Consider the following 143,647-nt stretch of genomic DNA (forward strand, 5'->3'; position numbering starts at 1 on the left):
GCTGGCATTATGTATTTATTTATACCGTACATAAAAATGTAAAAAATAAGTTCTAAAAAAGGCTGGCGGCACAGAGGCGAAGGCCAGGAGACAAGGGGCCTCGCCCTCCCATCATCTTAATCACCCCCACCTCATTAGCCATCTTTGGCCCAGTAGTGCTTGAATTGTAGATTGTAAGCCCTTCGGGGCAGAGGCCTGCAATTCTTCCCGAGCCTGCTTTGCAAAGCCACGAGGGTGCTGCTTGAACTGGCCAATGCTTGACGTCCAATGGCCCTGCTTGTCACCGCTCCCTTCACTACAACCACCACCCTTCCTCCTCCTTTCAAGGGGGGGCGCCTCCTCCTCCTCCTCCTCAACATGGCGACGGGCGCCCATTGCACCCCAAGACCTTCCCAAGATGGCGTGCCTCCCCCGCCCTCCTCAACATGGCGCCGCCTTCTCTTCCGAGCGGCTAGCGCCCTTCCCATCATGGCGGCCGCACAGCCCGCTCGGTTCGGGGACGCTTTGGCCAGCCGACCTTCCCAAAATGGCGCCCGTTTGCCTTCTCTCTCTCTCCCCCCCCCCACTACGCGCCTCTCTTTCCGACCCACGCCGCCACCTCTCCGGGCCTATTAAAAACCTCCCCCCGTCCTTCCTCTATCAGCGTGGGGAGGATTAAAGACCAGAAAAGCAAACCAACCCCTCCTTGCCCTTCCCATCATGGCGGCGCGGCGGCTCCCCTCACGCCGTGCGTCCTCCCTTCCCCCCTCCCCTCCGGCCTGGTGCTGCTCCTGCCACCACCGCCCGACTCGAGTGCCGCCCGAGCTAGGCCCGTTCTGAGGCGCCTAGCCTTCCCGGCTTTATTCCCCCCGCTTTGGCTCCCGCCATCGCGGCGGCGGCGGCGGCGGCGGCTCCTGAGCCGTGAGGTGAGGTGGCGAGGCCTCCTCCCCGCCTAGGCCGCGCCTGTTTCCCTCAGCCGAGGAGGGGCGCGCGCCCGCCCCCCTCCTCCTCCTCCCCCCTCCTTCCTTCCCTCGCTCCCGCGTGTGCGGGTCTCCCGCGCCCAGTCGCAGCAGCCTCCTCCTGCCTGCCTGCCTGCCTGCCTGGCTGGCTGGCTTCTCCTTCTTCCTCCTCCCCGGCGCAGGCCCGCCGCAGCGCAGCCGCTCTGAGGTGAGTGTCCTACCGCGCAATCTCCCAGCAGCTCCTCACTCGCCTCGCGCCAGACCCGGCGCAGCCGCAGCAACGCGGGGGCCCCGCACCTCCTCGCCCTCCGCCTCCTCCGCCTCCTCCTCTTCCCAAGAAGGAAAAAAAGAGGGGGAAAGGGCCGCCAGCCGCCCCCCGACGACCGGGCGCGCGCGCGCACGCTCCCACCCCCGACCCCCCCCTCACGAACAACCCCCCCCCCGCGCCGCGGCCGCCCCCCTCTTGCCCCCGCGGGCCGAGGCCTGACTAGGCCCCGAGGAGCCTCTGAGGGGAAGGAGGGAGACTTAGGCCGGCCGTGAGGGAGGGAGGGGGGTCCCTTTTTTTAAAAAAAGGCGGTTCTTTTGACCCTCTTTCTGTGGAACTAACTCGCGGGGGGGGGCTGTGTTGTTGTTGTTGTTGTTGTTGTTGTTGTTGTTGTTAATACTATTATTAATTGCCCTTATTTTATTTCCCGCCCTCCTGTCGCCGCGCTAGGCCGCGACTCCTGGGGTAGATTTGTACGGCTACTTTATATTCCATTCCCCCCCCCTTTTTTTTTTCGTAATCCTGGGCGCGGGAGGGAAAGGGACGCGCGCGCGTGCCATTTTGGGGAAACCCCCCTCCTCAGACACACGCAGGGCAGTGTCAAGATGGGGGTCTTCCTATTTTTCTTTCCACCCCCCCCCAATCTGCTTTCTTTCCCAATCCTCCTTTGATTTGGGACGTGGAGATGGGGCGGCCTCCTGATGAAATCCAGGATAATTCCAAGCAGCCAAGAACAACCTCACTCTGCTCTGTCCCCCTTAAATAGGAACCCCCTTTTTTGCCCACATTCCCATTTTGAGGAATGGTACTGGTTGGAAAGCAGTAACTTTGAAGGATTTGCCTGCCCCCACCCCTTATTTTATTATTTATTTCTTTACTGGACGCCAGAGCCTTTAAAAAAAAAAAAGATTTTCCGTCTTCTTGCACAAAGGGGATTTTTAAAGTTGAAAGGTGGGGCAAACATACCCTAAATACAGATAGGTAGCCATGTTGGTCTGCCATAGTCAAAACAAAATAAAATTTTTTTTTCCTTCCAGTAGCACCTTAAAGACCAACTAAGTTAGTTCTTGGTATGAGCTTTCGTGTGCATTCTTCAGTGTATCTGAAGAAGTGTGCATGCACACGAAAGCTCATATCAAGAACTAACTTAGTTGGTCTTTAAGGTGCTACTGGAAGGAATTTTTTTTTTTTTTGTTATACCCTAAATAAATACATTTAATCTATTGATAAGAAGGGAGGCAGTCACCAGGTGTTTTTTTGTGGTGCGGGGGGGGGGGCATAGGAGCCCAGCCTAATCTCTATTGTTGGGATCCCTAACAGAACTGCAAACTTCTGTCTCAAGTTGATTTCCCCCCACTGACTGCTCTTGATCCCCCAGCCATTGAGAACGATGGACCCTTGCATGCTCTGTAAGAGAAATAATGTGTACCACTGAGATTTTGACAATTGAAGGGTGTATAAATTCTGTTAAATAAATATATTTCTCCTGGGTTCTGGTTATATGCAGACTTGCATCTTTTTAATGTTTAAATTGCACCCACCCCAATCCTTTTGGATAGTGCAGAAGGGGACCGTAGTGCAGGTGCCTAATCTATTCTCACCGTCTTTACCTGTCCCTAAATTGGTGTGTGTGCTTGTACCCTTTGACTGGTCGTCATGGAAGGAAGAGTCCCTGTTTGCCTCAAAAAATGCAGGGTGCTCCATCCAGGGTGAGGATCCTTGCAAGAGAGCAAATCTGTATTCTTAGACAAGGAGATGGATTCCATAGACAGCTCTTGTTCCTGGAAATGGGTGGATTAAGGCTTGGAAGTCTTTGGTAGGGAATGCTAGAAAGCTCATGGCTCATTGGCTGTGCTAAGGAAGCAGAGCCAGCTCTGGCGAAACTGGCATTGCTCAACTTGCTGCTGTAGCTTCCCCAAAAAAGCAGGGGAGGGGAGGGAGAACCTGTGGCCCTCCAGTTGTTGGACTACAACTCCCATCATCGCTGACCATGCTGGCTGAGAGTTGGAGGGCCAAAATCTAGAGGGACACAGGTTCCGCATCTCTACCAATGAGGGCCAAAATTGTTGCCCAATTCCCTTCCCTATTAGGACCCAGGCACTGGAGAAAAAGGCAGATATCTCACTGGTTCTTTCAATATGTTCAGGAACTAGCACAGCCTTAAGCACCCTGCAGTTCAGGATCTGGACCACAGCGTTGGAGATGCCTTTAGTTTGTGCATTTAGTGTCTTGCAAGTGCCTTTCAAAAAGGAGTGCTCCATTCCTATCCTAGACTTCCTTCCTTCCTTCCTTCCTTTCCTTGTTCTTTCCAAATTCAGTGATGTTTGATATGTGAAGGGGCCGTTGGGTTTTTACCCCCACATTAGCTATGTCTCGGAAGCAGGTGATGTACAAAGAGGTAGAAGTTTTGTCTACTAACCCTCTTCCCAAACTGTGTCGGGAGGAATGAGCCAAGGCTCAAAAGTTGCCGTAGCAGAGGAGCTGCATGTCAGGGGAAGTGGCAGCCTGCCTATCGTTTGCATATCAATAGAAACTGGGTGTGGTGGAGTTCCTTTTATCTAATGCAGGCTAGGTTTTGAACTGTGCAGGGCTGCAAGGGCACTGGAGGAGAGAGAGAGGGAATGGCTTCTTCCCCAAACCTATGGTTATGTGGGAGTGGTTTGAATAAAACTTAGTGCATTTAACACAACTTGGATAAGAAGTGTATGGCGGAAGCTGTAGTGCAATTTGTTTGAAAGTTAACTTCTGTGCACCAATTTTCCTGAAGTTGTACTGGAGGCCAGAGACATGTGCAGATACAGGACTTCTGTTTCAGTGTATCTGAAGACGTTTGCATGCACACGAAAGCTTATACCCAGAACAAACTTAGTTGGTCTCTAAGGTGCCACTGGGCAAAATTTTTACTTACTTATTTATTTTATTTCAACTGCATCAAACCAACACGGCTACCTACCTGAATCTAGATACAGGATATGTAAGATACTTTGGTTGACATTGCATTTTGTCTGGCATAACTTGCAGTGTTAGAAACTCAGATATATAATCTAATTTGCCCAATGGCACCTTAAACCTGGGTTACGGTTGCCACAATGGAATGTCTAGGTGCCCTTTTCCCCCCAGTGAAGTTTTTAAAAAACAAATATTATCGATTTCATTTCTATACTACTTTATATTTTAAAGAACAGCTCTCAAAGTGGTTTGCAACATTTTAAAACATCAAATAAAACAATCCACAGTAAAACAAATGAAAGCTTCAAGGAAAATATTTCAGATCTTTCTCTAAGTTACATTTTGCTTTCCCCAGTCACCATCCTGGCGTCCAGAGATCCCCACATGGTCATCGTAGGACCTGTGTCAGTCGCAAAACACACAGGGTGCCTGACTAATTTCTGTCAATGGGCATAAGACACTGGGAGGGACACCAGCACTAGCCCTCTACACCAGACGAGAGAAGCCAGGTCAGTTGCTTGTAGCTGCGACTTCGTACAGTGCATTAAGGTGCAGAGAATTTTTATCCTTGTTAGAATTGCAGCCTCTCCCCCCCCTCCCCCCAGTTTTTACGCAAGAGGGAGGGAAACCGTGACAGTAAAACTGGTTTTTAAATAGGTTTCTTTGATATGCAGAGGACCCTCAGAAAGTGTTATCTGGAACCAGGAAAATTCATTGTGTTATCCCACAAGGATAATTTCTCCCTGGGCTTTTTTCTCTCTTTCCTGAAAATGTCAACATTTGTTTTGCTGCATTCATGTTTCAAAGCGGAGTGGAGCTTCTGTGTCTGCAGTCTCCACTTCTCCTTAGGCTTGCTTCAGACAAGACTCATTTCCTACAAGGAAGTAACTGAAACCGCTTCTTTAAATTGGCTCATGCAGTATGATTGTAAGCATTTCGCCTGAAAGCAAGTCTCACTGCTGCTTACTGCCTTGATCCCCACACATGATCCCCCTACACAGGATGCTTTCACATATCCTTGCTATCATTCAGTTCTTTGCCAAAAAAATTCTCGTCCCACACCTAAAACGTGTAGATAAAATTTCTGTAAGAAGGAAAGAGGTGTGCGCTTGCAATACACGTACGCGGTTAATGTACATAACTTAAAGCAAATGTTTTTGACGCACAGTGAATGCTGTGTCAGTAGAGATACAGGCTGGATCTAGACCAGGGGTCAGCAAACTTTTTCAGCAGGGGCCCGGTCCACTATCCTTCAGACCTTGTGGGGGGCCGGACTATATTCCGGGGGGGGGGGAATTGAATGAATTCCTATGCCCCACAAATAACCCAGAGATGCATTTTAAATAAAAGGACACAGTCTACTCATGTAAAAACATTGATTCCTGGACCGTCCGCAGGCTGGATTGAGAAGGCGATTTGGCCGGATTTGGCCCCCAGGCCTTGGTTTGCAGACCCCTGATCTAGACACACCGAAGAAAACAGGTAGAGAAAAAACAGGACTCCATATCGCCATCTGATGACACAATGTTACATTGCATATACAATGCATTTGTTGTTTAGTCGTGTTTGATAAATCGCTTTTTCTTTACTAGTCTAGTTGAGTTCACTGTGATTTATAGACTATTACAGTGTTGGGCCAGAGCAAGAGAAACACATTCAGATCCCCTGAACATTCAAGGTTCAGAAAAAGGCAAGCCAACACGATCAGGGTGGTGAAGCGAGCAACCCAACCATAAGGAAAAGACTGGGCATTTTTAGTTTAGAGAAAAGGTGCGTAAGATGGAACATAGAGGTGTATAAATTTCTGCATGGTGTAGGGAAAGTGGATAGAGAAAAGTTTTTATCCCCCTTTCATGCTATTAGAACCCAGAGTGACCCAGTAAAGCTGAATGGTGGAAGATTCAGACCAGACAAAAGAAGTCACTCGCACAGCACATAGATATTGGGAAGGAGACAAACCGTAAGCCTGTGTTTGCACATAACACTAAGCCAAACTGTAGCTTGGCTCCATGTAGAGCATCAGGAACAGCAGAGGAGTGAAGTGGCTGTGATTTTTCATCTTGGACAGATATCTGCACAAATGTTCATTCTTGCTAAACTTTAGTTTTGACTTAACTTAGTTATAGATGAACCAGACCACAGTCTCAGGTCAATCCACTTCACTTGGCAGTAGGATGAAAATAGAAATGTAGCCAAAGAAAAATAATCAGAATTTAATGGAAGTATCTGCCCACACTAGAATTCCAATCAATGTTTTGTGATAAAAGCAAGAGTCTTCTAGTCATACCTCTGGTTGCGTTTGCTTCATGTTGCGGATTTTCGGGTTGCGAATGTGCAGAAGCGACCTGCGCATTTTGTGCGTGCACAGAAGTGCTCTTTTGCGCACGCGCAGTAGTGTTTCTCTACTTATGGACTTTTTGGGGTGCAAATGGCACCCCAAAATGGATCACGTTCGTAAGTAGAGGTACCACTGTATAGCAAATAAGGATGCTGGTGGGAGAAAAATTAGTTACGTTTATTGTTCATAATTCTGTTATATTGGGGGGGGGGGAGAAATACTTAATGGTACAAATCAAAAGGTTGCTTTTATCCTTTAGTCTTTTATCTTCTCTTGGGAACTCTTCACCTATAATACCTAGTAAAAATGGCTTCTGGTTTTTTTGACAAATGTATTTTTAAACATTTTCTTTAACTCATTATATATCATTTCCCAGAAAGCCTTTACCAATGTACATGTCACCATTGAGTTCAGTGAGATTTCATACAATCGCAGCCTAAGTTCATTCCCACTTTACATCTTAAGCAGTCATTGTTGCAACCCCTTCAGAGTCACAGCTCCTTATGGTCTTGTCACCAACATAATGCTAAGGACCCATCTGTCAATGCAAGGATTTATGCTTTTGCAACAGAACTTCTCTCCCCCCCCCCATCCCCTAAATCTGCTCTGGGTTCCCCCCACCAATCGCCCCGAGCAGATTTGAGGAGGGCAGGGGGAGGACAACTGGATTGTACAACTGGAAATCCTTGAGGACTGGTTGCTTAGCACTACTTTGGATATAACCCTGAACATGTAAAGGAGCTATGAATCTGGAAGAGCTGGGCTACTCTTTTGCACTGTGACTGACAGAGAGGCTCCCTGTCCTGCAAATTCAGGAAATCTGTGAAAGACTTAACAAATCTTGTGTCCAGATGCCCCGACTTTGTGGAACGCTCTGTCACAAGAGACTAGGGCCCTGCGGGACTTGACATCTTTCCGCAGGGCCTGCAAGATGGAGCTGTTCCGCCTGGCCTTTGGTTTGGACTCAGTCTGACCCTTATGGTTTTGATCTATGGGCTACTTTTAAAATGAGGTTTCATTTTAAATTGCATTTTACTGTAATTTTACTGGTGTTAGCTGCCCTGAGCTCGGCTCTGGTTGAGGAGGGTGGGGTATAAATAAATGTTGTTGTTGTGGGGTATAAATAAATGTTGTTGTTGTTGTTATTTGTAAGAACCATAAATGTCATAGAGGAGTTTTGTCTGACAATGGTGTCTGACAACTACTTCTATGTCCAAATACAGCTGAGGGCACAGATCATCCATCTTCGCCTTGTGTTTAACTGGAAACAGCCTGAGCCCAACGCCTCTCAGGATCATCAATCTCCATTTCACCCTTCCTGGGTTCTGGCTATGGTATCATCCTTATAAGAGATGAGATCACATAGCAAAGAAGCGGACAGATGTCAGGGTCTCCTCAGTGTTGGCCCCTGTACTCTGGAAGCATGTTAGCAAGAAGATAAACCACAACCTGCTCCTATTCATTTTTGGAGGAGGAATTAATGGAAGGCAATTCTTTTTTCTTGAGCCTTTGGTTGGGCTCTCTTTAGCCTTCCCAGCCGCACTTCCTGGGATCAGTCCCACTTCCTACAGAAACCTCTTCCTTGCAATGTCAGAGATCAGCGCCTGATAAAGGACGGCAGGGTGTTTGTGTGTGTTGGTGCTCCTTTCACCCAGTGCCCTGTTCTTTCAGCGTTCATCACTTGTTCAGCTGGTACATGCAAGTACATATTATGCGGCCGCCTTTCTCTTTGAGGAGTGACAATTGTTTTAAATTGCCCGGCTGCCTTGTATCAAAACCTGTCTTCAGGCAAGCAGCTCAGAGCACTTGCTAATGAGAATTTTCTCCGATGCCAAAATCCAACAGCCATTTTGCTGTTAACTTACTTAAAACAAAGAGCTGCTTTGTATTCCCCTCTCCTTTTTGCTACCAGCCCAGACTGTTTTTTCTTCTTTTTCAAGACTGTGATTATCTTCTTTTAAAATATGCTGCTAGCAGGGACTGTGCTTTGAAAATGTCAGTCCTGTGGGTGTGATATTTTGGGGAGAGGCTCTAGGCAGGCAGTGCACACAGAAGAGACCATTGCCCCAATCCTGGTTACTGGTTTGTTTGTTTTCACACAGCCCCCAGTCAGCTACTGGCTCTGAATATTTCCATATCACATAGCTGACATATGAAGGTGAGAGAAATACTTCAGCTCTAAAGTAACATTTTCTTGACTGGTTAAAATAGGATATTGGGCCATCTTGACGTTGGTAGAGATTGTTGTTTTCCAAAGTGGGTGGACTTGGAATCAAGTAATGGGTGGGCTTAGAATAATGCTTGAAGTTTATACTGGCTGCAAATTGACTGCCTCAAGTCTGCTGTTTTCCAAAACCTGCAGATCCTCACTGCTGAAAAAGGAGAACTATCAGTCCTTTTGGGGGGGGGGTACATTGTGTACATTTTATATAAAATTTAACTCAACATAGCGAAATGTCTTGAGTTAAAATGTCTAACTAGTAAAGTGTAACTTCGTAGGTGAAACTGACCATGCTGCATTTTCAGGGGTTTGGAAAATGGTGCTCTGGGTGACCGATTTGCCCCCATTGAGGGTGGAGGTTAAGATGCACTTTGCTGTAGTGTTTTGGTCTGCAGATAGCATGTTGGCATAGGACAGGGGTAAGCAAACTAAGGCCCGGGGGCTGGATCTGGCCCAATTGCCTTCTAAATCCGGCCTGCGGACGGTCCGGGAATCAGCGTATTTTTAGATGAGTAGAATGTGTGCTTTTATTTAAAATGCATCTCTGGGTTATTTGTTGGGCATAGGAATTCGTTTATCATTATTTTTTTCCAAAATATAGTCCGGCCCCCCACAAGGTCTGAGGGACAGTGGATAGGCCCCCTGCTGAAAAAGTTCGCTGACCCCTGGCATAGGACTAATTATGAGTAGCTTTGGTCACATTTACAGCAGGAGTGGGGAACCCTTTTCACACATACCCATCTGTGCAAACGTCCAGGGGCCACATGTCACAGTGGTGTGGGGCCAGAGGCAAAAGTAGGCGGAGCAATGAATGATTTTTGCCTTTAAATAGAAGGCCTGTTTCTACACCCACACCCACCCCTCTCTATTCTAAATCCTGGCAGCCAAGAGGCATTTTTAGATTTCAAGGAAACATTCCAGCCAGGCAAGTCACTCAAGGAGGGTATGAAGTAGAGCTGATGAGGTGTATGCCCCAAGGAGAGGAACTATGGCTGAGGAAGGGGGTGATCTGCCTGGGGAGATTCCCATGGACCCAGGCAGAGAGGCCTGGGGCTTGGAAGTTCCTCACCTGCAATTTATGGCATGCTAATCAAAGGTTAGGGACGCGGGTGGTGCTGTGGGTTAAACCACAGAGCCCAGGACTTGCTGATCAGAAGGTCGGCGGTTCGAATCCCCAAAACAGGGTGACTTCCTGTTGCTTGGTCCATGCTCCTGCCAACCTAGCAGTTCGAAAGCACCTCAAAGTGCAAGTAGATAAATAGGTACTGCTCCGGCGGGAAGGTAAAGGCGTTTCCGTGCGCTGCTCTGGTTTGCCAGAAGCGGCTTAGTCATGCTGGCCACATGACCCGGAAGCTGTACGCCGGCTCCCTCGGCCAATAAAGCGAGATCAGCGCCGCAACCCCAGAGTCGGCCACGACTGGATCTAATGGTCAGGGGTCCCTTTACCTTTAATCAAAGGTTGCACAATTCTCGCTCTTCTGATGTGCTTGGTTTTCTGAGCATCTGTTAATTCCCCAATGCCTTTGTTAACTTGGTTTGAAGAGTTAGCCTTTTCTAAAAAAGCATTAAAGAGCAGATAGTTCACTCTTACGGTAATGCAATGCAAGGAGACATTTTAAAGACAGCCCCATATTCTTGGACAGGTGCAATTCAGAGAGTTCTAGACTGGTTAAACAAAATTCTCGATAACGCCTGGAACCTTTTTCTGCTTTTTGGTAAATAAAAAATTGGTGCTACTTCTAGTCAAAAGAAGGCATGGTGCAATGAAGAATGCACATGTTCTCAATGCTTTTCCTCACTTGTCAGTTGTGAACAGGAGCCCCCACCCCAAGACTTCAGACACAATAAATCATCCAGTGCTTGAAGAAACAAATTCTGTGCATAGTGTAATGTATCTGCACAGGAGTGCTAGGCCATGTCTTCCCCTCCTGATGTTTTTGACTACAGCTCCCATCAGCCCCAGCTAGCATGTCCAAAGCATCTGGAGGGAGCCAGTTTGCGGAAGGCTTTTAGACAGTTTGGTACTGGTAATGCTCAGATATTTGCCTTCGTTTCCTTGGTCACACATGCTGAGCTAGGCTCTGGCAATGTGGGGCAGGTCCTAGGGACAAGCTAAAGGGAGGCATGGGTAGAGACAGCAACTCCTTAATAATAATAAATAATAATAAAATTTTATGTATATCCCGCCCTCCCCAGCCGAAGCCGGGCTCAGAGCGTCTAACATCAGTACAGCTGCTGGCTAGCAGGCGCTGCTTCCTAAGAAAACAAGTCTGGCCCACTCTGCTCGCTTGCAGAGATTATTTCATGATAATAGCAGCAACAAGTTCCTGATCTGCAAGTATGGAGAAGGAGTCGTTTGGTTTCTAGTACCAGTTATTTTGACGCAGGCAACGCTGGGCCAAACCAGCCATGAAGAAACAGGCTGGAGTAGTGGTTCCCAACCTTTTTATTCTCTGGGCCACACTTTCAAGATAAAAACTTAACAGCCACACCTTGTTCCTTCATTGAGGAATATGCACATATATGTCATTTTGGCCTTGCTCCAGAAAGCAGGCTTCACAACTACTGGCTGGGGCTGATGGGAACTGTAGTCCAAAACATCTGGAAGGCTTCTCTACTGCGTGTCGCTATGTCTTTCCCCACAAAACAGAACCAAATAGTTTTCTGTTAGTGTAGGAAAGTTGTTGCTTCAGTTCAAACAGTTTTGATGGGCTTTCAGTCCTCTCTCCTGAAACATAGGTTATCCTGTAGAATTCTATCCATGATATTTTATCTGCTCAATCAGAATGAATTACAGGAACCAAAAGTCGTATTGGCAACACGGCATTCCTTTTTTGTGAATGCAGCCCTGGTTTAAGGAGGCGTTCGGCGCCTAGCTTATACAGTGCATGCTCGGGTTGCGAACATGATCCGTGCGGGATGCACGTTCGCAACCTGCAGCATTTGCAACCTGCAGTGGCGTGTCTGCGCATGTGCTGGTTGTGACTTGGTGCTTCTGCGCATGTGCAAAGTGCGATTTAGCACTTCTGCGCATGTGCGACCGCCGAAACCTGGAAGTAACCCATTCCGGTACTTCCGGGTTTCGGCGGGTCTGTAACCCGAAACAACGCAACAAGCATCTGTAACCCAAGGTATGACTATAGCTGAATTTCCAACATTGCATTTCGTCCTCGCAACAACCTTATAAGGTAGGTTGGGCTGACAGGCAGTGAATGGCCCCCAAGGTCCCCTGGTGGGGATTTGAACCCTGGTCTTCAGGGTCCTAGTCTGACACCCTAACCACTACACCGCTACTGGTTCTCTGCAAGCAAAGACGATGCTGCTGTTGAGCGGCAGCCTTCCCATATCCTATCTGAAAAGCCAGTAGGTACTGAGCATTGCGCGCTCTCCCATGTGTGCCCCAGTTGCCCCACAATGCTGCTTGTGGTTTTCTGGTTATCGTCTCTCGGTATGGAAGCCGACATGGCCGGACGACATGGCAGAACACAAAGTAAATAGTACGTTGCTGCTGAGAAAACCTTCAGGCTTTGTTTCCTGATGCTCCATGAAAGATTCTGTGCCTTGTGTGATGCTCACTTTCAGGAGACAGTTTCCGGGGGACTGCCAGGTAGAGCAGGCCTCCTCTAAATCAGCTCCGGTTTCATTCCAAGAGCCCATTCATAGAATCAAGAACCTTGGAAGGGTCCCAATGGGTCATTTAGCCTGACCCCTTGCAATGCAGTGTTATCAGCACAGCGAATGGGAGGGCAAATTAATAATAATAATAATAATAATAATAATAATAAAAATAATTTATACCCTGCCCATCTGGCTGGGCTTCTCCAGCCACTCTGGGCGGCCTTCAACAAAATATGAAAATACAGTAATGCATCAAACATGAAAAGCTTCCCTAAACAGGGCTGCTTTCAGATGTCTTCTAAAAGTCTGGTAGTTGTTGTTCTCTTTGACATCTGATGAGAGGGCGTTCCACAGGGAGGGCGCCATCACCGAGAAGGCCCTCTGCCTGGTTCCCTGTAACTTGGCTTCTCGCAGTGAGGGAACCGCCAGGAGGCCTTTGGCGCTGGACCTCAGTGTCCGGGCGGAACGATGGGGGTGGAGATGCTCCTTCAGATATACTGAACCGAGGCCGTTTAAGGCTTTAAAGGTCGGCACCAACACTTTAAATTGTGCTCGGAAATGTACTGTCAAACAGCTCTTACTGTCAGAAAGTTTTCCCTGATGTTGAGTGGGAATCCCCTTTCTTGTATCTTGAAGCCAAGGGTTCGAGTGCTACTCTCCAGAGCACTCAGTGCTCTCTGGTCTAAAAGCAGTCTGGAGGCACATGCAATGTGTACCACACTTGTTCCAAATGGCCAGTTCTTGCATTTTCACATGTTATCTGTCAATGTCTACCAACACCTCCTAGCTGAAGTAGAAGCCTATCCTTGCCCACAAACTTGATCTCAGCCACCTTCTGAGCAGGTGCTTCCCATGACAGTTCTTCTCTGGAATCAAGAGCACAGCTTGGCAGCCTCCATAGAATCATAGAATCCTAGAGTTGGAAGAGACCACAAGGGCCATCGAGTCCAACCCCCTGCCAAGCAGGAAACACCATCAGAGCACTCCTGACATATGGTTGTCAAGCCTCTGCTTAAAGACCTCCAAAGAAGGAGACTCCACCACACTCCTTGGCAGCAAATTCCACTGTCGAACAGCTCTTACTGTCAGGAAGTTCTTCCTAATGTTTAGGCGGAATCTTCTTTCTTGCAGTTTGGAACCATTGCTCCGTGTCTGCTTCTCTGGAGCAGCAGAAAACAACCTTTCTCCCTCCTCTATGTGACATCCTTTATATATTTGAACATGGCTATCATATCACCCCTTAACCTCCTCTTCTCCAGGCTCTTCTTCAGTTATACTGCCACAACCTTCAGCCAAACACTCATCCGACAAGCGGCAATTCTCTGGCTGTTAAGCTTTACTATTATTTATTGAATTTATATGCGGCCTTATACCCGGAGGTCTCGGGGCAGTTCACAGAAAAGATCAACATAAAAACCACATGAATTCATCAGTGGAAGTAGTCTTTGGGGAATAAATGGAGCAGGATATGGAAGAGACTTGGAACATTAGATCATGGCACTCTTAATCTCAGAGTCCCACATTGGGCAAAAGTTTCCTGCCTTTTTTTTTTTTTTAAAATGATATTTATTAGTTTCAAAAATTAGAGAGAAAGAAAAAAGAAGAAAGCAACAAAAAACAAAAGAAAATTTTCAAAGCATATATAACAATACTTAAAAGAGGGAAACAAGAAAAAAAAACATAAAAATCAATACAAAAATAACAATAAAAACACAATATTCCATATCTTTATCTTTCATTAACTTGTTTCATCGACCTCCTCACACCTCCCTTTTTGTATTCTATTTTTTTTTAATAATATTTATTAAGGGTTTTTTAGTTACAACACACAAAACAAAACATACAGAAATATCACATTTTATAACATATTTTCTTGTCCTCTTTGGACTTCCTCACATCTCCCGCTCCTGCGTTCCAAATTTATAAAAATTAATCCAGCAATTTATCACCCTTTTTGTATTCTAGTTTAGTTATTTCAGCAAATTCTTTCCATCCTTCTCAATTTTTACTTTTTTTAAAAATAGTTTTTTAGATAGTTTGTCTTAACAACTATTTTTTAAATAGTTTGTCCTATTAATTAACTCAGCAAATCCTTTCCATCTTTCACTATATTCTGTCGTTCAGTTTACCTTAGTTTATTTTAACCTTATCTTCCCAAAAATACCTTAAGACTTAAAACTTAATATTTATTTATACATAATTCCTTATAACATTTCTGCTAAAGCCAAATATTTTCATTCCAACATTTTTCCTAACACTCATTAATTTTATACTAATTCCCAAAATAAATTTTTAAAAGTTTTCTTCCAATCTTCCTCCAGCGTCTCTTCTTCCTGGTCTCGGGTTATGTCACTCCTTACTGTCCATTCCATCTAGTCCATCAACCTGGTAATCTTATATCCAAGGCTCTTAAGTCTTTTCCATGTCCCTTCTGCAGGTCTTCTTGCAGGCAGTTGGACTAGATGACTCTTTTGGTCCCTTCCAACTCATTATGATTCCATGATTAACTTGAAAACTTTAAGGAGTGCTACTGAATTGTTTGGAGGATGCCTCTTTGGCCTCACTCCATAGCTAGACAAACCCAAATCCTTGCCTCAGTTATTGCCCAATTCACTCAGTTATCATGCAGTGCAAAATCTAGAGAATTTGGCTTTCGGACAGGCACATCCGCCTGTCCTTTCCACACCACAGAGTGAACTGTATGGCTCCACAGAGGCCTTCAAGAGTCCTCCATATGAACCATCTCCAGCCTCCCTCGATTGAGCATTCATGTGCACATGCACAGCACCTGTGGAGTCTGAGGCCTCTGTAGCAGTTGTCTGCTTCCCCTACCCAAGCGATGAAAAATGCTGTAAAAGGGTTTGAAGCCTGCAGGACTTGGAATACGCCCCCCCCCCCGCCTTCACCAGCACTAGAGTTCTTGGGGAATAAAGGATATGGTACCTGTATTTCGAAGGGACGCGGGTGGCGCTGTGGGTTAAATCACAGAGCCTAGAACTTGCCGATTAGAAGGTCGGTGGTTCGAATCCCCACGATGGGGTGAGCTCCCGTTGCTCAGTCCCTGCTCCTGCCAACCTAGCAGTTCGAAAGCACGTCAAAGTGCAAGTAGATAAATAGGTACCGCTTTGGCAGGAAGGTAAACAGTGTTTTCGTGCGCTGCTTTGGTTTGCCAGAAGCGGCTTAGTCATGCTGGCCACATGACCCGGAAGCTGTACAACGGCTCCCTCGGCCAGTAAAGTGAGATGAGCATCGCAACCCCAGAGTCGGCCACGACTGGACCTAATGTTCAGGGGTCCCTTTACCTTTACCCGTATTTCAGAACAACCCAAATTCTGTTCGAATGTCTGCGTAAACAAATGGAGTTGCATCCAGACACTGAGCCTGGGGAGTTCTACTTGAACAAAGGGACTTCCCTTTCCTCTCCATGGGCACCCTCAAAATCTGCTCCAGAAAGTCCTCCAAACTTCTGGAGAAGATGTTGGGCAGAGGGGCTTCAGGGGAGAGGAGAGGGGAGAGTTGCACAAACGGATGTCTGCCATCAGCATCAGATGGAACCCACAGGTTTGGTTGAAGTTTTTCTGGACCACACCAGAGCATGGCCCCATCCATCTCTCATATTGTCCACCCAGTGTTAGGTTCTCAAGCATTTTAAGCTCTGCGCACAGCTCGATGAACACAAAAGCTGTATTTTCGCATTATGTTTTCACTAAATTTTATCAGTTTAAGAACAGGTAATTTTTAGCACCTGCATTTTCTACCCACCCAGCCTTGTAACATAAGCTTCTAGTTATGTAACCCCATCAGTAATCTTACCAAACTTGCTGGTACTAATTGGCGACTGAAGGCTAATTAGCCGTTGTTATTACAAAGAAAATGGATTGTTAGCTTTTAGTGTTCTGTGATTTTTTTTTATACAGTGCAACTACAGTGTTTTGTGTGTCATATATTTATTATAAAAAAAAAACTTGGCAAAGCAGCATCTTCGAAAACAGACACGGAACCAAGACAAAGGATACAAAGGCCCATTTCCCATTCCACCCCCACATCTGCTCTCCATTCTGAAGTATTCTTAGAAATCTCGTTCTGTGTTTATGGTTGCTTTCTGTTGCTAGGGATCATTAGGAAAGGGACTGAAAATAAAAACTGTTAGTATTATAATGCCATAATACAAACCTGTTGGGCAACTGCAGTTGGAATATCGTGTATAGTTCCAATAGCCACAACTTAAAAAGGACAGTGCAGTGTTGCAGAAGGTTCAGAAAAGGGTAACCGAAAATGATCAAGGAGATGGAGTACTGTACTTCCTCCATGAAGAAAGGGTGGACATGATAGAAATTCATAAAAATTGTGCTATGGCACAGAGCAGGCTTCCTCAAACTCAGTCCTCCAGATGTTTTTGGCCTACAACTCCCATGATCCCTAGCTAGCAGGACCAGTGGTCAGGGATGATGGGAATTGTAGTCTCAAAACATCTGGAGGGCCGAGTTTGAGGAAGCCTGGCATAGAGAATGCAGAGAAGTCTTTCTCCCTCTCTTGCAATACTTTATTTATTTATTTATTTATTTATTTATTTATTTATTTATTTATTTATACATACCCCGCCCACCTGGCTGGGTTTCCCCAGCCACTCTGGGCGGCTTCCAACAGAACACCAAAATACAATAACCTATTAAACATTAAAAGCTTCCCTAAACAGGGCTGCCTTCAGATGTCTTCTAAAAGTCTGGTCGTAGTTGTTCTCTTTGACATCTGGTGGGAGGGCGTTCCACAGGGAGGGCGCCACTACCGAGAAGGCCCTCTGCCTGGTTCCCTGTTACCTTCAGATATACTGGACCGAGGCCGTTTATGGCTTTAAAGGTCAGCACCAACACTTTGAATTGTGCTTGGAAACGTACTGGGAGCCAATGTATGTCTTTCAAGACCGGTGTTATGTGGTCTCGACGGCCACTCCCAGTCAATAGTCTAGCTGCTGCATTCTGGATTAGTTGTAGTTTCCGGGTCACCTTCAAAGGTAGCCACACGTAGAGCACATTGCAGTAGTCCAAGTGAGAGATAACTAGAGCATGCACCACTCTGAACTTGTGGATATCCAACGAAGCTGAGTGTTGGTTCAGGACAGAAAAAAAGAAGGTATTTCTTCACGCTGCACATAGTTGAACTATGGAACTCCCTCCCACAAGAGACAGTCATGGCGACTGACTTGGACAGTTTTAAAAGAGGATTAGACAAATTAATGGAGGAGATGACTCCAGCAGCTACTAGGCTCTGCTCCACTTCCAAAGTTGGGAGGCAGCAATGATTCTGAATATCGGCTGCAAGAAATCACAGGAGGGGAAGAGTTGCTCTTGCGCTCGAATCCTGCTTGTGGGTTTCCCACAGGGATCTGGTTGGCCGCTGTGAGAACAGGACTTTGGGCATGACTGGCCGCTGGCCTGATCCAGCATGCTTTTCTTATGTTCTTACATTAATAAAGCGATGGGAGGAACGGGGATGTCCTCTGCAAGCAATTATTAGTTCAGACCTCTGGCGAGACTGATTTTCCTTCTCCTGGCACTACGGTGGGGCGGATGGTGGAGAAAGTGAAGTGGTCCACTTGGCTCTGGCCTAACTCACTGCCAGCATTCAGTCCCCAACAGATTGCCCCTGAAGGATCACACCTGGTTTGTACATCCGATGAGCCACACTGCCTCTGTTATAACGGTGAATAAGCAGGGCACAACCCAATGCTTTAAGGTACATTAGCGACCTTCACACCACATGTAGAACATGAAACCTGACTGCTTGGGAAAGGAAGCGCATGAATACTGAATGAGACCGTCATCCTGTTCTTTAGGATTTTAAGTTACAGTGCCGTTTTAACTTTGGGTTTTAGGTTACGCCCCTGGAGAGGGGTTGCTCTGGTGTCTGAAAGAGGAGCTGTTTCTTGTCTTTTAATTATAAATCCAGTATATCTGAAGGAGCGTCTCCACCCGCATCGTTCTGCCTGGACACTGAGGTTCAGCTCCGAGGGCCTTCTGGCGTTCCCTTATAGCAAGAAGCCACATTACAGGGAACCAGGCAGAGGGCCTTCTCGGTAGTGGCCCCCGCCCTGTGGAATGCCCTCCCGTCAGATGTCAGAGAGAAAAACAACTACCAGACTTTTAGAAGACATCTGAAGGCAGCCCTGTTTAGGGAAGCTTTTAATGTTTGATGCATTACTGTATTTTAATATTTTGTTGAAAGCTGCCCAGAGTGGCTGGGGAAGCCCAGCCAGATGGGTGGGGTATAAATATATTACTATTATTATTATTATTATTATTTGTTTGTTTACATTCTCCTTTGGGAGGTTGTGGACTCTCCTTCCTTGGAGGTAAGATGGCGCTCTGTCATGGATACTTTAGTTGAGATTCCTGCATTGCAAGGGATTAGAATACAGTGGTGCCTCGCAAGACGAAAATAATCCATTCCGCGAGTCTCTTCGTCTAGCGGTTTTTTCGTCTTGCGAAGCAACCCTATTAGCGGCTTAGCGGCTTTGAAAAAGGGGGGGAAGGGAAAAGACTCGCAAGACGTTTTCGTCTTGCGAAGCAAGCCCATAGGGAAATTCGTCTTGCGAAGCGCCTCGAAAAACGGAAAACCCTTTCATCTAGCGGGTTTTTCATCTTGCGAGGCATTCGTCTTGCGGGGCACCACTGTAGATGACCCACGGGGTCCCTTCCAACTCTACAATTCTATGAATAGGGGGAGGGAATATATATAAAAAATAAAAAATATATATTGTCCAGTAGCACCTTAGAGACCAACCAAGTTTGTTCTTGGTATGAGCTTTCGTGTGCATGCACACCTCTGTATGCACACGAAAGCTCATACCAAGAACAAACTTAGTTGGTCTCTAAGGTGCTACTGGACAATTTTTTTATGTATATATTATTTTTTATGTATTTCTACTGCGTCAGACCAACACAGCTACCTACCTGAATCTAGGGGGAGGGAGACAGTCACATCAGGGGCCACGCTCAGCCAGTGACTCCTGAGACGCGTCAGCCTGCATTTTTTGTCACTAGCCAGCCAGGTCGCAATGCAGGTTCAGTAGTCATAAGAACATAAGAAAAGCCTGACAGCTGGATCAGATCAAAGGCCCACCCAGTACTTACAGTGGCCAACCAGATGCCCATGGGGCTCTCACAAGCAGGTCCTGAGCACACCAGTGCTCTTCCCCCCTGTGATTCCACCTCTTCAAGATCCCCTCCTGTTCTAGGTTCTGATCTTTGAGATAAGTGTCAGGAGTGGATATTTCAGACTTCACTTTTTCTTCCTCTGGTTGGAGGATGGATGGCGGCTAACAGATTGAGGTTGAATCCTGACAAGACAGAAGTACTGTTTTGGGGGTACAGGAGGCGGGTGGGTGTGGAGGACTCCCTGGTCCTGAATGGGGTAACTGTGCCCCTGAAGGACCCAAGTCCACAGCCTGGGAGTCATTTTGGACTCACAGCTGTCCATGGAGGTGCAGGTCAGTTCTGTGTCCAGGGCAGCTGTCTACCAGCTCCATCTGGTACGCAGGCTGAGACCCTATCTGCGAGCGGACTGTCTTGCCAGAGTGGTGCATGTTCTAGTTATCTCTCGCTTGGACTACTGCAATGCGCTCTACGTGGGGCTGCCTTTGAAGGTGACCCAGAAACTACAACTAATGCAGAATGCGGCAGCTAGACTGGTGACTGGGAGCGGCCACCGAGACCACATAACACCGGTCTTGAAAGCTCTGCATTGGCTCCCAGTACGTTTCCGAGCACAATCCAAAGTGTTGTTGCTGAATTTGAAAGCCCTAAACGGCCTCGGTCCAGTAGACCTGAAGGAGCGTCTCCACCCCCATCGTTTGGCCTGGACACTGAGGTCCAGCTCCCAGGGCCTTCTGGCGGTTCCCTCCCTCAAGAATCCATGTTACAAGGAACCTGGCAGAGGGCCTTCTCGGTAGTGGCACCTGCCCTGTGGAACGCCCTCCCAGCAGATGTCAAAGAGAAGGACAACTACCAGACTTTTAGAAGACATCTGAAGGCAGCCCTGTTTAGGGAAACTTTTAATGTTTAATAGGTTATTGTATTTTGGTGTTCTGTTGGAAGCCGCCCAGAGTGGCTGGGGAAACCCAGCCAGATGGGCGGGGTATAAATTCTTATTCTTATTCTTATTCTTATTCTTATTCTTATTCTTATTCCTCCGCCTGATTTCTCTCCCCTCCTGTATCTCCTTTCCTCTAGCAGTAGCTACCGATGGAGGAACACACGGTGACGCAGACGGAGCACATGGCCACCATTGAGGCCCACGCAGTGGCCCAACAGGTGCAGCAGGTCCATGTGGCCACATACACGGAGCACAGCATGCTCAGCGCAGATGAAGACTCGCCGTCTTCTCCCGAGGACACTTCCTATGACGACTCGGACATTCTCAACTCCACGGCTACTGATGAGGTGACAGCCCACCTGGCCGCTGCAGGTACATTGCTGGCGTCCTTTCCTGTTTTCCCTCGCTTGCCCCATGTGCCCTAAAGGGGCATAGCATTTCTTCCTCTGTTTCGCATCAAGACTTGACTAGGCAGTGCAGAGTTGGCCACAGGTGCCCGAGGTGGATCCCCGAAATTCTTAGGGGATCCACAAATGTTAGAATTGATACCCATAAGGTTTTTTTATTTTGGTGGAAGAAAATACTCATACAGTCATACCTGATGTTACGTCCGCTTCAGGTTACGTCCTGCAGTGACCCGGAAGTACCGGAAAGGATTACTTCTGGGTTTTGCCACTCGCACATGCACAGACGCGCAAAATGATGTCATGTGCAGAAGCGGCGAATCACAACCCGTGTGTGTTCAGACCCGCCGCTGCAGGTTGCGTTCCTTTCATGTTGCGAACGGGCCTCTGGAACGGATCCCGTTCGCAACCAGAGGTACCACTGTACTGAGCACCGAAGTATTTCCTTTGGCCCCTTTCAAGGTCAAAGGATGTGGCCGTGTTAATATTTCAGGATGTAAATTCTCCAAACTCTGAGAAGACGTCAGTGGGGTTCACTTGCCGCTCACATAACACACATGAAAAGCAAAAAAACCACCCTCTTGATTCACAAAGAGCGCGGCACCCTTAGAAAATACTCTTCCCCTGTTCACTTTTCGATAGATGGATTATGTTCTGATAACCACCCACAATCTATTTATGTATCCCTGGGTGCGAGCTTCACTTTTGGCACCTGGTGGAAGAGACTGATGCAAAAGGGCTTTTTCTATTGGGGTTGATTTTTCACAAGGGTCAACTGAACAGTTTGGGCAATTTAAGTGCATCTAGCTATTTTAAGGGACGCGGTTGGTGCTGTGAGTTAAACCACAGAGCCTAGGGCTTGCCGATCAGAAGGTTGGTGGTTCGAATCCCTGCGACGGGGTGAGCTCCCGTTGTTTGGTCCCTGTTCCTGCCAACCTAGCAGTTCGAAAGCACGTCCAACTGCAAGTAGATAAATAGGTACCACTCTGGCGGGAAGGTAACCGGCCCTAGGCTCTGTGGTTTAACTCACAGCACCACCCGCGTCCCTCTGGAAGAAGGTACAGGTTTATAAAGACTAGGACCAGCTGCCTGAGAAACAGTTTCTACCCAAATGGGATTTTGGTTTTAAACGCAGTGTAAGGTAGTCTCTATGGGAGTATATTGCATTTAATTATGGGGTATCAGAGTTTTTAGGGGCTAACCAGGCTGGGATAGCGGACTTGTGGGGTTTTGAATGTCTGATGTAGATTTTTTCAGTTTCATTGTTCTGTATGGGACAATGGCAATAAAGATTATCGTGTTGTATCGTATGATGCCTTTTGACTAGACAAGGATCTGCATATAGAGGACGAATTCTCTCGTAGTATATAGAATAAACAGCATGTTAAACTGAGCAAAAGATCTCTTCACCCCTCCCTTCAGAAGGTCTGATTAGTGAGGGATTAAGAAGGAGCAATGCAATTTATTTCAAAACAATCGTACATTTGAGCAAAGGACTAATGCAGGCACATACACTTTCGTGATTTGACTGGTCCATACCTTGCTGTCAGAACTTCCCTGGAAACCAGTCCCGGGAAGGGGAACCCTTTCCCCCCCTCATCTGCATTTTTGGGGACATTTTACTCACGTCCTCAAACCAGATTTTCTAGTATGAAGCTGCAACCAGCAGAGGGCAGTACAGCAATTGCAACTGACAATGTTTCTTTCTCATCTGATATCTCCGTGTTAGGGTTCTAACTTCAAGTTAGGGTTCTAAATCCATCCTCTTTACGATGAATAATAACCTGTAGGGTGATTTTGGGAACATATGCATGGAGAAAGATACTGCGTGAAATAATTGCTATTGAAATTATATCCGGAAGGTTAGTTGTATTAGTCTAATGGTGCTGTTTGTTTATTTATTTGCAGAATTTATACTCCACTCTTTAGCCAAAAGGGTTCTCAGAGTGGCTTACGGAAATTAGCTATAAGACAGCCCCCACCTTCACATTCACAACCTAAAAGAGCACGACATGTTAGGAAAAAGGAGTGGGAGGGAGGAGGGAAAAGCAAGCTCAATCACATATTTATAAAGTTACAGTTCTTAAAGTTGCAGCCAACTTTAACGATCAACAAATACATCATCATCATTGTTTAAGTAACTTACGAATTGCCTTTCACGTGAGGCAATTTGCAAATATACCATAAGCACAGCTAAAAAATACCGTCTTTTTCGCCCTATAGGACGCACTTTTTCCCCTCCAAAGATGAAGGGGAAATGTGTGTGCATCCTATGGGGCGAATGCAGGCTTTCGCTGAAGCCTGGAGAGCGAGAGGGGTCGGTGCGCACCCACCCCTCTCGCTCTCCAGGCTTCAGGAAGCTATCCGCAAGCCTTGGGAGCCCAGTGCGACTTCCCGCCGGGCTCCCAAGGCTTGCGGATAGCAGCCTGTTCTGGGGTCGGGGAAAGCTTGGCCTGGGGGGGGAATGTTTTTTTTCCTTTATTTCCTCCCCCCCCCAAAAAAAACTAGGTGCGCCCTATGTGCCAGTGCGCCCTATAGGGCGAAAAATACGGTAGTTTTGAAAACAATACAAAAATCCAACTAAATCTAGTTTTAGAAACGATACGAAAGACTCTCCAGTTGTTTTTGGAAAACACAGATGAGGGCACCTGTCATATCTCGGCAGTGATCCTGTTTCCCTGAGCAAGCGACACTGAAAGCCCTTGCTCTGAGTTATTGTGGAGCAGGCTTCTGATGCCTTTGAAGGAGAAATTGTACGGGGTCTTATATCTTGGTACCTTAGGGCGCATTGCAGCAACCCAACCTTGAAGTTACCAGTGCATAAATGTCCGTCGATTTCTTCCGCTTTTCTTAACCTCTCAGATATTCTGTGGCATCTCACCAGTAGCTTGCTGTAGCATTTATGGCCTATGGTGTCTTCGGCCTGTGGCCCCCCGAATATTCAAAACCCATCTCTCATCCGCAGGCCCTGTGGGAATGGCTGCTGCTGCTGCCGTGGCGACAGGCAAGAAAAGGAAACGTCCTCACGTCTTTGAGTCCAACCCGTCGATCCGCAAGAGGCAGCAGACGCGTTTGTTACGGTAAGAGCGTCTGGACGCAGAAAGCTTCCTTACACTGGCCCGGCATTGTCTCCTCCAACTGGGAGTAGTTCTCCAAGGTTTGGGGGCAGAGAGGGGTCTTTGTCGGCCCTGCTACCCAAGAGAAGAGTCTCACGCACTACCCAAGTGAACAATGTGGCCCTAGGTAGTCCAAGTCAGTGGTCATCAATGCCCCCTTGTGGGAGTGAATCTCATAGTTTCACTCTATGCTGTCTTGAAGAAGAGATCTCTTTTGTGTATATCAGGTGCTCAGGGTCCAGCGCTTGACAAGACCCAACTCCTCATGACTTAAAAGGATGGCAACCAGCCAGGGACAAATAGCCTCAGTATACAGCGGGAAGAGTCTGGTAGTTTCCTTCAATAGCAGTTTGTCCAGGCTTGCAGCAGGTAGAGGCATGGGATCGGTTCTCTGAAGTCCTGTTTCCCAGGAGAATTTAGGCTTGGAAGTATCCTTGCATTTCCCTCCACCTACCTGTGATTCCAGCAGTGTAGAGAGTTGGGAATCAATGGCCCCACAGCCATATTTCAGTCTCCAGGTTTCAGGACGAAAGGTATGATTTCTCCCTCCCTCACGCCTCCCAGCGGCGTAGCGTGGGTTGTCAGCACCCGGGGCAAGGCAAGTGATTTGCGCCCCCTAACCCGGGGCAAGGCAAGTAATTTGCGCCCCTAACCCCTAACCTGCCGCCGCTGCCAGCTTCTTCTTGCTGCTGCCTGGGCTGGGGTATTTACGGTAAGGTAGCCACGGCGGCGGCGGCGGGTCCGTGTCAGGTGATCTGAGGCGAGTTGCCGCTGGCGCTGCCGCCCAAACGACGCTGCTTGCCCAGAGGAGGAGGAGGGCAGAGAGGCGAGGAAAATGCAACATGGCCCAGCAGCTGCAGCAGCAGCGGCGGCGGGGAGGCTGTGAGGAGTGGCTGCCTGGCGCGCCCTCCGCGGCCCTGACGCGCAGGGACCGCGGTGAGCGCTGAGAGCCGCTGCCTGCCGAACGCCTTCAGCCCGGACGCGCGCACAGCTCGTCGGTTCCGCAAGACATGGGGCTCTGCTACAGCCTGCGCCCGAGGCTCTTTGGCGACTCCGGAGGCGGCGAGCACGCCCCCCCCCCAGATGTTGCGCCTGGTGCAGCCGGCCCCCCTGCACCCCCCACGCTACGCCACTGCCGCCTCCACCAGCAGTATAAAGTCCTGGAACCTCCAGGGTCACCATCTGGGCCAGATTGATGAATGAGTGACCCCTCGTACGTCCTTCTTCCCCATACCTATAGAGCCATGGATGGGGAGCCTGTGTCCCTCCAGATTTTGCTGGACAATAATTCCCACCCACTCCCCTGACCATTGGCTATGCTGGGGGCGTGTCTGATGGCAGCTGGGGTTGTTGAACATCGGGGGGGGGGGGCACAGGTTCCCGAAAGGCTGTATTTTAATGTTGTATTTTAATCTTGTTTTTACGTTGTATTTCCATCAATTTGTTTTTATATCAGCCGCCCTAAGCCTGGTCTTGGCTGGGGAGGGCAGGGTATAAATCCTTCTTCTGCCCCTGCATAGGTCTCTTCTCAAAAGGCCTGTCTGGAAGTGCATGCAAAATGGGATTGCAGAGTCAGGCCTTCACAAAAGAGGAGGCCGGACTGTTTTGCTCTTAGTGCCTCTGGCGTCCTCCTCTCAGCCTCGCATATCCTTGAGTTTGCCTTCAGGGATGCTGCAAAGCGTGGCACACAGCCAGAATTTTCCAAATTGGGGCCCAGGAGAAAAGCTCAGTCTGTAAGAAAAGCTCAGTCTTTCCCCACCCTGCCACTTTCCTGAAAATGGTTTTGGGTGAAACCACTGCCGAAGAGTGAGATGAGCACAGCAAGAAAAGCCTTGGCATTCAGCTTAGTGGGAATTCACCTGAAATTTCAAACCGTTGTGAATGCTGTAATGGCTGCGCTCCCCTTCGATAGTTACACGTTGACCCGTTTTCCGGTGCTGGAAGTCGCAAGGTGATGACCCAGTCACTCTCGGGTCTGTGGGATGATGCAAATGACGGCCTCTCTAGGAATGCGCATTGCAGCCTCTGAAAGAAGAAAGAAGTTAGCTGCTAGTTGAGAACGCTTCTGTTCCCATGAAAGGCTCTCTTCCTCTAGGGGCACTCTGATGCAACGTTCAGCAGATTCATTTCCCTTGGCCTGCTGTTGCAATGTGTTGCCGAGTCTTGCTCAACGCGGCTTGGTGCCGGTGGGATTATTCCAGCAGGTTTGCAGTCCCAGGGCTTCTTTCCTCACTCGTGGAGCGTGCATAAAAGTTTTTGGCACAATTTGAATGTCCCTCCCCCCCCCTCCCCCCCCCATTTAAAAAGGTTTTCTTCCAGTCTGCTCTTAGTTTCATCAGACAATAGGTCGCAGAACTTTGTTCTTCCTGATAGGGCTGGACTGCTCAGGGTGGGGGGAAACCTTGCTCTAAATAATAATAATAATAATAATAATAATAATAATAATAATAATAATAATTTATTCCCCACCCATCTGGCTGAGTTTCCCCAGCCACTCTGGGCGGCTCCCAATTGAGTGTTAAAAACAATGCAGCAATACAATTCAAATCTAGGGGAGTGGCACAGATTTGCAATTCCAGTGACCACAGCCTAAAAACTGGCTGTTCCCTGACTGAGAGCTTCCACCCCATGAATTGACTTGCTGTGATTGGTTAGAGCGTGGTGCTGATAACCCCAAGGTTGCAGGTTCAATCCCTGTAAGGGACAGCTGCCTATTCCTGCATTGCAGGGGGTTGGACTAGATGATTCTCAGGGTCCCTTCCAACTCTTACGATTCTATATGCTGCAGAATGTTTGTGAATGCTGACACCGCTAAGAGGAAAGGCAGTCACAGGAGGCAGAAAAATCAGCACAACTGATGCAGTGGAAGTGAAAGGTTCGACTGAAGGAGAAGTAGGGGAGTCTTAATGAAATCCATAATCCACACCCCCAACTCCTGCTTGTTGTTGTTGTTTCATCGTTTAGTCGTGTCCGCCTCTTCGTGTCCCCCTGGACCAGAGCACGCCAGGCCCTCCTGTCTTCCACTGCCTCCCACAGTTTGGTCAAACTCATGCTGGTCTCTTCGAGAACACTGTCCCACCATCTCGTCCTCTGTCGTCCCCGTCTCCTTGTGCCCTTAATCGTTCCCAACATCAGGGTCTTTTCCAGGGAGTCTTCTCTTCTCACGAGGTGGCCAAATTCTTGGAGCCTCAGCTTCAGGATCTGTCCTTCCAGTGAGCACTCAGGGCTGATTTCCTTCAGAATGGATAGGTTTGATCTTCTTGCAGTCCATGGGACTCTCAAGAGTCTCCTCCAGCACCAGAATTCAAAAGCATCCATTCTTCGGCCTTGCTGTGGCGAAGGGGCTTGAATAACTCAGAGAAGCTATGAGCTATGCCATGCCATGCAGGGCCACCCAAGATGGACAGGTGATAGCGGAGAGTTTTGACCATACGTGATCCACCTGGAGCAGGAACCGGCAAGCCACTCCAATATCCCTGCCAAGAAAGCTCTGTGGACAAAGACAACGCCTGCCAATTTTAGCCAAATCATGACTCTCCCTGTGGTCTCCCTCCTGCCCTCCTTTAATTTGAACTGTGGAAGAAAATGGTCACAGAGACTAGGGGCAGGAAGTGTGTGCATGGAGGCGAGGGAATAAGGGGGGCTTGAGGGCCATAGTGGCTGAGGCAGGGGTCAGCAAACTTTTTCAGCGGGGGACCGGTCCGCTGTCCCTCAGACCTTGTGGGGGGCCGTACTATATTTTGAAAAAGAAAAAACATAAGTATAAAAACACAGCCCTACCTGGGGGATACTGGGGACTGATCCCAGGACCTTCTGCAAGGCAGATGCACTGAGCTACGACCCTTCCCTATTTTTGCCCTGTAGTAACAAACAAAAACACCTCCCACAGTTTAAAAAGACATCTATTGATTAATTAGTCCAGGGGTCAGCAAACCTTTTCAGCAGGGGGCCAGTCCACTGTCCTTAAGACCTTGTGGCCGGCCGGACTACATTTTCTTTGGGGAAATGAACAAATTCCTATGTCCTATAAATAACCCATAAATTTTAAATAAAAGCACACATTCTCCTCATGTAAAAACACCAGGCAGGCCCCACAAATAACCCAGAGATGCATTTTAAATAAAAGCACACATTCTACTCATGTAAAAACACCAGGCAGGCCCCACAAATAACCCAGAGATGCATTTTAAATAAAAGGACACATTCTACACATGTAAAAACATGCTGATTCCCGGATCGTCTGTGGGCCGGATTTAGAAGGCGATTGGGCTGGATCCGGCCCCCGGGCCTTAGTTTGCCTAACCATGGGCTGTCGTCAGCAGGTTAAAGACCTGGAGGGAGATGGGGAAAGACTCATATGGGGCCAGAGAAGAGCAGGGGCTGTTGATAAGAAGATGGGATGCAGAGGGTTTAATTTTTTTTTTTTATTCAGCCAAGTTTGAAATGCCAGGTCTTCATACTTCCAAAAACTAGATCATTTTATGCTTTATTCGGCGCTCTCTCTCTCTCTCTCTCTCTCTCTCTCTCTCTCTGTGTGTGTGTGTGTGTTAAGCGATTTCAAAAAATATTTCTGTTACTTAAGTGAGATGGGAGAGCAGCAAAATGCAAGGATAAGGCTGTAGCCACGATGACGATGCAATGTTTCTGAATCCCAGTTGCTGGAAACCATTTTAGGAATTCCCTCCCTATCCAGGGAAGCAAAAGGAAGAGATTTGGTTTGTACCATGTGGCCACCATTCAGGTCTGTTGAGAGGACCAGTGCTAATTTGTATATGCGGATTTGCATGCAAGTTGCTCTTTTCATGATTTGCACCCTGTTTTGCATGCACGTGATGTGGCCTGGCCATAGCTTGTGGGTATACATCGGCTTTCCATGTTCCTGTAGTGCACCAAAAATCAGTTTACATAATCGGCTGACCTCGGATAGCGAGGGCTAACCTCAGACTCACTGTGCACATTTGCAAGGTTGAAGAGGCTTAGAAGAGAGCCAGCAACCTCTGGCAAGATCTGGAGCTCTTGCACCCCCAAATTAATGCTCCTGGGTTAAACCACTGAGCCTAGGGCTTGCTGATCAGAAGCTCGGCGGTTCGAATCCCCACGACGGGGTGAGTTCCCGTTGCTTGGTCCCTGCTCCTGCCCACCTAGCAGTTCGAAAGCACGTCAAAGTGCAAGTAGGTAAATAGGTACCACTCTGGTGGGAAGGTAAACGGCGTTTCCGTGCGCTGCTCTGGTTCGCCAGAAGCAACTTAGTCATGCTGGCCACATGACCTGGAAGCTGTACGCCGGCTCCCTCAGTCAATAAAGCGAGATGAGCGCTGCAACCCCAGAGTCAGTCACAACTGGACCTAATGGTCAGAGGTCCCTTTACCTTTACCTTTAAGTAAGAACGAGATGGGTGTGTGCTTCATATTCTCCTGCAGAAACATGGCAATTTAGAAAGTGGTGCATTTATTATAGCCCTGGGGATATAATAATAATAAATTATTTGTACCCTGCCCATTTCACTGGTTGCCCTAGCCACTCTGGGCGGCTTCCAACATGTAAAAACTGTAATAAAACCTTAAACCTTAAGAAGCTTCCCTGTACAGGGCTGCCTTCCAAAAGTTGTATAGTTACTCATCTCCTTGACATCTGATGGGAGGGTGTTCCACAGGGAGGGAGCTGCTACCAATAATAATAATAATAATAATAATAATAATAATTTTTTATTTATACCCCACCCTTCCCAGTTCAGAAAACCGGGCTCAGGGCGGCTAACAACAAATTTAAAACACTTAATTGATGCAACAAAAAACAGCATAAAATACAGTATAAAATATGAATAACAATATATTCAGAATTCAAAAATCAATTTAGGGGGAGAAGCCATCCAATAAACATTGGATGATAACCAGGGCTAGCTGGCTAAATTAGTCCTGTTTGCGTCAGCGAGGAGACCAGGGGAGAATTACAGTGGTGCCTCGCAAGACGAAATTAATCCGTTCCGCGAGTCTCTTCGTCTTGTGGTTTTTTCGTCTTGCGAAGCGCGGCTATTAGCGGCTATTAACGGCTTAGCGGCTTTAAGAAAAAGGAAACAAACTCACAAGAACTCGCAAGACATTTCGTCTTGCGAAGCAAGCCCAAAGGGAAAGTCGTCTTGCGAAGCACCTCAAAAAACGGAAAACTCTTTCGTCTAACGAGTTTTTCGTCTTGCGAGGCATTCGTCTTGCGGGGCACCACTGTATCTGTGGGATCCCAGAGCGGCTAATCTTCATAAAAAGGGGAGGGGGAGGGAAGGGAAGGGAAGGAAGGGGAATAAAAGATCAGGCTAAGTTCAAATTGAAAGCCAGGTGGAATAGCTTCCAGGTGGAAGTTAAATCCTGCAGGGCACTGGTCTCCTGGGACAGAGCATTCCACCAGGTCGGAGCCATCACTGAGAAGGCCCTGGCCCTGGTGGAGGATAATCTCACTTCCTTGGGGCCCAGGACCTCTAAACTATGATTATTCATGGACCTTCAGACCCTGTAGCTTCTCTTCGCTTCTCTCAGTGAGGGAACCAACAGAAGGCCCTCAGTGCTGGATCTAGCAAAAGACTCCTGTCTGAAATTCTGGAGAAGCTTCTGCCAGTTAGTGTAGATGGTACTGAGATAGATGGACCAATAGTCTGACTCTGCATAAGGCATCTTCCTGTGTCCCACTGCAGGCTATTCCCTCACAGTTTTTTTTAATACGTGGCTCTGTGGGAGATGCGGGTGGCGCTGTGGGTTAAACCACAGAGCCTAGGACTTGCCGATCAGAAGGTTGGCAGTTCGAATCCCCGCGACAGGGTGAGCTCCCGTTGCGCAGTCCCTGCTCCTGCCAACCTAGCAGTTTGAAAGCACACCAGTGCAAGTAGATAAATAGGTACCGCTCCAGCGGGAAGGTAAATGGCGTTTCCGTGCGCTGCTCTGGTTCGCCAGAAGCGGCTTAGTTATGCTGGCCACATGACCCGGAAGCTGTACACTGGCTCCCTCGGCCAATAAAGCGAGATGAGCGCCGCAACCCCAGAGTCGGCCACGACTGGACCTAATGGTCAGGGGTCCCTTTACTTTTACTGTATTTTTAATTTGTGCAGCAGACCTGTGAGATAAGCTGAGCTAGTCTTATTACTCCCCGTATTTTGGAGGTAGAGACTGAGGCCGTGGGATAGGAGATTGCCTGAGACCACTGTGTGAGTTCATGGGAGAGCCAAGACTTGAAATCGGCACCTTGTGTCTCTCCTAGCCCCTGCACTGCCCTAACTCTCTTCTCACAGAACACTCAACAGGGAAACACCTGGGCATACCTGAGAGCTCCTTGTTCGCACAGAGAGGGGTGCTTTTTGCATTATGGCTATCCTGGCACTATAAACAACCTTTTGTAGCTTTATTTCCTCATATCTCCCTTTGAGCATTCTTTTGAGCAGGGAGACGTTTTCCCCCCGGGGAATTTGAATTTGACCTGGCCATTTTATCCTCAAAACCACCCTACGTATGAGGTAGTTTAACCTGAAATACGGTGACCAACCTAAGGTTATCCTGTAAGCGTGGTGACTGGGTATTTTGTTTGCTCGTTTCATGAAGTTTACATAGATAAAAACAAACAGAAACCTCAAAGTGCTTTGGAAAAAGAATTAAACAATAAGATGAATAGCAAAAACAAAACATTCAAAAAATTTAAACCAGCAATAAATGAAAAACACATCCGCATTCTATAAATCTGGGTAAAAAAAAATGTTTTTTAGCCGGTGCTGGAAAGAGTACAGTGAAAGTGCATGCCTGATATCAATATAGATGATATTATTATTATTATTATTAAGCATTTTTCATCTACAGAAAAAGGTGATACATAGGAACCCACTCCCATCACTGGGTTGTGCTAGTCATATTCAGAGTGGACCAATTCTGAATGGACAGACCTGGCTAACTAAGGTTCATTGACACGGATTGGTCTACCCAGAAGAGAATTCAGCTGGATGCGACCCAGCCTATTTGCATGCAACCAAATAGGTCACAAATCCGGCCACTGAAGCAAATCCTTCATTTAATTTGTAAGATAAATTACATTATTCGTTGCTGCCTTTCAAAACCTCGTAAACCCATATTGGTGTTGCTCCCCTCCACTCCAAGAAAGAGCAAGTTCTTCACACCATATTCAACAGAAGCTGACCAATTTGCCATAAACTTGTCCAGCTTGTTGTCCCTTATCTCTAGTTCTGACAAAATGAGTCAGCTTAGCTGTTAAGGGGAGCTCCCACATTGACTCCTGCTTCCTGCAGTTTGGTCAAACTCATGCTGGGAGCTTCAAGAACACTGTCCCACCATCTCGTCCTCTGTCGTCCCCTTCTCCTTCTGCCCTCCATCTTTCCCAACATCAGGGTCTTTTCCAGGGAGTCTTCTCTTCTCATGAGGTGGCCAAAGTCTTGGAGCCTCAGCTTCAGGATCTGTCCTTCCAGGGAGCACTCAGGGCTGATTTCCTTCAGAATGGAGAGGTTGGATCTTCTTGCAGTCCATGGGACTCTCAAGAGTCTCCTCCAGCACCAGAATTCAAAAGCATCCATTCTTTGGCAATCAGCCTTCATTATGGTCCAGCTCTCACTTCCATACATCACTACAGGGAAAACCATAGCTTTAACTATACAGACCTTTGTTGGCAAGGTGATGTCTCTGCTTTTTAAGATGCTGTCTAGGTTTGTCATTGCTCTTCTCCCAAGGAGCAGGCGTCTTTTAATTTCGTGGCTGCTGTCACCATCTGCAGTGATCATGGAGCCCAAGAAAGAAAAATCTCTCACTGCCGCCTCCATTTCTTCCCCTTCTATTTGCCAGCAGGTGATGGGACCAGTGGACATGATCTTCGTTTTTTTGATGTTGAGCTTCAGACCATATTTTGCGCTCTCCTCTTTCAACCTCATTAAAGGCTTCTTTAATTCCTCCTCACTTTCTGCCATCAAGGTTGTGTCATCTGCATATCTGAGATTGTTGATATTTATTCTGGCAATCTTAGGGATCTAGGGATTCCTCCAGCCCAGCCTTTCTCATGATGAATTCTGCATATAAGTTAAATAAGCAGGGAGACAATATATAGCCTTGTTTTTAAGACAGGATCAGACAAATTCCTGGAGGAGAATGGCCCTTCTCTGCCTCCGCAGCAATGCTTCTGAATACCAGTTGCTGGAAACCACAGGAAGAGAGAGGCTTCTTTTGCTTGGGATTCCCCACTGGCATCTGGCTGGCCACTGTGAGATCAGGATGCTGGACTAATGGGACATTGGCCTGGTCCAGCTACAGGCCCTTCCTATGTTCTTATTTATTTATTTTTTAATTAAAGATTTTCTTGATTTACAAAAGTGTTTGCAATGTCTCTCTCTCATATTATTCCTCCCCCCCCCATGTAACATTTTTACAAATCAGTTTCATTTGTTGAGACATTAGGAAGAAAAGGGGGAAAGAGGTGGAGTGGGGGGGAAGATGGGTGGGGTCGGGTGGCGATGTTTCTATTTTACTTAATATATGTGGGGTTTGGTGTCAGCGTTGCTCGTGCAGGTTCTCTGCTGTTCATTTGTGTTTCTTTGGTGGTGAGAGAGGTTGGGGTTGGCCTAGGGTGTGGTTGTTCATTTGTGGCTGGCTGTGGTGGTCTTTGTTTTCGTGTGTGACTGGGGTGGGTGAGTGTTTTGGATCAGGTTAGCCATACTGATTTGTATGCTGTTGGTGGATTCTTGTCATTGTCTTGTTGGGCTACGTATGTGATAAAGGGGAGCCATAGGCATCTTCTTCTGTTTGTCCCTGTGTCAGTTTCAGTTTATTGGTTAATTTTTCTAGTAGGGCTGTTTCCCATACTATTTGGTACCATTGGTCCATGCTTACTCCTGACAGGTCTCTCCAGTGTCTGGCTATGATGCTCTTCCTGTGTTCTGATGTATAGTGAAATGTCTTTAAGGGGAAATAAACTTCTTTTCTTTTTGGCCCACTGAAACAGGAAGCTTCGTGCCACGCTGGACGAATACACCACTCGCGTCGGACAGCAGGCCATCGTCCTCTGCATCTCACCCTCCAAACCCAACCCTGTTTTTAAAGTGTTTGGTGCAGCACCGCTAGAGAACGTGGTAAGGCTTCGAAGTTCCATGCATGATTTGCTCCTGGGGCTCTTACTTATTTTAGTTACGTACAGTCATACCTTGGGTTGCAAACACTGCAGGTTACGCATTTTCGGGGTACGGACACACCGAACCTGGAAGTACTGGAACGGGTTACTTCTGGGTTTCGGCACATGCGAAGAAGTGCTAAATTGCGCTTTGCGCATACTCAGAAACACTGAATCGCGTCGTGTGCAGATGCGGCGCTGCGGGTTGTGAACGTGCCTCCCACACGGATCACGTTCGCAACCCGAGGTTCCACTGTACATCATTCTGAGATGCTTAAAGGTAAAGGTAAAGGGACCCCTGACCATTAAGTCCAGTCGTGACCAACTCTGGGGTTGCGGCGCTCATCTGCTTTATTGGCCGAGGGAGCCGGCGTACAGCTTCCGGGTCATGTGGCCAGCAGGACTAAGCCGCTTCTGGCGAACCAGAGCAGCACATGGAAACGCCGTTTACCTTCCCGCCGGAGCGGTACCTATTTATCTACTTGCACTTTGACATGCTTTCGAACTGCTAGGTGGGCAGGAGCAGGGACCGAGCAATGGGAGCTCACCCCGTCGTGGGGATTTGAACCGCCGACCTTCTGATCGGCAAGTCCTAGGCTCTGTGGTTTAGACCCCAGCGCCACCCATGTCCACAGATGCTTAATTGCTGCTTAATTACGTTACTTAAAATGTGAGGAGATTAGTGGTAATACTGTTGTTTAGCTTTGAATGAGGAATTAGTATTCCCACACACACACCAGTGGTTCTTTTTTTTGGGGGGGGGGGATTATGGTGGTTCACAGAACTGTAGAGTTGGAAGGGACCCGGAGGGTCATCTAGTCCAACCCCCTGCTGCATTGCAGGAATCTCAGCTAAAGCATCCATGACATAGGGCCCCGCAACTTCTGTTAGAAACCTCCAAGGAAGGAAAGTTCAAGACCTCTCCTGGGAATTGCAACTCATGTCAGTTTGCGTGTAAGGTGCCCCCCCCCCCGGCCCACTGGAGACAGCTGAAAATTACCAAGGCCCACCAGTCACAAAAAGGCAGAGCCAGTCATAAGATAGAAGCAGCCTTTGGCATAACCAATGTCAGTTTCTACTAGTATCTAATCCATCTTTGGAAATTGCTAAATTCTTTGCCACAGCAAAGCAGACATTGGGAAACTGGTATCACTTCGTCAGACCCCTCCATCACATTTGGAACTTACCCAGCAATGAAGTACTTACCTAATGTGGTAATGCAGTTTCGTTGAATTAATTAAACCAAAATAGTTTTAATTGGCTTTTGAATAAAAGTGCAATTAATAGTTGCTGTTTTGAATTTTATTGCTCTATTATGTTCCTAAGTGGGCCGTGCAGACCATTATTCTGAATACAGTGGTACCTCGGGTTAAGAACTTACTTCGTTCTAGGGGTCCGTTCTTAACCTGAAGCTGTTCTTAACCTGAGATACCACTTTAGCTAATGGGGCCTCCTGCTGCTGCCACGCCGCCACCCCCCAATTTCTGTTCTCATCCTGAAGCAAAGTTCTTAACTCGAGGTACTATTTCTGGGTTAGCGGAGTCTGTAACCTGAAGTGTCTTTAACCCGAGGTACCACTGTAATGCCTTTTTATAGGAGAGGGAAGGGGGTGCCGGGGGTGAGTTTATGGAACCAAGGGGGGCGTTGGGCCAAAAAAGTTCTGGAACCACTGGGCTGCGTCGTTCCTGACTCAGCTCCTAGAGTCCTAGTTAGAGGGGAAGAAGGACCATCAGCAAGATAAAAGATGAACAAGTACACTAAAGAAGTGAACGAATTGTGGGCTGATCCCAAAGATGCCTGAGAATGATCTCCTCGCCCAGCTTGTCTGCCATCAGTGCTAGTTTTGACCTTTAAAGCCCTATACGGTCTAGGACCCTCGTACCTACGGGACCCCCTCTCCTGGTATGACCCATGGAGGACCTTGTGGCCTTCAAACAAAAACATCCTGGAGGTCCAGGGCCACACGGAGGTTAGGTTGGCCTCAACTAGAGCCAGGGCCTTTGCAGCACTGGCCCCGACTTGGTGGAACGCTCTGTCAAAAGAGACTAGGGCTCTGCGGGACTTGACATCTTTCCGCAGGGCCTGCAAGACAGAGCTGTTCCACCAGGCCTTTGGCCAAGGCGCAGTCTGACCCTCTCCTTTGGCAATCCTCACAGAACTCTAGCCCAATGGTTGTCATTAATTTGATTTGAACTGATTTTAGAATGAAATGATTTTAGAATGTTGTATTATTTTACTGTTGTTAGCTGCTCTGAGCCCGGCTTCAGCTGGGGAGGGCGGGATATAGATAAAATTTTATTATTATTATTATTATGGTCTTCACTCTCAAGGGATGTAGACCTCCAGCAAGGGCTGGTTCAAAAGGGACCCAGAATAGACACACCAGCAGCTGTTTGGGACAGCCCTGCCCTGCCTCCAGACTTCTCTGGAAATCCTCGCACTGCTCCTCTCGTTGGTGTTGCTCCGAGTTTCATCATCATCTCGCTCGAATGCCCTCCTGGTCTGCCGGCTTTGGGGCCAGTGGGTATTTTCATCCGGCAGCTGGGGCGTTGTTTGCTCTGCTGCGCAGTGCCACGAGGAAGGGGACCGCACCCCCCCTTCCCGTTACTTAGCACCGTCTTCTCTCCTGTTGCTCCTCGCCTTGTTTACCTGAGCCCTTCCGATTCCCCACAGGTGCGCAAGTACAAGAGCATGATCCTGGAAGACCTTGAGTCCGCTCTGTTGGAACACGCACCTGCGCCGCAAGAGGTTAACTCTGAGCTGCCACCGCTTACCATCGACGGGATTCCGGTCTCTGTGGACAAGATGACCCAGGTAAGCAAGTAGAAAAGGTGGAAAAAGCCATTCAGGGGAGCTTTGGTTGTCTCCAGCCTATTGATTTTTCCAGCGAAGAATCTCTAGTCTCAAAATCTCTCCCTCTCGCCTTCTCTGTTGCACACACAACTCCTCTGAGACACACTTAATTCTTTCTCTCCAGGGGAATGCTGCAGTGACTCTGCTAAATGGTACGAGATAAGGTTCCCATTGATGCTGCCTTTTCTACAAAGTGTGGGAGAATAACTAGCAGTGATTGCAAAGCCAGAGGCAATATTTTTGTCAGCCCACCTGCCTGGGAGCACCTGTTTGCCTTGGTGCTCCTTTGAGCAGCTCATCGGACACATGGCTTGCTCCGAACGCCCGTGAAGGATTGCAGAATCAAAGAATTGGAAGGGAACCTAATGATTATCTGGTTCAACTCCATGCAATGCAGAAATCACCAAAGAATCCCAGACATGCCTCTCCCAACCTCTGCTTAAAAATCACCAGTGAAGGAGAATCCACCACCTTCTGGGTTTGCCTGTTCCACTGTTGAACAGCTCTTACCATAAGAAAGTTCTTCCCGAAGTTTAGTCGTAATCTCCTTTATTGTCATTTGAATCCATTGGTTCGGGTCCTCCCCCCGGGACAACAGGAAACAAGCTTGCTCCATCTTCAGATATTTGAAGATGGCTGTCATGTCACCTCGTAGTGTTCTCTTCTCCAGGTTAAACATACCTGACTCCCTCAACCTTACGGGGTCCTTGCCATGGGATCACATTCACCCAGTGCTATACCAGCTGCACTGGCTCTCGGTGGAGTACAGGGTCAGGTTTAAGGTGCTGGTTTTAACCTTTAAAGCCCTATGCGGCCTAGGACCCTCATAGCTATGGGACCGCCCCTCCTGGTATGTCCCACGGAGGACCTTACGGTCTTCAAACAAAAGCATCTTGGAGGTCCCAGGCCACAGGGAGGTTAGGCTGGCCTCAGCCAGAGCCAGGGCTTTTTCGGCTGTGACTCCGATCTGGTGGAACGCTCTGTCACAAGAGACTTGGGCCCTGCGGGACTTGACATCTTTCCGCAGGGCCTGCAAGACAGAGCTGCTCCACCAGGCCTTTGGCCAAGGCGCCATCTGACCCCCTCCTTTGGTAATCCTCACAGATCTCTAGCCCAATGGTTTCCATTAATTTGATTTTGAACTGATTTTAGAATGAATTGATTTTAGAATGCTGCGTTACTTTTATTGTTGTTAGCCGCTCTGAGCCTAGCTTCGGCTGGGGAGGGCGGGATATAAATATATTATTATTATTATTATTATTATTATTATTATTATTATTATTATTATTATTATTAAGTGTTCCTCAGAAGGCTTGCTTTCTAGAGCACTTTGGCAGAGATTGTGACTTCTAAGTCAGAAGTGCCCAGTTCAGTTCTTAGCATCTTCAGTGATAGGATGTTGCACAGGGCAACGCCGAAATTAAAACTGAGGCTTGAGGTGACATTGTGTCCCTGTTAGGGAAGTTTTTAATATTTAATGTTGTATTGTTTTTAACACTCGATTGGGAGCCACTCAGAGTGGCTGGGGAAACCCAGCCAGGTGGGCGGGGCAATAATAATAATAATAATAATAATAATAATAATAATAATAATAATTGGGCCTTCAGCGCTGCCCTTGGCTGAAATTCATTGGCCCATCCACCTAAGGCTTTTGGAAGCAAAAGGGCCTGTTGGGTCATGGGTTCAAGCCCTACATGGGACAATAGATTCCTGCATTGCATGGTCCCTTCCAGCTCCAGGATTCTATGGTGAGGTGATGATCCCCACGCTTGTTATGGTGGCAATTAGAGAGGTCCTCGTGCCTGAGCAGGCTCCCGTTGATTGTCTCCCCAGTGGCTCCAGAGCCCTTAACAAGCCCTTGCAAGTGGCTCGAAACTCTCGGCTCCCGAGGACCGCTAATTAATCCATCTGGAAACGAGAAGCAGTTATTGCAATTGCAGAGCCGCATGCTGCTGTTCTTGGACCCCGTGGCGAAGCTGTTATATTCTTGAGCTGTGGTCCTGATCTGCTCGCTGCTTCTAGCTTGTCCTTCTTCCTTGTACCGGGTCCTTGCTCTAGTTTTCTTTTGGTGGCTTTTGATGGGGGGGGGGGGGACAGGACAAAAAGTTTGCAAAACCGAGGCATCACCTTCGAAATGAAGCATGCAAATGAAGCAAGTTCATTCAAACACAGCATGTTTGCATACATTTTAGTGGTTGGCATAATTTGAATCTGTGTTGTTGTTGTTTTGGGGGTTTTTTGCCCACAGCGTCAATAAAGCCTGGTGGTGTTTACATGGCACATCCTTGTGTAAGCGTGCCTCCTTTCAGATAGATGCTCCCTCATCCATCCTGTTCACTTTCGGTTGCTTAGATATGCTGCGGTCTCATCCCTGGGATATTTATACGTAATTGCTAGATGGTGCTGCTGCACCCATTCATAGAACATACAGAGAGACCTCACTGAAAACAGCCCATCCTTTATCTAATACAGTGGCGCCTCGCAAGACGAAATTAATTCGTACCGCGAGTTTTTTCGTCTTGCGATTTTTTCGTCTTGCGAAGCGCGGACTTTGGGAAAGCTTCAAAAATCACCAAAGTCTTCAAAAACCTCAAAAAAGGCTACGAGTTGCTCCTCGAAGTGAATGCACGGTTTTAAGAAAAAGGAAACAAACTTGCAGGACAAAGGAAACAAACTTGTAAGACGTTTTCGTCTTGCGAAGCAAGCCCATAGGGAAATCCGTCTTGCGAAGCAACTCAAAAGACGAAAAACTCTTTCGTCTTGCGAGTTTTTCGTCTTACGAGGCATTCGTCTTGCGAGGTACCACTGTAACTATAGTAAGGAAGTGGGGGAGAGCCATCCCAATGCCATAGTGCAGCTGCTTCACACAATTGCCAAGGAAAGGTCCCTGCTCTCTGCATGGTGCTTGCAGTCTAAAATAGACAGTAGGGAAATAATAGAAGCCAAAGTGAATTATTATTATTATTATTATTATTATTATTATTATTATTATTATTATCATCCCGCCCATTTGGCTGGGTTTCCCCAGCCACTCTGGGTGGCTCCAAATTGAATATTAAAAGCACAATACAGCATTATACAATAAATAATAATAAATAATAAAATTTTATTTATATCCCGCCCTCCCCAGCCGAAGCTAGGCTCAGAGCGGCTAACAACAGTAAAATAACACAGCATTCTAAAATCAATTCATTCTAAAATCAGTTCAAAATCAAATTAATGGCAACCATTGGGCTAGAGATCTGTGAGGATTACCAAAGGAGGGGGTCAGGCTGCCTTGGCCAAAGGCCTGGTGGAACAGCTCCGTCTTGCAGGCCCTGCAGAAAGATGTCAAGTCCCGCAGGGCCCTAGTCTCTTGTGACAGAGTGTTCCACCAGATCGGGGCCATGGCCGAAAAAGCCCTGGCTCTGGTTGAGGACAGCCTAACCTCCCTGTGGCCCGGGACCTCCAATATGCTTTTATTTGAGGACCTTAAGGTCCTCCATGGGACATACCAGGAGAGGCGGTCCCATAGGTACGAGGCTCCTATAATAATAATAATAATTTATTATTTGTACCCCGCCCATCTGGCTGGGTTTCCTAGGCCGTATAGGGCTTTAAAGGTTAAAAACTTCCCTAAACAGGGTTGCCTTCAGATGTCTTTTAAAAGTAGGATAGTTTCTTATTTCCTTGACATCTGTTTTGGGTGATATATCGATATATCGCCCATCCCTAGTCAGTATCGAAAATTGCAATCTTTCAGGATCATTGCAGTCATACCTAGCAAAAAATGTTCTTCCTATCTAGAACCAGGCTATGAAATCCGAAATCTCTTGGAAGGCCTCTGCTGTGGCTCTGAATTACTCTGGCTCTGAATTTTCAAAGCAAAAGCTGGTGATACAGGTCAAATATTCAGGGCGTGTGATGATAATTGGTCACCGTGCCCCTGACCCAAGTTGAAACTGGGGGAAACTGCCCCTGCAGATCTGTTGTCATGTGGACTGAACCCAGCCATTCCTTTAGAATTTTGTGTATGCAATGTCCCAAGCTGCTCCTGGAACGTTGATTTCTGAATGCTGATTGATTGATTGATTGATTGATCATTTATTTATTTATTTATTTATTTATTTATTTATTTTTAATGCCACAGGCACAGCTGCGGGCCTTCATCCCCGAAATGCTGAAATACTCGACGGGCCGCGGCAAGCCGGGCTGGGGAAAAGAGAGCTGCAAGCCCGTCTGGTGGCCCGAAGACATCCCATGGGCCAACGTCCGCAGCGACGTCCGGACCGAGGAACAGAAGCAGAGGGTGTGTGTTGATGAAAGTCCTCTTGCTTCAGCAAAGGGCTCTGACTTGGTATGACAAGTGGAAAGGCTTAGCTTATAGATCTCTGTTGGGGAAGTCTGTGAAGTGCTTTGGGACCAAAATAGCATATAGATCAGGTAAGAACACAAGAGGGTGGCCATCTCAGCTCCAGCCAACGGTGCTCAGCTCTCTGTTCCCAGTGGGTTCAGCCAGGCACCCCAGGAATTTGCAAGCGTGGCATTTACGGGAAGAGGCCCTCCCTGGATCTCAGTCCCCAGCATCTGGTTCCCAAGAGGCATATGATCTATGGACGTAGTGGTTACATTCCTGGCCATCTTGGCTTGCAGCCGTTAATGACCTGTCCTCCAGGAATTTACCTCTCTGTTTTTTTAGCAGCTGTTATACCAGCAGCCATCAGAGCACATCGCTGCGCATTGAATCCCGCACGTTTCTCCCTTAGCTTTCAGCAAAAGCCTTGGTATTCCCCGCTTACTTAAGCCAGCCTTTCAGATCCGGAAGCTGAATCCCAGCCTGCTTCTGGAGATGCAAAACTGAAATAAATAAAAGCAGCCACGGATTGCGCTCCGTGGGAAAGCGCAGAACGTTTCTCTGTTTTACAGAAGTCTTATCATGCCTTTATAATTCAGCAAATTGTTCAAGACAGCTCACAATCCAATGGGAAGCAACAATAATAATCGTAAGACAATTTCAGAATGCACTTCAAAGCAAACCACAACGCAGTGGATAAAATTAACATGTGATTGATTAATAATAATAATAAAGAAGAAAGCAAATACCGTATTTTTCGCTCTATAGGATGCACCGGACCATAGGACGCACCGGTCCATAGGAGGGGGAGAATAGGAAAAAAAAATTTTTTTTTTCTTGTTCTCCCCCTCTAAAACAAGGTGCGTTCTGTGCGTTCAGGGTGTGTTCAAGGGTTCCTTTCGACCTGCTCTTTGGGGCTGGCGGAGGGGAAGCACCTCTTTCCCCCACCGCCAGCCCCAAAGGGCAGGTCGGGGAGCAGCGCAGAGGTGACACGCCGCCTTCCCGCTGCCCCCCGATCTTGTGGGGCTGGCGGTGGGGGCAAGCGCTGTTTCCTCCCACCGCCAGCCTCCAAACCAGGTCGGGGAGCAGCGCAGAGGCGGCTCGTCATCTTCCTGCTGCCCCCCGAGCTTGTGGGGCTGGCGGTGGGGGGAAGCGTTGCAGCCTTCCCCCCACCTTCATACAGCATTCGTAGCCTCTGCAGGGCAGCGGGGTGAAAGCACCCCACTGTCTTGCGGAGGCTTTGCGCAGCTAACCCCAAGCTTTAACAGCGAGACGGAGCACCGTGCAGCGCTCTGTCTCCCTGTTCTGGCTTTGGGCTTAGCCGTGCAGCCTGCACTTGCTCTATAGGACGCACACACATTTCCCCTTAATTTTTGGGGAGGGAAAAAGTGCATCCTATAGAGCGAAAAATACAGTAAATTCTTTGTCCAGCACCTATGAACTTATCGAACCATGTGACTTGGCCTTGGGAGAGCATTCCAACTATTGGGTGCCACAACCGGAAAAGGCCCTGTCCCTACTTGATTTCTTAGCAAGGTCATGTGGGAGCAGAAAGCCCTTGGGGTACCCGAGCCCCAAGCTCTCCCTTCTGGGCAACTTTCCATCGTGGGCCACGAGCCAGTAGTGGGTGGGGCCAGAGTCAGCTGTGGGCGGAGCAATTGATGTAAATTGTTACCTTTGTAAAGGAGGCTAGTTTCAACACATGCACTCGCACACCCCTTTCTGTCCTCCATCCAGGGAAGCAAGGAGCCTTGCGAGAGCTCGAGGACACATCACAGCCAGGTAAAAAAACTAAAACTTGAGGGAGGGCTGGCGAGGGATTTAGCTGGGGGAAAGGGGCGTGGCCTGGGGAGGACCACGGAGTGCGGCATATTTGGCTCCCAGGCCAGGCATTCCCCACCCCAGACCGGCACATCCAGAGCAAAGCAGGGTGGTCCCAGTTGCCTCCAGTCTGTGGCTGTTCGGGAAGATTCTGCAGAAGAAGGAAAAAGGCCTTCTGAGCGCACCTGTCTGTCCACTCTAATCCCAGAATGGAGAAAGCCATTCATTTGTCCTGGTTTAGTTAACGCAGTCAAAATTCAGCAATTTTCACAATTGCTAATGTGGGCGAGAGACACCCTTTTCACACTGTAGGTTAGTTAGTCGACTTGCAGTGATTTGGGGACCCACCGCTAGTGGTTTTTCATGAGACAATGCCTTTGAGTACCATTTGCTGGGGGACGCAGGTGGGGCAGATGCTGCTGAGCTGAGGTTCTGCTTGCAGGCTTTCTGTGGGGGCACCTGGTTGGCTGCAGTGCGAACAGGGCGCTGGGCTAGATAGGCCTTTGGCCTGATCTTGCCGGCCCGTCTTGTGTTCTTAATCCTGCCCCCATTGGAAGTACATTTCTGCTTTGAAAGCTCTTTATGGGGTAAAGTTTACCAGAGATGCCATCACTCAATTTAAGGGATATTTCAGAGCTTGGTTACTTCATTGTTTGTTTTGCTTCTGTTTTGTTTTTTTTTTTTTAATGGGATATGGTATCCCTGAATATGCCTCTTCTCTCCCTCTTTAATCTGGCAGGTGTCTTGGACTCAGGCACTGAGGACCATTGTGAAGAACTGCTACAAACAGCACGGCCGCGAGGACCTGCTCTACGCTTTTGAGGATCAGCAAACACAGCCTGCGACAGCAACACACAGTATAGCACACCTGGTCCCGTCCCAAACCGTGGTCCAGACCTTCAGCAATCCCGACGGCACAGTCTCTCTCATCCAGGTGAGGATTGCAGCAGCACAAAGAGGGTCCCGGGCTTCAGATTGGTCTAGAAGCTTTGCATTCTGGCCCCAAATGTGCCCCAGATGCGCAGGAGCCAATTCTTCTTGTTATTTTATTGCATTGCAAGGAGCTCAAGGTGATGTACATGGTTTTCTCTCTCCTCATTCACTCCCCACAACCCCGTGAGGTAGGTTAGGCTGAGAGGCAGTGACTGGTCCCCAGAATCACCCAGTGAGCTTCACGGCTGTCTGTGGGTTTGGACCTTGGTCTCTTACGTCCTGGTCTTTTAGGTCCTGGTCTCTGTCCCAGCTCCTGCAGTTCGAAAGCTCACCAGTGCAAGTAGTGCTGTTGTTGTTTAGTCATTTAGTCGTGTCCGCCTCTTCGTGACCCCCTGGACCAGACCACGCCAGGCTCTCCTGTCTTCCACTGCTTCCCGCAGTTTGGTCAAACTCATGCTGGTAGCTTCGAGAACACTGTCCCACCATCTCGTCCTCTGTCGTCCCCTTCACCTTGGGCCCTCCCATCTTTCCCAACATCAGGGTCTTTTCCAGGGAGTCTTCTCTTCTCATGAGGTGGCCAAGGTACTGGAGCCTCAGCTTCAGGATCTGTCCTCCAGTGAGCACTCAGGGCTGATTTCCTTCAGAATGGAGAGGTTTGATCTTCTTGCAGTCCATGGGACTCTCAAGAGTCTCCTTCAGCACCAGAATTCAAACGCATCCATTCTTCGGCGATCAGCCTTCTTTATGGTCCAGCTCTCACTTCCATACATCACTACTGGGAAAACCATGGCTTTAACTATACGGACCTTTGTTGGCAAGGTGATGTCTCTGCTTTTTAAACGGCATTTCCATGCACTCTGGTTTCCATCACGGTGTCCTGTTGTGCTAGAAGCGGTTTAGTCCTGCTGGCCACATGACCTGGAAAGCTGCCTATGGGCAAACGCCGGCTCCCTCGGCCTGAAAGCGAGATGAGCGCCGCAACCCCGGAGTCGCCTTTGACTGGACTTAACTGTCCAGAGGTCCTTTACTTTTTAACTTTTACCTTAGGTCCTAGTCCAATTCTAACCACTACACCACACTAGCTCTCTTGCAGTTCCTTGGTACTGTGCAAACAATATTCTGTGTCATGTCACCCCAGGGTCGAACTTTGGCAAATAGCTCTATGCCTGAGGAGTTCTGGCCCTGAGTAATAGGAATCATTCTCCAAAATACTTGGTTGACATGCAAAGACACAGAAATTATTCATTTTTGGAGGAACAAAGGGGCTGCGGTCTCTTCCTCAGGAGCTAGTGCACTTGTGTGTTTGTGCTATGTCATAGCTTAGCTTGGTGTGATGTGCGAATGTGGCCAACCTGAATCTAAAAAATGTCGCCCCTGCTTGGTTTAATTGGTTTCTTGATTTACTCACAACTGACCGTCTCATTGGTTTCAGTGTGACTCAAGCTTTCTTTGGGGTTTAGGCCTTGTAGCTATTGTGTAGAGATCATTGGCTTTTGTGCCAATATTGTTGTTGTTTAGTGATTTAGTCGTGTCCACCTCTTCGTGACCCCATGGACCGGAGCACGCCAGGCACTCCTGTCTTCCACTGCCTCCCGCAGTTTGGTCAAACTCATGCTGGTCTCTTCGAGAACACCATCCAACCATCTCGTCCTCTGTCGTCCCCTTCTCCTTGCGCCCTCCATCTTTCCCAACATCAGGGTCTTTTCCAGGGAGTCTTTTCTCATGAGGTGGCCAAAGTCTTGGAGCCTCAGCTTCAGGATCTTTCCTTCCAGTGAGCACTCAGGGCTGATTTCCTTCAGAATGGAAAAGAATGTGCCGATATATTTTATTTTTTTCCATATAAATAAATTTTGAAACCCGCAGCTCGGCTGCAGGGCTTGCGACCAAGCCAGAAATCTGAATGAGCAGGGAGATACGTATTGTGTTTCTTTAAGTTGGACTGTGTGATGCGTATGATCATAGCCTAAGAAGCAGGCTGACTCAAAAGGCAACCCTTGGCGGCATCTCGCTGACTACCGTTGTGTATTGCAGGTTGGCACAGGAGCTACGGTAGCGACCTTGGCAGATGCCTCCGAATTGCCCACCACCGTTACTGTCGCACAAGTCAACTACTCTGCAGTAACCGACGGAGAGGTGAGTGGCGATGTCCTGGAAATTCACATGGAAAGTGTTTCCACAAGCTCCCTGAACCCGCATGGCAGCTAGGCTGCTTTGCCTCCCTCAGGTGTGGGGGACCAGATCCGGCGCTGGGCAGAATCCTGATCTCCCATGCGCCAGCTTTGACAGGTGGGTGGAGCTTCCCAGCTGTCAGTCCCCTGGTGCCATTCGGATATTGATGAGTGATGACTTCAAAGGGACTGGCCCCTCATCTGATAAAGGAAAGGGCTGATTATCAGTTGGTGGTCCAGCTCTTGCAAAGGCACAGGGCTTCGTGGGTGCTGCTGATTGGTGGCCGCTGCAGCTTTTGACGTCAGGTGTTGGGCAGGCGGGCCGGCCTAGCGAGCGAAAGCCACCTGTGAGCCAAATGTTGAGGCCTGCTGGACTGAGTGAGCGGGGCTGAATGAATCTGACTTTGTGAAGTTTAAGGTCATTTTCCTGTGTGCAAAATGGCTGCCATTAGAGCTTGCTTTTTTTTTAAGTAGAAAAGTGATTGGTACATTTTATAAAACTGTTATTTTTACATTATGTCCACCTGGATGCGGACCCACAAATAGATGTGCTTTTTGCTGAAATGGGGGTTAGGGGGAAGGTGGGGTTATTGGTTTGTTTTTGTTTTTATTACGTATTTTGTGTTTTTTGTCTTGTACTTTTATGTTTTGAACTGCCCTGATAAGATCTAAGGATGAATGGTGGTGGAATAATAATATGAGAACGAATGCTTCAGTAGAGCCCTTTTTCCTCTGGGTTCCGATTTTTGCACATAGTATAGGTCAAAAAATTGCTTTACGTATTTCATGAAGAACTAGCCAGGTGGATCTATCAGCAATATCCATTTCCACAACAGCTAGCAAAAGTGTTTAAAAATTAAAAGAAATACCATCTAAGGTCTTGTTTTCTGTTAACTCTCTTGGTGTTAATCAGTAGACTTCGTTGTGGTGGTTATTGATCATTTTTTCAGTGCCATCCTTGTACAGGGTATACTCTACCCTGATGGCAAGGAATAATAGATATGCAGAAATATGGCTCCCTGCCTCCTAGCACATTTGCACAGTGGATGTACTTAAGATTCATTTCAGCTGGGGCAGAATCAGGAGGGTTAAACAGAGGCTTCACATAGGTCCGGGGTCAGCAAACTTTTTCAGCAGGGGGCCGGTCCACTGTCCCTCAGACCTTGTGGGAGGCCGGACTATATTTTGGAAAAAAAATAATAATGAACGAATTCCTGTGTCCCACAAATAACCCAGAGATGCATTTTAAATAAAAGCACACATTCTACTCATGTAAAAACACCAGGCAGGCCCCACAAATAACCCAGAGATGCATTTTAAATAAAAGGAAATATGCTAATGTAAAAACATGCTGATTCCCGGACTGTCTGCGGGCTGGATTTAGAAGGCGATTGGGCTGGATCCGGCCCCTGGGCCTTAGTTTGCTTACCCATGACATAGGTGTTCTGGCAGAGGCAAGGCGAGCGACTTTGGGTCTGGAAAGCCCAGGCTGGGGAAGCGAATACTAACTTTCTTGAAAATTTGGGTGTGCAGAGCTGGGAAGAACAGACTCCTCATGGAGAGAGGGAGAGGCCTGTTCTCTTTCTATTGGACCCAAGTCCAAGTCTCCAGGCCTTTGTGTCAGGACGGAGTGGCGAAGCCCCGCGCTTCTCTGGAAAGGGATAGGATTCTCAGGGCAATAGGTGGCAGCACAAAAACAGCTCTTGTTCCCAGAGACGCCGGCATTTGCATTTGAAAGGCCGGCTGGAAACTGGTTGTTTTGTTTTTGGAGATTTCTGTCCCTGAAAATTCCATCCGATGCATCAAAGGGGGTTTCAGGAGACAAGCCCCTCATTGTCTCGGTGAAAGCGGGCACCTTCCACCTTGCCTAATGTACTTGCTTCCTGTTCCGAGCATGTGAAAATACGAAGTCGCTGCCTCCTGCAATTGAGTCTGGCCACAGCCTGTTCCCTGCCATGTCGGCGCTAGCTGCCACCTCCTTTCCCCAGTACCATTTATTCTTTGTGAAATACATTTACAATGTAAATACAATACAAATACAGTGGTACCTTGGATGTCGAACTTAATCCGTTCCGGGAGTCCGCTTGACTCCCAAAACTGTTTGAAAACCAAGGCGCAGCTTCCGATTGGCTGCAGGAGCTTCCTGCATGCAAGCGGAAACTGCGTCGGATGTCTGGCTTCTGAAATACGTTCGCAAACTGGAACACTTCTGGGTTTGCGGCATTTGGGAGCCAACTCATTTAACAACTAAGCCGTTTGAAAACAAAGATACCACTGTACAGTGGGACCTCTGGTTGCAAATGGGATCCGTTCCGGAGCCCCGTTCACAACCTGAGCAGAGCGCAACCCATGTCTGCGCTTGCCTGGGTCATGATTTGCCGCTTCTGCGCATGTGCGTGACGTCATTTTGAGCGTCTGCGCATGCGCGAACAGCGAAACCCGGAAGTAACCTGTTCTGCTACTTCCGGGTTGCCGTGGGACGCAACCTGAAAATGCTCAACCTGAAGCGTCTTTAACCCGAGGTATGATTGTACTAACATAATTGAGCAACAGCTGCAGACTCAAGTTTGAGAAACACTGTCTTGGACTCTCCTGCCTGAGGCTCTAGTCGTTCCCGTTGCTTGAGATGCCATTGACTTCACTTGGGACTTCTTGGTATGCAAAGTGTGGGCTTTCTCCCTTGACCTGCAGAGTTGCACCTTTGGGTATTGCAGGTAGACAGGCTCCCCAGGAACTGAACCCGGGGCTTTCAGCATGCAAAGCAAATGCTCCAGCCCTGAGCCACCGCCCTTCCGAAACAGGCACATAGGAAACTGCCTTACACCCTGTGAAACCCATTGGTCCATCTAGCCCAGGGTTACATCCACTGAACGGCAACAGTGGCTCCCTCCTGAGGCTCAGGCAGAGAATCTTCTCAGCCATAGCTGGAGATGTCATTGGCGATCGAGCCAAAGACCTTCTGCTATGAAATGCTCTCCCCATGGAGATGAAAGAGGTGGGGACATTATACCATATGTGGTGGCGGTGTAAGGCGGTAAGACAATTTTGGAACGAGATACAGTGATACCTCGGGTTAAGTACAGTGGTGCCTCGCAAGACGAAATTAATCCGTTCCGTGAGGCTCTTCGTATAGCGGTTTTTTCGTCTTGCGAAGCAAGCCTATTGACAGCTTAGCGTATTATCGGCTTAGCGGATCAGCTGATAAGAGGCTTAGCGGCTTAGGAAAAGGGGTGGAAAAGGGAAAAAACCCCGCAGGAACTCGCAAGACATTTTCGTCTTGCGAAGCAAGCCCATAGGGAAATTCGTTTTGCGAAGCGCCTCCAAAACGGAAAACCCTTTCGTCTAGCGGGTTTTCCGTCTTGCGAGGCATTCGTCTTGCGGGGCACCACTGTACTTAATTCGTTCCAGAGGTCCGTACTTAACCTGAAACTGTTCTTAACCTGAAGCACCACTTTAGCTAATGGGGCCTCCTGCTGCTGCCGCACCGCCGGAGCACAATTTCTGTTCTCATCCTGAAGCAAAGTTCTTAACCTGAAGCACTATTTCTGGGTTAGCGGAGTCTGTAACCTGAAGCGTATGTAACCCGAGGTACCACTGTACATGAGGAGATCAAAAAGATCCTCAGGAGCTCTATTTCAAAAAATCCAGAGTCATACTTATTGAGTTTATTAGCAAACAACATACCCAAGGACAAAAGGAATATATTTTTGTATATAACCGCAGCGGCAAGAATACTTATGGCAAAATATTGGAAAACAGAACAAGTACCACAAATGACAGAATGGCAAGTTAAGATTTGTGAGTTTGCCGAGATGGCAAAAATGACTGCAGCAATCAGGGGCTGCTCCAATCAAAAATTCTATACAGAATGGGAATGCATAGGGGAATACATGAAGAAATATGGTGTTAAAGCAGAACTCTTCATAGGCAATTGTTAAGCGTGTAAGGACAAAAGAAGTAATTATAATTTATTGGTTTTCATGTTATTTTGTTAAAGCAACTAGAAAAAAATATGTTGGGAAGATGTCACACAGGTGAAGGGAAGCAGTGGAGAGGAGGGGAGGGTAAAAAAAAAAGAAAAGAAAAAGAAAAACCCCTCCCATCGCCCCTCCACGTACCAAAATCTTGGCATTGAGAAATGCACCCAAGCTGGCCCAGAGATGGAAAGAGGCCAAAGTCTCAGTCAGAGAAGAATGGCTGATTGAGGTGGTGGATTATGCCGAAATGGCAAAAATGACCAGAAGAATCAGAAATCAGGAAGACCAAAAATTTAATAAGGAATGGGGGAAATTTATAATTGACCTTAAAAACCACTGTAAGACAGATAAAATTGTTAGTAGGGTTGGAATAACACTTGTAGTTTAATGGTGGATTTTGGATACAATGGAGATGTAGAAGATTTGGATTACAGTGGTACCTCAGGTTACATACGCTTCAGGTTACATAATGCTTCAGGTTACAGACTCTGCTAACCCAGAAATAGTACCCCGGGTTAAGAACTTTGCTTCAGGATAAGAACAGAAATCGTGCTCCGGCAGCACGGCGGCAGAGGGAAGCCCCACTAGCTAAAGTGGTGCTTCAGGTTAAGAACAGTTTCAGGTTAAGTACGGACCTCCAGAATGAATTAAGTTCTTAACCCGAGTTACCACTTGGGTTATAAAATTTTATTATAAAAGTTGCAGGAGGAAATGATTAATAATACGACCCACAAAGAGGAGGTGGGGGAAGCACTGGAGATTCTCTGGAATCTTGTTTTTATGTTGTATGTTGGATATGTGATGGTGAAATTCTTATTTGAAAAACCAAATTAATAAATTGAGAGAGAGAGAAAGAGAGAGAGAGAGAGAGAGAGAGAGAAATGCAGCCAAGCTGGAATGGTCCCTGGATACTTTCTCAGACGGTGCGAGTTCCATCATGCCTCTCTCGTCTTCTCCATCCCACCAGGTGGAGCAGAACTGGGCAACGCTACAGGGAGGAGAGATGACAATCCAAACCACCCAGGCTTCAGAAGCCACGCAGGCAGTGGCATCCCTGGCAGAAGCGGCGGTGGCGGCATCGCAAGAGATGCAGCAAGGGGCAACAGTCACCATGGCCCTCAACAGGTATTGAGATACTGTCAACAAACTGGGCACGTGGGGTCTTCATTGATGTTTGGGTGCTGGGCTGGTTTGGTGAAGGCCAATGGCTCCCTGCTACCTAACCTCTCTTTAAAGTAACTTGCAAAAGAAGCAAAGTTATAGCTGGAATTGGCCAAAATGCTCATGAAATCTCACCTTAGGTAGTTTTCCAAAAGGTCAAGTCTCTTTTAGACAACAGTAGAGCTGTTTTTGGGGGGATGCGGGTGGCGCTGGGGTCTAAACCACAGAGCCTAGGACTTGCCGATCAGAAGGTCGGTGGTTCGAATCCCCACGACGGGGTGAGCTCCCGTTGCTCGGTCCCTGCTCCTGCCAACCTAGCAGCTCAAAAGCACGTCAAAGTGCAAGTAGATAAATAGGTACCGCTCCAGCGGGAAGGTAAACAGCGTTTCCGTGCGCTGCTCTGGTTCGCCAGAAGCGGCTTAGTCATGCTGGCCACATGACCCGGAAGCTGTACGCCGGCTCCCTCGACCAGTAAAGTGAGATGAGCTCCGCAACCCCAGAGTCGGCCACGACTGGACCTAATGGTCAGGGGTCCCTTTACCTTTATCTTTACCTAAAGCTGTTTTGGGATTCAAGTCTGCCTTTAAGAGGCCGTCTTCTAAGAGAGCTCTGCAATTCTGAAGCACGGCGCAGCGCTTGTTTGTTTGTTTGTTTGTTTGTTTGTTTGCTTGCTTCCCTCTGGGAAGGCAGTGCGGCTGGTGACAGAAAACACCCCAGCTGAGAACCGCGATAAAATACCATCAAAGCATTGCACTGTTTATATTTCCCTCCTCTTTGTTAATAGACCCCCAAGGTGATGGGGCAACTGGCTCTCGCGCTTGCTTGAGAAAACTTAAGGATTGGATGAGAAGGATGGTGGGGTAGCCAAATACCTGCGTCTTCGCTTTTAAAGGGATTTGGTTACGAATTTCCCATTTATTTGCTTATTTATTAAGTGCTCATTTGACTATGTTTGCACATCACCAGAGGCAAAATGCCCTTGGCAATAGCTAGGTGGCTGCTAGTCATGACAAGAGCATAGCATGAGGAGCTGAGGGGGTCGCTGCCCCGGGCTCAGTCTTTTGGGGGAACATCAAGGCGCCAAGCCCCACCGTGAGCTGCCGCATCCTTCTCACAGTACCCTGCGGCCAAGGAGGGCGCAACAGGTGTGTTCCCTGACCACTGAGCATCCTGAACAGCACGCGCACACAGTCTGAATGTTGTCACCTGTGGCGATGGGCCGTGGGGTGCCCTGCCTCTCCCCCGACTCCGCAATAACATTCGATATCAGACCTCTGTTGCTTTCGAAGCTGATTACCTCGCCAACACACACACAAACCAGCTCGGCTTCTAAGCCTCAGATGCGCAGGAGGACTGGCTTGGGGTATCGGCAGGAAAGGCTGCTTTGCTGTGGGGAAATGGTTCTGATGGCAGCGGATTTAATAGCGTCCCCTGAGGGTTTCTTAACAAGCCTCCAAGCGCCTGAGCTGACTCGAGCAGTCCTTGTGCGGGAGTGAGGCGATGGCTGGGCCTGGAGCGAACAGGATTGCAGCCGACAGATACGGAAACCAGAGAGAAAAGGCATTGTTCTTTCCTGTTGCAACCTAATAGTCGTAGTGGTATTATATGCTACACCCAGAATGGCTGGGTGCAGAGGTTCAAATAATAAAGTTTTTATTACATTCATACCTTGGTTTTCGAACAGCTTAGTTCTTGAACATTTTGGCTCCCAAACACCGCAAACCCAGAAGCAGCTGTTCCGGTTTGCGAACTATTTTTGGAAGCTGAACGTTTGACGGGACTTCCGATTGGCTGCAGGAACTTCCTGCAGCCAATCAGAAGCTGCGCTTTGGTTTCCGAACATTTTTGGAATGGATTCTGTTTGACTTCCAAGGTACGACTGTGCTATATTTATTTATACCCTGCCTTTTCCCCCTGACAGGGACTCAAGACGGCTTACAAATAAAATATGAACTGCTATAAACATGAGGGCAAAACATTACAAAACAAGAAAATATGAATAGAATTGTATATGTATGCATATAATTCTGTTAAGGTTTGCTTGTTTTTTGTTGATTCCACCCCCAAGGCCTGTTGGAAGGAGAAGGGCTTCCCCTGCTGGCAGAAGGACAACAGGGAGGGAGCCAATCTGGCTTCTCCAGGGAGGGAGTTCCAAAGTCTGGGAGCAGCCACAGAAAAGCCCTGCTTCTGTCTCCCCACCACGTTCGCCTGTGAAGGCGGTGGGACCAAGAGAAGCCCACTCTTCAAAGAAGAGTACACATAATACCCGTTCCCCATTTGCAAGAGATCAATATCTCTGTGTGGCAGCTCTTGCACTGTGGAACTCCCTGCCTATTGATAGCACGCAGGCACCTTCACTCTGCTCTTTTCTGTGTCCGCTAAAAACATTTTAGTTCAGACCAACCTACCCAGACATACAGGGGACGTGGGTGGCGCTGTGGGTTAAACCACAGAGCCTAGGACTTGCTGATCAGAAGGTTGGCGGTTCGAATCCCCGCGACGGGGTGAGCTCCTGTTGCTCGGTCCCTGCTCCTGCCAACCTAGCAGTTCAAAAGCACGTTAAAGTGCAAGCAGCTAAATAGGTACCACTCCGGCGGAAAGGTAAACGGCGTTTCTGTGCGCTGCTCTGGTTCGCCAGAAGCGGCTTAGTCATGCTGGCCACATGACCCGGAAGCTGTACGCCGGCTCCCTCAGCCAATAAAGCGAGATGAGCGCCGCAACTCCAGAGTCGGTCACGACTGGACCTAATGGTCAGGGGTCCCTTTACCTTTACCCAGACACACAGTCCAACCTCGGTTTACGTTACCCTCGGGTAACGTAAACTTCGGGTTGCGAAAGCGGCAAACCCGGAATGGGTTTTGCCACATGCGCAGAAGCACTGTATTGTGCCGCGCACATGTGCAGAAGCGGCACCTCCAATTGCAGAAACCGCGGGCTCTGGAACAGATCTTGTCCGCAACCGAAGGTACCGCTGTATTGAGTACGGATGTATGTTTTGAGCTGCTTTTAGCTTACTGTCAATTTTATGTTTCGAATGATTTGCACAGTTGCTTTTACAGATTTGTTTTTAACTGATGGTTGTATTGTTTTATTCTCTTCGTAAACTGCTTTGAAGGATTTTTTTTTTTACAACCAGGCAGGGTATAGATTTTATGAAACAAACAAAGAAGGACGATGCTTTGGTGGGGATATTCTGTGGCTCCTGACTTCTGCAGGGCTTTTGTGGACACAGACATGTTCTCCATCATCTCTCCAACTTTGCCTGTTACCTTGAGCCAGGAATACTTGTTTTTTTCAACTTCCCAGGGCTAGAGGTTGAGCTTGGGACTCCTGTCCATGCCCAGCACATGTTTCATTGCTCGCTCTCTCTCTCTCGTTTTGGTAACCTCTCCTCTCCTTGCCTTGCAGCGAAGCAGCCGCCCACGCCGTCGCCACGCTTGCAGAAGCCACCCTCCAAGGTGGAGGCCAGATTGTCTTGTCCGGTGAAACTGCAGCAGCCGTCGGCGCGCTCACCGGGGTTCAAGATGCGAACGGTAGGCCGATGCAGATATGCAATCGCGTTTCTTCCTGATTCCTTTGTGAACTCGCTCAGACTGATGTATGGGGTTGCAAAGTCTCACTGGGCCCAAAGAAGGCGGTTCCCAGCAGTAAAATCTACCCGCTTTGTCGTTTACTCGCCTCAAAAGGAGTAGCTGCCTGAGTTGTTGGGCCCTCAGAATGGAGGAAAGTTTGCAGAACTTCACTTCTCCATTTTATAGGCCCCTCTGCTTCCTTCCCGCCTCCCCACATTTTGCATCAACTGAGAATGTGGCTGCAGGACATGGGTGGAGCCACTCAACTCAGGTCTTTGCACACAGAGGTCCCAGATTCAGTTCCACAGCTTCACTGGGGAAAAAAGGTCAGGTTAGCAGGTGACAGGAAAGACCTCTGCACAAGGTCTCTGCACTGAGGTCCAAGTCCGAGGGCCTTCTAGGGGTTCCCTCCCTGCGAGAAGTGAAGTTACAGGGAACCAGGCAGAGGGCCTTCTCGGTAGTGGCACCCACTCTGCGGAATACCCTCCCATCAGATGTCAAGGAAATAAACAACTATGTGACTTTTAGAAGACATCTGAAGGCAGCCCCATATACAGAATTTTATAAAGTTTGATGTTTTATTGTGTTTTTATATGTGTTGGTAGCTGCCCAGAGTGGCTGGGGAAACCAGTCAGATAGACAGTGTATAAGTTTATTATTATTATTATTATTATTATTATTATTATTATTATTATTACAGTGGTACCTCTAGATGCGAACAGGATCCGTTCCGGAGCCCCGTTCGCATCTAGAAGCAAACATAACTAGCGACGGCACGTCTGCGCATGCACATGTTGCTTTTCGTCGCTGCTGCGCATGCGCGTGATGTCATTTTGAGCGCATGCGCAAGCGACGAAACCCAGAATTAATGCGCTCCGTTACTTCTGGGTTGCTAAGGAGCGCAACTCGAACGCGCTCATCCCGAAGCACATTCAACCCGAGGTGGTATTATTATTATTATTATTATTATTATTATTATTATTATCATCATCATCAGACCTCAGGGGCACAGCCCAGCCAGGTAAAAACCCTCTAGGAAGTGTGGAAATCAGGGCTGGCATGATAGGGCCTAGGAAGAGAGAGCATGCCTGGGCCAACAGTCTGCTTCAGTGTAAGGCGGTTTCGTACGGTTCCCTGTGTGGCGTAGACCTGAGCATCCCTCATGCTGTTTACTCCGTTGGGTTTCCCGCTCCGGCCTCAGAGCCGGTAACCAAGCATAGAAATGTACGCAGTCTCTCTGCTTGCTTAATTGCTGCTTTTCTGCTCCCGAGAGCCCAGGCACCTTGCAGCTGGTAAACAAGTCACTTGCGACGCGTTCAGCACAGCGTTCCGAAACCTTCCTCCTTCCTTCAGCAGGGCAAACAGTTCTGAGGCTGCTTGGCTGCTTGAGCCCTGCCCAAAGAAGACTTTCTTGGCAACTGGGTCTTGCAAAGTGGGACTCTGGCCGGCCTGCAGAACCACAGAGCGTTCTAGCGAGACTGCTCTGCTTTCTGCCCGGGGGTGCAGGTGTTCCAAGCCCATCTAATGGGTTCCTATGCAAAGAGGATTTTGCAGCCAATGAGAGCCTCATCTGCAGGAGCTGGGGCTGCTAAGCACTTCGAATTTCACCCTGCAGCAAATTGCGATTCAGTGCTCCAAGCCGCGGCAGTAATGGTTCTGAATTCTAGCTGCTGAAAAGCACCAGAGGGAAGAGTTTCTCTTGTGCTTAAATCCTGCTTGCAGGCATCTGCTTGGCTATTGCAAGAAGAGGATAGGCCATTGGCCTCATCCAGTGGGCTCTCTTTATGTTCTTACGTAACGGCTAGAGGGCTGGTGGTTGCTTGTTCTCTCGGACCCAATTTGTGCCTGAAGCTGCTCTGACCTTGGTCTGCGCTCAGAATCACTGTAGAGTTGGAAGGGACCCCGAGGGTCATCTAGTCCAACCCCCCCTGCAACGCAGGCATTATTAAGTTATTGTAGTGCCTAAATCCCCACTGCCTTACATCTTGCAGCTCCTGTTGCCCCAGAGGAAGTGGGGAGCGAAGCCCCTGCTGACCCCGTGAGCCTCACTTGGGGCGTCCCCATGGCACACTCCTACATCATCTGGCCCGCAGGAAACGGCATGGAAAGGACCTTGGCATCCCTTTTAAGCTAAGGATTGAGACGGGTTGGACAGAGCTGCCGGTCCCAATCCCCCTTCTGCCTCGCTCACCCGTTCAGAAATGAAATGGTTTCTTTACCAAGAGGGTTGGCACACTGGTCAGATATTGCCAGCTTGAAGAAGGCCTGTGATTTGACCTTGGTCAAATACTGTCACATATTCTGAGAATGCCAACTTATTGGTGGCAGCTCAAGGGTTTCCCCCAAGTTTTGTGATGATGCCCATATCTTTGCAATGGCAGGTATAGGGCCTCCGCCCCACATCCTTGCAGCAGTCAGGAGCAGATTCATATGAAAGCTTCTCTTTCTGGTCACCAGCTAGAACGGCCAGTGGCTCTTGACAGGGGGGCCAGCCATCTTCAGACGCAAACGGCCACCCCCTGACTCCCATTTTGCTTGCTGCAGGGAACACAGGCTGCTCTCCCCTTTCCCACGTGGGTCTGCCTTACATCGGCCTGGAAATACCTTTCAGCTTTCAAAACGTCAATTTCATTGTTTTGCAGTAACGGTTAACGGCTTTGGGGTTCCTTTTTTTTGTAATTAGTGTGAGCATCAAAATCTGTAGATGATGAAAGTACCCTCTCTTTTTTTTGTTGCTGTTGTTGTAATAAAGTGAATGCTTGAAAAATATTTGACCATTATTTGACCAACGTTTGAACAAGCCAGGTGACCAAGTCTTTCGAATTCTTCACATACCCAGCTCTTGACATTCATGATAAAGGGGGTTGCATTGCTGGCATTCTGCCCTGCCCCCCTTCCATCCCCATGCCATTTCTTCTCCCCTAAGTAAAGGTAAAGGGACCCCTGACCGTTAGGTCCAGTCGTGGCCGACTCTGGGGTTGCAGCGCTCATCTCGCTTTACTGGCCGAGGGAGCCGGCGTACAGCTTCCGGGTCATGTGGGCAGCAGGACTAAGCCGCTTCTGGCGAACCAGAGCAGTGCACGGAAACGCCGATTACCTTCCTGCCAGAGTGGTACCTATTTATCTACTTCTGCTTTGAGGTGCTTTTGAACTGCTAGGTTGGCAGGAGCAGGGACCGAGCAACGGGAGCTCACCCCGTCGCGGGGATTCGAACCGCCGACCTTCTGATCGGCAAGTCCTAGGCTCTGTGGTTTAACCCACAGCGCCACCCACGCCCCTTCTTCTCTCCTACCATTGCTCTAATTTTGGGTGGCATTAAGAGTTCGGTGCCTCTGACTAAGCTAGGCTGGGAGCTGGGGAGCCCTTGGGAGAATTGGGCCATGTAGTGTTCTTACCTGAAGTATACCGAGTATACCTGAAGGAGCGTCTCCACCCCCATCGTTCTGCCCGGACACTGAGGCCCAGCTCTGAGGCCCTTCTGGCGGTTCCCTCACTACGAGAAGCAAAGCTACAGAGATCCGGGCAGAGGGCCTTCTCGGTGGTGGCACCCACCCTGTGGAACGCCCTCCCACCAGGTGTCAAAGAGATAAACAACTACATGACATTTAGAAGACATCTGAAGGCAGCCCTGTTCAGGGAATTTTTAAATGTGTGACATTTTAATGTATTTTTCATCTTTGTCTGAAGCCGCCCAGAGTGGCTGGGGAAACCCAGCCAGATGGGTGGGGTACAAATAATAAATTAGAATTACATAACTGGCAGATTGCTTTCCCTTCGCCGGTGAGCAGGCAGAACTAGGAGACTCTTTGCAATCGCACGGAGCGCAAATGCTCAGCATCCCGGCTCGTGCTTGGATTTTTTTTGCATTTTGCCTTCTGGGCAGACCAGTCCTCTCCCACCCGACACCCAGGAAAGGATCTGCCCGGTTACACAGTCGTCTGCTCCCCGGCGTAGCCAATCAGGGAGGCTTCATTAGCGCAGAACTCGGTCGACGTAGAAGATTAAGGGGGCAGCTATCTGATTGGTCACGAATAGCTGAGGGAGGGGAAGGAGGGCGAAGAGCCTTAGCGAGCGGTGGAATTAACCAGCCAATTCATTCTGCCCTAGATTCGATGCGAACGAATGGGCTCGTTCATCATCCTATTACGTATGCCTCCTCCGGCCTGTCCTTCGCTTCTTAGCAAGAGCTTTGCCAAAGTTCAGTAATCCTGACGTCCTTTCCTGCAAGGAAATAGCCATATCTGTTACCCGTATCGCCGCTGGTTAGTGGAGGCCGGCCGAGAACCCCTCTCTGACCATAAGGTCAGTGGGTGGCAGAAGGGATGTTCTTCAAGGGTCAGAAAGCTGTATCTCTGCTTCCAGGGTTCGTGGTACAGCAGTCTCTCCATGCTGGAACCTTTCGGACACCAAATTTAACTGATAAGAGGACTTTCTCCTCCTAGCCCTTCTCCCGTTAACTCCAGTCGATGGAGATCGGCTGCGGTTATTCAGCGGAGAAGAGGAGCGCACCTTCTTCACCACCTCACGTGTCCCTAGCCTTAGCTAGTACGTTTCCGAGCACAATTCAAAGTGTTGGTGCTGACCTTTAAAGCCCTAAACGGCCCCGGTCCTGTATACCTGAAGGAGCGTCTCCACCCCCATTGTTCAGCCCGGATACTGAGGTCCAGCGCCGAGGGCCTTCTGGTGGTTCCCTCCCTGTGAGAAGTGAGGTTGCAGGGAACCAGACAGAGGGCCTTCTCGGTAGTGGCGCCTGCCCTGTGGAACACCCTCCCTTCAGATGTGAAGAAAATAAGCAGCTATCCTATCAAGACATCTGAAGGCAGCCCTGCTTAGGGAAGTTTTTAATATTTAACGCTGTACTGTTTTTAACACTTGATTGGGAGCCGCCCAGAGTGGCTGGGGAAACTCAGCCAGATGGGCGGGGTATAAATAATAAATTATTATTATTATGTTATTAGCTCTGACACTGAAGTCATGTTTTGGGGTGAATCTGAGCAACCTGTTTGCAGAGGGGCAGGGGCTCCCATGAGTACAAGTTCGGTGGCAAATTCATAGTGGAGGGGGCTCTCCGTGGCTACTGGCCACGGTGGCTGTGGTCTGCCTGAAAACTGGGAGGCTGCCTGCTTCTGAATACAAGTTGCTAGAAGCCACAGGAGGAGGGATCCTTCTGTGCTCGGATCTTGTGCTCGGATCCTTCTTGCAGGGCATCCGGTTGACCAGTGTGAAAACAGGATGCTGGACTTAAGTGGGCCATTGGCCTGACCCAGCCGGCTCCTCTTGTGTCCTTACATGCCTACTCAATCCAAATTCTGCACCAATAAAGGATGGTTTCTGCAACCGGCGTGGATTAGGTACATTGGCAGAACGTGCGCAATTCGTCTTCTGTTTCCTGATCTCCAGTTCTAGATCTGCTAGTTGCGGGTCAGGAGCTTTGCTGCTCACCGAAGCTACAGAAATCCCATCCAGCCCTCTTCCTGCCCTGCTGAGATGCCAGCAGCAGGGACACAGCAATAAGGACTAAAGACTTGATTCATTAAATAATGAAAAAGACATTTCTCAGAGAGCTGAATTCTGCAAACTGGGTGCTTTATCTGTGGAACTGCAGGTGCAATCCTGACTGTTCCAGAATGTCACTTCGTCTCAGTGATCTATCAAACACCGAGCTCAGGAGGTCATGTGACCATCTCTTCCTCCCTCTCTCAATAATGACTGGTGGCTTTTGGGATGCCCTGGGAAGATTAACTGTGGTGTGTTTGGAGTGGGGAGGCCACCAGCCCTGAGGTCAAGGCTGCCCACTGCAAATCCAAGCCCAGCACTTGGTGTTCTTGTACTGGTCATCCTAGACTGCTCCTGGACATTAACGCTTGCCAGTAGGGACTGTGCATGCGCTTCTTACTTCTGCCACGGGGCCCCAACACAGGCATTGCAGCAGCCGGCCGGGACACAGCGGGACTGAAGCCAGGCTGCTGTCTAGGCAGGGCCGGACGTGTGCCCGCCTGTCTACCAGCTGGGACTGAGAGAGCATGATGGCGAACTCTGCCCCGTGGCGCTGACTACATCCTTCTGATCTGGCTCAGTGGGCCTGGAGCCTTGCAGGTGGAGGCCATTCCAGCCCAGTTTCCTGCTCCCTCGGTGACCAGCCAGATGCCACAACAGACCCCGTGGCATCCCTCTCCCCATTGAGAGACATCCTGTCTCTGCTGGTGGGTGGCATCTCTGGGCATGAGCAGGCTCTGCCTCACTTGGCTTTGCATTCCCCACCTGCAATTTGGGAAGGGTACAGTGGACGCTCAGGATGCGAATGTGATCCGTGCGGGGTGCACGTTCGCAACCCGCAGTGTTTGCAACCCACGTCTGCTCATGCGCGGGTTGCGATTCGGCACTTCTGCCCATGCACAAAGCACGATTTAGCGCTTCTGCGCATGTGTGACTGCCGAAATCCGGACGTACAGTGCTACCTCTGGATGCGAACAGGATCCGTTCCGGAGCCCCTTTCGCATCCAGAAGCAAATGCAACCCGCGTCTGCGTAGGTCGCGATTTGTCGCTTATGCGCATGACATCATTTTGACCATCTGCGCATGCGCGAGCGGCAAAACCCAGAAGTAACGCACTCCGTTACTTCCAGGTCACCGCAGCGCGCAACCCGAAAATACTTATCCCAAAGCTACTTCAACATGAAGTATGACTGTAACCTGTTCTAGTACTTCTCGGTTTCGGCAGCCCGCAACCCAAAAAAACGCCACCTGAAGCGGCTGTAACGCAAGGTATGACTGTATTCCCGGTCGCATACAGAGAGGAATACATTGGCCTTCTAAAGCGGCTCTTAGAGAAGCTTGAGGCACCCCCTTTTCTCCACCCCCCCCCCCCGCTCTGCAGCTCCTTCCTTCTCTGCTGGGAGCCCTGACATCCTCTCCCATTAATGGGGCCGATCAGTCGCTTCCTCCAGCTGTCACAGGCGATGGCATCTATTTTTATTTGTGTGTGTGTGTGTGTGTGTGTGTGTGTGTGTGTGTGTGTCTTCCCTTTAAAGCGCAGGAACGTTTTACCTTCCACGTGGCCTGAATTAGGGGAAATGGACAGGAGGGACTGGGCCTGTTTAAAAATTAAAGCTGATTACAAGGCATTAACGTTGCATTTAAAGGAATAGATGGCCGTCCTCGGGTGCTCACTGCCCGCTGCAATATGTTCCCTTCTCTGTGCCAAGGAATAGCAGCCTGCGCTGTTGACGGGAGCAGAAGCTGGCAGCCATTTTGGGCCTCAGCAAGCGGGAGACCTCAGAAAGCGTTTCGGAGGTTTTTGGGGCCGCTGTCCCTGCACAGTTGAAAATCTGGTCCTCTCTCAGCAGCTAGAGGGGCTTTCTTTTCAGGCTGAGTGTACGAAGCTGCTTCAAGTCAGATCATCGGATCCTTCTTCCTCCAGCGCATGATTAAAACTGTGAAACTCACTGCCGCAGGGGCCAGGGAAATTCATGGAGGAAAAGGGCTATCAATGGCTGCTAGCCAGGTTGGCTGTGCCTCCGCGGTCGGAGGCAGCGATGCTTCAGTCTAAATCCCAGTTTCTGGAAACTGCAGGAGCAGAGAGTGATGCTCTTGTGCTTGAACCCTGCATGCAAGTTTCCCAGGGCCACTCTGAGAAAAGAATGCCGGACAAGATGGGACACGGGCCTGATCCAGCAAGCTCGTCTTAACATTCCTTGCACTTTCTGGAGATTCTCTGCAGCTTAAAAGGGGTGGTGGGTAGCTCTTTCCTAGCAGGTTGGTTACTCATGCTCCCAGCTGGTAGGAGAATGGCAGTACAGTGGACGCTCGGGTTGCGAACGTGATCCGTGTGGGATGCATGTTCACAAGCCGCAGCATTTGCAACCTGCGTCTGTGCATGCGCGGGTTGCGATTCGGCGCTTCTGCGCATGCGCGACCACCGAAACCTGGAAGTAACCCGGTCCAGTACTTCTGGGTTTCAGCAGTCCGGAACCCAAAAAACACAACCTGAAGCTGCTGTGATGATAATGATGATAATAATAATAATAATAATTTATTTATACCCCGCCCATCTGGCTGGGTTTCCCCAGCCACACTGGGCGGCTTCCAACAAAACACTAAAATACAATAAGCTATTAAACATTAAAAGCTTCCCTAAACAGGGCTGCCTTCAGATGTCTTCTAAAAGTTGTTTTTCTCTTTGACATCTGGTGGGAGGGCGTGCCACAGGGCAGGCGCCACCACCGAGAAGGCCCTCTGCCTGGTTCCCCGTAACTTGGCTTCTTGCAGTGAGGGAACCGCCAGAAGGCCCTCGGACCTCAGTGTCCGGGCTGGACGATGGGGGTGGAGACACTCCTTCAGGTATACTGGAACAAGGCTGTTTAGGGATTTAAAGGTCAGCACCAACACTTTGAATTGTGTTGTGACTGTATCAGGAGGGGACGCTTTTGCCCCAGGGAACCGGCCTTGACTTCCCCCTGCATTCTGTGACTTGGTTTCAGCCGCTGCTGCTACCACTCAGGACATTTTAGGTGACTCATTTATAATGCATAAGCAGAGGAGAGGCGATAATCTCAGCCATTTCTGAGATGGGAAGCGTCGGAGATCAGGAAGAGACGCTCATCTTCCCTCCATGGGCAGCGGTTGTCCAAGGAGCCGGGCCACTGGCATGTGGGCTAAAGCTGCAGCTCAACTCAAACCCTTCTGTGCTGTGCCAACCTGAGCTTCAGAAGTCAGTCCCACGAAGTTCAGTGTCACTAAACTCCCCCTGTTCGCGAGTTTAATATTGTAGACCAAAACGATGCTCCCCCGCTCCAGTTAGCAATAGGCAGAAGAGAGAATTTTCCTGCTCCGCTTCTCACACGAGAGCAGGGATGGAAGAGGATTAGAATGACCCAATTTGCACCTTCCAGACTAATTCAGAGATCTGAATGCAATTGTGCGCCTCTGAGTTTTCTGCTATGGTGCTCAGTTCGAAAAAATCTACTGGTTGGCATTGAAAAACACCACATGTATTAAAATAAAGTACATTTTGAAATTTGTACATTGCATACGTTGGGATAAAATACATACATCACACACACAGTGATAAAATATACATTTAAATACAGAGGATTTTAAAAAAAATGTTCAGAGATTATTGTGGAAATGGGATCGAACAGAGCCCTGCAGAATTTGCCCTGTACGGGATTCATCCATTCCTACACAAGGGGGAATATGTCTTCTGCAATGGCCCCCACTATGCATAAAAATCTATGTGCCCTTTCTTTCTTCAAAAGTGCAGATGATGCAAATATAAAATAACAATTTGTATTTGTACCCCACCCACCTGACTGGGTTGCCCCAGCCGCTCTGGGCAGCTCATATAAAACTCACATAGTGGATTGATTTTAACATTTCATTGATCAGTCGTAACATCGCTGTTTTCATATTGCCTCTCCTGTTCGCTATTTTCCTCCCCACTACAATCATTTGACTGGAGAAGGACTGAGGAATTTGTAAGCGTCCTGTTGAAATTCTCACTGCCCAGATAGACTAGCTGTTCTGTGGGGGAAACCTGCAAACTTTGCTGCCGTTTAATGTCTTCGCCACTATCCCCAGTCGTTTTTCAATGTGCTGTGCTGTGTTAGGCTGCAGGCCAGTGGGAAATTGCAAGGGTGGCCCACTTCCTGCCTGTCTCCCTGTTCTCACTGAGCCTCTGAGAATGTTGATTCCTGGCTTTTCATCTCCCTGCTTAAAAACAGGCTTTATTACAAACGAAAATGAAAAAGTGTTACATCTTTTTAGTAACTGCTAATACAACGTGCAGAGGGACCACAGAGCCTAGGACTTGACGATCAGAAGGTCGGCGGTTCGAATCCCCACGATGGGGTGAGCTCCTGTTGCTGCTCGGTCCCTGCTCCTGCCAACCTAGCAGTTCGAAAGCACATCAAAGTGCAAGTAGATAAATAGGTACCACTCCGGCGGGAAGGTAAACGGCGTTTCCGTGTGCTGCTCTGGTTCGCCAGAAGTGGCTTAGTCATGCTGGCCACATGACCTGGAAGCTGTACGCCGGCTCCCTCGGCCAATAAAGCGAGATGAGTTACCTTTACCTAATACAACGTGCAGTCATAGATGAGTTGTGATTTAGTTGTGATTCCTACTTTGCAAGGGGTCGGACTAGATAGCCGCTGGGGTGCCTTCCAACCCTGCAATTTTGTGATTCTATACTTGCCAGTTCTAAGATGCAACTGTCTCTAATCTAGTTGCGATGTTGCTTAGCGCTGCCTTGGCCTTCCCTGCCCAAGCCCCTATTCTGAACAGGATTTGAGAGAAACCCAACACAGATAAAGGAGAGCGATAAAGGCCATGTATAGGTAAAGCTCTGGTTTTCCCGGTAGTGATGTATGGAAGTGAGAGATGGACCATAAAAAAGGCTGATCGCCAGAGAAGTGATGCTTTTGAATTCTGGTGCTGGAGGATTCTAGATGCTATACTCCTATTGATGCAGCAATTCTGGGCTGCATCAATAGGAGCATAGCATCTAGATCAAGGGAAAGTAATAGTGCCACTGTATTCTGCTCTGGTCAGACCTCACCTGGAGTACTGTGTCCAGTTCTGGGCACCACAGTTCAAGAAGGACACTGACAAACAGGAACGTGTCCAGAGGAGGGCAACCAAAATGGTCAAAGGCCTGGAAACGATGCCTTATGAGGAACGGCTAAGGGAGCTGGGCATGTTTAGCCTGGAGAAGAGGAGGTTAAGGGGTGATATGATAGCCATGTTCAAATATATAAAAGGATGTCACATAAAGGAGGGAGAAAGGTTGTTTTCTGCTGCTCCAGAGAAGCGGACACGGAGCAATGGATCCAAACTACAAGAAAGAAGATTCCACCTAAACATTAGGAAGAACTTCCTGACAGTAAGAGCTGTTCGACAGTGGAATTTGCTGCCAAGGAGTGTGGTGGAGTCTCCTTCTTTGGAGGTCTTTAAGCAGAGGCTTGACAACCATATGTCAGGAGTGCTCTGATGGTGTTTCCTGCTTGGCAGGGGGTTGGACTCGATGGCCCTTGTGGTCTCTTCCAACTCTATGATTCTAGGAGACTCTTGAGAGTCCCATGGACTGCAAGAAGATCAAACCTCTCCATTCTGAAGGAAATCAGCCCTGAGTGCTCACTGGAAGGACAGATCCTGAAGCTGAGGCTCCAAGACTTTGGCCACCTCATGAGAAGAGAAGACTCCCTGGAAAAGACCCTGATGTTGGGAAAGATGGAGGGCACAAGGAGAAGGGGACGACAGAGGACGAGATGGTTGGACAGTGTTCTCGAAGCTACCAGCATGAGTTTGACCAAACTGCGGGAGGCAGTGGAAGACAGGAGGGCCTGGCGTGCTCTGGTCCAGGGGGTCACGAAGAGGCGGACACAACTAAACGACTAAACAACGACAACAGCAGCAGCAGCTCTACTTGCTTTCAAACTGCAGGAGCTGGGACAGAGACCAGGACCTAAAAGACCAGGATGTAAGAGACCAAGGTCCAAACCCCCAGTCATCCGTGAAGCTCACTGGGTGATCCTGGGGACCAGCCACTGCCTCTCAGCCTAACCTACCTCATGGGGTTGTTGTGGGGATTGAATGAGGAGAGAGAAAACCATGTACACCCCCTTGAGCTCCTTGGAGGAAAAGTGGGATATCATCAACGCAATGCAATAAAATAACAAGAATTGGTTCCTGCGCATCTGGAGCAGGTGTTGGGGGCCAGAATGCAAAGCTTCTAGGCCATGCACCAGAAATGCCTGCGTCTTGCACCCGTGCATAATCTCCTTTCTCCATGAATACCAGCGCCACTTTCCTCACGTCTCTTGGGTGCAACTCAGGAGGCAAATGGGGCAGAGAAAGAGGCTGGTGAAGTTTGCCAGCATTTGCTTTAGCCTCTGATTGGATGGGTGGCTGAGGACATGGATGTGCTGGCGTTTCTCTGGCGTGCGGTGCCAGGAACTAAGCAGCAGCTCTGTAGCCCTTCTGGCTGCAAATCCTGCCCCCTGATGCACTGGGGAGGGCAGTGCTGTGCCTGCCTGCCTGCCTGCCTGCCTTTTTCTCCTCTCCCTCTCCAGCCCCACATCTCCCAGCAGTGACCTTCTCAGTCCCGGGGACAGCTTGGCTTTGCTGGGAAGCGGATCATGTGACTGCAGTAATCCGTAGCCGGTAAACAGCTGCGCGGGGAGCTTGCAGGAAGAATCGGCCTCTTTCCACCCCACGGACACACGCAAACGCACGCTCCCCTTGCCCTGCAGATTCTGAAATGAGAACAAGAGGCCATGGGGCAGCCACCATTGTGTGGAGGTCACTGTATCTCTCTGAGGTTGTCCTAAACCAACCCCTGTGTTGCAAAAGAGAACATCAACAATGTTTAGGCAACCCGATGGCCATAATAATAGACAGTCTTTATAGAATTCCTTCAAACAATAACAAGTTCAAAATGAAATCTTTAGTCGCAAAGTCTCTGAAAGTCTTTGAATGAATCGAGGTACCAATGAAAGATAAGCTGTGAAACTTTGTGTATTCAGCAAATATAATGTCCAATACTGAACAGAGATTCCGGATATTGACTCCTGTTTCGTAGATCTTCGTCAGCGTGGTGGGAGAATAATGTAGTCATTATTACATGAGCACTGCTCTACAGCATTTGATATTTTCATTCACATATATTCATTCAAAATAAGATGGGTGTATGAAACAATTCTGGGACGCGGGTGGCACTGTGGGTTAAACCACAGAGCCTAGGGCTTGCCGATCAGAAGGTTGGCGGTTCGAATCCCCGTGACGGGGTGAGCTCCCGTTGCTCGGTCCCTGCCAACCAAGCAGTTCAAAAGCACGCCAGTGCAAGTAGATAAATAGGTACCGCTCCGGCAGGAAGGTAAACGGCGTTTCCATGTGCTGCTCTGGTTGTCCAGAAGCAGCTTAGTCCTGCTGGCCACATGACCCAGAAGCTGTACGCCGGCTCCCTCGGCCAGTAAAGCGAGATGAGCGCCGCAACCCCAGAGTCGGCCAAGACTGGACCTAATAGTCAGGGGTCCCTTTACCTTTTTTATGAAACAATTCTATATTCTCCCACCACGCTGATGAAGATCTATGAAACAGCAGTCAATATCCCGGAATCTCTGTTCAGTGTTGGACATTATATTTGCTGAAGACACAAAGCTTCACAGCTTATCTTTCATTGTACAGAGTTTGGTGCCTGACTTCATTCAAAGACTTTCAGAGACTTTAAGTCTAAGATTTCATTTTGAACTTGTTATTGTTTGAAGGAATTCTATAAAGATTGTCTATTACCTATGCATATGGTCATCGTGTTGCCTAAACATTGTTGACGGACATAGGATCCTAGGCAGCTGCCTTATAGCAAGCCAGACCAATGGTCCAGTATTGTCTGCACTGACGGGCAGCCTCTCTCCCAGGTTTCAGGCAAGAGTCTCTCCCATCTCCGTTGGGGAGGTGCCGTTGGGGAGTGGACCTGGGAACCTGGGACCTTCTGCATGCAAGGCAGGTGTCCTGAGCTACAGTCCTTCCCCATCTTGCACCCAGGAACTCAGGCTCGCCTTTCTCCGCAGCCGCTAACCGCAATAACTCGTTGCTTTGTTAAATTTCCCCATTTCTGGGTGCTGATTCCTCACGCCAGCCCGAGACAGGAAGAGTCCCAGCAGATCAAGCCAAAAGGTCTATCAGATACGCTCTGTCTAGGTGAGCCTTCTGTCTCCTGCTACAAGCATTCTGGTGGGAAGCTCGTAAGCAATGAATCGCAGCCAGTTCCTCTCTCTTTTCTCCTTTTCGCTAGCCATTGTTTCCGGGCAGGTCTCTTGAGCAACTCTGCCAAACGGAGGAGACAGGAGGTGAAATGTTAGAGCTGACGGACAGATTTAACAAGCCATCGGCATTCACCCGGAGTCCTCTAAGGAACTTGTGAGAAATTGCTTTTAACAACAACAAAACAAATGTTGATTGCAATTTAAATCAAACTCCTTAGCAGAGGATTAGGAGACAGCCATTGTAACATTGGTTGCTTGAAAGGCACCTAAAGAGGAAACAGGAAATCATAGACCTGTCGAAATAACGTCTGACCCAGGTTCAGTTGGTAGAAAGAATCGTTAAAACCCACAGAAGGATAAGTCTTGAGGCAGAAGGATCAGCACGGCTTCTGCAAAAAGAAACCCTGCCAACATTTTAGATGATGACGATGATAATCATCATTATTATTTATACCCCGCCCACTCTAGGTGGCTTTCAACAAAATATTAAAATACAGTAATGCATCAAACATTAAAAGCTTCCCTAAAGAGGGCTGCCTTCAGATGTCTTCTAAAAGTCTGGTGGTAGTTCTTCTCTTTGACATCTGGTGGGAGGGTGTTCCACAGGGTGGGTGCCACTACCGAGAAGGCCCTCTGCCTGGTTCCCTGTAACTTGGCTTCTCGCAGTAAGGGAACTGCCAGAAGGGCCTCGGCGCTGGACCTCAGTGTCCGGGCTGAACGATGGGGGTGGAGACGCTCCTTCAGGTATACTGGACTGAGGCTGTTTAGGGATTTAAAGGTCAGCACCAATACTTTGAATTTGCAGAGTGTGAACAAGCAGGTGGCTAGGGCTGATCTGGTAGATATTTTATTCTTGGACTTTCAGAGAGATTTTGATTCAGGTCCTCTTCAAAAGTTATTCCAGATCCACACTTGGACAAGTACTGGGACCAGGCAAAATGACACGCGAGTTTGGCAAGCTTTCAGGTTCTCCAGAACTCTATATCGGGCACAATGTCAGTGACTCAAAGCAGGGGAAGGGTAGGAGGGAGGGCGATGAGGGAAAATGTAAGAAGTGCAAAATTACACTGGATGCTGCAGCTACAAGCTGCAAGTAGGCTCGGTTCCAAGATGGAGATGGTTGGATAATACAGTCATACCTCATGTTACAGCCTCGGTCCAGTATACCTCAAGGAGCGTCTCCACCCCCATCGTTCTGGCCGGACACTGCGGTCCAGCTCCGAGGGCCTTCTGGCGGTTCCCTCATTGTGAAAAGTGAAGTTACAGGGAACAAGGCAGAGGGCCTTCTTGGTAGTGGCACCTGCCCTGTGGAACGCCCTCCCACCAGATGTCAAAGAGAAAAACAACTACCAGACTTTTAGAAGGCATCTGAAGGCAGCCCTCTTTAGGGAAGCTTTTAATATTTAACAGACTACTGTATTTTAATACTTTGTTGGAAGCCGCCCAGAGTGCCTGGGGAAACTCAGCCAGATGGGTGGGGTATACATAATAAATTATTATTATTATTATTATTATTATTATTATTACAGTGGTGCCCCGCAAGACGAATGCCTCGCTAAACGAAAAACCCGCAAGACGAAAGGGTTTTCCGATTTTTTAGCGGTTTCGCAAGACGAATTTCCCTATGGGCTTGCTTCGCAAGAGGAAAGCCCATAGGGAAATCTCCGGGACAGCGGGGAACCCTCCTCCCACCGCAAGCCCCGGGAACAGAGGAGAAGCTGCGTGCCTTCCCCTCTGTTCCCGGACCTGTCCTGAAGGCTTGCGGCGGGAGGAGGGCTTTCCTCCCCACCGCCAACATTCAGAAGGCTGTTCTGAAGGCTGGCGGTGGGAAGAAAAGCCCTTCTCCCGCCTCCAGCCTTCAGAAGAGTTCCCGGCAGGGCTCCCCAAGCTGTGAATGTCTGCCCCGCGCGAGGGGCGCTCTGCTTAAGAGCGCCCCTCGTGCAGGGCAGCAGGCTGCTATCCGCAGCTTGGAGAGCCCTGCGGGGAAGTCCTGCAGGGCTCCCCAAGCTGCAGGTGTCTGCCCCGCGCGAGGGGCGCTCTGCTTCAGAGCGTCCCTCGCACCGGGCAGCAGGCTGCTATTCGCAGCCTAGGCAGCCCTGCAGGAACTGTTCTGAAGGCTGGCGGCGGGAGAAGGGCTTTTCTTCCCACTGCCAGTCTTCAGAAGGCACCACTATATTATTATTATTATTATTATCATCATCATCATACGTCCGCTTCATGTTACGTTCTGTCAGGTTATGTCCCGCGGTGACCCGGAAGTACCGGAAAGGGTTACTTCTGGGTTTCGCCACTTGCGCATGCACACAAAATGACTTCATGTGCAGAAACGGCAAATCGCAACCCGCACGTGCGCAGACGTGTCGCTGCGGGTTGCGTTCTTTTCATGTTGCGAACGGGCCTCCAGAACGGATCCCGTTCGCAACCAGAGGTACCACTATACGTCCCTTTCAGGTGGTGCACCGAGGATTCTGTGCTGAAGAAGTCATGGCTGCCATCTGTTTCCAAACCTTAAACAAAACACTCCTGATGGGTGGATGGATGGATGGAAGGATGGATTGTGTGACTGCAGTACATCGCTTTCATTTTATGGATCAATGGTCTCATTAGATAGTAAAATCCATGCTAAATTGCTGTTTCAGGGGTTATTTTTAAAAGTCTGGAACGGATTAATCTGTTTTGCATTGCTTTCTATGGGGAAGCGCGCCTTGGTTTTGGAATGCTTTGGTTTTGGAACTGACTCCCGGAACGGATTAAGTTTGAGAACCAAGGCACCACTGTATGGGTGTTTGTATGGTTTCGTCATGGCCTTTGCCTAGTACCATAAAATCTTTATCTGAGTGCCTGGTCAGGGCTAGACATGTTGCCTGCGACAAAGCCCAATCGGACAGTTTTGACATGTGCTTGTCTCTGTTCTTTGACCGCACTAATAGGGGAGTCATCTATGAGCAGCCCCTCCCGCAATTCCTTGTTGTGGTTGGTCTATTATATAAAGGTAAAAGTAAAGGGACCCCTGACTATTAGGTCCAGTCACAGACAACTCTGGGGTTGCGGCGCTCATCTCACTTTACTGGTCGAGGGAGCCGGCGTACAGCTTCCGGGTCATGTGGCCAGCATGACTAAGCCGCTTCTGGCGAACCAGAGCAGCGCACGGAAACGCTGTTTACCTTCCCGCTGGAGTGGTACCTATTTATCTACTTGCACTTTGACGTGCTTTTGAGCTGCTAGGTTGGCAGGAGCAGGGACCGAGCAACGGGAGCTCACCCCATCACAGGGATTCGAACCACTGACCTTCTGGTCGGCAAGCCCTAGGCTCTGTGGTTTAACCCACAGCGCCATCCGCGTCCCTAGGGCTATTATATAGACTTACTTAAAATCTTGGCTACCTGTAACTGTGCTTCTGTCAATTTCATCTTTTGCACCGACTATGCTCCATGCATGGCTCTGCCACTGTTGGTTATGTGTTAATAATAAATCAATAAGAATTGTGCTGTTGTTTTTTAAAAAATCAGGCAACAGTTAGTCACCCCGGTTAGTCGCCACCAGCAGGAGCATGTTCTGAACCAGGGGTCAGCAAACTTTTTCAGCAGGGGGCCCGTCCACTGTCCCTCAGACCTTGTGGGGGGCTGGACTATATTTTGAAAAAAAGAACGGATTCCTGTGCCTCACAAATAACCCAGAGGTGCTTTTTAAATAAAAGCACACACACACATTCTGCTCATGTAAAAACACCAGGCAGGCCCCACAAATAACCCAGAGGTGCTTTTTAAATAAAAGGACACATTCTATTCATGTAAAAACACGCTGATTCCCGGACCATCGGCCGGATTTAGTAGGCGATTGGGCGGGATCCGGCCCCCGGGCCTTTGTTTGCCTACCCATGTTCTGAACAGACTGAAGTTTTTGGAAAGTTTCCCCAAGGCCCACCCTGGTACATTCCCCACCCCAATCCGCCCATGGATTGCACCCGGAATTCGTGCGCCTTCATTTGGGGCAGGGTGCCACACCAGGGAGCAGAGCCGACAGCCCTACAGACGTGCTCTTCACACACCCCACCCTTGCCCAAGTTGTGAGCAAAGGGATTTTCTCTTTAATACCATTGAAAGGGTCCGAAATCCCAAGCTTTAGATTAACATGTGCCAACTAGATTAAGGCTAATCAGAGGGGCAGATGCGTGGGGTGACAGTCCCAGGCCTGATTACCATATCTCTGGGGCTTTAACCCCGGCTGCTCTCCCAAGGGCAGGCGGCTGCTCTCTGGGGTCCTGCAGGGAACTTGCCCGTCTCTCCCTTTGCTCGCTTTCTCGGCGCTGAAGGCCGTTGCATCCAAGCCTGGGGAGCGATTCAGCTTAATCCCCTTGGAGCAAAGGACTTTTGTGTGTGTTTTTGTGTGCATACACAGACAGTTCCCGGTTTTTAAGCTCCCGTTCTGTGCATGAGGCGAAGCCAGGCTGAATGACATATTTAGCAATGGTTTCATTGCACATTGACCATTCTTGGTTTTTCCTTTTACAGTGGTACCTCGGGTTACATACGCTTCAGGTTACAGACTCCGCTAACCCGGAAGTAGTACCTCGGGTTAAGAACTTTGCTTCAGGATGAGAACTGTAATCGCATGGCAGCGGGAGGCCCCATTAGCTAAAGCGGTGCTTCAGGTTAAGAACAGTTTCAGGTTAAGAACGGACCTCCGGAACGAATTAAGTACTTAACCCGAGGTACCACTGTACTTTGTTTTTCTGCTTTTTGCTCGCCTGTCCTCCTTTTTCTTCTTCCACCTCTCTCTTTTCCTTTTATCCCAGATGAGAGCTCCAGGCTTGCAACCCAACATGCTCTGTCTGCCTTAGTGACAAGGGGCAAGTTTGGCCATACAGTCATCCCTCATGTTACGTTTGCTTCAAGTTGAACGTTTTCAGGTTGCATCCCGTGGCGACCCAGATGTAACGAAACGGGTTACTTCCGGGTTTCGCCTCTCGCGCACGCGCAGACATGCAGAATGACGTCATGCGCAGAAGCGGGTTGCGTTCTGTTCAGGTTGCGAACGAGCCTCCGGAACGGATCCCGTTCGCATCCTGAGGTACCACTGTACAGTGGTACCTCGGGTTAAGTACTTAATTCGTTCCAGAGGTCCGTTCTTAACCTGAAACTGTTCTTAACCTAAAGCACCACTTTAGCTAATGGGGCCTCCTGCTGCTGCCGCGCCGCCGGAGCCCGATTTCTGTTCTCATCCTGAAGCAAAGTTCTTAATCCGAGGTACTATTTCTGGGTTAGCGGAGTCTGTAACCTGAATCGTCTGTAACCTGAAGTGTATGTAACCCAAGGTACCACTGTATTTCATTTCTTTCTTTTTATAAATGGAGCAACAGAACTCTGGCTTTGGGGTATTTATAGGTTTGCACTTTGACGTGCTTTTGAACTGTTAGGTTGGCAGGAGCAGGGACCGAGCAACAGGAGCTCACCCCGTCTCGGGGATTCAAACAGCCGACCTTCTGATCAGCAAGTTCTAGGCTCTGTGGTTTAACCCACAGCGCCACCTGCGTCCCTCCTCCCGAGGTAGGTTACAACATTAAAAATAGTTTAAAACGACACAGCGTTTTGTTTTGTTTTTGCGGGGGGACGCATACCCCTAAACATTTCGTGAATCTAAGTTTGGCCTCATTGAGGGGCAGTATTTCAATATGAGTAGGAAAATGAGAGTACCCCTAAACATTTTTTTAAGGGGGGGGAAGCACTGCGTACAACCATAAAAGTAAGATTAAGATCGCTGGCGAGAAGCTGTTCCTACAATCGCAAACCCTGCCCTTCACTTTTCTCCCCACTTTTGGGATTCAGATTGTAGGCTGCATGGGGCATGGTCCTTGTGCTCACGTGATTCCAGGATGGGCCACATGAGTGAAATCAGCCTTTGCCAACTTGGTAAAGGTAAAGGGACCCCTGACCATTAGGTCCAGTCGTGACCAACTCTGGGGTTGCGGCACTCATCTCGCTTTAATGGCCGAGGGAGCCGGCGTACAGCTTCCGGGTCATGTGGCCAGCATAACTAAGCCGCTTCTGACAAACCAGAGCAGCGCACGGAAATGTCGTTTACCTTCCCGCCAGAGCGGTACCTATTGATCTACTTGCACTTTGACGTGCTTTCGAATTGCTAGGTTGGCAGGAGCAGGGACCGGGCAACGGGAACTCACCCCATCACGGGGATTTGAACCGCCGACCTTCTGATCGGCAAGTCCTAGGCTCAGTGGTTTAACCCACAGCGCCACCCACGTCCCTGCCAACCTGGTACCCTCCTCCCAAATGGTTTGAGATTACTACCGGCAGCCCTAGTTGTAGTCCAAAACATTATGAGGTTGTTGATGTTTGTAGCAAACCCCAAATTAAGTTTTCTGCTGTTTTTAACTGAATTAGCCTGTAGAAGTTGACCATTGCATTCTGGCTTGGCTGTTCGGCTTCGTTTCCTCCAGAGTTGTCCCCCTCCTCACGTCTTTCTGCAACGTGCTTGATCTCGGCTTGCCAGCGTGGACCCGGGAGAGACCAGGGTTCGAATTCTCACTTGGCTGTGAAGCTCACTGGGTGACCTTGGGGGCTAGTCACTGCCTCTTAGCCTAACCAACCTCACAGGGTTGTCGTGGGGGTTAAATGAGGAGCGGAGGAGCCATTTATACCAGCTTGAGCTCCTGGGAGAAGAAGATGGGTGATTGATTGATTGATTGATTGATTGATTGATTGATTGATTGATTGAATGAATGAATGAATCTGTGATCTGAATTGTTTAGCAGATAGGAGTTTAGAGCATTGGCAAGTTTTAACAGCCAGCTCTGGAGTGTAGTCAGGATTTTTCAATTGCAAAAAAGGTAGTTTGGTTTTTAAGACGGCTTGCTATAGATCGTGTCTAAACCAGGGTTTCCTGCACAAAACAACAGGTCCATCCTTTGCTTCCTGGCATGTATAGCTGGTACAGAGGCCCGTTTCTAACAAAAGTCACTCACTGGCTCAGTTGAGACAGTTTGGAAGGCTGAGATGTAACAGTAAACTATGGTTTGATCAAACTAGGAAGTAACCAACTGGATCAGGCATAGGCAAATTCTGGTCCTCCAGATGTTTGGGACTACAATTCCCATCACCCTTAGCTAACAGGACCAGTGGTCAGGGACGATGGGAATTGTAGTCCCAAACATCTGGAGGGCCGGAGTTTGCCTATGCCTGAACTGGATCAATGCAAGGGGAGGAGGGAAGGGGATGAACACATGGCCCATGGAGAAAAGTTTCTCCTAAGTTCCCTGTACAAGTAAGTTTTTCTTTTCCTTTTAGGGGAAAAGGCAGCTTCAGAATGGGGGGGGGGGGTGATTTTCCCTGGGAATCTAACACTGGGAGAGAAAAAATTAACTATCTCATGATAACATAAGGTGTTGCTGCTAGATCATGGCCCATTTAGTCCAGCGTCCTGCTCTCAGATGCCCGCAAGCAGGATTTGAACACAAGACCAACTCTTCTCTCTAGCAGTTTCCTGCAGCTGGGACTCAAAAGCACGTCTGCGCCCGACTGCAGAGGCAGAGAAGGGTCTTCGTGGCTAGAAGCCATTTGACAGCCCTCTCCACAAATTAGACAAATCTTTTTAAACCATCCAAGTTGGCAGCTTTCCCTGCCTCCTGTGGCAGTGAGTTCTATAGGTTAACTATGCGCCGTGTAAATAATATTTTTCTTTCCTGAATCTTCCCACATTCGGCTCCATTGGGTGTCCATGAATTCTAGCATCATGAGAGAGGGAGAAAAACTTTTATCCATCCACTTCTTCCAAGCCAGACTTTTAACTCTACAAACTTCTATTACGTCACCTCTTCCTCGCGATTTCTCTGAACTAAAAAGTTTCAGAAGTCTCCCAACCGAACCACCCGATTCCCATTGCTGCTGCTTGACGAACTGTAGAGATCTTGGATATGTTGCATAGCTTGACCCTGGGGAAAATAGGAACCCGCGTGCAAATTTCGCCTGGCGCTCATTTCTGAAAATGTTTTGGCTTAAAGCACGGGTAGGCAAACTAAGGCCCGGGGGCCGGATCCGGCCCAATCACCTTCTAAATCCAGCTTGTGGTCTGGGAATCAGTGTGTTTTTACATGAGTAGAATGTGTGCTTTTATTTAAAATGCATCTCTGGGTTATTTGTGGGGCATAGGAATTCATTCATTATTATTTTTCCAAAATATAGTCCAGCCCCCCACAAGGTCTGAGGGACAGTGGACTTGGCCCCCTGCTGAAAAAGTTTGCTGACCCCTGGCCTAAAGTTCCCTAGCATGTTTTTTCTAGTTCTGCTACTGATTTATTGTGGTGCGGGGCTTGAAAGAGCAGCGCCCCCACTCCGTGAGTCTGTCTCGGACAGGCTACTTCTTTTACCTGATTTTCTGGGGAGAAGGTGGTGTTACCTGGCGGTGCCCAAGGATGCCACGATCATCCAAGAAAGAGCAACCAGGCAGGGCTCAGGCCTGGCCAGTTTGGAGTTGCCTCGGATATCGGGTCAGAGCGCTTAAGGCTTAAGCTTCCCTGTCTGCACAGCAAAGTGATATGAGGACACTCAAATCACATTCTGCCTCCTCCTCCTCCTGCTGCTGTTAAACGTTGACCTTCAGGAATGAAATCCGAGGTCTGCGGCAGACTCGCTTTGCCCCTCCTTCAGAGCTTGGGGCTCAGGGATTCCACTTCCTAAACCCAAGAATTTTTGCTAAAGAGGTTCTAATAATAATAATAATAATAATAATAATAATAATAATAATAATAATAATATTTATATCCCGCCCTCCCCAGCCGAAGCCGGGCTCAGAGCGGCTAACAACAATAAAAGTAACACCATTTACATAAAATCGCAAGCAATTAATTTAACTGCATTCTACAATTCATTCTAAAATCAATTCAGAATCAAATTAATGGCAACCATTGGGCTAGAGTTCTATGAGGATTACAGAAGGAGGGGGTCAGACTGCGCCTTGGCCAAAGGCCTGGTGGAACAGCTCCGTCTTGCAGGCCCTGCGGAAAGATGTCAAGTCCCGCAGGGCCCTAGTCTCTTGTGACAGAGCGTTCCACCAGATTGGGGCCAGTACTGAAAAGGCCCTGGCTCTGGTTGAGGCCAGCCTAACCTCCCTGTGGCCCTGGACCTCCAAGATGTTTTCATTTGAAGACCGTAAGGTCCTCCGTGGGACATACCAGCAGAGGCAGTCCTGTAGGTACGAGGGTCCCAGGTCGTATAGGGCTTTAAAGGTCAAAACCAGCACCTTGAACCTGATCCTGTACTCCACCAGGAGCCAGTTGCAGCTTGTATACCACCGGGTGAATGTGATCCCGCAGCGAGGACCCCGTAAGGAGTCTCGCCGCAGCATTCTGCACCCGCTGGAGTTTCTGGGTCAGTCTCAAGGGCAGCCCCACGTAGAGCGAGTTACATGCTTATAATGAGAGCCTTTTCTGCGCATCGCTCAAGAGTGTCAGGCTAGGACCAGGGTTCTAATTCCCTACTCAGCCACAAAGCTGGCTTGGGTTGTTTTGGTCACTGTTTCTTGCCCTAGCCTTACCTCATGTGGTTGTTGTGGGGACTGAATGAGCAAAGAGAAGGGAAGAACCATGTAGACCACCTCAAGCTCCTCTAGGTGGGATATAAACACAATAATGAAATAATAGTAATAATACGAAACAATGGCAACCATAATCTGGTGCTAGATCCTCTTGCTTGTCTGTTGAGGATAGAGAGGGGTGTGTGGGTGTGTCGTCTCTAACCTGTTGCACAATTGTTGCATGTGGTCCTTAGAAGGTCACCCAGAAGGCGGCCACTGGGCTTAAAAACATCCCCCTGGGCTAGTCTTTGGGCAAAGGGGCTCAACAGCTCTCTTTTATAGGCAGAAGATGGGTCCCTTTTTGCTTTCAGGTGCTTTCAAAAATCAGCAGCAAAATACAGTGGTGCCTCGCAAGACGAAATTAATTCGTTCCGCAAGTTTTTTCTTCTTGCGAGTTTTTCGTCTTGCGAAGCACGGTTTCCCATAGGAATGCATTGAAAATCAATCAATGCGTTCCTATGGAAACCGCCTTCAGACCAGGTCCGGGGACAGTCTGTCCCCCGACCTCTTCTGAAGGCTGGGGGGCGGGGCAAGGGCTTTTCTTCCCACCGCCAGCCTTCAGAAGGCTGTTCTGAATGCTGGCGGTGGGAAGAAAAGCCCTTCTCCCCACCTCCCGCCCCGCAAGCTCCGGGGACAGGAAGGCTTTGCTGCTGACCGCCAGCATTTTAAAAGCCCCCGGGACAGCGGAGGTCTTCTGAAGGCAGGCGGTGGGCGAAAGTCTTTGCTCCCCCCCCCCCGCCTGCCTTCAAAAGCTGTCCGGGAAGGCAGGCGGGGGGGAGCAAAGACTTTTGCCCCCCGCCGGCCTTCAGAAGAGGTCCAGGACCTCTTCTGAAGGCCGGCGGTGGGCGAAAGTCTTTGCTCCCGACAGCCAGCATTTTAAAAGCGGTCCGGGATAGCGGGAAAGCACAGCACGCTTCCCTGCTATCCCGGACCGCTTTTAAAATGCTGGCGGTGGGGAGCAAAGCCTTTCGGCCCCCACCGGCCTTCCTGGACCTCTTCTGAAGGCCGGAGGGGGGCGAAAGGCTTTGCTCCCCACCGCCAGCATTTAAAAGAGGTCCCTGGAGATTTCCCTATGGGCTTTCTTCTTGCAAAGCAAGCCCATAGGGAAATTCGTCTTGCAGAACGACTCAAAAACGGAAAACTCTTTCGTCTTGCGAGTTTTTCGTTTTGTGAGGCGTTCGTCTTGCGAGGCACCACTGTAAGCGAATGCTATTCTCGGCTACATCGACAGAAGTCTAGTGCCCAGATGAAAGGATGTAACAGTGCCACTCTATTCTGCCTTGGTCAGACAACACCTGGAATATGGTGTCCAGTTCTGGAGACCACAATTTAAGGAGGATGTTGACAAGCTGGAAGGTGTGCAGAGAAAGGCGACCAAGATGATCAAGGGTCTGGAAACTAAGCCTAATGAGGAACAGTTGAGGGAGTTGGGGATGTTTTAGTCTGGGAAAGAGGAGACTGAGAGGAGATATGCTAACCATCTTCAAATATCTCAAGGGCTGCCCCATGGAATTTGGAGCAAGCCTGTTTTCTCCTGCTCTGGAGGGCAGGACCCGAACCAGTGGGTTCAAAATACGATACGATAATCTTTATTGTCATTTTCCCATACAGAACAACAAAATTGAAAAATCTACATCAGACATTCAAAAACCAACAAGCCTGCTATCCCAACCTGGTTAGCCCCCTAAAATCTCTGACACCCCATTTTTAAATACAATATACTCCCATAGAGACTCCTTACACTGCGTTTAAAACCAAAATCGCATTTGGATAGAAACGGCTTTATAGTCTTTATAACCCTGTACCTTCTTCCAGAAGGCAGAAGCTGAAAGAGATCATTTCCGGGGTGCGCACTATCCTGCGCTATCTCTGCAGCTTTCTTTTGGCACCTGGAAGCGTAGATTTGATCCAAGGTGGGAAGAGTGCACCCAATTATTCTCTCCGCAGTCTTTGCAACCCTGGACAGCATTGTTTTTCCCCTGACCGTGCAGCTCCCAAACCACACACACAGACCATAAGTTAATACACTCTCCACAGTACAATGGTAAAATGTCATCAACATTGTTTTCCCGGAGGATTCTCAAAAAATATAACCTCTGCTCTGCTCTCTTCATCAGAACAGGGAATTAGATTCCCACTTAACCTCAGGAAGAATGGAGTCTCCTTCCTTGGAGGTTTTTAAGCAGAGGTTGGGCGTCTGCCTGCCAGAGGGACACTTTGGTTGGGATTCCTGCCTTGCCAGCGGGGTTGGACTAGATGACCCCCCGGTGTCCCGTCCAACTCTCGTGATTCCATGATCGCGGGAACTGACTCAGCGCCTTGCCCAGCCTCGCCTGACCCTCTCCCCTCTCTCTTTCTCCGCAGGGCTCGTCCAGATCCCCGTCAGCATGTACCAGACGGTGGTCACCAGCCTTGCTCAGGGCAACGGCCCGGTCCAGGTCGCCATGGCTCCCGTGGCCGCGAGGATAACAGACAGCACCGTCACCATGGACGGCCAGGCCGTGGAGGTGGTGACTCTGGAGCAGTGACGGGCGAGAGCGGCAGGATCATGGCGCTGCAGCAGCTTTCTCCTCCTTTGTGCGAATAGTTTTTTTTCTACGCCTCTGCAGAGGTGCAATCAGGTGGCATTCGTGAGTCTCGCAGCTTTGGAAGCAAAAAAAAAAAGGTTTCGTTTAACAAAAAGGAAAAAACAACAACAACACACAAACACACAGGGTGTATTTCGGAGCCGTGACTTTGACAGCTTCTCTCTGGCCTCGTGAAAGCAAGGAGGCCTGTTTGGGGCAGGCTGGGCCAAGCCTTCGTCTCCCACTGCATGGACCTTCCTTTCTCAAAGCCGGGGTGAGATGTGGCGGAAAAGGTTTATAGCCCTCTCTTCTCAGGGCTTGTTGGGGGGGGGGAGGCGGGGTCTGCGGTGGGGCTCCCGGCAGGCTTTCCTGGCCCGGCAGATCCCCACAAAGCCAGGCTCCTCCGCCTTCCTCGCGTCGAGAATTAGGTATCATTTTAACATGGACATATATTTTAAAAGAGAGAGATAGAGAAAGCAAGGCTTGAGAAGACAAATTGGGGAAAGAGGCTTCCTCTTTTTTTCTCGCAAAGGCGTTGAAAGGGTAAGAAAAGTCCTGCGGGAGACAGCGAGGGCTGCAGTCTGTTGACTCGGGATGGAGGGACCGTTCTTCCTCCATTCCTTCCTTCCAAAGTTATTTGGTGACCTGTTAAAGGAGATTCTGTCCTCCCTTTCTAAGTCCATGCTCAAAGCCTTCCCTTCCCTCCAAAGCCTCCTTTCCCCACTGGTGAATTTCTGCATTTCTGAATTTCTGCATTTCTGCATTTTAAAAGACTCCCCTCCCTTGGAATGACAAGTTCGGAAAGGCACGAGGGAGCCACCAGTAGAAAGGCCCTGTTGGGTGTTGCGAAGGGACACGGGTGGCATTTAAGCACGCTCTCATTGGCCACGTGGCTGAGATCCCGGCCTTCAGCTACCAGGTGGCGAAGGGCTTCAGATTGCACACTAGATCCCACCCACAATTCTCGCTTCGATTTCCTTCCCCCGACCCCTTCTCCTCCAAATTGCACCTGGCACCCTGGGGCGATGGCCCATCCAAAGACCCCTTTCTCGTGGCGGCTGTTCGGAGCCCTTGGAGCCCCGCCCCACGACCCCAGCTGCGCACATCCCCTTTGTGGCGGCCGGGGCCTCCCTCCGTGCCCCCAGGGCTGCAAACTCGACATCGGCTGCCAAGCTGCGCCGTGCAGGGGCCCAGGGTCTGCACGTCTACGAAAGACATGTGGCCAGCGAGGCTGGGCACCCGCAGTCCCTGTGCCGAGTTGGCAAAGGGAAAGGTGATAGCCCCCCGCCCCAGAATGGGGGCTCAGGGAGGGCTGCCCCCCCTCACGTCTCCCCCAGGCATTTTTTGATAGCTGTCTTAGACAGGGCCAAGGCTTTCACAGGCCCCAGCTAAGCAAACGGCTGCTGTTGCCTCACAGATAGAATCACTCTCTTACTTTCCTATTTCAAGCACCCTTTCCGGCTGGGAATACTACGCAGCAATTAGTTTCGTTCTTTGCGTTCTTTTACACGGCCCATTCACCACACCTCTCCTTGTCTGTCCCAACCTTTCAGGGCAGGGTTTTGCTTTTTCCAGATTCTTGTGTTTACTTGGCTTTTTTAAAAAAAAAAAACAGAAAATCTCAAATGTATAATACCATCCCCCCACCACCAACACCCCGGACTTAAATCGAGGGGAGGGAATCCTTCCTGTAGAAACAAAAGCCCAGGTCTCTGACTTAATTTTTTAAATTTTTTTTAAAATATTATTATTTTTTATCGTCGTCGTGAAGATGTCAGGTGTGACTTTACAGTCCGTGTTTCCTCTCTTTTTTTGGCAATGGAATAACGTTCTGATAGACTGAGACATATTCCCCAAGACCCAAAGATAAACCATCCTTGTTCCCAGCCACCCGCAATCCTGTAGCAGAGCATGGAAGTACCTGTTGTTCCCCCAAATTCTGTCTATTGCCTCATTCAATAAATTGTTACAGAAGTGTCTATAACTTCCCCTTGTCGCGTCTTCTCTCTCCACTCGGTGGCAAAAGGGCAGAACTTAATAATCGGGTTTGCGTCTCGTGTAGAACCCAGTTCCTTTAAAAGCCTTGGATTTGTGTGTGCATGATTTTTAAAGCAAGCCTATAGTCCTCATGGAGGACTAGAGAGGCAGGTTGAAACATGGGAGGTGCGTGAAGCGCTCCTGCACGAACAACGGCTTCCCGCTCACTCCAGAGCAAACGACACCTAGGACTACGGAAACTCACACGATGGGGGCGAATGATGCCAGAATCCTGCTGTTTCTCTCTTACCATTTGTTTATTTCATAAAATTTATATTAAGAATCCCGTGCTCTACCAATTGAGTCATCCCTCATTGATTGTATAAAACAGGGCTGTCCAACTTCCAAGAGACTGCATTCTACAACCACCATTAAAAAAACTGGCATTGGATTGACCAGAGTTGTTCAGCTTTTTGGGGGCAAAGCTTCATCAGAGTTATTGAGCTTTTTGTGGAGAGCCAAAGTTGCTGAAAGGGACACGGGAGGCAGAGCTTAGGGCTTGCCGATCAGAAGGTTGGCAGTTCGAATCCCCGCGACGGGGTGAGCTCCCGTTGCTCAGTCCCTGCTCCTGCCAACCTAGCAGTTCGAAAGCACGTCAAAGTGCAAGTAGATAAATAGGTACCACTCCGGCGGGAAGGGAAACGGTGTTTCCGTGCGCTGCTCTGGTTCGCCAGAAGTGGCTTAGTCATGCTGGTCACATGACCCGGAAGCTGTACGCCGGCTCCCTCGGCCAATAAAGCGAGATGAGCGCCGCAACCCCAGAGTCGGTCACGACTGGACCTAATGGTCAGGGGTCCCTTTACCTTTTTTAAGTTGCTGAGCAACTCAAAGCGGTTTGCAAGCAGAATAAAGTGATGAACTTTCAGTAAGAATTACTACTATATTTTATCAAAGTACAAAATCAGCAACGAACAGGTCAAAACAAAAAGCAGCAGTCTACATGTCTGGGGAGGGTCGTCTAAACAAAAACGTTTTTTGCAGGCACCCAAAAGTAAGGCAATGGCGTCTGCCAGACGTCAATAGGCAGGTAGTTCCGCAGTGTAAATTCTGCACTTAAAAGGTGGATTTCTTACAAATGTCTTCACTCGTGGCCTCCGCTTTTGCTGCCACCGTACGCACAAACCTGCCGTCCTTTGCCGATCTTCCCTCTCTTGCATGGCGCATCTTTAAGAAACAGGGCGGTGGTCGGCCTTAGGTGAGAAATATAAAGGGCATAGCTCTGTAGTGGGGCACATCCTAGCCATGCACAAAGTTTCTGGTTTTAAACCAGGGATGGGGCGACTGCAGGGTTTTTCAGACTCCATCTCCCATCTTCCCAGGCAATTTGGGCCAGGCTGGCTGGACCCGATGGTGGGGGCTGGAGGCTCCCCATCTCTGCCCACTAGGCAGCTGGGTGAAACATATGAAACAGGCAGGACTGGAACGGAATTGACCATAAGGAAGCCGCCTTCGCCAGTCAAACCGTTGAGCCGCCTTGCTCTTGCCTGGCAACAGAATTCCTGGGCTGCAGTGAAATAAGTTCCATGTCGCCTTCTGTCTGTTTCTCTTTTCACGGGAGATTTGAGCCTGTTAGAAACCCGCAAGAGCCCCCTCTCCCCTCTTGTGGTTTCCAGAAATTAGCAATCAGAATTACTACTATAATATATAATAATAATAATTTATTATTTGTACCCCGCCCATCTGGCTGGGATTCCCCAGCCACTCTGGGCGGCTTCAAGCAAAGATTAAAAATACATTAAAATGTCCCACATTAAAAACTTCCCTGAACAGGGCTGCCTTCAGATGTCTTCTAAATGTCAGGTAGTTGTTTATCTCTTTGACATCTGGTGGGAGGGCGTTCCACAGGGCGGGCGCCACCACCGAGAAGGCCCTCTGCCTGGTTCCCTGTAGCTTTGCTTCTCGCAGGGAGGGAACCGCCAGAAGGCCCTCGGCGCTGGACCTCAGTGTCCAGGCAGAACGATGGGTGTGGAGACGCTCCTTCAGGTATACTACTATTCTTATTTGTTAAATTTTTATACCACCCCTCATCTGAAGATCTCGGGGGTGGTCCACAACATAAAATCACAGTATAAAAACCACAAAATGCAGGGTAAAAAATAAAAACGACAAAGCAGTAATTCCTCCTCCCACAACACATTTAAAAGGGTATTGGATGCCAATCAGCCAAAGGCCTGGTCGAAGAGGAATGTTTTTTTGCGTATAATGAAGGCACCAGGCGAACTTCCCTGGGGAGAGAATTCCGTAAGCGGGGAGCCACTGCAGAAAAGGCCCCGTTCTCATGTTGCCACCCTCTGGACCTCTGGCGGAGGAGGCACGTGAAGAAAGGCCTCATATGATTATCTCAGGGTCCAGATCGATTCAAATTACAAGAAGCGGTCCTTGAGGTATTGTGCCCCCTGAGCCGTTGAAGGCTTTATGGCTCAAAACCAGCACTTTGAATCGGACCCAGAACCTGACCACCAAATTCTGCAGCAGCTGAAGTTGCCAAACCGTCGTCAAAAGCAGTGCTGCCTCCAGCTGTGGGAGGAGAGCAGAGCCATTGTGGATAATAGACGCCGACAGGCCTCCATGAATTTGTGCAATCCTCTTTATTATTATTATTTTTTATATAATATTTTATTAAGTTTTTAACAAAAAGAAAATTTTAAGACAATAGATTTTAAGACACAAGAAAAGTACAAAAACACAAAAACACAAAAAAACAAACATTTAACAAATAAAGAAAACGAAAAAGTAAAAAATAAAAATCCCTCTTTTTAATTTCTCACTATTCATTAACTTATTTTCCTGACTTCCTCACACCTCCCTTTTTTGTATTCCATTTAGAAATTGGTTCAGCAAATTCATATCTTATTTGTTTATCCTTAATTATTTTTCCTCGCATATTATAGTTTCCAATTTTCATCTAATACCAATCCATTCTTGCATATTCTTATTTTACCTTTTTACTAGAACCCCTTCATTTCATTTCAATGTCATCAACATTCAAAAATTTTACAATGTTTCTGTAAGTAAATTTTAAATTTCTTCCAGTCTTCTTCCACCAACTCTTCTCCCTGGTTTCGGATTCTGCCAGTCATTTCCTGTGCAATCCTCTTTAAAACCCATTTAGCTTGGTGGCCTCCAGTGGGAGGGGGTTCCACTGGTTAACTGCACACTGCGCAAAGAAGGACTTTATCTGTCCTGAACCTTGCAACGTTCAGCTTCGCTGGGTGGCTTCGAGAGATGGAGAAAAACTCCGCTGCCGTTCCTTCCCCTCTGCAACTTCAATAATAATAATAATAATAATAATAATAATAATAATAATAATAATTTTTATTTATACCCCACCCTCCCCAGCCAGAGCCAGGCTCAGGGCTGCTAACAACAGTAAAATTACAGTAAAAACATAATGGGGGGGGGGAGAGACCAATTTAAAATACAGGTTAAAATGCCATTTAAAATGCAGCCTCATCAAAACCATAAGGGGAGGGAAACATAAGGGTCAGACTGAGTCCGATCCAAAGGCCAGGCGGAACAGCTCCATCTTGCAGGCCCTGTGGAAAGATGTCAAGTCCCGCAGGGCCCTAGTCTCTCAGGACAGAGCTTCCACCAAGTCGGGGCCAGCACTGAAAAGGCCCTGGCCCTAGTTGAGACCAATCTAACCACCTTGTGACTTGGGACCTCCCAAATGTTGTCATTTGTGGACCTTAAGGTCCTCCGCGGGGAATACCAGGAGAGGCGTTCCCGTAGGTACGTGGGTCCTAGGGCTTTAAAGGTCAAAACCAGCACCTTAAACCTGACCCTGTACTCCACCGGGAGCCAGTGCAGTTGGTAAAGCACTGGATGAATGTGATCCCGCGGCGAGGACCCCGTAAGGAGCTGGAGTTTCTGGGTCAGCTTCAAGGGCAGCCCCGCGTAGAGCAAGTTACAATAATCGAGCCTGGAGGTGACCGTCGCATGGATCACTGTGGCCAGGTCAGGACGGGAAAGGTAGGGCACCTTTGTCTCTTTCTGGCTCCCGACTCCCTCCCTCCTTCCCTCCCTCCTTCCTTCCTTCCTTCCCTCCCTCCCTCCCTCCCTCCTCCCTCCCCTTATTTCTTGCGGCATTTGAAATACTGATGGAGGTTAGGGCAGGAGTGGAGTGGGGTTAGAGAGGATTACATAGACTGTGGCAGCTGTGAGCAGGACTCCCAACAGGAGGACCGTGACCTCCTAATTAACAAATGATTAGGGAAGATTAAACTGTGAGGGCTCCTCTAAGCGGAAAGGGCTGGCAGGGTGCGCAGAAGGAGGCAGCTACCTGTTTTGAGAGCAACAGCTCGGCCTTCGACCCCCACAAGGGCATCTCTGGATAATAAAGAGTTTGCCTGGGTCCATAAAGACTAACAAAAAGTCGGGGCAGAGCTATAACTTGGGGACTGAGCTCATTCTTTGCATGCAAATGGCCCACAGTGGCTAAAATGCCCCCTGTTTGAAACCCATCGCCATCGATAGCCCTTTCCTCCTCCATGGATCTGTCTCAACCTCGTTAAAGCCATCTAGGGAATAATAATAATAATAATAATAATACATTTTATTTATTTATACCCCCCCCCGGCCAAAGCTGGGCTCAGGACGACTAACACCAGTAAAATTACAGTAAAAACCTAATGGGGCAATTTAAAATATAGGTTAAAATGCAATTTAAAATGCAGCCTACCAGCTCCACCTGGTACACAAGATGAGACCCTATCTGCCTGCAGACTGTCTCGCCAGAGTGGTGCATACTCTGGTTATCTCCCGCTTGGACTACTGCAATGCGCTCTACGTGGGGCTACCTTTGAAGGTGACCCGGAAACTGCAATTAATTCAGAATGTGGCAGCTAGACTGGTGACTGGGAGCAGCCGCTGAGACTGTATAAGACCGGTCCTGAGAGATCTGCATTGGCTCCCAGTACGTTTCCGAGCACAATTCAAAGTGTTGGTGCTGACCTTGAAAGCCCTAAACGGCCTTGGGCCTGTATACCTGAAGGAGCGTCTCCATCCCCATTGTTCAGCCCGGACACTGAAGTCCAGCTCCAAGGGCCTTCTGGCGGTTCCCTCCCTGCGAGAAGCAAAGCTACAGGGAACCAGGCACAGGGCCTTCTCGGTGGCGGCACACGCTCTGTGGAACACCCTCCCACCAGATGTCAAAGAGATAAACAACTACCTGGCATTCAGAAGACATCTGAAGGCAGCCCTGTTCAAGTTTTTAATGTGTGACGTCTTAGTGTATTTTTTGTCTTTGTTGGAAGCCGCCCAGAGTGGCTAGGGAAACCCAGCCAGATGAATAGGGTACAAATAAGAAAATATTATTATTATTATTATTATTATTATTATTATTATTATTATTTAAAAGCAGCCCATAGATCAAAACCATAAGGGGTGGGGGAACATAAGGGTCAGACCGAGTCCAAACCAAAGGCCAGGCAGAACAGCTCTGTCTTGCAGGCCCTGCGGAAAGATGTCAAGTCCCGCAGGGCCCTGGTCTCTTGGGACAGAGCATTCCACCAAGTCGGGGCCAGTACTGAAAAGGCCCTGGCCCTAGTTGAGACCAATGTGTGCTGAGCGAAGGAATGCCTTCTGCCTCTCCTGAATCTTCCGAGGTTCAGCATGGAAATCGATGGGCCAATGACTCTGGCTGCTGGGGGTATAAGAGAGAAATAGAAAAGGGGCCTGTCTCACACTGGATGAGACCCAGAGGCTTGACTTCCTCTCTGTCCTGAACCCAAAGCTATGGTTTTGGGAACCTCCCTAGAAACCTAATTGTCAGGGGTAAGAGCTTTTGGGAGTATCAAATGTTGCAAGCCCTTCCAACTTAAGCTCAGCATTTATATGTTTGTGTGTAAATAAAACCCTATATCACTGCTGTCATCTCCAGGGGCCTTTGTTCTCAGGAAACCAGACCTAACGGTAGGTGCAGAAATAATAATAATAATAATAATAATAATAATAATAATAATAATAATAAATAATAATAATAATAATAATAATACTAATAATAATTTTTATTTATACCCTGCCCTCCCCAGCCAAGACTGGGCTCAGGGCGGCTAACACCAGGTATAAAAACAATTGATTAAAATACAACTTAAAAACAAGATTACAATACAATATTATAATGCATCATTTCAGCAGAAATGCAAATCAAAAACTTTTTGGGGATGGAACCGTCAAATCTTCACCCAGGCCAACTATCCAGACTGGTCCTACCTGGGCCAGAAAAAAGCCAGGGAAGTCCCCAAATAGGAGTTCCATCGCAGAAGGAGAAAGGAAAGAGGCGAAATCTCCCACTGCTCAGAGATCGCGGTGCATGGAACAATATTCCAGCATAAGCTTTTGTCTGCTGAAGTCCAGTTCATCAAGTTTCCACAGCTGGATCCCTTTGAAGGCATGGTGTCCATCTTTGCAGATCTAAGACCGCTTTAAACTAAACCGGGTCACTCATCCAGCAAGGATTTTGGGGCAAATTGGGTCGGTGCGATAATGAGTGCAGGCAAACAACAACAACAAAAGAATTTGGCTCAACTAACCAGGAGGGTATGACAGACACAGACAAGAGTGAACCTAACAACTTTGGCTTCTTATCAAATTATAAGGAACTAATAAGGTGGAGAGCTCATTCATGATCACTCAGTGGAAAGAGCTGGGAATGGCAGCATTAGATAGAAATGGATAGACAGTTCTGGAACCTGATTTCAGATACAGGTTTTAATCCTGTGTTAGATGTTTTTATCTCTGCTAATACTTGGCGCGTTTACTTCAGCAAAATCTTTGAAAGTGATGGTGACAATGGGCCAACTACGATTCAGGACCTCCTAACGGTGACACCACAATGGCCCCTTGTTTCAGAACAAGAAGTAATAGGTGCCTTATAGGTGCCTTAATCTTATAGGTGCCTTAATGACTGATAAAGCTTCTGGAGAAGACATGATCCCTTCAGAGGTCTTTAGGAATAATTCTGCGTGGTGGTCTTTCCCCTCCTAGCAAAATTAATTTCTTATATCAGCTATACTGGCACTTTCCCCAAGGGTTGGAACCAGAGTATTATCATCCCAATTAACAAGGAAGGTGGCAAACACAACCCCCAGAACTATCAGCCTATTAGTTTATTTGCTATGGGGCCACCACCGAGAAGGCCCTCTCCCAGGCCATCATAAACCTCAGCCCCTGAGGGTGGAAGATCTACCAAGGGGGTCTGCCAATCTCAGCACCTGAGAGGGTCTGCATGGAAGAAGGAGGTGGCCTTTCAGATACATAGCTGTCAACTCTTCCCTTTTCTTGCAAGGAACCCTATTCGGAATCAGGAAATTTCTCTTAGAAATGGGAAACGTTGACAGCAATGTTCAGATATCTGGGGTCCGAGTTCAATGTCACCGGTCTGAACCCTTTCCCCAGTTTCTCAACAGACTTCTTAAAAATGAAGAAACTCTCTTAAGTCCTTCATGAACCATAAGCATTTAGGGTGGCTTTGTCAGTGTGGCTCAGCGTAAGCAGAGACCCAAGGAGCCGCCGATTCAAAACTCTCCACAGCCCTTCCAGCTTCAGGTTTACCTCTTCCAACCTGCTGAAATAGGGGGACGAGACTCCAGAAGGCGCTTTCAAAGTGCTTTATTGTCTTTATTGGTTTTGCCCTCACAACAACCTTGTGAGGTAAGCCACTTTTATCGTTCCCTCAAGAGAGGATCAAGAGTCCTGAACTTGTGGAGGTCACTTGTGGGTTGGGGGAAGGCTGGGTCAAGTCTGAATCAGGGGCCTAATCTGGCCCCATGGCAGTATATGTCCTGGGGTAAAATCCTAAAAATCCTTTAAAAAGCTCAACAACTTTGGTTGGCCCTCACACATGTTCACTTCATCAAATCTGGCCCTCTTTGAAAAAAGTTTGTTGTGTCCTAAAAGCAGAGACATCACCTTGCCAACAAAGGTCCGTATAGTTCAAGCTATGGTTTCCCCAGTAGTGATGTATGGAAGTGAGAGCTGGACCATAAAGAAGGCTGATCGCCGAAGAATGGATGCTTTTGAATTCTGGTGCTGGAGGAGACTCTTGAGAGTCCCATGGACTGCAAGAAGATCAAACCGATCCATTCTGAAGGAAATCAGCCCTGAGTGCTCCCTGGAAGGACAGATCCTGAAGCTGAGGCTCCAAGACTTTGTCCACCTCCTGAGAAGAGAAGACTCCCTGGAAAAGACCCTGATGTTGGGAAAGATGGAGGGCACAAGGAGAAGGGGACGACAGAGGACGAGATGGTGGGACAGTGTTCTCGAAGAGACCAGCATGAGTTTGACCAAACTGCAGGAGGCAGTGGAAGATAGGGGTGCCTGGCGTGGTCTGGTCCAGGGGTTCATGAAGAGGCGGACACAACTAAACGACTAACAACAACAACAAGGTGAAAGACTTCTGGGAAAAGATTTATAATGAGTTGAAAAAAATGTTGAAAAATACATTTATTAAGAAACCAGAAACCTTTTACTTGGTATAGTGGGGGGTGAAATCCCCAAAAAGGATGTTACTTTTTTCTGTATGCCACAACAGCTGTGAGAATATTATTAGCAAAGAATTGGAAGAAACAAGATTTACCAACTAGAGAAGAATGGCGGATGAAGATGATGGACTATATGGAACTGACTGGGAGACTCCGGGACCAGAGAGAAGAGACGGTGGAAGAAGATTGGAAGAAGTTTAAAGAATATTTGAAAAAATATGTTAATATTTAAATTCTAGAATAGCTTTGGAAGTGGATATAGGCTGTAGGGTTAGAATTAGAAGATAGTGTATTTTAAAATAGTATTAACAAAAAAATTCCTTCCAGTAGCACCTTAAAGACCAACTAAGTCAGTTCTTGGTATGAGCTTTCGTGTGCATGCACACTTCTTCAGATACACACGGCTACCTATCTGTAACTTAAAATAGTATTATTTGTAAGTGATAAAATGTGAAGATTTTTATGGTAAAAGTAAGTGTGATTTTAAAAAATGGTTAAAAATTATGATATATGAAACTGCTAAAGATAAGGTAAAATGAAAATCAGATAAGGGGGACTTGGGGAAGCCCACCTAACAATGTTTAGAAAAATAAGGATAAGACAAGAATCTGTTTGTATTGTTTATTTGTGCTATAAAATGAATAAAAGAATTTTTTTTTTGGGGGGGGAACATATATCCCAAAGACGCCACAGTCTCAGCTGATCTTCATTCCAAGGCCCAGGCTGCCATGCCTACAACCTTTGAGTCCCTCAGTTTTGGGTGGCATGTAAAAATAGTTTGTGATCTATTTTGTGGCTGCAAAGCTTTGCATTTAGGGTTCATTGCATTTGCATGCCTTCAGCCCTTGCCTGAACTGATACGAGTTTTCTTAATGGGACCAGTAAAATACGGGTTGCTTGGCAACCCCACCCAATCCCCGTCTTGCCCCATAAGCCTTGCATCGCGAGACCCCTCATCCCTCTCTCATCCCTCCCCCGCATCAGCTGTGAATCTGACATTATTTTTAAGTGCTGACAGCCTTTGGCCCTTAATCCAGTCCTCATCCACTATCCAAACAGCTTATTCTGAAAGCGCCACCATCAGCCGGCGGTGGCCTAGATTTCGCTTTCGGCTGCAAGGCCCGGCTGGCGGTAAAGAGAAATTATTTGCATTAGCGCCTTATCTGTTACAGTGAAGGACGGACTGGAGGAGGAAGATGGAGGTGAAAAAGGAGAAGGAGATATGTCATGGCAGGCAGGGTGGGGGCGGGAAAATTATGGGGAAATCAGGAAGAAAGAATAATGGAATCCCAGAGTTGGACGGGACCCACAAGGGCCATCTAGTTCAACCCCCTGCAATGCAGGAGTTTTTTGCTCAATGTGCTGCTATCAGCTAAAAATGGAAATACTGTAGAAGAATGGCAGGTGAAGATGTCAGACTTTTTGGAGCTGGCCGACCTGACTGGAAGAATCCGCGATCAGAAAGAAGAGGAATACCAAGAAGATTGGAAGAAATTTAAAGATTATTTAGCTAAATATTGTAATATAAGATAATTAGAAGTCACTTGTTTGCACCAAATAGGCTAATGTGTTGCAAAGCATTATGGATTTAGACTATTAAGAAAAGAGAAGATGATAGTAAATTGAAGGAGTTAATTTTATTAGAAGGATGATTTTGGAGAACAGTTACATGGTGATACAATGAAATTCAGTTGTGGGGGGGGGGGTGTTGAGGAACTCAGATAACAATGAAAGCTAGATTGGGTCTTAGAAATAATAAGAGTTTATATATTTGGGCTTTTTGGTGGTATTCTTTCTTTTTTTAGTATTGTTATGTTTTCTTTTGTGTGTTTTATTTGTTATATTTGTTATAAATGTGGAAAATCAATATTTTTTTTTTGAAAAACAAAGGAATATTTTGCTCAATGTGAGGCTCGAACAATGTTGTGTCTGACTCTTTGTGACCCCCATGGACCAGAGGACGCCAGGCCCTCCTGTCTTCCACGGGAAGTGAGAGATTTTACTTTCTTGGGCTCCATGATCATGGTGACAGCAGTCACGAAATAAAAAGACGCCTGCTCCTTGGGAGAAAAGAAATGGCAAACCTAGACAGCATCTTAAAAAGCAGAGACATCACCTTGCCGACGAGGGTCTGTATAGTTAAAACCACTGAGCCTAGGGCTTGCCGATCAGAAGGTCGGTGGTTCGAATGCCCACGATGGGGTGAGCTCCCGTTGCTCGGTCCCTGCTCCTGCCAACCTAGCAGTTTGAAAGCACGTCAAAGTGCAAGTAGATAAATAGGTACCGCTCCGGCGGGAAGGTAAACGGCGTTTCCGTGCTCTGCTCTGGTTCGCCAGAAGCGGCTTAGTCATACTGGCCACATGACCCGGAAGCTGTACGCCGGCTCCCTCGGCCAATAAAGAGAGATGAGCGCCGCAACCCCAGAGTCGGCCACAACTGGACCTAATGGTCAGGGGTCCCTTTACCTTTACCTTACTTTTATGCAATAAGCTAGTTCTCGCCCAGGTCTGTACACCTGTCTATCCTCCGACAAGGCGTCATCAGAGTTCAAGGTCACATTCCAGCCAGGGAAAAGCACTTAAAGGGGGGGGGGACAGGCCCAGTAAGAGAGGTTGGCCTGGGGAGCATTCCAAGGGCCAGACACAGAGTCTTGGAGGGCCACATCTGGGTTCCTGGCCACAGGGTTAGTTCCTGGCCACAGGGTTAGTTCCCTGTACAGCTGAATAGAATAGAATAGAATAGAATAGAATAGAATAGAATAGAATAGAATAGAATAGACTTTATTTGCATAGCCGACAGGCCATAGCATCAAAGAACAAACACCAACAAAGATACATTACGAATATAGTTACCATAAAATCTTATGACCAATTAAAATCCTAGGTAGAAGCTGGATTATCGTTCATCCATGACCCTCTGTCCCATGGGCGGTGGCCTTTTCTGTGGTAGATTGTTCCAGGTCGGTTAAGTGAATAGACCAGCCAAATTGAAAGATTATAAAGATTATACATATAAATATAACCTCAGAGGGATGGTCAGGACAAGGAGGAAGATAATAATAGCCAGATGCGAGTAAATTAATAATCTCAATACTTAAAACTTGGCAGAGGTAATAAAATAATAATAAAACGTAATTATAATAATAATAAGATCCTAGACAGCTGATCCTGTACAGCTGAACCTGAGGTCAGATTTTGCTCATTTTGGGCAAATATGATCAGTTTCAGGCTGCAGTCCTAAACCCACTTACCTGGGAGTAAGATCCACTGAACTTCGGCACTGTTAATTGATTAAAAAGGTGCCTCAGTTAATTTGAAGCAAAATATTTACCATGCTAGTGTTTACAGGCACTGGCTGGTATTTCACTCTGCAGAGGCTTAGAAAAGAAAACGGATAACTGAGATGTGCAGCAAAGTTAGCATCTGTTGGAACAAAGCAGTCTGCGAAATATCTAGGGACAGCACCCCAAAGACCTGTGGCCACTCCAGAGGCACACACCTGTGCTCCCTTCCTGTCACAAACTGGGAGGGATATGAAGGAATGGCAGGGTCTCAGCAGGGACGCATCCCGGCAGTAAAAATGGTTGCTTTTGCTGATTTTCTCTATTTGTTTCAAATGCTCCCAGTATGTGGCTAGACTGGAAGGAGCTAAAATAGACACCTGGCCAAAGGTGTAAAGGTGGAATGGAAATGTAAGAAAAATAGACGGCATGTGAAATAAAAGAGAGAGGGAGAGAACGAGTGCATGCTAAGCGATCAGAGTTTCTGAGTGAGATTTTAGAAATCTCTTTGTGTGTGTTACAGATAGGTAGCCGTGTTGGTCTGCCATAGTCAAAACAAAATAAAAAAAATTCTTTCCAGTAGCACCTTAAAGACCAACTAAGTTAGTTCTAGGTATGAGCTTTCATGTGCATGCACACTTCTTCAGATACACTGAAACAGAAGTCACCAGACCCTTCTATATAGTGAGAAGGTGGGGAGGGGTATTACTCAGAAGGGTGGTGGGATTGGGTGATTGGCAGATGGCTGTGATGAGCCTGTTGACGACTCTTAACGACTGCAATAGGTCTTACAGGAAAAAGCAAGGGGTGAGAAGGTGAAAAATGGCTTTGTCATGTATAATGAGATAAGAATCCAATGTCTTTGTTCAGACCAGGTCTCTCCATGGTTTTAAGTTTGGTAATAAGTTGCAATTCAGCAGCTTCTCTTTCCAGTCTATTTCTGAAATTCCTTTGTAATAGAACAGCTACTTTGAGATCTTGTATAGAATGTCTTGGGAGATTGAAGTGTTCTCCTACTGGTTTCTCTGTCTTGTGATTCCTAATGTCAGATTTTTACGGACATAAATCTGACATTCCCACCACCCTCCTGAGTAATACCCCTCCCCACCTTCTCACTATATAAAAGGGTCTGGTGACTTCTGTTTCAGTGTATCTGAAGAAGTGTGCATGCACACGAAAGCTCACACCTAGAACTAACTTAGTTGGTCTTTGTGTGTGGTTAACAGTGTGGAATCTCATTTGGTGGGATGAATGGCCCCCATCTTTTTTAAAAAAAGATTTTCAGCGCTTGGCAGAGCAGATCAAAAAGCCACAACTCAGAAGCGAGGCCCCTTAACCCCATGAAAACTGCCCGTCTCATTTTGGGCCCTCTGTAGTTCCTGGCTGGATAGCGCCCGGAGTCTTGTTCAGTCCTGTTTCCGCGAGAGACACCTGTCCAAATCGAATCCCGGGTCATGCATAATTTAACCTGTCAGCTTCCGTCAGCCGTGCAAGTAGGAGAGACACCCAGGCCAGCGGAAGGCCCAGCATCCAAAACACTTGCATGGCGGAAGGGGGGTGGCGGCATATTTTCCATCGAGAACGAGGAAGGAATCCGTAATTTGCCTTACAGCAAGTTATGTCTTCCTGTCCACCTAGCATTTCGAAAGCACGTCATAGTGCAAGTAGATAAATAGGTACCGCTCCGGCGGGAAGGTAAACGACGTTTCTGTTCGCTGCTCTGGTTCACCAGAAGCGGCTTAGTCCTGCTGGCCACATGACCCGGAAGCTGTGCACCGGCTCCCTCAGCTAATAAAGCGAGATGAGAGTCGTCCGCGACTGGACCTAACGGTCAGGGGTCCCTTTACCTTTAAGTTATGTCAGGAGCAGGGAGGTATGAAGAAACAGGAGGTGAAAAAGCAAACGTGGTTGGCTGAGCGCCAGGTACTAGGAAATCACTTTGGCCTCAGGAACATCTGCTTTTCCAGCTCCACTAGGGAAGATTTCCAAATCAATGGGGTTCTGGGGCGCAGGCCTCCTGGAAGCCCTCCTCGCCAGTGTGGGGATGCTGCCCTTTAAGGGAGAGGGGCTGCTGCAGCTCAGTGACTGAACACCTGCTTTGCATGCAGAAGGACTCTGGTCCAATCCCCAGAATCTGCAGGGAGGGCTAGAAAAATGCCCTGTCTGAAACACTGGCAAGCTGCTGCCAATCAGTCCAGACAATACTGAGTTAGATGGACCAATTGGTCTGGTAAAGCCAGTATACCTGAAGGAGCGTCTCCACCCCCATTGTTCTGCCCGGACGCTGAGGTCCAGCTCCGAGAGCCTTCTGGCGGTTCCCTCCCTGCGAGAAGCCAAGTTACAGGGAACCAGGCAGAGGGCCTTCTCGGTAGTGGCGCCCTCCCTGTGGAACGCCCTCCCACCAGATGTCAAAGAGAAAAACAACTACCAGACTTTTAGAAGGCATCTGAAGGCAGCCCTGTTCAGGGAAGCTTTTAATGTTTGATGTATTACTGTATTTTAATATTTGGTTGGAAGCCGTCCAGAGTGGCTGGGGAGGCCCGGCCAGATGGGCGGGGTACAAATAAATTATTATTATTATTATTATTATTATTATTATTATTATTATTTCCTATCTTCTATATCTCAGTGAATGAGCAACTGCCTCTCATGCAGAAGGGCCCAGCTCCTATCCCTGGCATGTTCAGTTAGAGTGAGGTTAAGGCCCCTGTCTTGAAACCAGAGAGAGTTGCCAGTGTGGACAGTTCTGGGCTAGCTGCACCAATGGTCTGATTCAGTACAATGGTGTTCCTCAAAGCTGTTGCAACGATGTGTGTTTTTAAGTTGCATGTCCGCTTAGCAAAGTCCTTTACTGCCCTGCTACCTGCACTTTGTGTTTACAACAGTGTCATTATTCCCATTATACAGATGGGCCACTGAGGCCAAGACAGAGCGAATGTCTTGGCAGGGGAAGGTGAATCTGGCCACCTTAACAGTGATTGAATAGGAACTATGCAAGAGTCCTCTGCATTTTGAGGAGGGGGCTGCTCCGAAGTATATCCCAAGTGCAATTGTGCAAAAATCTGGCCATGCGGAAAGCCCGCTGGACTTTCAAAGCAGTTTAGCCCTTTCCCCCCCCCAAGACCTATTAGATAGGTGTCTTCCTGCCCCTTTGCAAAATAGGAATAGGAATAGGATCCCAGAGAAAAGAAGGAACTTTTATTGCAAAGCATCAGCGACATGTAATTTCAAAGGTTATATTTCAAAGGTTATGCAGAATTTGGAGGGTGGTGGGGTGGTTTTTTGTTTGCAAGAAACCAGTTTGCTGCCTTGAGATAGGACAAGGGGCACTTGGGAGGGGAAATGTACATTAGGAACGGAACTGTGCCGGAGACCGTGTGAAAGCTAGTCCCAGACACAGAGGACAACAGCATTCATCTTTAAAAAAATAAAAATAAAAATACAGTAGTCCATTTTGAGCCTCTCTGCAGCACCTCCATTGCTGGGAATTGCAAGTGCGGAGAATGTTCTTGCGCTCAGATCTTGCTTGCAGGCTTCTCTTTTGGCCACCGTGAGAAAGGGATGCTGCACTTTGGCCTAATCCCGCAATCTCTTTTTACGAAAGACTCCATATCTTTGGTACCCCTCCACGCCCTCCATAAACACACTCCTTGCAGCCAACATTTATACACAATAAATTCACAATTCAAGATGGTAGCCTCCATCTTCAATGAGGACAAACTTGAATTCTATTTTATTTTATTTTTTAAGTTTCTATCCCACGTTAGAAGAAACAATCATCTTGGCACAAGAAGATTTCAGGGGCCCCGTGCAGCCCCCCTGAACCCAAGCCAAGAGTGGGGCTGGGGAAGCCCCCTGCTCCGAAGGACTACTTGCTCTGTGACCCTGAGCGGGCAGAGAATTTGGAATTTCACTTCTGTCTGCGCCTGCTCTCGACCACTGGCAGAGGGAGCTGTTTGCTAGCGGGTCCATTCTCCCTGACCGCAGGACGGGCGACTGAGGCTCGACCCTCAGGCTGTAGTTGGCAAGTCTAGAACCACCGGATCATGATACCTCACCAGTGTGAGTTCTACCATTGCCAAACACAGCAAGAGAGAGAGGATACGGCTGGAAAAAGCGACACAGGAGGGCCGCATCCTGACCGCTGCCATCGCCTGCAAAGGAGGAAGAAAGTTGGGGCGACATTCCAGGATGGTGTCCGTGCAGCATCCCCAATGGCTCTTTATACCTTTGCATCCAGGTTAACGTTTGGGTCGATCCTTTCGCGGCAGGCCAGAGATGCTTTTATGCCTGAAACAGAGGAAAATGTGCAGGATGCTGTTGATGATGATGATAATTTATTATTCATACCCCGCCCATCTTGCTGGATTTCCCCAGCCACTCTGGGTGGCTTCCAACAAAAGATTAAAAATACCGTATTTTTCGCTCTATAAGATGCACCAGACCACAAGACGCATCTAGTTTTTGGAGGAGGAAAACAAGAAAAAAAAATATTCTGAATCTCAGAAGCCAGAACTGCGCAGTGAAAGTAGCGATCCCTCTTGCTGTTCTGGCTTCTGGGATAGCTGCGCAGCCTGCATTCGCTCCATAAGACGCAAACACATCTCCCCTTACTTTTTAGGAGGGAAAAAGTGAGTTTTATAGAACAAAAAATATGGTACCTTAAAGCAGTGCCCCCAAATAACCACCCGGACTCTTTCGATTAATTCCTGCAGGAGGATTTCTGGTTCTTAAGTTACAATTTGAGATAACCAGTCATAGTTATCCATACGAGAAACAGTTTATAAGAAGTAAATAAGGAAGCCGTGTACAGGATAAAGGAAGTCCTTTATTTCGTTTTTCTTTGTTGAAAGTGTATTGTTGTAAAGTTTGTTTCGTTTTAGATTTTACGGTGGTGGGTTTATTTGTTGCTGTAGTAGATTTGTGTTGTGAATAACTTCAATAAAATTCAAAATAATCCAAAAAAAACATCAAAACATCAGTCATTAAAAACTTCCTCAAGTCCTAAAACTTAAAAGCTTCCCCTAAATTGAGTCCGGCGTGCAGGAGACGTGTCCCCCAAAGTGGATGGCCGCAGCCATCTGGGCCAAATGCATCATAGGCAGAAAGTGCTTTTGCGCTTTATCTCCTGTTTTATTGCCCCAGTTTTTATTTAAGATAACTAGGGAGCTCTGCTCAGAGGCGTAGGAAGGTCAGGTGGCACCCGGTGTGGAAAAGTTCTTTTCTTTTTTGTTTTGTTAAGAGCGTTTATTAATTTTCCAATAAAAAACATCCAATTAACATATCAAATCATAATCCAATAAAAGTAAAAAACTAAAATAAAAAACCCAATGGTGTTCCGAAATGTAAATTTGATTTTACGACTTCCCACAATCTGAACCTCAAAGCATTTCTAAATCTCAGTCCTGCCTCTCATCGATATTTCCGTATTTCCATATCTCTATTTTATCTCCCCAAGGTGTGGAAAATTTCTTGTCACCCCCCCCCCCCAATTGATTATTATTTTTTGGCCTGCAAAAATAGTTTTACGTTATTTCATATTTTCTTACAATGTGGATTATGGGCCTCTGATAACAAGGAGGTGACTGTGGACAGATATTGAAATCTGCAGGATGGATTGTGTTTTGGCTCCACTCAATTGAAATTTCAGCCTTCACGACGTATGAAAACGGCCAAGTAAATAGTTATTTTCCTGGAGGATGGTCAAGATATTAACTGATATGCATGAACTTTCAGATATAGCTATATAATCCCTAGTGTAATAAGATAAGACCTTTGGAGCAGGCATTAAAAAAAAAAGTTTTTTATGAACCACCCTAGCAGGGCAGTAATTGTTCATTTTTTACACCCCCCGTCCCCCTTCCTACGCCCCTGGCTCTGCTTCAGTTTCCATTTCACAGGAGGTAACAGCGACGAGTTTTTGAAGCAGGGCCTTTTCGGTGGTAGTGGCACGACTCCAGCTGCCCTCCATTTTGTCCTGGGCACAAAAGAAAGACAGCTCTGTTCTCGCAAAGCTTTTTAAATGCTGCTATTTATGGTGGAGTGCGTGCCTGTGTGTATTTTCCTGTAAATTTTAGGTTATCGTATTATATTAACTTACCTCTTGTACATTAAGCCGGGTTCCTTTCAATAATAATAATAATCATCATGCATTTTGGATTGTATTTTTTTTTTCCTGTTCTAGGATTAGCCATCTTGAGAGACCTTACAGAGCTAGCAGGCGGGTTATAAAGTTTTGAAATTAAAAGAAAATGAAAACAATAGCGATGCAGCTCTTTACCCCAGCCTTGGACAGCTAAGGGGTGTTTTTATAACAACCTCCGTTTTCCAATTCAGACAGTATTTATTTATTTTTTATTCCATTAAATTTACATCCCGCTAGCTGACTGTAAAAAAAAAAAAAAAAGCAGTTTACAAATAGACAAAGCAAAAGCACCGAGAGAGAAAAAATCACAACCATACTTTTAAAAACATGCAAAAGTTAAAATACTAAAGCAGATTAAAATGACCTTGAGCTTCTAAGCATCTGGGTAGGCCTTGTCTAAGCAAGAATGGTTTTGGCAGACAACAAAAAGAGTATATTGTTTTTATTATTGCTTGTTAGCCGCCCTGAGATAGGCCTTGGCTGGGGAGGGCAGGGAATGAATGAATGAATGAATGAATGAATGAATGAATAAAATCATGCCTTATATCATGAGGCAGGGAGTTCCACAGTGCTGCTGCAACAACAACACTAAAAGACCAAGTACTTACAAATGTGAAATGGATATTTTTGGGGCACCTGCAATTGTGCCAATTGAAGTGGTCAAGTTGGGTCAACCGGACCCAAGTTGGTTTCTCATTTTTTAAAAAATAATGTTTATCTGGTTTTAAAAAAACTGCTGCAGCCTGTCCTTAGGACCTTATATGGTTGAAGGCCGGGTGAGAAATCCTATAAGAAGCCAGATCAATAGAATTAAATAATTAAGACCCCAGCTATCTCTTTTTGAGGAGTTAAAACCCCGTCGTTCTCGTCCATCGATTCCTGTCAGAGGCGGCCATTTTCCAGTCTCCATCCACCTCAGTCAAGATGGCTTCTTTTCAAAATGGCCGCCCTCACGCTCTTCCCCCGACAGCCCAGAAGGGACTGAAGGGCAAATCTTGCTGCCCTTTAGTTTTCACGCCGTGGAGGGGATAAAACGGCAGAGCTTACTACTCCTTTTCAACAAGCAAACGAAAACCACAAGTTGCTCATTTAGGCGGTTTTTCATCCTGAGGGACTGAAAACAAAATGGCCTCCGTCTCCTCAGCTTCCCACCCGGTTCTTTCCTATAGAGCTGCCGACTCATTTCCAGGAAAACTCGGCTCCTCATGTCGACCCTCCTTGAACAGTCTTATTTTCTTATTTTCCCTCGTCATCCAGCACAAGGAATGGCCTATGACACGACTTTCGGCAGCCATATTGAACCTGACAGAGAAGGAGGCCATTTAAACTGCGGCATTCAATAAACTTGGCCTGCAAGCGTAACGGCAGGCAGAAATAACTTCGTAGCCATTTCCTGTCCTTTCTCCTTGTTTTCCTCAAGTAGCCTCTCCTAATAAATCTCACGGCAGCTTAAAAGTCTAAATAATCGGTTTAAATTTACTCAGAATTTTGCATATGGTTCTTCGTTGCTGCAACAGACTAACATGGCTACCCCTTTGCGACCTCCCAATAATGCCCTGATCCAGCATGAGAAATCTGTTTTTGCAATAAGGCAAATGGAGAATATTCACTCGCATATTCTCATCTCAGTGTTAAGGAACAGGTTTTCAACATGGATGGGGCAAGATAATTCACATTTGCACCCAGGAAGCCAAATTGTTCCGTGTAATTTCTGTGGCGACCACAGTGCTGAGGACAGGCATTTTCTTAAAAACCAGATTTATTTTGTGTGTGTGTGTTTTTTATAATACCCCCACTTTACATGCTAATTTCCCAAAGGGCCTTGCGTTAAAAACAGCCCTCTTTCAAATTATTCAACGTTGTCATGTTAATGGATGTGGCATCAGTGTTCAAAAGCACTGCAGAAACGCAGTTCCCTGCCCCGAGGCGCTTACAAAGCAAAATGCCTGCGTGGAAGGGAGTCGTGGGATCTGAGAATTGTAGATTTGGAAGGGACCCGTGGGTCATCTAGTCCAACCCCCTGCAATGCAGGAATCTTTAGCCTGCCGTGGGACTCGAACCCGCAACCCAGAGATTTAAGAGGGTTCATGCTCTACCAGCGGAGCTATCCCAATGGAGAGAAAAGAAAGAGCTGTGAGTCATCAGAAGTGGATGCAAATTTAACCTGATGCCCTCCTGATGTGCAGCCATCGTGGGAAATAGCAAAATAGCTGAACTGGTTCCTAGCCGATGGCGTCAGAGAGCCCATTAGGCTTTTGGTTCTCAGGTTTGCGGTTTTGCAACCCGGTTGTCAGAAGAAGAAGAAGAAATGGAGAGGGCAGCAGCTGAGCTAGTGCAGAAAAAAAATTGACAGGAAGATCTATCTGTGCGGGTGTCCGGGAATCGATCCACTTTCCCCGACATCGAGATGATGAGCAGCAAAGTCAGGGGCGAGGTGGGCATTTGGGAAAGCAAGAGGCTGTGGAGTGCATGGTGAGGAGGAAAACGACCAGGGAATCATGAAATAAAATAAATCTCCTTGAGAGCAGCGGCTTAAAGAAGAAAATGGGCCTCTCCCAAAGGGCGGGGCGGGAAAAGGATACAGCGAATGGACCTTTAAAGCATCTAAAGTAGGGCATCGGATGAGCATGTTTTCATTTATTTTACTTATTGAGTTTATCTCCCACCATTTTTTCCTCCAAGGAGCTCCAGGTGATGGATATAGTTCTCCACCTCTCCATTTAACCCCACCCCACAACAACCCATTTTATTATTTTATTTTATTTTATTTTATTTTATTTTATTTTATTTTATTTTATTTTATTTTATTTTATTTTATTTTATTTTATTTTTTAGCTGTGAGGTAGGGTTGGGCTGAGAGGCAATGGGCGGCTCAAGGTCACCCTGTGAGCTCAGTGGCGTAGCGTGGGGGGTGCAGGGGGGGCCGGCCGCACCGGGCGCAACATCTGGGGGTTAGGGGTAGGGTTAGGGGGCGCAAATCCATGGGTTAGGGGGCGCAAATTACTTGCCTTGCCCCGGGTGCTGACAACCCACACTACGCCACTGTGTGAGCTGCAGGGCTAACTGGAAATTTGAACCCTGGCCTCTCCCTGGTCCCTATTGCAATACTCTAACCACTATACCACTCTTGCTCCCATGATAGGAGGAACAGAGGAAGGAGGGTGTAATTGGGACGGACCCTTTAGCCCAAGAACAGCCTTTGGTATGAAATGGGCATCAGGTTTACATAAGGCACAGACAGCTCATCATTCAAATTGTGCTCGCCTGTGAAATTCATGGTGAACCAGAAACGGCCTTTGTTCTGCTCAGTTCTGGCATGGTGTGCACCACAGGGCCGTGCACCAAGCACAGGCCCCCAGAAGTCTCTATCTGGCCCCCCATTTCTTCCTGCGCCACACCTCTCACCAGCACTAGCTGGGATGTGTCCCTGGATGGAGAGAGTTGTGAGACTGTGCGTAGAAACTAGCTCAGCGTACAAAAGCAAACTTTTACATGTGATACTCTGCCTGCTTTCGCCTCTCCCCTTGCCCACTATGGGCATGTGATCACGAGTGTCGAAGCAATGATTCTTCAACGTCAACTTCGTTGGACTGGTCATGTTGTGCGGATGCCTTATTATCGTCTTCCAAAGCAACTACTCTATTCCGAACTTGAAAATGGAAAGTGTTATGCTAAAAAGGTAAAGGTAAAGGGACCCCTGACCATTAGGTCCAGTCGTGGCCGACTCTGGGGTTGCGGCGCTCATCTCGCTTTATTGGCCGAGGGAGCCGGCGTACAGCTTTCGCGTCATGTGGCCAGCAGGACTAAGCCGCTTCTGGCGAACCAGAGCAGCGCACAGAAACGCCGTTTACCTTCCTGCCGGAGAGGTGCCTATTTATCTACTTTGACATGTTTTTGAACTGCTAGGTTGGCAGGAGCAGGGACCGAGCAATGGGAGCTCACCCTGTCGCGGGGATTCGAACCGCCGACCTTCTGATTGGCAAGTCCTGGGCTCTGTGGTTTAACCCACAGCGCCACCTGTGTCCCTGGTGGTCAACAAAAGAGGTTCAAAAACTCTCTCAAAGCAAATCTTTAAAAAATGTAGTATAAACACCAACAATTGGGAAACATTGGCCTGCGAGCGCTCCAGTTGGAGAACAGCCTTTACCAAAGGTGTCATGGACTTTGAAGACACTCAAACTCAGGACGCAAGGGAGAGACGTGCTAAGAAGAAGGCACGCTTGGCATATCCACACCGTGATCAACTCCTGCCCGGAAACCAATGTCCCCACTGTGGAAGGAGGTGTGGATCCAGAATTGGCCTCCACAGTCACTTACAGACTCACTGTTAAGACCGTACCCATGGAAGACAATCTTGCTCAGCTACGAGTGATTGCCAAAGAAGAAGAAATGGCCCCAGGAAGGTTGCACAGAAAGGCATGTGGCCCTCAAACTGAAAAAGGTCGCTGCCATGTTGGACTGGCTGGACCAATGGTCTGACTCAAGGGGCTCATCCACTCTTCCTGTGCCTGGAAAGCACGAGTCTGAGTGGTTTGCCACTTTTCCTGTGCTTTCTAAGCACAGATCCGAGTGGTTTTCTGCTTGCCCTACCACTTTCTTCTGGAAAACCCACTCTTTAGTGCTGAATCGGAAAAAACGTCAACCGTGCAGTTTGTGGCAGAAGATGAAATGCAGGCGAATGGAAACAGGGCTGCATGCAGAAAATAATGATGGCTCCTTACATCCCTTGTAGCAGCCACTCTCTTGCCATGAAGCCCCACAATACAAATTAGAGCAGCCTTTCTCAACCTTTGGGTCCCCAGATGTTGTTGAACTACAGCTCCCATCACCCCTAGCTAGCAAGGCCAGAGCTCAGGGATGATGGGAGTTGTAGTCCAACAACATCTGGGGACCCACAGGTTGAGAACCGCTGAATTAGAGGGAAATGTTATTGTTTTAAGCTATACATGCTCTCTCTCCCGGCACCCAGAAACAGCCTTTATCAAATCTCAATGGCTATTCACAAAGATCAAGTCTTACACTAAATACCTTAGCAATTTGTTGACCGAGGACAACTGAGTCAATTGAAAGGCCTAATAAACCAGGGAGAACCGTATTATTGCACCATGATATGCAAGCAAAGTAACCTCATCAAGCTGTAACCAAATGCCACGAGCAAGCCAGGAAGACAGTATGTTGGCCTGGTATTGAGAGTGACATAAAAAACCAAAACTTGGACCTGCGACTACTGCAGAAGAAACAGATCAAGACAATGCAAGAAACCTTTAATCATGAAATCAGTTTGGTGTCCTCCAGATACTTCGGACTACAACTCCCATCAGCCCTAAGCATCCTGGCCATGCTGGCTGGGGTTGATAGAAGTTTTAAGTCTGAAATATCTGGAGTTGGTGAAGGCTGCATCCTTACCTGATTGGCAGCCCTGTTTAGGGAAGTTTTTAATGTTTGACGTTTGGTGTTGCCCAGCTGAAGAATACCTGTTTGCTTTGGCATTCCAGATAAAATTGTGACCGACAATCGAACTCACTTTATAGCAACAGAATTCCAGACTTTCGGGACATCTTACAGCCTTTTGCATATTACTGCTACTACTCTTCACTATCCTCAAATGGATGGGGAGACAAGGGAAAACAGCACAGCCTGCAAAGAATCTTGCTGTTTTAAGCAATGGATCAGCACCACTGATAGCGACTTGATACAACATGGGATATCAGCTTCCTGGAAGCCAAATCGGAAGACCCCGTCCAACTCCAGAGAAGAAGCTCATTCCAAGGTGGCCTGGACTGGGAGAAGTAGTGTTTCTTTAGTGTGGTGGCATATACCCACTGGAACTCTCTCCCACTAGATATCAGACAAACACTGCTTCTCCTGCCTCTTCAGCATCTATTGAACAAGCCTTTTCAGCAGAGATCTTTATCCCAGCCTACTCAAAATTGTTTTTACTTATGAAATTGTTTTTAATTGTTCGTGCACGTGGAACTGTTTGTATTCATAGAATGGGATTTAATTGTTTTTACATATAAAATTATTTTTATTGTTGATTTGTTTATTTTAATTGTAAAACCACTTGGAGGGGTTATGGAAAAATGGAATCAAACTAATCAGTTAATTGGCAAAGCCAGCTCAGTTCAGTGGAAGAGCTAGTAGATGCAGAGGCAGGAGTCACGTTTACATCGAACCTGATGGAGAAAAGGCATGGCAGACTCCAATTACTATATCAGAAAACAACAACAACGCTTGGATCATATTCCATAGAGATTAAATGTAGAACAAACAGAAACCAACACTTGTCTTCTCCTGTTGCTGAGAGGGTACGGAAACCCAAATTCATCTAACGAGCATCTGCTGAGCCATCTTCTACCTGTAAGACTGAGAGCAATGTTGTACCAGCCTCACCTGATCTGGACCACAATTGGCCAGGCTCCCTGGAGCTGGGGAGAATTCTGGTCCAAGACATTTGGAGAGCATCAGGTTGGAAAAGGCTGGCTCAGATCATCACTAAATCACTAAATAAGCAATTCTGTGCTTATTTAGAAGCCTTTGACGATTACCGTCAAGTGTTTCAACAGGGCTGGTTTATTTATTTATTTATTTATTTATTGTTTATTTTAAAACAGGAGCGGAATAAGATGTGTGGATAGTGTTCATTATTCAGTTTAGTAAGGAACGGGCGCTGAATGAAGGTATGTTGAAGCAGTCGGGAGTTTCCTCTGCCTGTTCTTGTCTAACGGAGACAGGAGTGCTCCAGACTAGCTTTCTGAACCGTTCATGACATCTGTATATGGTATTAATCGTACGGACAGCCGAAAACAGAGCTCAGGTTTTATGCAATTCCAGCCAACCCTTTGAAATATAGGAAGCAAATGTGTATGTTTATAATAATAATAATAATAATTTATTATTTATACCCCGCCCATCTGGCTGGGTTTCCCCAGCCACTCTGGGCGGCTCCCAATCAGTGTTAAAGACAGTACAGCATTACATATTAAAAACTTTGGGACAAATGATTTTGTACCACCTCTCCCTGGCTGCTAGAGCGGTTTCGGATAATGGAGTGAGATTGGTGTCTTCCAATTTCATTCTCATTTTGCAGGTTATCAAGCACATTCAATAAGATTCTGTCCCAGTTTTGCAAAATTAACTATTGTGAGGCTTCCTAATGCTATAGGGTTGTACACACAACATACTTTTAAAGAACATTCCCACACATATCCAGTGAATACTGAGAACCGCAGTTTACCTATCACAGAGCTACAAATTCCCAGCGCCCTTAGCAAACTACAGTTCCCATAATTCTTGGGGGGGGGTGCTTTAAATGCATGGATGGTGTGTGCACAACCTAGCTCTGTGTGCTATTCAAACCTATGTCATACTCCAACAGTTTTCCTTGTCAGTTATAATGTTTGGAGCATTGTCATAAAATGATACCCAGCTCGCCCATTCAGAATGAGCAGAGATGAAAACTGAGGATAGCACATGCCCCTCCCCAAAGAGTAACAGCCTCTGCTAAATTAATATTTTTTTATTCCACTTTTCTCTGTAGACCCACTGAAATTAATATACCTAACATAGCCATGCTTGAAATTTCAATGGGTCCACTCTGGATAAATGCCACCCAAAAGTTTTGAAATTTCTAATGCAAACGTCTGTGCTTGATGGCATGATCTTGCATGATTGCAAGATACGTATTTTTCTCTCTATAAGACGCACCAGATCACAAGACGCACCTAGTTTTTGGAGGAGGAAAACAAGAAAAAAATATATTCTGAATCTCAGAAGCCAGAACAGCAAGAGGGATCGCTGCGCAGTGAAAGCAGCAATCCCTCTTGCTGTTCTGGGATAGCTGCGCAGCCTGCATTCACTCCATAAGACGCACACACATTTCCCCTTACTTTTTAGGAGGGAAAAAGTGAGTCTTATAGAGCAAAAAATACGGTACACACTGCTGCGGTAAGCATAAGAACTGGCTTCCTGGGTTAGATTAAAAATCCATATCGTCCTCCATCTTGCTTGCTTTGGGAGTCAACCAGGTGCCTTCAGAGACTCCACAGGAAGGAGCTCCCCAAAAAACTAGTGGTATTCAGGGGTACACTGTGTCTGAATAAGGAAGCTCCTCGTAACTCTCATGGACAGCCAACCTGACCACCATGAATTTATCTGAACCAGTTTCTTTTTCCAAAGCCACCTGAGGTCCCTCACCTAATTTTTCAAAAGTGAAATCCACATTCCTTATGAACATAAGAACATAAGAAGACCTGCCAAATCAGGCCAAAGTGGGAGGCAGAACACAACCATGATGGCTATCAACCACTGATAGACACATCCTTCATGAATTTGTCTAAATTTTTTCTTAATCTTTGGTCCCACAACCTCCTGGCAAATAGAAGGGGAAGAAATGGAGGCAGTGAGAGATTTTACTTTCTTGGGTTCCATGATCACTGCAGATGGTGACAGCAGTCACGAAATTAAGAGATGCCTGCTTCTTGGGAGAAAAGCAATGACAAACCTAGATAGCGTCTTAAAAAGCAGAGACATCACCTTGCCAACAAAGATCTGTATAGTTAAAGTTATGGTTTTCCCAGTAGTGATGCATGGAAGTGAGAGCTGGACCATAAAGAAGGCTGATTGCCGAAGAATGGATGCTTTTGAATTCTGGTGCTGGAGGAGACTCTTGAGAGTCCCATGGACAGCAAGAAGACCAAACCTCTCCATTCTGAAGGAAATCAGCCCTGAGTGCTCACTGGAAGGACAGATCCTGAAGCTGAGGCTCCAATACTTTGGCCACCTCATGAGAAGAGAAGACTCCCTGGAAAAGACCCTGACGTTGGGAAAGATGGAGGGCACAAGGAGAAGGGGACGAAAGAGGACGAGATGGTGGGACAGTGTTCTCGAAGCTACCAGCATGAGTTTGACCAAACTGCGGGAGGCAGTGGAAGACAGGAGGGCCTGGCGTGCTCTGGTCCAGGGGGTCACGAAGAGTCGGACACAACTAAACGACTAAACAACAACAAAATTAGTGGTCATCAGTGTCACCTATGAGAGCAAGTTCCACAGCTTTAACTTATGTGCTACATAAAGAAGGACTTTCTTTGACCTGACCTGAATCTTCCAACATTCAGCTTCACTGGAGGTCCAAAAGTTCTAGTGCTATGAGACAGGCCCCCAGTTATCCCTTGATCATAGAATCAGAACTGCAGAGTTGAGGGGGAACCTCAAGGGCCGTCTAGTTTAGGAATATCAACTAAAGCATCCATGGCAGCTGGCCAGCCAACCTCTGGTTAAAAACCTCCAAGGAAGAAGAGTCCACCGCCTTCCAAGGGAGACCGTTCCACTGTTGAGCAGCTCTTACTGTCAGAAAATCCTTCCTAATATTTAGTCAGAATCTCATTTCTTATCATTTGAATCCATTGGTTTGGCTCCTCCCCTCTGAAACAAGCTTCCTCAATCTTCCACATGACAGCCCTTTGGATATTTGAATGTGGCTCTCATATCTCCTCTCAGTCTCCTCTTTTCCAGGCTAAACAAACCCAGCTTCTTCAACCATTCCTCATCAGGCTTGGTTTCCAGAACCTCTGTTTCCCTCCTCTGCCCACCTTCCAGCTTGTCAATATCCTTCTTTCCCTCTCCCTTTTTTCATTAAATTTTCTGTTTTACAATTTAAAGTACTCTTTTAAACATCCTTAAGATATCAATGACTTCCCTTCTTCTCTTTCCATGGTTCATTTTACTTATCATAAATCCCTGAATATTTTACAGAAACTATACCATTCAGTATTCCATTATTACATCCATCATAACTTATTTACACTGTTGACTTTATCTTAATGCTGCCACCGTTTTCAGCTGTACACAGTTACCCATATATTCAATAAACTTTTTCCAGTCTTCTCTAAACGTATGTTCTTCTTGTTCTCTGATAAGTCTGCAAGCTGTGCATATACTGTCAACTTAAGTTGCCACTCTTCTTTAGTTGGGATCTTGTCAATATCCTCCTTAGACTGTGGTAAAGGTAAAGGGACCCCTGACCATTAGGTCCAGTCGTGACCGACTCTGGGGTTGCAGTGCTCATCTCACTTTACTGGCCAAGGGAGCCAGCGTACAGCTTCCGGGTCATGTGGCCAGCATGACTCTGCCGCTTCTGGTGAACCAGAGCAGCACATGGAAACACCGTTTACCTTCCCGCCGGAGTGGTACCTATTTATCTACTTGCACCTTGATGTGCTTTCGAACTGCTAAGTTGGCAGGAGCAGGGAGCGAGCAATGGGAGCTCACCCCATCACAGGGATTCGAACTGCCGACCTTCTGATCGGCAAGTCCTAGGCTCTGTGGTTTAACCCACAGCGCCACCCGCGTCCCTTAGACTGTGATACCCCAAACCTAACACAGTCCTGCAGGTGGGTTCTAACCAAGGCAGAATAGAGCACTACCCTTAACTTCCCTTGATCTGGACACTAGACTTCTGCTGATGCATCCTAGAATTGCATTAGCCTATTTTGCTGCTGCATTACAGTGTTGGCTCATGTTCAGCTTGTGGTCTACTAAGACCCCTACATCCATTTCACAAGTCAACTGTCCCTCACCCTATATTTGTGCATCTGGCTATTCCTGCCTTTGTGTAGAACCTTTCATTTGTGTCATACTTGAACCTGCAACACAAGAGCAAAAGAAACCCCCAAAAGTAAGGAAGGAGCCGAGGGCATAATTTGGCTACACACAGCTACAAGAAAGGGCATGCGGAGGAAATACTAAATGCCGATGGCTGCGGTGGCAAGGGCTACACATCGTTGCGTTTTCCATCTTCTCCCATATTGGCACTACACATAATTGCTCAAAGTATATATACAACAGCAAAAATGTGCTAGTGCCAAAAAGGGCCAAGTAGAGGGTTTTTTCGGCAGATCTCCTCCCTGGAACAGGACAGCTGAGTCGGGAGAAGTGACCCCTGTTCTCCGTACAACACAAAGCGCGGGAAACCTTTGCAGAAATGGACACCTTTCGGGACATTTTGTTCAGATGCCATTGCCCACCTTAAGTCCAACCAGTAGCGACAGCAAGAAATCCCAGCCTCCATTAATTTTGCAACAAAACTGGACTTGGAAAAGGAAGCAGAGGGGCCCCTTCCCATGTCATCGGATTTGTTAAATTGCTCGTGACATCACAAGAGTTTCACAGCAGAATGGCCTCGTTCAACCTAGCAGGTGCAAATATTCTACAGCTGACTAATTAGCCCTGTGCAAAAAGCATCATTGGGTGGAATGAGGGAGGCCTGGACATTGCCCTGGAGCAGAGAAATCAGCCCCCTTCCAGGTGTTTTGGACTATAAATCCCATCGGTCCCAGATATAACCTTCTTCTTTAGCAAAAGGGCATTTTAGCAAAAGGGCGACTGAACAGGACGATTGGCCCTTGGGGGAAGGTTATCTTGTGGTTCTTTCTCTGCTCTGTTTATGGCCCTATGGTAATTCACTGATAGAGTCTTTTCACAGTGAATTCTACCAGTGCCATAGACAGGACAGGAGTGAGTTTCGCCCCAGTTCAAACCCGCCGTTGGGAAAAAGGAGACCCGCTACCCCTCAGTGGAAAGACGACTCCACGGCTGTTCGTCCTGTGCACATTTTATTCTCATTATTATTGCATTTATGCCTCGCCTTTTGGTTCTCCCTCTCCTCATTTAATCCACAAAATAACCCTTTGAGGTGGGTTAAGCTGAGAAGCAGCGACTGGCCCAAGGTTACCCAGAGGGCTTCATGGCCGAGGCAAGATTTGAACCCTGGTCCCTCCCACAGCCTAGCCTGACACTCTTGCCACAACACCACCCAAAGGTCCCTACTACCCCTTCCAGGGCAGGTAATTTAACTGCAGACTTCAAAATGCCACGCGAATATGCTACAGACCCATGCGTCGTGCAGCCACTGGGCTATTTCACGAAGGCAAACAACTGCCTTCGCTTCTTTTCCCTGCAACCTAAAGCATAAAACCCAAAGCTTAATGAACATAGCTGTCAAGCGTCCCTTATTTGGCGGGACAGTCCCTTATCCCAGTGCCATGTCCCGCTGCTGTCCCTTATTGATGATGTCCCTTAAATAAGCTACTGAAGGTAATGGGGCCCTTTCTATGTCCAGCTGTGCTTTGTCAACAACAAACTGTTGCTGTTTTTTTGTGTTGGATATATGCTATATGGTAATTTATGGACCTGATAGGTATCTAAAGCCATTTGCATGCAACAAAATATGTATTTTATCAAAGTAATTGTTGATCCCTTATTTTGGCTGCTGATCCCCTATTTTCGAGGCTGCTGGTTCCTTATTTTCAAATCTGTAAGTTGACAGCTATGTTAATGAAACAGCGCACACCATCAGCTCTGCAGAACAAAAAACGGTGCTGCAGAAATGCCCTGAATAGGGCAGCAGGAAGGTTAGCCCATGGTAACCTTTGCATCAGAGGGGGAAGGCTCAGAACGTCTCCCTACCACCTTAATAGCATCTTAGGAAGCCTGGAGCCGGCCATATGCTTTGTTGATCAGCTAGCAAGACGCAGGCGGAGGCCCTCCCTCCTTCCCCAAAGCCGGCAGGCTTTTGGCTTGATGAAAATCTTAGAACTGTAAGCTTGGGAGGATTAGATTTTAATTAGGAAGTACTGCTCCACTTGCCCTCCTACTTGGCAATTGCAGGCTGCTGCATCTCCTCTTCTCCCCTCCCCAGTTCTTAACTTACCATTAAAAATATAAAATAAAATCACATAACATAGCTTTCTCCAAGCTGTTTTGGACTACAGGAGTTTGGGACTACAACTCCCATCATCCGCATCCTGCGCAGCTGCGCTGGACGATGGGGGTTGTAGTCTATCTGGAGGGTACCAGCTTGGGAGAAAGCTATAATTCTACAAGATGGACCACTTGAAGGCTGCAAGATCACATCCCCTCCCCCCGTCCTGCTTTCAATTCCTACTTTGCAGGGGGTTGGCCTTCTAACTCTCCAATTCTATGATTCTACAAAGGCTTATTTCAGGTTCTGGCACAACAGCAAACCTGGCCCTTTCCTAGTGCAGAGCCCAACATAGGACACAGGAAATTGCATAGATCAAGTCACGGGTACCTTTAGCAGTGGCTTTTTGCAGAATTTCAGATGGCGTCTTCCACAGCCCTTCCCAGAGAGATGCTGGGACCTTTCGCTGCATCTCATACAACTAAACCTACAGCCCTTGAATACACCACTGACTTCCGCCTCTTCCACCCAACTAAAATCTATTTCCGATCTTCAATTCCGAACACATGAACCCTAACGCTGTTGACGACAACGTGTGCCCTCAGGGTTCCAGTCCTCATGGAGAAAACTCTCTGTGCATTGAAGAGACTCCATTCACATTAAGCCCCATCATCTCTGGGCGGCAGGAAGGTTGCCGGTCCATCTCACCTAAGAGGGAGCATTAAGTCTCCCCAATCTAGCCAGCCATTTCAGGAACGAACACTGGAACTGGGCTCAGGTTATGATCTTCTCTGGTCCAAAAGAAAAGGAAAGTATTTTTCAAAACCTTCCCATTTTGGAGTTGGACCAGATTTCATCATCTTCTGTTTTTCCCTTGCCAGGTCTTTTGCTATTTGAAGAAATGTTAGTTCTGTGTTTAGGTGCCTAATACGAACCTAACGGAACAGGAGAGGACTATTGATGACCGCTTGTCATAATGACTAATATGCTCCACAGGCAGAAACACTTCTGAATACCAACTGCTGGAGACCACAGAAAGGGAGAGTTGCTCTTGCGCTCAAATCCTGCTCTCTGGTTTCCCATAATGGACATCTGGTTTTGGCTACTGCAAGAACAGGATACTGGTCAAGACGGGCCAATGGCTTTATCCATCAGGTCTCTTTGTATTGCTCACCAAAGTCACCCATCAACTTTGCCCAAAACGCATGTCCATTGTTATGTACTGAGTTGAATAGGATCCAAAATGCAGCAGTCTGATTGGTCCTAGAACAATAGGATTCAGAATGCAGCAGTCTGATTGGTCCTAGAACAATAGGATCCAAAATGCAGCAGTCTGATTGGTCCTAGAACAATCGGATCCAAAATGCAGCAGTCTGATTGGTCCTAGAACAATAGGATTCAGAATGCAGCAGTCTGATTGGTCCTAGAACAATAGGATCCAGAATGCAGCAGTCTGATTGGTCCTAGAACAATAGGATCCAGAATGCAGCAGTCTGATTGATCCTAGAACAATAGGATCCAAAATGCAGCAGTCTGATTGGTCCTAGAACAGTGCAGCAGTATGACTGGTCTGCAGGAGCCACCCAATCCAGCTCCAGATGAAAGTGAATCCACCACCTTACCCATCACCACAAATCAAAACTTCTGAATGGTTTTTAATGGTTTCCTACGCGAAAGTCAATAGACTTGATGGCAGGATTTAAATAAACATTCACGTTAATAATATTAGAAAATGTTTAGATGATAGAGAAATATTATGGTGTATTCATTTTTTACTTTTATGTTTTTTATTAGGTTTGATGTTATGTTATTAATAACTTTTTCTGATAGGTAGCAAAGTGGGCGAAAAGAGAAACAAACCAGAAACGGAAGTCGGAGGAAGCCTAGCAGGGGAGGGAGGGAGGGAGAAATATATACTAAATGTTAAGAATTTGAGATGTATGTATGAAAAATGAGAAATGAATATTTCTCATTTATTTTTTAAAATATTTATTTTTTTAATTTTTTTTTTTTTAAATGGTTTCCTATGTGATAGCTGGCTAAGGTCCCTGATACGAGACCATCCACTTTGCTTCTCTGCAAAGCCCAAGATGCCAGACCTTTGATCTTTTGTTTTCCAGAACTTGCTTAAGTTTATTGAGGAGGATTGACTGATTGGCCAGTGTCAAGGTTTGTTGTTGTTGTTTAGTCGTGTCCGCCTCTTCCTGACCCCCTGGACCAGAGCATGCCAGGCACTCCTGTCTTCCACTGCCTCCCGCAGTTTGGTCAAACTCATGCTGGTAGCTTCGAGAACACTGTCCCACCATCTCGTCCTCTGTCCTCCCCTTCTCCTTGTGCCTTCCATCTTTCCCAACATCAGGGTCTTTTCCAGGGAGTCTTCTCTTCTCATGAGGTGGCCAAAGTCTTGGAGCCTCAGCTTCAGGATCTGCCCTTCCAGTGAGCACTCAGGGCTGATTTCCTTCAGAATGGATCGGTTTGATCTTCTTGCAGTCCATGGGACTCTCAAGAGTCTCCTCCAGCACCAGAATTCAAAAGCATCCATTCTTTGGCGATCAGCCTTCTTGATGGTCCAGCTCTCACTTCCATACATCACTACTGGGAAAACCATAGCTTGAACTATACGGACCTTTGCTGGAAGGTGATGTCTCTGCTTTTTAAAACAAAACAAATTCCTTCCAGTAGCACCTTAAAGACCAACTAAGTCAGTTCTTGGTATGAGCTTTCGTGTGCATGCACACTTCTTCAGATACACTGAAACAGAAGTTTCCAGACCCTTCTATATAGTGAGAAGGTGGGGAGGGGTATTACTCAGAAGGGTGGTGGGAATGGGTGATTGGCAGATAGCTGTGATGAGCCTGTTGACGACTCTTAACGACTGCAATAGGTCTTACAGGAAAAAGCAAGGGGTGAAAAGGTGAAAAATGGCTTTGTCATGTATAATGAGATAAGAATCCAAGGTCTTTGTTCAGACCAGGTTTCTCCCTGGTTTTAAGTTTGGTGATAAGTTGTAATTCAGCAGCTTCTCTTTCCAGTCTATTTCTGAAATTCCTTTGTAGTAAAACAGCTACTTTGAGATCTTGTATAGAATGTCCTGGGAGATTGAAGTGTTCTCCTACTGGTTTCTCTGTCTTGTGATTCCTGATGTCCGATTTATGTCCGTTTATTCTTTGGCGTAAGGTCTGGCCTGTTTGTCCAATATAGAGAGCTGAAGGACACTGTTGGCATTTTATGGCATACACAATGTTAGACGATGAGCAATTAAATAGTCCTGAGATGGTATGTGTGATGTTGTTGGGGCCAGTAATGGTGTTGTCTGGGTGTATGTGGCAGCAAAGTTGGCATCTGGGTTTATTGCAGGCTCTGGTGCCAGTGTCCGTGTTAGGTCTGGTTGTAGTATTATTGTGGGTTAGGAGTTGTTTAAGACTGGGTGGCTGTCTGTAGGCAATGAAAGGTCTTCCTCCCAGAGCTTGAGAAAGAGAACTGTCATTGTCCAGGAGAGGTTGTAGATCTCTGATGATGCGTTGTACTGTTTTAACTTGGGAGCTGTATGTGATGACTAGAGGTGTTCTGTTATTTTCTTTTTTGGGTCTGTCTTGTAGCAAGTTCTCTCTGGGTATCAGTCTGGCTCTGTTGATCTGTTGTCTAACTTCATCTGTTGGGTATTTTAGTTCTAAAAAGGTTTGCTGTAGATCTCTTAGGTGAGAGTCTCTGTCTGTAGAATTGGAACAGATGCGGCTGTAACGTAGTGCCTGGCTATATACAATGGACTGTTTGGTATGTTTGGGATGGTAGCTAGAGGCATGTAGATATGTTTGTCGGTCAGTTGGTTTACGGTATAAGGTGGTGTCTATGTGCCCATCCTGTATTTTTATAGTAGTGTCCAAAAAATGTATTTCTTGCTTAGATTGATTCATTGTTAGGTTGATTGTGGGGTGAAAATCATTGAATTTCTGGTGGAAGGTGTTCAGGGTCTGTTGACCATGTGTCCAGATGATAAAAATATCGTCAATGTATCGCAGGTACAAGAGAGGTTTGAGTGGGTAGGAGTTTAGGAAATGTTGTTCTAAATCTGCCATGAAGATGTTGGCATACTGTGGGGCCATGCGGGTGCCCATTGCTGTGCCGCTGATCTGAAGGAACAGGTCATCACCGAATTTGAAGTTGTTGTGGGTAAGGACAAATTGGCAGAGTTTGGTGGCAAGGTCCGCTGTGGTTTTATCTGAAATGGTGTTCCTTATAGCTTGTAAACCATCATTGTGTGGGATGTTGGTATACAGAGATTCCACATCCATAGTAGCTAGTATAGTACTAGCTACTATAGTACTATAGTACCCCCGGCAATGCAGGAATCTTTTACCCAAGGTGGGGGCTTGAATCCACAACTCTCATGTTATACCGACTGAGCTACCCTTCTCTGTGCTACATATTACATTTACCACTCTTGCCTCTCTCTGTTAGCCAAAAGAGAACCTCCATATTCAAAGCCAGTGTATCTTGAAGTACTGGATGTCTAGGACAACCGACCCACCGAGTCCAGAATCCTGTTCTCACCGCGGCCAACCAGATACCTGCGGGAAACCAGCAAGCAGGATCTGAGCATAGCTATCAACGTTTCCCTTTTTTTAAGGGAGATTCCCTTCTTCCAAATAGGATTCCTCGCAAGAAAAGGGAAAAGTTGACAGCAATGGATCTGAGCACAGGAACAACTCTCCCTTCTTGTGGTTTCCAGCGACTGATATTTGAGACGCTGCAAATATTGGAGGAAAGGTGGAATAAGTAAGTAGACTGGGGGACCAATTTATTGGCTATTTACATCCACAAGCCACCACCACCAAAAAACCCCCCATTAAATTGACAGTATGGGGTACATTCTTTTCTGAGCAGCTCCTGCAAATCCAAGATTCCTTTTATTGCGCTATTCTGAAAAATGCTTTTTTTAAAAATAGGGTAGGGGGCTCTGGGGTGAGGATATCGAACCAAGGGAGGGGGCGATGGCCAGGAAAAGCCTGGGAACTAAGGAAGATGTTAAATTATTTTTGTATGCCACGACGGCCGCCCGAATATTACTTGCTAAAAATTGGAAAACACAAGAAGTACCAACAGTGGAAGATTGGCAGATGAAGATGATGGACTTTTCGGAGCTAGCTGACCTGACTGGAAGAATCCGCGACCAGAAAGAAGAGGAGCTTCAAGAGGACTGGAGGAAATTTAAGGACTATTTGAAGAAATATTGTAATATAAAAAATTAGAAATTACTTGAAAGAAACAAATAGGTTTAGGATTAAACTAAATTATAATTAAATAAATGGGATTTAGAATATTAAGAAATGTGAATAAGATGGACTATAATTAGAAATTGTTTTAGTTTAATAATGATATTGGAAAGCTGTTACTTTCAACTACAAGGAAACTCAGAAGGGAGGGACTAGAGGAAGTCAACCAAGATGTTTAAAAGGTTGGATTTGTAAAGAATTAAGTTTGCTGTTGTTGTTGTTTATCTGTTTATTGTTCCTTTTTCCTGTTAATTGATGTATTTTTCTTTTTTTCTGTTTTTGTGTATCATTCTGCTTTGTGGTTTTTGTTATTATTGTGGAAAATCTAATAATTTTTTTTAAAAAAAGCCTGGGAACTACTGGTCTGAACTCTTTCCCATGTAGGTGGAGCAATATTTTAACCCCCCCCCCCCACACCAGACTCATCTAAAAGAGGAAGCCAACGCACTCTGAGCTGGAGCTTGCGATCTCCTTCACTTGACTTTGCCTCTGGATTATCCGAGTATTTGGCTGGTTGGCTTAAAAGGAAACTGCAGCCAAGCTAGGCCAACAGCCAGACTCTCTCCCTTCCCTGATTCCAGAAGTCTCAGCTTCCTTGGAGCATGAAGGCTTAGTGAGACAGAGGAGGGTGGGAGATGGAACGGAAAAAGGCCAGGCTACCTAGCAATAATGCAGAGATCTCCTGGGCGCTTTTAAGGTAAAGGTAAAGGGACCCCTGACCATTAGGTCCAGTCGGGGCTGACTCTGGGGTTGCGGTGCTCATCTCGCTCTATAGGCCGAGGGAGCCGGCGTACAGCTTCCGGGTCATGTGGCCAGCAGGACTAAGCCGCTTCTGGAGAACCAGAGCAGCGCACGGAAACGCCGTTTACCTTCCCGCCAGAGCAGTACCTATTTATCTACTTGCACTTGTGTGCTTTTGAACTGCTAGGTTGGCAGGAGCAGGGACCGAGCAACGGGAGCTCACCCCGTGGCGGGGATTCGAACCACCGACCTTCTGATCGGCAAGTCCTAGGCTCTGTGGTTTAACCCACAGCGCCACCCGCATCCCCCTAAATTGATTTTTGAATTCTGAATTTATTGTTATTCATGTTTTATACTGTTTTTTGTTGCATCAATTAAGTGTTTTGAATTTGTTGTTAGCCGCCCTGAGCCCAGTTTTCTGAACCAGGAAGGGCGGGGTATAAATAAATTATTATTGTTGTTGTTGTTGTTGTTGTTGTTGTTGTTGTTGTTGTTGTTATTATTATAATGTCAAATCCTGAACTGGCTTTCCTGGACCCAATAGCCATGGTTGGCAACTGTATCCCCAGAGACACTGGGGAACAGGAATGCCAGACCCTAGAGAGGTGAAAAATCCCTGAGTATCTCAGAGTCTTGGGCGAGATTTGTGGTGCCTTTATCCCAGCGTCCTGCCTGCCAACGGTGCCCAGTCTCTAGCAGGGCCTCACTGTAATATCCACCACCAGTATTTTGTCGCCAGTGACCACCCCCTTGGCTATTCCTCTGTCCTCAGATGCTATGGGGATGGTGCCCTCGACAGGGTCTTCTCTGTGGTGGCCCCTAAACTGTGAAACTCCCCAGAGAAATGCAACTGGCACCAGTGAATACTATATTTAGCCAAAGGACAGAGAACCAGAAGTCTTATCATCTTTTTTTCCTTTCCTTTCTCTCTCTTTTCGTTTTCCCTTTTCCCCCTCTTTTTGCTTCTGTTCCTTTTTGAATTCGATTTTTAACGTCTTTCTTTTATTCTGGTGTAGTGCTTTTTTTAAAAAAAGATACTTTGTATTGGGTATGAACTTTTGTACATCTTTGGATAAGTATAAATAAAAACAGATATTTTTGAAAAATAAATAAATAAGAAATGCGTCTGGTACCTTTGCTATACACCTTCTGGACACACACATCTTTAGCCTGGCTTTTGACACCTGATATGCATGTTTTTAGAAACCACCTTATTTGAGGAGATTATAAGTTGTTTTAAATGCTGGGACCTTACCCTGGGACCTTAGTGGGAAGGGCGGTGGTGGGGAATCAATAAATAGTATCTTAAAAACACTGGCTATTGTGGATAGGAAACACTGATAATATCTACTCTTAACTGGTCAGCTGGAAGTAAAATGATGCAGGAATACAGTACCAGACTCTTCCTTTTATTTTATTTTTATGGGGCCTTTCCCTACACATCAAGCAAAGTAGCATTTTGTCTACCTTAATAACAACAACAACAATAATTTTATTATTTATATCCCGCCCATCTGACTGGGTTGCCCCAGCCAATCTGGGCGGCTCCCCAAAAAATATTAAAAACACAATACAACATCTATCGAGAGGAGAAGGAAGAGAGAACAGAGGAGAGGTTGAACTGACATGAAAAACTAGGATGTTCACACACACCTTTGGGAATACCTGTATCTTCACCCAACATCTCCTATTTTGATTACCAGAAAGTGTTTCTTGCTGACCTGTTCTGCTGCTACATCTCTCTTCTTTAGCCAACTCAGAACGCTTCTCCAAAAACTCCGCCATTATGAGGTTGCCCATAAAACCACTCAGGAAATCAACACCAGCAAATTTCTTCAGTCCTTTTTGGCCTACAGGAGTGACCCGACAGGTGTGCCGATGTTTGTCCACGTCAAACCGCAACGTATATTGATTCACCCCGTTTTTCAAGGAATCCCCCTGCTTCTTTGTTGTCCTGACTCAGCAAAGTCAAATTCACCCACGAATTGAATCTGGTCAATCTCAACGGGCGAAATGAAGCAATGTGAACTGGGACCTCATATTCCTGCCTCTCTGTGGCTTGTATCTCTTCTCATCTTCTGAAGAGTGTCTGTAGCCCAGTGTTCCCCAACCTGGTGCCCTCCTCCTGTTTTAAACTACAACTTCCATCTTCCCTGACTTTGCTGGCTGAGGCTGATGGGAGCTGTAGTTTGAGACAAGAGGAAGGCACCAGGTTGGGGAAATCCTGGTGTAGCCACTTCCTCATCGACTTCCTCATTATCTCTCCTCAAACTTCAATTATTTGGCATCGCGTTACTTAGACAACTCTCATAGGATAGCCTCCCTATGAGCCATCGGGCTAGGAGCATGGGCTAGGATACTTAAATTCAACATTGCCATAAATAAAGTGCCTAAATGCACCAAACAGCATCTCATATTTAAAGCAAACACACAATGCATAAAAATTTGTAGAAGAGATAAGCTAAAAGTTCTCAAATTGCTGGGGAAAGGAGGTTCAACAGTTTCCCTCCTAGAATCATAGAATTGGAAGAGACCACAAGGGCCATCGAGTCCAACCCCTGCCAAGCAGGAAACACCATCAGAGCACTCCTGACATATGGTTGTCAAGCCTCTGCTTAAAGACCTCCAAAGAAGGAGACTCCACCACACTCCTGGGCAGCAAATTCCACTGTTGAACAGCTCTTACTGTCAGGAAGTTCTTCCTAATGTTTAGGTGGAATCTTCTTTCTTGTAGTTTGAAAAGTTTGGAACCATTGCTCCGTGTCCGCTTCTCTGGAGCAGCAGAAAACAACCTTTCTCCCTCCTCTATGTGACATCCTTTTATATATTTGAACATGGCTATCATATCACCCCTTAACCTCCTCTTCTCCAGGCTAAACATGCCCAGCTCCCTTAGCCGTTCCTCATAAGGCATCGTTTCCAGGCCTTTGACCATTTTGATTGCCCTCCTCTGGACACGTTCCAGTTTGTCAGTGTCCTTCTTGAACTGTGGTGCCCAGAACTGGACACAGTACTCCAGGTGAGGTCTGACCAGAGCAGAATACAGTGGCACTATTACTTCCCTTGATCTAGATGCTATACTCCTATTGATGCAGCCCAGAATTGCATTGGCTTTTTTAGCTGCCGCGTCACACCAAGACTCCTAGATCCTTTTCACATGTACTGCTCTCAAGCCAGGTGTCACCCATCTTGTGATTACCGTTTCAGCACGATGGATTTATAAGCCAGGGGAGGGGAACCTGTGGTCCTCCGTATGTCACAAAATTCAAATTGTAGAGTTGGAACGGACGCCAAGGGTCATCTAGCCCAACCCCCTGGAACGCAGGAATCTTTTGCCCAATGTGGGGTTCAAACCCGCAGCCCTGATATTAAGACTCTCAGTGTTCTAGCCACTGAGCCACTTTGTCGCTTGAGTCCAACTCCCACCAAGTCCAGCCAGCATGAAGTTTGGGGGCTGTAGCGGCAAGAGCGATGTTAGGCCAGAAATGGAAGCAAGAAGAAATTCCGACGAAAGAAGAATGGCAGGCGAAACTAATGGACTATGTAGAATTGGACAAAATGACCGGAAGGATTCGAAATCTGCGGGACCAGAGATTTACAGAAGATTGGAAAAAGTATATGAATTATCTGAAGAGCAACTGTAATCAACAAATTACGCTGGTAGGACTACAAGAAGTTTTGTAAGGAGAAATATATGAAATATTTCAAAGAAGAGAAAGATAGAGATATTGGTTATGAGTTTGAAATGTAATAGGGAAGATAAGAAATGCATACTGAGAGATTAGATTGGAAAATTTTCAAACAGGACTGATGGAAGTCAAAAAAATTGAATAAGATGTAAAAGTGTGTTTAATTATTGTTGAAAATGGTATGTTAAAAAACTAATAAAAAATTTATATATATAAAAAAAAGTTTGGGAGCTGTAGTCCCACAACATCCGAGGGGCTAGGGGATACCCAACGCTGCTGTAACCTCCAGCCTGTGCCCCAGAAACCTTCCTGCATTATCTCAGGGTTAATTGGCGGGGAAGGAAAAAGCACTCTGCACGTACTGATTCATTAGATATTGTGGTGAGCTCTAGCATAGATCCAGGAACAGGCCCTTGGCATGCTCTCCTGGAATCACAGCTAAAGAAGTCTTGGCAGGTGGCATTTTTCCATCTCCGTCATATTAAACAGTTGGTCCCTTACCTTTCTCGCCCTGATATGGCCACAGTGATCCATGCAATGGTCACCTCCAGGCTTGATTATTGTAACTCTACGCAGGGGTGACCCAGAAACTCCAGCGGGTGCAGAATGCCGCAGCGAAACTCCTTACGGGGTCCTCGCCGCGGGATCACATTCATCCAGTGCTTTACCAACTGCACGGGCTCCCGGTGGAGTACAGGGTCAGGTTTAAGGTGCTGGTTTTGACCTTTAAAACCCTACGCAGCCTAGGACCCACGTACCTATGGGACCGCCTCTCCTGGTATGCCCCACGGAGGACCTTAAGGTCCACAAATGACAACATTTTGGAGGTCCCGGGCCACAGGGAGGTTAGGCTGGCCTCAACCAGAGCCAGGGCCTTTTCAGTACTGGCCCCGACTTGGTGGAACGCTCTGTCACAAGAGACTAGGGCCCTGCGGGACTTGACATCTTTCCGCAGGGCCTGCAAGACAGAGCTGTTCCGCCTGGCCTTTGGTTTGGACTCAGTCTGACCCTTATGTTTCCCTCCCCTTATAGTTTTGATCTATGGGCTACTTTTTAAATGAGCCTGCATTTTAAATTGCATTTTAACCTGTATTTTAAATTGGTTTTTTTCCTCCCTCTCTTTTCCCCCTATTATGTTTTTACTGTGATTTTATTTTATTGGTGTTAGCCAATGGTCTGGCCAGGAAGGGTGGGGTATAAATATTTTTTATAATAATAATAATAATAATAATAATAATAATAATAATTGTTATTTTCCAAGGAAGGATAGTCAGTCCACCACCTCCTGAGGGCATCTGTTCCACTGCCAAGCAGCTCTTGCCGTCAGAAAATCTCTTCCTCGTGTTTATTCAGAAACTCCTTGTCATTTCCTCTGCTCCTATCCTCTGGAGCAGCAGAAAACAAGCTTACTTCTTCTTCTTCTGCTTGAAAGCTTCTCTTGCTATCCATGGCATCCCTGGGTATCTATCCCTGTCCTCCCTCTTAGTTTTATTTATGCAAGCCCTCCTCAAGACAGCTTACGGAATAAGGACAACGCGAAAGAAGCTAGGACCACGGTCAAAGCATCTTTCATCACAGAACCATAGAGTTGGAAGGGACACCGTGAGTCATATGGTCCAACTCTGCAATGCAGGAATCTCACCTAAAGCATCCTTGACAGAGGGCCGTCCAACCTCTGCTTAAAAACCTCACGTAGCAAAACAGAGGGGAAGGGGAAGGTGTAATGCAATGGGGGAGCGAAGGGGGTTCCATACCGAACAGGAGGCACATACCGTATTTTTTGCTCCATAAGACGCACTTTTTAACTCCTAAAAAGTAAGGGGAAATGTCTGTGCGTCTTATGGAGCGAATGCATGGTCCTTGGAGCCAAATTGCCCAGGGGCAAAAAGCAGATCGTGCTTTATTATTATTATTTTTTTGAAAGAGGGAAGGGGGTGTTGAAAGAAAGCCGCTGAGCAGCTGAGCAGCGAGCGATCGGGAGGGGGATAAGGGACTCTAGCGATAAAGGAGGCTGCCTGGGAGGGGGGAGGTAAAAGCACATGGATCCTCAGGATTTTTGCACTGGATCACCCCAAACTCACCGTCAAATCACATATCATGTCTGTGGCCACAGCATGAACCACAAAAATCATACATCCACTGTTTCGTTCAGAATATTTTTTTCTTGTTTTCCCCCTCTAAAAACTAGGTGCGTCTTATGGCGTGAAAAATACGGTATTTTCTCCTTTCTGTAGCTTAGGCAAGAAGTTGCTAAACCTCCATCAAAAAACTGGGATCAATTATAAACGACAACTCCAAAGAAGTAGCTTTCATCAACTTCACTAGGGTGGAACGGATGGAAACTGAAGCAGCATTTCCCCAATAAGGAAGGGCCAAGATGGCGGACCCCAATGGGGAGAGTGGAGAAATACTCAAAGGAGGGGCACTGGCCATGGTGCAGTGGTAAAACACCAGCTTCACATGCAGAATGTCCTGGGTTCGATTCCTGGCACCTCCACATTGGACTGGGAATGAGCCCCTGCCAAAAATCCTGGAGAGCTTCTGCAGGCCAGTGTGGGGAATACAGAGCTGGATGAAGCCATAATCTGACCGGGAAGAAGGCAGATTCCTGCCTCAGAACAGCGTGGACTCGCCCTCTATGGCATGGGTAGGCAACCTAAGGCCCGGGGGCCGGATCCGGCCCAATCGCCTTCTCAATCCGGCCCACAGACGGTCCAAGAATCAGCGTGTTTTTGCATGAGTAGAATGTGTCCTTTTATTTAAAATGCATCTCTGGTTTATTTGTGGGGCCTGTCTGGTGTTTTTACATAAGTAGAATGTGTGCTTTTATTTAAAATGCATATATTTGTGGGGCATAGGAATTCGTTCATTATTATAGTCCGATCCACCACATGGTCTGAGGGATGGTGGAACAGCCCACGGCTGAAAAAGGTTGCTGACCCTTGCTCTATGGCAACTACTGTTGTTGGTTTTTTTAATCTCTCAAAACAAAACAAAAATAAATAACACAGAGTATTTACTTGGCCCTGAAGCCAAATGCATATAATAGTTCAGTTACTGAAGAACATCCTGGCCATATTATTATCCGCCGTTTGCTAAGGCAGGCTCAGGGCCAACGAGAATGCTCTTTGCAGATGCAAATGGGTCATTTGTTCGCTGTCCCTTAGCGACCGTGTGACACAAAATCTTGGCATCCTCCCCCTCGCTGCCCCATACCGACGGCAGGTAAGCTTTAAAACCCAGAAATTAAGCGCTGGATCAAAGACGTCCAGAGGATATATTTGGGGTAATGGTGCAGGATCACTCCAAGGCCAGCTAAATCAAAGAGGCATTAGGAGCGCAAGGAAAGATCAGATCAGAAGTCCATTCACACCAGCGTCTTGTGTCCCGCCCTGGCCAGGGGGGGGGGATGCCCCAGTGCAGTGGGAAGGGGTCCCCACCCCACACCAGCAATTCTCTCCCACCCTCTACTCTTTCGCCCCACAGCAACTGCTTTTCCAGAGATTTATTGCCACTGAAAGCCATATCCCGTGGCAACACCAGATTCCGCAAGTTAAATACAAGGTTTAACCTCATCTCCTGCCCTGAATTCACTGCTGATCCATTGGTTTCAACACAGAATGCCGCCCCCATTCAAAGTTTGCACCCTCCAATGTTTCTCCAATGAAAATAGGAATGTCCTATTCCATTTATTATTATTATTATTATTATTATTATTATTATATCATTTATACCCCACCCATCTGACAAGCTTGCCCTAGCCACTCTGGGCGGCTTCCAACATATACAGTGGGTACCTCGGGCTACAGATGCTTCAGGTTACAGACGCTTCAGGTTACATACACTTCAGGTTACAGACACTTCAGGTTACAGACTCCGCTAACCCAGAAATAGTACCTCGGGTTAAGAACTTTGCTTCAGGATGAGAACAGAAATCGCGTGGCAGCAGGAGGCCCCATTAGCTAAAGTGGTCTTCAGGTTAAGAACAGTTTCAGGTTAAGAACGGACCTCCAGAACGAATTAAGTTCTTAACCGAGGTACCACTGTATAAAAACATAATAAAACATTAAACATTTAAAAAACCTCCCTATACAGGGCTGCCTTCAGATGTCTTCTAAAGGCTGTATAGTTACTTATCTCCTTGGCTCGGGGAGGCGGCATAACACCATACCCTCCAACATTTCTCCAATGGAAATAGGGACGTCCTAAGGAAAAGCGGGACATTCCGGGATCAAATGAGAAACCGGCTTGTTTAAATCAGGGACAGTCCCTGGAAAATAAGGACACTTCGAGGGTTTGAAAGTTCTAAGTCCTCTTATTTACTTTTGCTTCACCGTGCATTATCTTACAGACATTATCTCCCCTTAGTTGTCTCTTTCCCACACTGAAAGCATTGGTTTTCACATATCACGTTACAATACAGATGTACCGAAGCCAACACCATTTCTTCCCCATACATTTACATTTATATTTCCTCAATCCATCATATTATTCCTCCCTCCCTCCTCCCACTCGATTTCCTCCACATTATACAATTTACAATAATCTTTGCATTTTACAGTCTTCTCAAATCATCTATATATTCTTATTATCTTTCCTTACTAATTTTTCTTCCATCCATTCACATTTTAATCTAGGCATATCTCTTTTTTCTGAGCAATATTTTGCCATATATTCATCAAAACATTTTCACTCCTTTTAAAATTTTTGATTCAACTGATTTCTTATTATAGCAGTTAATTTTGCCAAAATTAAATATTCATGACTGAACGTCAGATCACACAACAGGTCCCTCTGACTTCCCCTTACAGCCCCCCTAGAGCCTGCCAAAATCACCCCTTCTACTGGCAAACAGAGTGATGTCACCCATTTCCCATACATCATGATTCAGTGGATTTTATAGAGCTGGTGCACGTGTGTGTTCTTGCATTGAAGATTTTTAAAATCCGCACAGGCCCTTCACCTTGAGCAAATCACTTTCAAAGGCTGCCTTTCTGAGCTTTAAGGAAAAAAATGAATTAAAAACTGGGCCTTAATATCTTCCGTGACCTGTTATGTACAAAGTTGGAAACTGATTAAATGATCATTGTCTTTCTTTGCCCAAATGATAGACTGCCCACAATACAATTATTAATATTGTGGTTGCTACTTATTAATATTATGGCAATATTAAGCCTAGTATATTATTTTATATGCCGGCAAAAAACTCGTTTTTAGCATTTGCTAATTTACCTCTGTTTTATTGATAATTTTTTATATTGTTTTGTGTATACTGCTTAAGAGATTTGGTTCTCTTTTTTTATGAAGCAGTTTATAAATCTCTCTGAATAACTAAATGCTGCTGTTGCTACCATGATTAACTGCACTCATAAGCCACCCTGAATATGCAAAAAACACACAACAACAATAAGAATTGCATGTGATTTGAATTACATAAAAATAATACAGTTGCTATGTCAATAACGGACATTTATAGACTTCAAGCAGGCAATTACATCTGGATTTTTGGAAACCAAAACCCTGATTCTAAAGAGACCCAGCAGCAGCAACAAAACCCTGGAGTCAAAACTCTCACAGAAGGCACGGAAAACGAAATAAAGGCACCATTCTCTCTGTGTGGCTTGAAAAGCGACACAAGTTTGTCTCGCCAGATGTCACAATTTGACCTGAACAAGTGGCATTTTTGTGTGTGTGTGTGTCTTTTTTAAAAGCATCACGGAGGTCTGCAGGCCAGGAAATCTATGGGTCAGCATTTGGGCCAAGCGACAGCTGGCCATTTTTACCCAGTCCTAAAATCTGGTACCATATGGCCCGTCTGCTAAAGGAGCAAAAACTGCCTCAGGAACTCCTTGACACCGTATATGGGGGCCAAGCTGTTTGCCAGGTTCCTCTCCATGCCTCTAGGATACACTTCCTTCCCCCCCCCTACATCTTCCCTGCCCCCCCACCCTTTAAATTCAACTTGGCAGGCACGCCATTGATCCCCAAACCCTTTAAAAATACTCTAAAGTATTTTGCGGGCTCCTGGCAGAACCATCGCCGCCCATTTCTGCAGAAATCAATCTGGACGGGGTCAAAGGGAGAAGAACAACAACCGCCGCCCCCCCTTCTCTCTGCCCCCCCCCCAATGCCCCGCTGTGTCAGATCACAATCCTGTCTCTCTCCAAACACACTTATTTTCTTGTATGGATCTCCTAAGGGCGCAAGCTGGGGAGGGTGAAATGGGGAGATCAATTAGAAGGATTATTAATATTTTACAACCTCTAAGCGGTCTGGCCTGCCCAGTTCCCCGGGTGGCAGTCGTGATTTGGGAGCACTTAGATTGATTCAGAGCAGAGGAGGAAAGGGGGGGGCTAATGTGCCCCCATGACGCAAATGGGCCCTTGCAAAAAAAAACCCCACACTAAAATGCGCAGGAACAATTTGAGCATCTGTTGGCTCCTTGCGGCTTCCAGATGCCTAGATGGTTATGGGAAGTTCTGCTTGCAACACTGGCTTAAAATCCAATACGTTGTTGTTGTTGTTATATTATATATCTTTTTATTTATATTTACATACCACCCATCTGGTAGGGACACGGGTGGTGCTGGGGGTTAAACCACAGAGCCTAGAACTTGCCGATCAGAAGGTCGGCGGTTCAAATCCCTGCGACAGGGTGAGCTCCCGTTGCTCAGTCCCTGCTCCTGCCAACCTAGCAGTTCGAAAGCACAAAGTGCAAGTAGATAAATAGGTACCGCTCCAGCGGGAAGGTAAACGGCGTTTCCGTGTGCTGCTCTGGTTTGCCAGAAGCGGCTTAGTCATACTGGCCACATGACCCGGAAGCCGTACGCCGGCTCCCTCGGCCAGTAAAGCGAGATGAGCGCCGCAACCCCAGAGTCGGCTACGACTGGACCTAATGGTCAGGGGTCCCTTTACCTTTACCTTTACCTTTACCACCCATCTAACTGGGTTTCCCCAGCCACCCTGGGCAGCTCCCAACAAAGTATTAAAAGCACAATAAAACATCAACCATTCAAAACTGGTTTGCCTTCAGATATCTTCTGAAAGTCAAATAGTTGTTGTTTTTTCCTGACATCTGGTGGGAGGGTGCCACTAGAGAAAAGGCCCTGTTTTCAGATCAACTCTAGGTACGACAATGCATAAGAGCATGAGAGGAGGCTTTCGGATCAGGCCCATGGCCCATCTCGTCCAGCACCCAGCGGTTGCCCTGGGCGAAACCCGCAAGCAGAATTCGAACACAATACCAACTCTTCCCCCTCCTTTGGTTTCCAGGGACTGGGATTCCGAAGCATTGCTGACCCCAATTGTGGTGGCGTTATAGAGCCATCAGGGCTAGTCGCCACCAGGGGCGGACTTTGGTAATCTTTCGTAATATGGCCAAAATTTGGCACCCCCAAATGATGATAGATCTCCATTTTTCACCCCCTCAGCTGGCACCCTGTGCGGAAGAACCACCCTAAATCCAAATAGCCCTCTCTTCCATGAACCTGCCATATCCTCTATTAAAGCCTTCTGGGCTGGTGGTCTCCTGTGGCAGGGAGTTCCACAGGTGAACGCTGTGGCACTCAGGTCCTGCTTGCAGGCTCCTCAGAAGAGGGCGGATGGTGTGCTGGACAGAGCTTTGACCTCACCCACCCTAAGCGCACAGCTGAGATGTTTGGACTTGTGTTTCATAAACCTCGACTCTGGGCTCATTCATGGCAAAGGAGAGGTCTACCAACATCTGCTAGGCAGCCATGGTAACTTAACAGAGCCTCCTTGGTTCAAGGCAGTCTACCTCTGAATGCCAACTGCTGGGAAGCAAGCAGCAGGGCAGATCTGTTGCCTTAATGCCCCCATTTGCAGACTTCTGCAGAATCTCTAGGTGTCCCTATTTTCCAGGGACAGTCCCAGATTTACAGAAACTATCCTGGTCCCTGATTTGATCCTGCTATTCCTTAGGTCATCCCAATTTTCATCAGAGAAATGTTGGAGGGTATGGAGTTATGAGACCCACCAAGTCAAGGAGATAAGTAACCATGCAACCATCAGAAGACATCTGAAGGCAGCCCTGTAAAGGGAAGGTTTGGCAGGGGGTTGGACTCGATGGCCCTTGTGGTCTCTTCCAACTCTATGATTCTATGATATTTAATGTTCTGTTATGTTCTTATATATGTTGGAAACAGCCCAGATGGCGGCACATTAAAAAAATTATAATTACGGAATAGAACGTCCCTATTTTCATTTGAGAAATGTTGGAGGGTGCGCATCTGGTTGGCCATTGCCAGAACCAAGATGTTGGGCCGACCAGTCTTTTGCATGGTCTAACACAGCAGGGGCATTCATGCCCTTGCCACAGGTCGCAATCCTGCACCATTAGCAAGGACAATTTGACTTCACCCCTTGAGATGAACCAGTTTGCACAGGTTAACTCAGAAGTATTCCCCAGTGTATTCGCTGGAACCCGATTTCCTTCCCGACAAAGCAAGCCTAGGTAAGTCTACTCAGACGTAAGCCCCACTGAAGTCAATGGGATGCTCGCTGATGGCCAAATCAGTGTGCAGAGGACTGCAGCCTTGAGACCGTAGTTCTGTATGCAATTATCCGGGAGTAAGCCCCATTGAAATCAGATGGGCTTACTTTTGAGCAGGCTTGCCGAGAATTGCCTTGTTAAGCAGCACCCCTAGACACAGTCCACCGGAGTCAATTTCACATATATCAAAGGGCCTTGGCTTAAGATTTAGGATTTAAGAATGGGACACAAAGGTGCTTAAACCTGGCTGGCCTTAGTCCCATAGGTAGTTATAATACTTCACCAATAAAAACAGTCCTGAAGAGTTTGAGAGGTGATGGGGATGACTTTAAATTTGCTACCTTCTTGGGAGGCTTCCAGTCTTAAGGGCTGAAAAATTATTACACAATTGTGTTTGAGCAACTGGATACAATCGTGTGATTTTTTTTATGATCTGGAAATGTTATAAGCTGCAAATAAAATATTTAAAATAAATCATAGCTTAAACAGAAGGAAAAAGGAACTGCAATATTTTTAATGTACGCTGATTTAAACAGTGTTTAATGTGCTTTGATGTCATAAACCGCCCTGGTGAAGGGGGAGGGCAATAAATAGTATTATTAATAATAATAATCAGGAGTTGCAAAATGAATAACCAAAACAACAGCACAATCTTATGTATGCCTACTCAGAAGTAATCCCTACCATATGCATGGTTACTCAGAAGTAAGGCCTATTGTATTCAATTGGGCTTAAAAGGCAGGTTTGGGCTGCAGTCCTAACCCCACTTTCCTGGGAGCAAGCACCACTGAAGTCAATAAGACTTACTCCTAAGTAGACATTATTACTCTCTCTCTCTCTCTCTCTCTCTCTCTCTCTCTCTCTCTGTGTGTGTGTGTGTGTGTGTGTGTGTAATTTTCCAGTGTACAAGAGGGTTCTGCTCATTTCCTTGGGTGAAAAGGCAACAATCCATTTTCTTTTAATGGGATGGCCAATTACAAATTTAGAAAAATTGATGGGTAAGGAAATATTTTGGCAGTAGCCTGACCAGTCCTGGTGGTGGTTGCTACGCTGCCCTCACAATGGGCGGTATCTCGCATTTCCTGTAAACTGAGTCCATGGGTTTCAATAGGTCTACTCTGAGTGTCAAAACGGCTATCACCCAAAATAAATCTAGACATCTGGCATATTCTATGGGCAATATTCAGTGCTAAAGCCATAGAGAAGACCCATTGAAACCCAGTTGCCTACTCCAAGTGTGGCTTACATGGATGAATTTAATGCAAAATTAGAAATGCCTTTATGCTGGAACTTTTGGTTGGGTTGGGGGTTTTTTTTTGGTTTCTGTTTTGTTTTAATCTTGCATTTCAGGCTGGTTTTGTCTACCCCAGCTTGCTTCTCAAAGCCCAGGCTGACACAAAGCCGGCTGAAATCCGACCCACATTTCCCCATGAGGCAGAGCAGCTAATGTTTGGAAGTGACATCATCTTCTGCCAAATCTACTGCATAGGCCTCAACACCCAGTTGAGACTCACGGGGAGGGAGGGAGCCTGAATATTTGACAGCAGATGGGAAATCGCAGGGTGGGGAGTGGGTAGGATTGGGGTGGGGGGAAAACCCCTCCAAGGATAGGATCAAGCAAGTTTGGGTCCCGTTTAATTCAATGGGAGTTAAGCACCTGCTCAGTGAAACTGAAGGTGTGTCCTAACTCTTTGCCTTAAGCATATTCCAAAAGAAACAAAAGGCAAACCAGTTTGATTTTATTTCACATTTTCTCTGTCCTTTTGTGCTTTTTTTGGAGGGAGGGGTGTTCTAATAGACAGAAGAACAGCCGCTTTAATAGACAGCTGGATTGTGCAGGTAACACCCTGTTGAAGTCAAGGGCACGGCTCCTATAGACTGAAATGGAACTGGATTACAGTCTTAGAAAACAATCCATCTTGGATGAACTAATCATCTTAATAGCCTTGCAAAACCACAAGCTTCCTCAATGGCAAGCAAGACCCAAGCAGACACATTCAGGATAATTTTTCTCTAGCTATCTAAGGAATTCATGCCAAGTTGAATTTATTTTTTTAAAAGTCAACCTGGTCTATTAAAAAAACAGCAACATGGACCGTTTTTGGTTTCTCCTGGTGATTTAGCTGGCAACACCTCTTGAAAATAAATAAATAATAATAATAATAATAATTAATAAAACAACAACAACAACAACAACAACAACAATTAAAAAAAACACTACAATGATTTTAATTGCAAAGGATATGTTCTCTATTTTTTTGGACTTCACTGTCTAACCTTTCACGAGCTGACTTGAAAAGCAAAGCTGTACCCTTTAAAATGTGCATTGCCCATTTTTAAAATAGCCCTTTTCATCATTTGGAGATCTAAAGGTACGAAGGGTTTTATATAGGAAAGGAAATATTACAAGCTCTCTCATACCAGAGCTTCAAGGTCAAATAAACTGGCAACATTTGCATTATCCATTGCTTCATTTCACCATGAAAGTGTTGAGCCAGACAAGGTAAGGTTGCCATCCATCTCAGTTAATGTTCTCCGCTTTCAGAGGATTATTCAAAAATAATCATTTTATACTTTATTCAAAATGGATCTACTATTATCATAACAACACCTTTAACAATTCGGTCTCCCAGTATGTAGCAAATGAAAATTCCTAAATTCACACTTGAGCTATAAAATATACTCAGGTGTTAGTATAGTTATATAATTTAATATTGCATTTAAACTGAAGAATGGCAAAGCCTTGGTTTGGTAGCTGATCAGATAGGTTTGGGTTTCAAAAGCACCGGTTGTAATTTAAGTCTTAATATTTAAATGTTTAAGAATATACTGCGACTTTCTTTTCGGAACCAAGTTCTTATTTCCTTCCTTGTAGGGCTAAAAATCCACAATAATCTTAACCTGCCAGTCTGCCTATTCATTGCAGAGCTAAGAGCTGGACAAAGCTTTGCTCTTCAACGCAACCCTAACCATAAAATGCTTTCTGAAATAAATACACAGAAAGAGAGGCAAGATACATATACATTGATCCGACTAGCTTTTTAAAATGTGGGATTTAAGAGTCTTGCTCTCTGCCATCTAAGAATGCCAGTTCCTTTTCACCTTCCCAACTCCCCTCCCCAAACCCCTCTTTCCCCCCCCTTCCTCCTTCTAAATCTTTGGTTTGGTCTGACTTTCCAGTCTAGAAAGCAAATACAAGCCAACCTCAGTCTCTTTGCCGGAAGGGTTAAATTCTCCCCCCCACACACACACACTCACTCAAAATCCACACACACCCAACATCCCAGTTCCAAGCATCTTTGCACTTAATCGCATTTAACTGGGATTATAATAGGGCTCTACACCAGTGTTTTGATTTTATTTTTTAAGGTGGCTGCTATTTCCAGAGATGGAAAGAGATTTTGGGTTGGCGTGGAGGAGCGAGGAAGGTGATAGGAGGAGGGGAGGGCTTGGATGGAGACTCAAAAGACCACCGCAGGTACCCACTAACCTTTCTAAAGCCAGGAGAGAGAGATAGAGAGAGCTGGTCAGGAAGGAAGGCTCGGCTGGCAATGCCTGCCCCTGGGCTCTTCTACCAGCAAGAAGCCTTGGCTGGGCTCCTCCTGCCCCCATCCACACCCCAAACTCAACTCCACCCTCCCAATCAATCACAAGGAAAAAAGACGGCACTGCGGTATCTCTCAGGCCTCCCTGCAGCATCTTTGGAGAAGCATCTCCTGGCGGCAGCAGGGCAAAGGCCCCTCCTCTTATGCATGCCCCTAGTCAGGAGATGTTGTTGGAGGGGCGACGGTGGGCTGTCATCTGCCTGCAACAGCAGCAGCACCCACCTCTCGCAAAAATAAAATAAAATAAAATAAAATAAAATAAAATAAAATAAAATAAAATAAAATAAAATAAAATAAAATAAAATAAAATAAAATAATAATAATAAAACCCTCCACCCCGACGATTTCTAGAAGATTGCAACTTGCCATGGCCACTTCTGGTTCCAGGTCCAATGGCGCAAAAGACTCTGAGCAATTTTAATCCGAGTGAAACAAAGAATCTGGGCGTCGGGGGGGGGGTGGAGGGGGACACCAGGAATGTCATAGTGACATTTGCTGCTGGCGACGTGGACTGCAGTCTATGAAAACTCCAGGCACCATCAATAATATGTCTGTCTTTTGTAAAGGTAAAGGGACCCCTGACCATTAGGTCCAGTCGTGGCCGACTCCGGGGTTGCGGCGCTCATCTCGCTTTATTGCCACAAAACACTTCTTCTTTTAGGGGGGAAAAAAGAGCTACAACAGACTGAACACACGGCCAAGCTTTCTGAAAATCCTTTTCAGTACAGAGTTGTTATCTCCTTCGGTCAATTCCAACAGGCCGGAGTCTATTGCAAAGTTGAAAAGCAATTTCATTTCTCCTGCGCAATCGTCAGGTTAGTTTCTTCCAGCCTTCTACTGGCTCTTTTTTTCTTATAGGGCAATCAGAAGAAGATACAGTGGTACCTCGGGTTAAGTACTTAATTCGTTCCGGAGGTCCGTTCTTAACCTGAACCTGTTCTTAACCTGAAGCACCACTTTAGCTAATGGGGTCTCCTGCTGCTGCTGCGCAATTTCTGTTCTCATCCTGAAGCAAAGTTTTTAACCCAAGGTACTATTTCTGGGTTAGCGGAGTCTGTAACCTGAAGCGTCTGTAACCGAGGTACCACTGTAAACAGTTTTGTGCCGCTCTCCTGCTCAATATGGTCTAGGATGGGCTCCTTTTTAATGCCAACAAAATAGCCCAAGCAGAGACCCGCGTCCATCTGGGAAACAGACTCCGGACACCTTGGCCTCGCCTTTCAACTGCAGGTGGGGTTTGCGCAGAATGATGGAATATGCGCTTTGCAAAGCATCAGATGCACCCATTTATTCCTGCAAGCATTGCTACCTCAACATCCTGCTCATCAGATCAGGTTCCTAAGCTGAACTGTCTCCTCAATATAACTTTCAGGGTCGTTTGTTTACTTCTTGTTTGCTTGTTTTGGCGGGGGGAGTAAGTATCTCTGGGGTGGCTTCATAAGCCCCGATTCCCCAGCTCCTAGAAATTCGGTTGCTGCGAAGTTATTTTCAAGGTATTTTCTCAGAAACATCCAGAAAATGAGGAGGAGGAGGAGGAGAGAGAGAATGAGATGCGTGGCCTTGAAAAGCCTCCAGCAGGCTCGATTTCGCCTCTGAATTGGGAGGGAGAACATTGAATTTTTTGACAAGGACAAAGGGTAGCAGACCAGGGACTCTGCAATCCAGTGTTATATTTTAAGCCAGAAAAAAGCCATGCAGAAATCGTGAGAAGAAAAAAAGATTTGCCTTATTTCATAACAAATTATATACTTCTTGATGATTATTGTTATGGTTATTATTATTATTTTAATTTCTCAACGTTGCCTCCGACTCCATAAAATAGAGTAGAAACAAGTAGGGAGCCGTCACCGCCCTAAGAAAAGTCTCCCAGCATTATTTGCCAGGGCAATCCTAACTTTAAAAAAAGGTTTCCTCGGAGGTAACGCGCACTGACTTCAATAGGGCTTACTCCCAGGTAAAGCGTGCGTAGGGGCGTCGCTGTGCTTTGGATCCTAGCCGTGCTGAGGCATCTCCCTTGCCAAATAATACTTAAATATTATTAAGTGATGCCTGCGCACACGCGCATCACAGATACCTGGCGTGTAGGTGGGTGTAATATATAAACGTGTTAGTGAGTGTCTTCTGCAGAAATAGGACGCGTGTTCCTTTGAAGGAAAGCACTAAAACTCAGTTTATAGTCCATGTATTATTATTATTATTATTATTATTATTATTATTATTATTATTATTATTAAAACAAAAGCCAGACAGGAAACGGTGCTCCGGCTCCTCTTTGTGCAATTTTTGAAACGAACTTCTGAAGAGAAGGAAATATTTCGTTATGTAATTTGATCTCGCCTGGCGCCCAGGAGCTTCGCTGCTAGTTAGATACCTTCGCGGTTCAGGCACGCCTGACAAGAACACAATTTCGGTATTTAGAAAGAAGACCGAGGAAGGGAGGGAGGGAGAGAGGAAGAAGGAAAAGTAAAGAATTCCTCCTCCTTGGATCAAAACCAGAAAGACATCAAGCGAGGGAAATAACCATTATCTTTTTTCCCCCTTTAACTGAGTCACCTTAGCGCGGTAGCAGAATAATACGAAGCTAATAAAACCATCCCAGTAAGAAAAATAACCTCGACCAGGGATAGATTCCTAGGACGATCACAACACAGAACCCGGATAATTCCACCGCATTATTTCCCAGAAATTGACCCGTCTTGTTCCCCTAGAAGAGACTCATCCCCATATGGATTCAATTGGAAAGAATATTGTCTATCAAAAATATTGTTTTCCGAGACTCCCCACCAGAAAACAAACCCAAAACCCTTCACCAAGAATGTGATTTGGATATGCTGCAATTCATTCACCTCGTTTAATCTACCTAAATACGCCCCCCCCCACTGGAAAGACACAACAAAAATCTATGGGGGAAACAGAGCGCAGAGAAAGGCAGGTGCCCACATTCCGTGAAGACAACACTCTCCAACTCTCATTTGTTTCCAAGCAAATATCCCCCCCCCCATTTTGCACACACCCCAACCCCTCTGGAAACTCTGACCACTCTTACGAAGAAGAGACCCCCTCCAATTTCCCAGGAAATCTGGTATAATAACAAATAGGTGAGCCTTGCCAAACCACAAACGACGACTTATTTGCAAACATTTTTTTAAAAAAATAAGGGGTAATTCTCGTGGTCTCCCACGTTCAAAGACCCCCACACGCCACGAGAGGGAGGGCGGAGAGAGCCTCCTTCGACGGGAAAAACCTACGCCCAGCGCCGGTCTACTCGGAAGTAATCCCCATTTAAAGTTCAATAGGACTTACTCCCTGGAAAGCGCGTGTAACCTCAACATCCCGGCTCGCTTAGATAAAATGGGCTCCTGCAGGGGGGAGAACGCCTTTAAAGCCACAATTACCTGCATTTTCCAATTCCCTCCTTTTCTCCCCGAACAATAATAAAGCGGATTTATTTTCATTTTTTTTTAGAAAAGAAAAAAAATGAACTTACCAGCTCCACAAGGCGGACTGAGAATCGCCATCCTCCTTAACGCGGGCTGCTTGTTACGCGGCTCTGAGAAGCATCTTTCAAAATCGCTTCTTTCTCAGGGCAAAATTAAAAACGTGTTTATTTTTTAAGGATCTGACACAAGAAAGAGGGAAAGGGGAGAGGCGGCGGCGCGTTGGTGAAACCGACCAGTCGTGCTATGGAAGCGGTTTCTTTCCCAGTGTATAATATTTGGGAGGGAGGGAGAGAAACAGGTAAGAGGATTTTTCGTTCCTAGAGCTGAGAGGGAGACAAAAAGGAAGGGAGCGAAGAGTCCACAGGTGAGTCGACAAAGGAAAATATACTCGAGTCCTAACCCAAAAAACCCCAACCATTTTTCACATCGCGTCTCCTGGACGCACGCGCATCGTTGCAGGAGAGACTATGGTGTGGTACTGAGCTGTGGGGGTGGGTTTTTTTTGGGAGGGGGGTGTTGAAAATGAGAGATAAAGAACATGAGCTCTTCAGATGCTGCTGACTTCCGGGGTATCAGATGTCAGCTAAAAAGCCCCAGGGCTTTTGCAAAGAGCCTCCTGAAAATGAGAGGTTGGGGGGGGAGAGGAAAAGGGGGGTCTGAGGAGTCAGACCCAGTATCCTTCCCTCCCCCACCTCTCCTGCTCCCCTCCCCCAGCTTATTCCCCCGCCCTCCAAGCTGACGACCCCCCCCTCCTTGCGCAGAAATTTGGGGAGGGTCCTAAGTCCCTCTCCCTCCCCAAGCAGACGCGCTTGCAAAGCTCCGGCTTGGCTAAATGGAAAGAAAGAAAAAAAGGGGGTAGAGAGAGAGAGAAAGAAAAAAGAGAGGCGCGGGGGTGGGTGGGTGGAAAAGCCAGGAAGATAATTAGTTTGTAATCACCTTACCTCCCCCGCCGCGGACGTCAGTAATCCAATGGAGCGGCTCTGGAAGGGGCCTGGCTGGCGTGTGCCATTGGCTCAGGTGCCCAAGGGGCTGGCTGGCTGGCTCACCTGTGTGGGGTGGAGGGGGGGGGGAGAAAGCAGCAGACTCCTCCTCCTCCGCTCCCACGAGGCCGGCAGCCCGGCCCCCTCCATGGCAGGTCTACTCGGAAGTAAGGCGCGCGCACACACAGAGAGAGAGATCAGCTGGGGTGGAGACGGCTTCACCTCCAGTTTTTTGAGGCTTGCCGCCTGCAAGGCCAGGTGCCTTTACTCTAGAGTAAACGCCGTTGGCTTCAGTGCGAAACGGGCCGCTGCAGGTTCAGCCCCGAGCGATGGGAGCAGCAAAGGCTTTTAACATGCGATGCCTTAACCCGGCCCTTCCTGGCCTGATGTCATTTCCAAAGCTTTTGTTAAGTATTTTTGGCGCTTCTCGGGACTGGGGGGCACCAGCGCAGCCCCAGCCCCTCCTAAAACAAAGATTTCTTTTGGCCTCTCTCCCTCTTTTCTGTCTGGGGTCCCCTTTCCCCCTCCGCCCCAGGGGGCGCCCCCAGCCCCACATTCTTCTTCCCAGGTGTGCAGCTCTTTTCATTGTTTGCAAAGCGGTGGCGTTTCAAAGGAGCGCGCTTGCTGCAAGAGGCGCTGCAAAAGCAAAGCCAGAGGAACGGCGAGGGGCTGTTTCTGAGCTTGGTGGGGGGACAAAAGGACGCCTCGGGTTTTATTCACTCCTTGGCGAGTCAAGGGCACGATCCACCGGGCAGTTCTCCCACGCAAGCCCGGATCCTCCGAGACGTTTGCGCAGGAGAATTTCCCCAGGGCGCACATTTTTCAGTGGAGGTTTTTATTTACTAGATCATGACACTTGAAATGGCGGGGAAATACATTCTCGCCTGGACGATTTAGCCCCCAAGAAACCTCCCCATCTGTCTCTCCCAATCTATACCACCATTAAATTTGGTTTGCAGAGCCCCAAAGGATGCTCAGGGCGCTGTCCCCCCCCCCCCCCGATGTGGAGCTGGTTCTGTTCAAAGTGTTTGGAGAGTTCGGCTGGTTGATCTTCAGATCAATTAAGCCGCCACCATCGAAGCTTTTTGCAAATATCTGGGCTCTCGTTAACTGGGTGACGACAACCCCATCCCAGGTCTACTCGGAAGCAACCCTTCCTCGCTGCCATGGGGCAGGCTTCCTAGGGACAACAACCCTTTCCAGGTTCTACGTTTCGGTTACTTTGTTTTTTTAAAGGACAAATGAACAAACCAACCAAAAAGGAGGAGGGGAAAGGTTTCACTCGCCTGTTGGAAATCGGGAAGCAAAGCTGAGCTCCGGATCGCTTCAGGAGACGAACTTGGGAGGGAAAGATCCAGCCCGGCTACTCGCTCGCTCCCTGAATTTTTCTTTCTCTTTTTGCTCCACAGTGGGCAGACAAAGAGTAGTTTTGTGTCTGCAGAACTAGATCTCTCCCTCTTTGCCCCCCTCCCCAGCCTTGAACTGAAGGCAGCAAATAAATATATTATTGTGTGTGTGTGTGCTATAAACACACGCACGCACAATAAATAAACTCACGCGCACAAAATTAAACCACGCATCCCTCTCTCTGCTTTCCCTAGGCGTCAAAATTACAGACGGTTCTCCTCCCCATCTTCTCTCTCCCTTGCGCAAAACAAAACAAAACAAAAACCTGACCTCGGGCTCCTTTCCTGGTTGCGATCCACGCGTCCCCACCATCACCACCTCTCCTCGCCCCTTGCGCTCCGCTTCCAGAGCCCGCCTCGCCCCACTGCGCCACCAGTTCCTTACTGGGCTGGGGCTTGCTGGATGCCAGTAATTGCAAAGGGATTAGCTGGCGTCGTGCCCGCGACACAGCAGCTGTAGAGGTGGAGGGATTTGGCTGGGCGGGGGGGGGGGGCAGAGGGAAGGAATTCGCAGGCAGCAACCGAGAAGGGCGAGGGAGGTTATATGAGAGAAATAAAAGCAAGTCACCGAGCGGCGGCGGTGTGTAGGGGGGGGGGGGGTCAGAGAAATAAATAAAAATGAATAAAAACCCGCATTCACTAGGTTCATCTACATCGGGTCGAGCAGCTTTGATGGGGTAAATCATAATATTGCTACTCTTATTATCATCCGGTAAAATCCTTTACTGCCACTTTATTAATTATTTCTAGGGTGGCAGTATCCTATAAAATCTATTATTATTATTATTATTATTATTATTATTATTATTATTAAAGCTCAGATAAACGCTTTTGTATTGTGATGTGATTCACGGGGTCTGGGGAATGACCCCTTAACATGTCTAGAGGGAAAATAAATTAAAATAATAAGAAAGACATCATCATCTTCATATTTCCATCTTGGCGTCTTAAGGACCATTCTCCTTCCCTCTGTTTGTTAACCAAATAAAAACCAACCATCCATGCACTAGATTTCATTCGAATGGAGCAGGATTTGACCGAGGTGATCGCCTTCCCCGTTGAGATGAACGGGACCCTTGGATTTCCAAGGGACTTTTTCTGAAGAACTAACCCAGTGGATCGGGCCCTTTAGGTGCAAACACACAACAGCAGCTCCTTAGTCTTGGAAAGACTCTGATGTTGTCCCCCCCTTTTTTGGGGGGGGCGGAGTGGAGAAAAAAGGCGCCCCCTCTTCCTCACCGCTGCCTTGCAAACGAGGATCCTTTTACGCAGAGAGGAATCTCCCGTTTACACGGGGCCCAAACCGGATGGGGACACGACCCAGCCAAGCACCAATCCTTTCACGCAATCCGTGGGAGAGACGGAGGGCTGGAACCCGATCCTAGGTAAGCCTTCTCGGGAGTAAAAGTCCCCCTGGGTTCAACGAGGCTTGCTCCCGATCCTGGGCACCTTTGCTGATTAGCGAAACCCCAGTGAGTGGGAAGCAAATTCCCACTGACATCAATGGGAGAGAGGGGCTTGCTTCCGAGTAAACATAATTGGGACCACCAGGGTGCTCGTCCTGGGGTGTCTTCCTCGTCCCAAACCTCAGCCCAGCAGCTTTCGGGGGCCGGGAAATCCTATGTATGTTTTATTTATCCTCCGCCTCAATTTTCCCACTTTAATCTCTCGGACTTCGATGGAAAGAGATGATTAAATTCTGCTCAGACCTCCATTTGCAAAGCGGGGCTTTGGGTCTCTCTTCCCGCCTCGCATTTAGAGGTACAAAGAATGGATCCAAGGGGGAAATGTATCAAACGCACAGTGATTTCAAAAAATACGAAATATTCGGATGGTGATTGTGCCATAGATGGTATTGTGACTTAGAAGGGGTTAAAGCATTGCATCGTTGATTCTAAGCAATCTATAGCTTGCAAACAAAAACACCCGTCTAAGTAAGTTCTGTCGAAGTAGGCCTACAGATTGACTCATAGTTATTTCGGGATATTCCTTTGGGCTGCAAGACATTTAACTCAACCCCCCCCCCCCCGCCAACGTCCTTTAGGGGACAGAGCTATTTGCAATAAAAGCTATTTGCAATAAAGGTTTGATAACATTTATAAAATCCGTGCAAGGTTTTAAAATAAACTAAACGCATAGGTTTAATTACACGCGAAAATATTTGGCACCCCCCCAAAAAAAAATCTTGTTACATCACTATTTGCCTAAACAAACACATACACACAATAATAAGTGTGTGTGTGTAGGCAAACAGGGATCAAAAGTTTTGTGTCTCTCTTGTAGGAAATATATACTTTTTTGTGCATTAAATAATAAAATGGAGGGAAGTTTTTCATCACGACTATTACCAATCATAGCGTGAGAAAGGCTGAAATCCTATGTGTTTCGGAGACAATCCCGTCGAACTCAGGATGGCGCGTAACGTAAGCCTGCATAGGATCGGGCCGCAGGCTTGTTGGGTTTTGCTAGGTCAACCATTCATGCCACTGGGCCCATCACCTCCTGGCAAATAGAAGGGGAAGAAATGAAGGCAGTGAGAGATTTTACTT

At 47.3% G+C, this 143,647-nt stretch overlaps 1 protein-coding gene and 1 long non-coding RNA gene across 6 annotated transcripts; one reads left to right on the forward strand and one right to left on the reverse strand.

The window, feature by feature from the left end:
* The first annotated feature begins 1,048 nt into the window (after positions 1-1,048).
* NRF1 (nuclear respiratory factor 1) lies at positions 1,049-82,791 on the forward strand. Of its 5 annotated transcripts, XM_081880007.1 has the most exons (12): positions 1,049-1,146; positions 20,558-20,792; positions 23,790-23,904; positions 33,913-34,039; positions 36,751-36,891; positions 41,060-41,218; positions 43,001-43,045; positions 43,824-44,018; positions 46,049-46,150; positions 51,130-51,287; positions 54,732-54,856; positions 80,605-82,791. In XM_081880007.1, exons 2-12 carry the CDS (start codon positions 20,570-20,572, stop codon positions 80,766-80,768), a joined length of 1,554 nt encoding a protein of 517 aa, XP_081736133.1. In that variant the 5' UTR covers positions 1,049-1,146; positions 20,558-20,569; the 3' UTR covers positions 80,769-82,791. The 5 variants fall into 5 exon arrangements, with proteins under 5 accessions (XP_081736133.1, XP_081736131.1, XP_081736135.1 ...); XM_081880005.1 differs by lacking the exon at positions 43,001-43,045 and having other exon boundaries at positions 41,060-41,266; XM_081880009.1 differs by lacking the exon at positions 43,001-43,045.
* Positions 82,792-97,785: 14,994 nt separating this feature from the next.
* On the reverse strand, positions 97,786-101,139 carry LOC309352032. Its single transcript, XR_014161034.1, has 2 exons — positions 100,708-101,139; positions 97,786-98,897 (listed from the first exon to the last, which is right to left on the reverse strand). It is a non-coding gene; the product is annotated as an uncharacterized lncRNA (long non-coding RNA).
* Positions 101,140-143,647: the final 42,508 nt, after the last annotated feature.

The sequence above is a fragment of the Podarcis erhardii genome, assembly GCF_964252035.2.
Source record: "Podarcis erhardii genome assembly, chromosome: 10".
Classification (NCBI taxonomy): Eukaryota; Metazoa; Chordata; class Lepidosauria; order Squamata; family Lacertidae; genus Podarcis; species Podarcis erhardii.

Excerpts from the sequence above, each read along its gene's own strand:
- NRF1 (XM_081880005.1), top strand. The coding sequence starts at position 20,570 with ATGGAGGAACACACGGTGACGCAGACGGAGCACATGGCCACCATTGAG. Across the intron at positions 41,267-43,823 it reads CAGCAAAGGGCTCTGACTTG|GTGTCTTGGACTCAGGCACT; the intron begins GTATGACAAGTG and ends TTAATCTGGCAG. Across the intron at positions 44,019-46,048 it reads GCACAGTCTCTCTCATCCAG|GTTGGCACAGGAGCTACGGT; the intron begins GTGAGGATTGCA and ends TGTGTATTGCAG.